Source organism: Eublepharis macularius, chromosome 7 (assembly GCF_028583425.1).
Source record: "Eublepharis macularius isolate TG4126 chromosome 7, MPM_Emac_v1.0, whole genome shotgun sequence".
NCBI lineage: Eukaryota > Metazoa > Chordata > Lepidosauria > Squamata > Eublepharidae > Eublepharis > Eublepharis macularius.
In genome coordinates, this window is record NC_072796.1 from 116,148,307 (window position 1) to 116,292,485 (window position 144,179).

General features: G+C 43.2%; 1 protein-coding gene across 1 annotated transcript; it reads right to left on the bottom strand.

The window, feature by feature from the left end:
- Positions 1–8,161: 8,161 nt before the first annotated feature.
- Positions 8,162–64,838, bottom strand: LOC129333518 (nardilysin-like). The gene is made up of 31 exons (XM_054985236.1): positions 64,657–64,838; positions 61,000–61,345; positions 59,350–59,431; positions 57,328–57,481; positions 56,211–56,284; positions 54,796–54,891; positions 52,786–52,908; positions 50,320–50,377; positions 47,298–47,371; positions 45,345–45,414; positions 43,628–43,705; positions 42,494–42,614; positions 41,058–41,116; positions 38,321–38,375; positions 36,405–36,509; positions 35,221–35,344; positions 34,735–34,821; positions 33,331–33,450; positions 31,946–31,997; positions 29,700–29,850; positions 26,492–26,619; positions 25,584–25,746; positions 25,385–25,416; positions 23,462–23,600; positions 21,866–21,913; positions 21,418–21,470; positions 19,503–19,586; positions 16,341–16,431; positions 13,886–14,002; positions 10,803–10,892; positions 8,162–8,356 (listed from the first exon to the last, which is right to left on the bottom strand). Exons 1-31 carry the CDS (start codon positions 64,836–64,838, stop codon positions 8,162–8,164), a joined length of 3,351 nt encoding a protein of 1,116 aa, XP_054841211.1.
- Positions 64,839–144,179: the final 79,341 nt, after the last annotated feature.

Here is a 144,179-nt window from a genome sequence, read left to right on the forward strand (position 1 = left end):
GATACATGTATTTCTCCTGGAATTGACTGTTCTGAAACATGAGAAACATAGCTCATTTCTCTATAAACTAGTTCTCTGGATTACTAAATACATTCTTAAATTGTATATCATAAGTTAATTTCACCACAAATGCATTTTTCAAAACTTTGTGATACCATTTGAGGGTGAACATCTTCCAGTTAGCCGCATTGCATAATTTTGATGCTAAAAGTACAATAAAATAATCTCAGAATTACACTCCTCAACCAACTCTTCTGCATAAAAGAATAAAATTATTTAGGGGTCTATTAACACCTGTTCATTAATTGATCCCACAATTTTGTGCCCAAAGTTTTGAGTTTGTAGACAGTTCCAAAGGTAAAGTCAACTTACTTACATATTCAGCAAGAGTCCAAAGAGCTTATATTTTAGACAACCAATAGTAATTCGGCTTCAGTGGTACACACAGTGAATTGTAGAAACAGAGATGCTTAAACACCCACCAGTTTGGCCCACGTGCTCTTCACCAGTCATGAACACGCAGATGATTTTTCAGTTATTGGTTTGACTATTCATTGACCTGCTGATGGGAGTTCAGAAGATTGTTGCACTATATTTCTTCATACCCATGCAGCATTTTATTTTATTTATTTACTCTATAGTCCACTTTTCTCACTGTAGTTTTGCCAGGCCTTTTTTTCTTGGAAAAGACGTGGTGGAACTCACTGGCGGAACTCAGGACCACACAATGACATCACTTTGAGTCAGCTGGAACATGGGGGGAGTTTTTTAAAGCTTAAATAACTCTCAGCGAAAATGGTCACATGGCTGGTGGCCCCACTCCCCCGATCTCCAGACAGAGGGAAGTTTAGATTGCCCTCCACGCCGCTTGGTGTGGAGGGCAATCTAAACTCCCCTCTGTCTGGAGATCAGGGGGTGGGGCCACAGGCCATGTGACCATTTTCAAGAGGTGCCGGAACTCCGTTCCACTGCGTTCCAGCTGACAAAAAGCCCTGAGTTTTGCACATGCGTGTTCTCACACATCCTGATAGATTTCTGTTACTCCTCCATCCTTGCTGTGTAATAGCTCTACTCAGCAGGTAACTGTTTAAATAGAAGATTAAACCAGCCACCTAATATATTATTCGATCATAAATTAATTCTGAGTTGTAATGAAATCCTACCCTTCAGTTTTCAGATCAGCTGAATTCTGACCGACACCTTCAAGCACTGTAAGTTTGATTGTCAAACATGTTCATGGAGGAATTCACAGCATTCCTATGTGGTCAGCCAAGAATTTGCAATTCCCATTTGCCACGGGACTATTGTTTTTCCTATGCCACCTCTCCCACCCAACCTACACAAACAATAATAAATGTTTAACTATAAATATAACCCTTTTACTAACCAGAGTACCTCTGAGCATGTAGCGTAGTCTCTCTCTCTGCTATTACTGAACTTTAGCTAACTGTCAATCCCCGATGCTGGGGGGACAGGGTTTGTATCATCTAGCATCCTTTTCTGTAAGAAGCCTAGGGTGGATCCACAGTTACAGAAAGAAGGGGTTTCCGCTACACCCAGGCCCCTCTCTCTCCGACTGTTTGACTGCAATGGTGTGGTCAAGACAGTTCTCTTTGACTTATTCTGAGCCAGCCTGATAAAGGGGTATCTGGGGGTGGAGCCACCCTGTACTCCTCCAATGCCCTCTGCTCAGGACTGGGGGTCTGGCACGTGATGGGCTGTTGGGCCAATGGCCTTCTCAAAAGGGCCTTCCTTCTACAGCCCCCACCTCCCCTTAGGTCTCAAACGGCCTCTTGTCCAGCTTGCAGTGGTCTCTGCGGGCTGGAGCTGCTGCTTGCCTCCTCTTGCCTTGCACCTCCCCCCGCAGCCCTCTACTACAGCCCCATCTCTTCTCTGATGGTCGTGTCAGGCATGCTAAACCTGGAGGCTGCAGCTGGCATGATCCTAGCCAATCCTAGCCAAGCCATTCTGACAGCTTCTCAGAGCTCTCTCAGCCCCACTCACCTCACTGAGTGATTGTCATGAGGATAATAATAACACACTTTGTAAACTGCTCTGAGTGAGCATTAAGTTGTCCTGAAGGGCAGGATTCGGTTTCGTTTTCTCGGCCATGTCGGACGCTCCTCTCCACAGGTCCGGGAGGAAGCACCCGAGCAGCCTGACTGGGCGGCTGATCTGTGAAGATTAGCCCCCAGAACTCCCAGTGAGGGAGGCAGGGTCCAGAACGCGGCGGGAAGAGCCCCCTGAAATCGATGCAGGGGGTAAATTGCCCGTTTGTTCCTATGGAGGCCGGCAGATGTGCGCGGCACCTCGAGTGCTGCCGGGCCATGGAAAACGGCAAAGAGCAGAACTAGGTGGAAGCTTGTAAGTAAGCGAATCCCTTCTGTTATTACAAGCGCACGCGAAGGAGTGGTGGGATCTGAAGCTAAGAAGGCTCGTTCTTCCCCCTCGCTGAGTTTCAGAATTTGGTCGGCGCCCCCCCCTAAAATGGCAGCGAAAAAGCAGAGTCCCGCTTTGGGCAAGTCAATCTCGGCTGCCCTGCAGGGGAAAGGAGAGTCGCTCGAGGACTTGGTGAAGAGGTCGGTTATCGAAGCCATAAAGCCCTTTGTTGACAAGCTGAATGAAACAGATCAAAGGGTGGGCTTAATTGAGAGTGAAGTGAAAACCATTAAGGAAGCAGCGGGGGGGGGGCAGAGAAGTCTGCTCTGGAAAATGCATCACTCGTGAGGGCAACGAATAAAGAGTTAAAGCTGGTGGAGAACCAACTGATCGGGCTACAAGTGGAACGAACACAGACAATTTTGCGCATCCAGAATGTGAAAGAGGAGGAAAATGAGGATTTATGGGATCTGGCCTCGGAACTATTGGCGACACCCACGAGGGCAACTAAAGAAGAAGGACTTCATTTTGGAAGTCCGTCGGGCTTCTTCAAAATATGCAACGAAGCGTCAGCTGCCTCGCGAGATCATCATCGATTTTTCATCTAAGAGGATCCGAGACACTATCCTATACAACTCATACAATGCGGATCTGGACTTTCTGGGTAATAAAGTTAAGATACTGAAGGACGTTCCATTTTTAGTTCGGAAAAGAAGATTTAAGTATAAAAAGTTTGCAGCTCTTCTGAGGGAACGTGGAATAAAGTATAAATGGCTATTTCTGGAAGGTATCTTGTTTAGTTACAAAGATCAAGCTTACAAGATAACATCAGAAGATCAACTAAGGGATTTTGAGGACAAAAATCAAAAATTTCAGCAAGACACCAAGCAAGAAGAAAAGGATTTGAAGTCTGAAGGGGGGGGGGGGAACGAGCACTGCGGTTGCAGTTGCTCAGAGAGAACTGCGTCCGAGGCCCGGGGGGGGGGGGAAGACTTAATTTGGATTGTAATATGTATTTTGCAAGGTCAACCACTCCATCAATATCTTACAAAGTTTTAATTTTTTTAATAATGGCAGTATGAAGGGAAAGCATTATTTGTAGTATAGTGTTGTTATATGTTGCTGTTTTTTTTCCCCTTCCCCTGCCCCCCTTCTTTCCCTCTGTATTGTTAGTTAATGTAGGTAATAAAAAAATAAAAAAAATTTCAAAAAAAAAGTTGTCCTGAAGGGCACTATATAAATCGAATGTTGTTGTTGTTATTATTATTGTTGTTGTTGTTGTTGTCTTGCCGGAGTGGATACAGGAGTGGAGTCACAGCTCCCAGACACCAACCCTTGTGTATCTGGAGTGAAGGGAAAAGCTTGTAAGCCAAAATTATGGCACCAAAACAACAAGATTCAATTTATATACCGCCCTTCAGAACAACGTAACATTAGAGATGGGCACGAACAGCAATACGAACAAAAAAAAGCCATGAACAGCCCAATCTGCTGTTCGCAAACAAGCTGTTTGTGAGGCCCTATTCTAAACGAACAGGTGGTCGTTGCAATCCTTCTTTGTTGCTGTTTGTCAAGCCAGACAGTCTGGCACCTGCAATCTATTCCCTTGGCAACATAGGCAAGGATTGTGTGAACTCTGTCTGAACTGCTGTTGCCCTGGAAACCTCAATCTAAGCCCAATTTAGCTTGATAGACAGGTCTTCCTTCCAAGTGTGGAGCTCCAAATTTGATACAAGAGAGCAAACACCATGGGGGAGGGGGGGCTCCCAGCTCTGGCTAGTCTTTGCAGACAATGGAGAGAGACAGCTGCTGTTTGCATTTTGATAGAGAGACAGGGAGAGTGCATTGGAGCTTGAATTTTGTTTGTGTGTGGTGGGATATGGATCTACCCCTTCAGTTTCCAGGGCTGCTGCCAGGCTCTGGGGCCAAGCTATTATTTATTATTGGTACCTTTCCTGGTGCCTGCTCAGGTCAGGTTTCTGGGAGTGGTGCAGGAGGGATCTTGACCAAACTTGGATGATGGCTGGAGGAGAGCCTGCTGGCTCCTACGAACAGCCAACCATGAACATGTTCGTGAACAGGGCCATGTTTGTGGTTGTTCGTGAGTCCCTGTTTGTGGATGGCAACAAATAACTAACATCATGTTCATTTTTTTCCTGTTCATCCGCTCAGAGCAGTGGATCCACTCAGAGCAGTTTACAAAGTATGTAACTTTATTATCCCCACAACAATCTACCTGTAAGGTGGGTGGAGTTGAGAGAGCTCTGGAGAGCTGTGACTGACCCAAGGTCATCCAGCTGGCTTCAAGTGGAGGAGTGGGGAATCACGTTAGAGTCCCACCACTCTTAACCACTGTACCAAAAAGTGAGCAACCTTTCAAGTTCCAGACTGTGCTCCACTTGGCAAGATCATATTTATTTGGAGTTTATCCCATCCTTCCTTCGTAGAACTCAAGGGATAAAACTGTGCAGTTACCAGCAATTGCATCTTTCTGTTTTCCTTTTTTTTTACTTCCTGCCTCCCTTCCCATTTGGTTACCCACTCATCCTTTCTGCCCCCTTCTTTTTCAATAGTTTGTTTTCTTCTTACCATTAGTGACTGTTTGTTCACTCATGTAAAAAAAAAAGAAAAGAAAATACAATAAGACATCTCTCTCTGTGTGTCTCTCTCCTGTTTCCATTTCTTACAAGAATCTATTTCCATAGAGCTTGTTATTCAAAAGAAAATTACATTTTGAGGGAATAGGGTTTTGCTTCCCATTTTACCATGCGACACTGACAATATGATTTGTTGTCATGTCACCCTAAAGGCTAAGTGAGATCATCATTATTATACTATGTGAGAAAGGAACGGAGTTGGAATGGAAATATCTAATATTCTTATCACTCCTTTTAATAAAAAGTACTAATATTACATTAGGGAAAAAATGGAACTGAAACCTCCCTGCCCGTGTTTTAAATTATAATCTTGTGTGGATACGTAGCACTGAGAGTATTTTGGCACAAATAATTGTTCTTTCTGAAACACAGCTAATAGCACCAGAACAAAAGCAAATCATATTTTGTCATTGCTGCTCAGAATTCTCTAAAGTTGTTTGCTATCATCGACACCTGTGTGCTGTGCGTGCTAAGTGTAGAAAAGCAGGCAAATAAAAGCTGATTTGGAACAGTGTGATCACAAAACAGCTGCAGTCCAAAATTTCCTGCTGCAGATCCCAGTTGGTAAGGAAAAGCCTTTAGGAACAAAAGAGTGTACAACGTTCCCCCCTGCAATCCTCTTTGGGGGTTTCCCGAACTGAGGCCTATAAATCTTGTGACCATTTTGAATATAGCCAACCAATCACATAGAGCCTGCCAAGTAATCAACACCAACCTCTCTCCCATTTTCCAGACTGTAGGGCGTGGGGACCCCAGAAGAATATGAAGGCCAGGTGACCCAGCAAAGCCAACATACAGGTTGCATTTGTATTTGTTACTGAAAACAGCATTGCTGCCATTTCTTCCAAGGTGCAGCCTATGGCAGCTTCCCATTCCTCATGTGACCTATGAAGTTCAAATGCTACTGGAGATGTATTGAATGGATGCACCAGTGAGCAACAAACACATGACTCCTATAATTACAAACCAGATGAACATTGCCTAACAACAAAAATAACAACAATGTGGGATTAGCAAATATTAGTAAAGACTATGGATTAATCATATAGCAATAATAGTAAGCTAGCAAGAAGCATAAGATGGATTCTTTATGTTTTAAAGTAACTGGTCTCTGTCTTTAGCCACCCCCCCCCCCTTCTTCTCCCTAGCTGTACATGGAAAGAAAGAATGTCTATCCTTGAAGATAGATAACTGGACAGTCCTGCCAGTATATGAACAGGGCAAAGCTAGAAACAAAGGGAGAATTATAAGTTCCACCCCCTTCCCCCTTTTGGAGAAGAGAGTTTGTGTAGAAAAGTAACCAGTTGTGGAATGAAGGAAGATGCTGCTATGGAGACCAAGAAAGGATGGTACATGATGTTGTCGCGAGACTGAACGGTGGACAATAGTCCAATGTAAAGGTATAAAAGTGATCAGGTGCCTTATTCTGAATGTGACTTTCGTTTCTCCAAAATGATGTCACAAGCCCTTAAAAGAAGCATGTGCTCCTTTGTTCTGTGGTACATTCTAAGCTCATTTTGTAAGCTGGTACCCTATATTTGCAAATATACTCTGTTACAACAGCCCTTGTCTGTCTCATCTCTCTTTTGCTCAGAAGATTGGAAGGGGCAAAGGGAAAGAGCACTTTTTTGTGCAACAACAACAATAACATTCCATTTATATACTGCCTTCATCAAAACTTAACACCCACTCAGAGCGGTTTACAAAGTTTGTTATTATCATCCTCACAAGAATCACCCTGTAAGGTGGGTGGGGCTGAGAGAGCTCTGAGAGAGCTGTGACTGATCCAAGGTCCCCCAGCTGGCTTGAAGTGGAGGAGTGGGGAATTAAACCTGGTTCTCCAGATTAGAGTCCTGGCTCTCCTTCTAGTTCTGATCAGGTTGAAAGAGGAATATGTGGAAGCTGTAGAGTGATAAAGTTGGAAGACATCAAAAGATCCTCAAGTCTAACATGCACACACAGATTTCACAATATATGGCCATTTACACAGCCTCAGCCCAAGCAATCCAGGCATTACAATGTATTGGAAGGCAAACTGATTGAGATAAGATTTGGGCCAAGCAAAAGAAAATAAAAATTCGTAAGGATTACAAGATATTGTCAGCTCGCCCAGCGGGGTGGGGGTGGAATTCCTTTTAAATTTTTATTTATTTATACCCTGCCATTCTCCCAGTGGGGTCCCAAAGTGCCTTATATTAATCTAATCTCCTCCATTTTATCCACACAGCAACATGTGAGGTAGGTTAGGCTGAGAATATGTGATTGGTCCAAGCAAACTTTCATGGTAGATTGGGGATTTGAATCTGAGTCTGACACTCTAACCACTACACAACACTGGCTCTCACAGTATCTCAGTACCTTTCCAGTACTTGTGGCTGGATAGTTCTCCCTTCCAAATATGGTGGTCTATACAAATCCTTCCCTGTTTCTACCCTCCATTCATTTTCTGAATGTCATTCCTGTTCTCAAGATAGAGGGATGAGTGCACACATGCAGCCTTTCCATCATGCAGAGACATTAATATTTTAAAGGCAGGTAAATAGGGTCAGTGCTGGTTAGTACTTGGGAGACCACCAAGGAAGACCAGGATCACTACGCAGGCAATGGCGAACCACCTCTGCTAGTCTTTTGCCTTGAAAACCCCAGCAGGGGTCACCATAAGTTAGCAGCAACTTAACAGCGCTTTACACAAAACCCACCCCTCATGAACTACCACATTGTACAAAGTACAAAGGGAGGTGGTCATTTTTTGGATGTTCTTGAGTTCTCATTTATTTGTTCCTGCATGGGGTCTATGTGAAGCCAGGTAGAGGAAACCACACAGTGACTCAAGTGGGAAGGCCAATTTGGCACACATCAATTTTAAAGAAACATTCTAGTGTAACATGAAAATAGTTGGAATATCATGATATTCTCAGAGACTTCCCCTGATAGACTGACTGGTATTTTTTAAAATTCAGATCTACCCTGGCTTTCTTCCTGTATCCCCACACAAAATCTCTACTCATTCCTGCCTCACTGCTGGGTTGTGTAGGGCTCATGGAACGTACTAGAAAAGACACTATTGGTAAAATCCCATGAAAACATGCGCCATAATCAAGCTTGAGGGGAAAGTAGATGAAGGTTTATTTTACTATCTTATGATAAGGAAGAATGTCCAGAGTTGAGGTGAAAGCTTGGATGTCCATAACAGAAGGGAAATTCAAGAGGGGAGAAGAGGGTAAAAATGTTAGTTCAGGTGCTTGACCAAATAAAGATTCCTGAACAGTGGAGGCATGTTTAACTTCCGGGTCTCCTTCCTGTTGACCAAATCCAACCACCTGAAAATTCAAAGGTCAATCAGTTACCAAGTCAGCAAATGTCTGGATTTTAAACATTTGAACAAAGCTCAATTTCCTTCAAAGAGAATCCTCACATTACTTTAATTGTGACTTTTCTGTCTAACTTCCCACAAACAGATGATACCTCAGGAGAACAAGTAGACACTCACCAAGCCAATTCCAGCAGTTGGTTTATCCTATATCGATTTCATGATGTATAAATTTAACAAAAACAGAACACATTTGGAAATAGGGAATTAGGTTAGTGTTGGATTTTTGTGCCGCAAAGCACTGTTTTCAGTGTGATTCAATACATTCAGCCATCACTACCACAACCACCTGTGTTGTACTTATCCGACCTCAACTTTTTATGTGTAAATGGTCTTTCAGTGCAGGTTGTCTTCCACTTCCATATTTTGACATTTACTTCACGTATACTTATGCTCTATTCAGCAAAATTTAAGATTTTAATTTTTTTTCTGGTATGGGTTTCAGATTAAAAAGTCACAACTGCTGTTTTCAAATTAAAGAGTATTTTACTAAGATCTTTGCATGTCTTTATTTTAAACACATTTGTCAAAAGGCTATGACAAGAAAGCTGAAATCTTAAATATGGACATCTCCCACTGTTCAGTGGGAAACAGGCAACCCGCAGTTCTGATCTTTTGTATAGGAGTGATGTTTGTGTGGTAAAATTTAATAATGATTTTCTGGGGGTGGTGGTGGTGAACAAGTCACATTTCCTGTTTTTCATTCTTCTTTTTTTAAAAAATGTTTAAACCTGCAGCTTTCCCAACCTCCACCCTAATAGTGTGACCTGTGTTTTTTTTTCATCTGAGAGCAAATTTCCTAGCTGGAATATGACTCGGCTGTTCTTCTTCAAATGTTATGAAGGACCGAGGGTTGAAATAAATCCTTCACAAATGGAAGAAATCAGTGGAGGGTTTCCTCATCCCATAGCAACCCACACTGTACCATGTTCCCTCCAAAAACTGCTCCTGAAGTTCAAGGGTCACTCAGGAATGGCATGGGACATAAGAACAGTCTCAAGCAAGAATGGGAATTGTCAGAAACTGTCTGTTCTTGCACTTGCATGCAGGGCCGGCATGCCCATTGAGGCTGGGCCAGCAGCCGCCTCGAGCACTAAGGCACCAGAGGGGGTGCTGGTCCGGTGGTGGGGGTGCACGCCATGGAGCTCAATTGCCCTCTGCTGCTGCGCCCGGCCAGGAGCGCGTGCTGGCGGTGGCAGCGTGGGGCAACTGAGCGGGCAGCCTCCCAGCCCTCCCACCCAGTTGCTTTGTGCTGCCTCTGCTGCCGCTGCCAACACAGCTGTGGGCCAGGCACAGCAGGCGGCCGGGGTGGCAGGTGGCTGGGGCGGCGCATGGAGCATCTGAGCTGGAGGGCTGGGAGGATGCATGCTGCCGCGTGCCACCCCGGCCACCTGCCGCACCTGGCCTGCAGCTGCTGTGCCCAGCCAGGAGTGCGTGCTGGCGGCAGAAGTGTGGGGCAGCTGAGCAGGCAGCCTCCCATTCAGTTGCTCTGCGGGGCAGGCGCAGCCGGTGGCCAGGGCGGCTGGCTGCGCCTGGCCTGCAGAGCAACTGAATGGGAGGGCTGGAAGGCCCCCCCCCCCCCGTGTGCCACCCAGCCCCTGTGTCACACGCAGTGACGTCATCATGCAGTCTGGGTGCGCGCATGCATGCACACACAGCGGCAGCCCTTAAGCTGCCTCAGGCTCCAGCAACACTCTCGCTGGCCCTGCTTGCATGAGCTTTTTGCTGTCTTGAGGAGTGTGCTCCCCTTGCAGAAGAATGGAGAGGGCTGACCTGCTAATTCCCCCTTCTTGCTGTGCATTTATTCCTATGTCCAATGTGGTCTCTGAGGGTCCTCTGCCAATCAGGCTTTTCCAGGGTGTGAGTGGAGCTGTCAATGGAAGGGGAGCTTACAAAAAACACTTGTGAACCTTTGGTTATGTGCAGGAGCTGAGGTGATCCATGGAGAACAGAAAGCCTAACTGTGACCCACAAGTCATAATAATAATATTATTATGTTCGAAGAGGTGAAGATGAAATTAACAAACCCTCTGAGAAGTGATCTCCACCAGCTCTGTCTTTTTAAACTACCCTTGTGTAGAGAGGTGAAATTGACAGAGCCTTTGGTGCTGTCTTTTTAATCTGCACTTCCTGGCTAATATTGTGACTTCCTATACCTGAGCATCCCCATGTAAGATGTCTTGTGTCAGAATGGTGAACAAGTCAGTGTTATTATTATCCCCACAATACAGCTGGGGAGCTGGGGCTGAGAGGAGTGGCTTACCCAAGGTCACCTACTGAGCTCATGGCAGTAATGGGATTTGAACTAGCAGAGGGCTGATTCGCAACCAAACCACCTAACCACTGTGCTACAGGAATATCTAGAGAGAAAGAGACCTAATTCCAGATATACTCACATGGGTGCTCAACACCTTTCGGTCCTTGATCCTATGTAATAGGAACCACTCCATCAGGTCCTTTTTGGAAAGGCTTTTCAGTGCCACAATCTACCAACCAAAGAAATAAAACATATTTTCAAAAGAATCCCAAGAACAAATATATAAGCTTTAAGACACACAGACAAACGAATGTACTTGTTTATTAAGGACACACTTTTAACCTTTCATCACAAAGTGCTATATGTGAGAAACAATTAAAATATAAATCTTGATTTGACTGTAGGTTTAGAATACCCACCACAAATGTTAGGTGAATTCCCCACACACTCTACACAAATTATTTTTGTTCCATTATGAGCTGGATATGTGAATGATTAAAAAAAAATGCTTTCCCCCACCGCACAACAGCTGTAAATCAAAATCAGTTATTGTATATTCTCACAGTGTCACTTGGAATTGTAGTGTGTGATGGGCAGGCTGAAGCAACACACTGCTTCAGCAACTCCATGGCACTGCCTTGGTGAATAGATTGCTGGACTGCAGACAGAGCATAGCCATGGTTCTTGCTGAAATCAGAGCCAGTTTAGTGTAGTGGTTAAGAGTAGAGATGGGCACGGAACAAAAAAAAGACAAACCAGGAGGTTTGCGGTTCGTGGGTTTCACGATCCACGGAACTGGACCAGTTACAAACCAGTTCATGGTTCGTGAGGTTTATATGCCCCTTTCTGGACTTAACAGTGGCAAGGAAAGGGGAATTTAACAGTCTAAATGGCCGTGGTGGCCATTTGAGGGGCGGGGAGGCCATTGGCCTCTTCTGCTGCCCTGCGGGCCCCCAGGGTGACAGAAGAGCCGAAAACGGCCTTCCCGCCCCTACCGGGAGGAGAGGAAGGACATCGCGCTGAAGGGGAAGGTAAGTGTGGGGCTGGGGCTGGGAGCTGGGGTTTGGGCAGTTTAAAGGGACCTGCCACGTGTGTTCTTCTGAACAGACAGGTGGGATATAAATAAATTAGATAATGATAAAGAGACCTGCCATGGCAGGTCCCTTTAAACTATCAGCTGGCAGAGGGGGATCCCCCTCCCACCTTCCAGCTGATAGTTTAAAGGGACCTGCCCTTGCAAGTCCCTTAAAGGGGCAGTTTAAATGGCCATTTCCCTGAGGAAATGACCATTTAAACTGCCCCTGTAAATACAACCCAATGAACCAATATACAGTTCATGGAAGTTCCGTGAAAAGTAGCTTCCACGAACGCTGGTACATGAACCCCGTACCGGCCTGGTTTGTGGGTTTTTTGGGGTTGTATTTAGGTTCGTGCCCATCTCTAGTTAAGAGTGACAGGACTCTAATCTGGAGAACCAGGTCCCCCCCCACTCCTCTGCTTGAAGCCAGCTGGGTGACCTTAGGTCAGTCACAGCTTCTCAGAGCTCTCTCAGCTCCACCCACCTCACAAGGTGATTATCGTGAGGACAATAATAACATACTTTGAAACTGCTCTGAGTGTGTGTTAAGTTGTCCTGAAGGGTGGTATTTAAATCGAATGTTATCATTATCTAATTTATTTATATCCCACCTGTCTGTTCAGAAGAACACACAAAGTGGCTAAGAAACATGCCACCATATGGAAGTCAGCTGATAACTGGCAACATAAACTGCTGTAGTGGAGTGGTGAAGTGTTATCATTACGCCACAATACAGCTGCGGAGCTGGGGCGAATCAGCCATCTGCTGGTTCAAATTCAATTACTGCCATGAGCCTCTCCTCTCAGCCCCAGCTCCGCAGCTGTATTGTGGGGTAATGATAACACTGATTTTGTTCACTGCTCTGAGTGGGGCACTAATTTGTCTTGAAGAGCAGTATATAAGTGCACTATTGTTATTAGTATCAGTCATATCTAAGGTTGCTAGGTCCCCTTACCCTCATGGTGGGAGAGTGGGGGACTCAGCACTCAACTTTTGACACTCCATGCGCTTTGTGCAGGCCCAGGAGATTTTTTGCCTCTCAGGCCCATTCCTTGGGGACTTTCCCCCTTGCCAGTGAGGTGAGTGGTGGGGGACAGAGGCTAGGAGTGGGGGATTCCTCACTCCCATCAGGGGACGGGCAGCCCTAGTCACTTGACCTTGTCAATTTATACTATGAATGTCAGAACTCATTGTAGCCCAGAGTGTTTTTTTCAATGGTATCCAATGCCAAGCAAGATCATGAGACCTTAGCAATGCCCCTACATGGGCTGAGTGAACAGCATTTTCATCCATCACCTTTGTCTCAAGGCTTCTTTTCAATCATACACAGCAGAAGATCATAATTTTGTGGCAAAAATGTGGTTTGAGTGATGGGTTGGTTCACCCATCTCCATCCCTTCTTATAGGCCCTCTACACTGAAGAATGTTGTATTTTCTGGACCCCAAGCGACTTGCTATACTTTTGCTCCCTTTCCACACTATATAATCCTGTGAATAAAGAACCCCCTATAAACACACTTAGTTTTCTGACGTGGAACTCTCACTGATTATAGCTTTGATAAGTAAGAAAAGAACGGAACATAATGGGGAGAGGCACCATGCTTGCCAAAACGGTCTCCCCAGTTTTGGGCTGCAGAAGGAGAACAGATGAGATTCTTATTCCCACAGTCCCCATGGAAGAGAAAATCTGATTCTGATCACAAGGGATTCTTTTTTTATGGTAACTACAGTTTCATTTGAAGACCTCACTCACAACTCCTCACACGTGTGGTTCCTAGCCAGAGATAATCCTTGTACGGGAAACAACCGGGTACACTGTCACTTGTGAAGAGTGGCTTGAGGATTTATTTTGCGGTGATAACCTGATTCCGTAAGCTCAGTTCTTTCCATTTCACCGTGTTGTCACTGTGGAACAAATCTGTTATGGTGGAGCACTTAGGTTCGAGTTGATTCCGTTCCATGGAGTTACTAGTGAGCTGACACTGCAGCTTAAATCCCTATTTTCCATTTCAGCTGGCTTTTGAACCAGGCCCAAAGCTATTCAATAGCTAATGTTTAATCTTAAAAAGAAAAAAAAAAACGCCTATACGTCAGATGTTGCAGACTGTTTTCCAGAAAACAAAGTTGTGTTTTTAATGTACTACCTCTCGGGCAAGTCTGTCGAACACATACTGCTGAGTAATCACTTCACTCCAGTTCCTTTCTACTTCTTCACCAAGATGAGAGTCATCTGTTTGTTTAAGCTTTATTAGAGCTGAGACCTATTAAAAATGTGTCACGTTAGGAAAGCTTCTGCTTACAAGAAAGTAACAACATCCTGATTTCAAAGGTTTAAGTTAACACTGTATATCTCAGCGAAAGTAACTTTGCCAGTTGTGGCTCATGGTTTACTCCATAAATGCTTCAGTCTACATATCTTTAAAACATGGTTTTACTTCTTATTGATCTAGAACGGTGGTGGTTGAAAGTACCCTAAAGTTGTAGGTGACATATTGTGAGTGACCCTGTAGGGTTTTCAAAGCAAGAGACATTTGGAAGTGGTTCGCGATTGCCTGCCTCCGTTTAACAACCTTGGGATTCTTTGGTGGTCTCCCATCCAATTACTAAGCAAGGCCAACTCTGCTTAGCTTCCAGGAGTTGATGAGATTGAGCTAGCTGGGGCATCTCAGTCAGGGCATTGATCTAGACTACTTGTACGTATATTATGATTGACTATGTTGGCAGGCAAAAGGTGTGGGCCATAGCAGAAGCACTAGTGTGCAGTAACAGATTAAGAACAGAATACCAGCATCTCAAAATTATGGCATGCCAGTAAATCCTCTCACTCACACTGATCACTATACAATGATGCAGCACCGCAGGAAAGAGAGATGGCAGTTTTCTTCTGATAAAAAAAGGAGGGGGAGGTCCCCCTGGACCTCCAAAAGGGCGATGCTGGGGATTATAGGACCTACAGCGACAAAGCCATGTAGGGTGAGTGCTGTAGTAAGAAGGATAACTATGGGCCAAGCTACACATGACGAATGACACTTGAACGGCAAGTGGATTGAGTGGAGGGCAAGTGAACAGGGAGAAATACACTTGCTGTTCAAGTGTCATTCGTCATGTGTAGCTTGGCCCTATGTGATTTGGGGTAAAGAAGCTTTATGGCTCTAATCCATGCACTTAAACAACTGCATGAAGGTAAGAAAAGCAAAAGACAGACTTGTGAATTGGCTGACAAGTGAAGTACCCTGGGATGCAGCAAGCAATTTCATGTGGAGTAGCCACCAAGGAGAAGTGTGTCTTGGCCTCCATATATGCCCTATATTTGTAGATAAAGCAAACATCACAAGGATACCAGAAGTTTCCGGTGCTCTCCTCTTCGAAAGAAACAAGACTGGGACAGGATTGCTCTAGAACAGTTCACCGCTCAGGCTAGTAGCAGGTGTCGAATGTATGTAATCTCTTTTGGCGCAGGCAAAGATAGCAGTTTATATCCTACTGATCTGCCTAGCAAAGGCTGAAGACTTCCTCCTGCAAGAAACCTTCATCTGAGAGAAATACCTCTTCCTCTTGCAGAAAATCCTTTTCTGTCAGAGAAAGGCTTCTTAGGGCTCCCAAGTTTGCTGAACAGAGTCTTAGGATAAAAGCCTGATGGAGGCAAATAGACTAGGTACAATAGCAGAATATTGAATTCGTTGTTCATGGTCTCCATCTGCAAACCACCCACTCACATTTTAATGGGAGCATTTGACCTCTTTCAAATTAGAGCAGTTTCAGCCATGAAAACTCAACCTTACCTGCACCCAGGGGTCATTTTGTAGAAAAAGACCTGGAGGAACTCTTTAGCATAACTCATTAGCATATGCCATGCCCCTTGACATCACCAGAAATGTGTCATTAGCATAACTGATTTGCATATGCCACACCCCCTGACATCACCTATCCTGGCTGCTTTGGACCCAATCCTGGCCATTCAGGGCTGAAAATGGGCCCAAAATGGCAAAAAGGGTTGAAAATGGCTGGAAAGGGGCCCAAAATGGTCAGGATTGGGCTGCTGCTGAACAGGAGAGTGATCCACCACCCGTCAGAGGCCCGATCTGGGCCATTTTGGCCCCAATCCAGGACGAAACCGGCCCAAAATGACCAAGAGTCAGGTGGGTGGGGCCACCTGACATGTGACCTCTTTGGGGAACTGCATTCCTGTGCATTCCCCCTCAAAATGAGCCCTGCCTGCACTCATCATGACTTCCTGATGTTCTCGGTGTAAAACTGGTGTCCCCAACTTTTCTGGGCCTACAGACATCATTGGAATTCTGGTACAGCATCGTGGATGCAGCCACAAAATGGATACCATAAAATGGCTGCCAGAGGAGGCAGAGCCAACCACAAAATGGCTACCACAGCTTATCTTCAGTCACACAGTGAAGATCCAAATACCAATCAGAAGTCTTGCTGGGCAAAAGCCCCACCTGACCCTGCCTACTTTTTTAAAAAAATTGGCAAAGTACATCTTGGCACCCATGGGCATCACACTGGGGACTCCTGGTGTAAAAACTGCTACTTACATTAGCCTCAAGTAAAGACTACAGAATAGAAAGAAGCTTAGGATCTTACCTGAGCTTTGAATTCTTCATCAGATAAATTCCAGAGTTTTTGTTCAAAGTGCAAAAGGAAGTCCTCTATTTTTCTGTCAACTAATTCAGAGCTAAACAAATTAAGGTCCTCATTAAGAAGAATTATTAAGGCTGTAAATACAGAAATATTCTATTCTTTGTTATCTGCTTTGCTTTTAACCCATAAATTGATAAGGTGCTTTATTAGTGCCCTCCTGAATTGTATAGAATTGATTCTCTCAGTGTATTGCTATTTTATGTTTAGGACTTGATTCACAGCCTCGGTGTACTAAAACTCCCCCTAGCAGAGTTTCATGTGCAAACTATTTGTGTGGTAATGGTGCAGGAGGTTTCAGCATGCCATCACATCAAGTGTGTAGAAAGACATGCTCAAGGAACTTAAGTGGGGGGGGGGGCTGAACTGGAGCTCCCAACTTATTTTGAATGTCACAAAACAACCGTGGAGGGCAGATTTGGTTTGGGATTGCAGCAGTGGTAGGAAGGGGTTAAAGTAGGCCCATAGCTACAAGTGACACATAGGGGCAAGTAAGGTTGCCAACTCTGGGTTGAGAAATTCTTGAAGATTTGGGGGTGGAGCCTAGGGAGGACAGAGTTTGGGGAGCAGAAGGAGCTCAGCAGGGTATGATGCCATAGCATCCACCCTCTAAAGCTGTCATTTTCACCAGGGGAACTGTGATCTCTGTTGTCTGGAGATCAATTTATAATCCTGGGAGATCTACAAGCCCTACCTAGACATTGACAATGCTAGGGGTAATGCCTCCTCAGAAATACGTCATCCCCCCTGCTCAAATTCCCAGCTTTCATTAAAAAAAAATGTCACTTGAAAATTCATCTTAACTGTACTACCTGACTAAAAAGACACCCAGGTTTTCTAGATTCTCAGTACTGAACATATTTCAACTCACAAGAGCTCCAATCCAGTTTATTGGCCTTGATCCAGTCAATTGATTAATTACAAAAGCTATTCAGTTAAATCTTTAAGAACATAAATAAGGAGCATATGTTTTAAATTCTGGAACCAACTGCTCTACATGTATGAAACTGAGTTTTTGGTATTCTGCAACATACCAAAAACAGATGAACAATATGATAACAAAAACAGATGAAAATATGCATTTTCCAGAATTTTGTTTCTCTAGGTGTGTTGCCTGAGTAGCAAGCAACATGCCCTTTCATAGATTATTTCAAAGCCATGATACAGATGTAAAAGACTTTGATTTTATTTGGATCTTAGCGTCATTTTACATGTTACAGAAGAAGATTATCCCTTATCATTTCAACAGGATGTTAACCACAATTTTTCTGTACAGAGGAAGAAGCAAGTACACAAATATGCGGGGAACACATGCCTGAAGGCATTGGCCATTCAAGCCCAGCACAATGCATTGGCTGGAGGTTGGGATGTTTGCATTCAGGGTTAAATTAGTATTGCTACCAAATCCTCTGAAGCAAAATTTCAAGGCAAACTTGGAAGTTCTTTCTTGGGCAAAAGCTTCTGAGGAGCGTTGATAATTTTTTTTAAAGGATTGACGAGCCAGGTGAAATTGTTCAGGTAGCTTAATTCAGGCAAATCTCAGACAAATTTTGCACATTGTTGCTCTCTGGTCTTACTGAACAATGACAAATATGGCATAAATAAATAAACCCTACTGCCCAAGATGCTCCCTCAAATGGCCTGATGAACATTCTCTAGGAGGCATAACATGTTGGGTGCAATTAAGAGCTGGTGAAAAGAGGAGGGGGGGCAGAAGGAGAAGGGGGATTAGCCTGCTAAAGATACAGTGAGCTCGTACAATCCAGAGGGTGGAGATTTGGGCATATGCAGATAGGGCTGCTAAATGGGTTCAATAAAAACACTGGACACACTTGATAAAAATATGTTGACTTTGCAGGGACCACATGGCTTGGCATGGCAGTCTACCAAGCAGGAGTTAGAGACAGAGGCAGGCCACAAAGTGCTGCTGCTAGGTACGCTTCACACCACACCGACACCAGCAAGCCAATCCCTCACCAGGCAATGGTGGTTTAGTGGTTATGAGGTCCTGGGCAAAAATCAAGAATGGCCCTGGCCCCTACACCTCTGTTATTCACACCCAGCTCGCTGATTTGAACCTACCTCACAGGGTTATTGGGAGGATAAAATGGATTAGAGGAGAATGTTGTAAGTCAGGTTTGGTCCCCATTAGGGAGAACATTGCAGTATAAATGAAGTAAAGATATTATTATAAGCCACATTGACTTCCACCTCTACCCCGCTCTCATCACCTCTAGAGCCAGGGCAGTAGAGAGAAAAGAGCGGCCACAGATTACCGAGGGAGGGAGGAAGGAAAAGAACAGAATGGGGGAAACAGGACTAGTTCTCAGGGATGAAAAATGCCCACTGAAGTGGTTTAGGGAACTGCTGCACTGATTTTGGAGCAGTCTGTCTGTCTGTCTGTCTGTCTGTCTGTCTGTCTGTCTGTCTGTCTGTCTGTCTGTCTGTCTGTCTGTCTGTCTATCTATCTATCTATCTATCTATCTATCTATCTATCTATCTATCTGGTCAGCCAGGAATGTCACCATACCTGACTTCAGGGTGCAGTGAGGGTCTTATGGCTATAAGCTTAGGAGATCTGAATGGAGAGGATTTCCCAACACTTAATTACCCTTTCCTGGTGATATCTTATGGACTCCCAGCTTGTACATGTTCAATTCAAGTGAAGCATTGTGTGAGCTATGTATTCTAAGGCCCACTTCCAAGGTATTTTTTTAAAAGCAGGGTCCAAAGTCAAACTAGTCATCCTTAAGTCTATTGAAAGAAATTGGACTCAATTTAATTGCAACAAACTTCTTCAATTGGTTTCAGTGGGACTTAGTAATGACGAACTTTACATGGATTATAGCCACAGATGTGGTATGCAGGAAGGAAATATATCCCAGAAAAGGCACATTCCCCTGTGCCTCTCTAGCATGTTGGAAGACAGCAGCAGAAACATTAGTCATAGAGTATTATGGGGAATCCAATTTCTTATATGTTTTAAGCATGTCATAGGTGTTCAGAAAAATGGGGGTCTTAGTGACAAAGAGCATCAGTGTTCATAGAACTCATGAGTGGAAATAATAAAATTTGCTGTTCTTAAAAAAAAATTAATAGGAGACTTACTTATATTTGGTTGCCTGTGTTGCTACAGTAACAGAAAAACCCAGGATCCCAGATGTGTTTCTTGTGGCAGAGTAGACATGGTAGCTTAAACCAAAGGAGAAGAATAACATTCCACTAGCAAGAGTCATTCTATTTTTATTATAAATACTAACTACTAAATGGGAGCTATCCATCAAAATCTGTTTTCCCCATGTGCATATTAACACGTACAGAAGCCAAACTTGGTAGAATGGTGAACAACCCCATTAGAATTATTGCTTAAACAGCGTCCCTACTACCACCATACCTGACAGCTGCCTAAAGGGAAGAGAGAAGGTTTAACCCATCTTTCAGTCTTGTCAGGACCAAATGCTGCTGAGATCTTCATTTCCATCCAAACATACAGTTTGCCAGTGTAGTGTAGTGGTTAGAGTGTCAGATTTGAGCCTAAGATAACCGGGTTCAAATCCCCAGACTCCTATGAAAATTGCTGGGTGGACATCCTTAGGGCAGTCACACTCCATCAGCCTAACCTATCTTAAAGGTTTGTTGTGAGAATAAAATGGTAAAGAGAGAGAACCATATTTACTGCCCTCAGCTCCTCAGAGGAAAGATGGAATAAAAATATACCAGATAGATAAAAAAAAATACCAGGCAGATGGGCCCTATCAGTAGCCATTCAACCTGGTTGTTTATAGAGTGATAGTACTTGCGTTCCAGATTTGCTTGGGTTCCCCTTTTCTGCACTGTCTGTCTTACTTTACTTACTTCCTTGACTTAAATTTCTACTTAGCCCTTGAACACAGAATCAAAATAGACATTTTCCTGATAAAGTATAACTCACCGTATCAGGTAAATGTCTATTTTGATTATGCATTCAAGGGCTTAGTAGAAATGTAAGTCATTTGTTAATTGACTACAATTATAATGATAGTGAATATTGTAATTTCAGTAAGGAAGTAGACAAAAAATGCAGGTAGCCATGTTGATCCATTTAAAAAAATTCAACAGCAGCAACAGGACAATCTTTTATTAGAGCTAACCAAATAGTAAGGACATCAGGCAAGTCTTCTTCGTATATGATGCTTTCTACAACCAGTTGTTTGTAGGAAGATATTTGTTGTTATATACTATACTATTGTACTGACACTTCATATATATCTCCACTGAAAGTAATGTTAATGTATAGGTGTACAGAATTGACTTCAAGGTGTTTAGTCCCTGGCTCTGGAACTGCTGAGATACACTTTGTTACCTGGGCAGAGGCCAAATTTGTGAGTACTTGAAAAGGGTTACAGAGCTGGCAGTCATACAAAAGATCTGCTCCCCAACTCCCCTTTACCTCGATCCCCATGGAACAAATTTTTATCTCAAATTTTAATCCAGGTATAGTTTTTTTTTAAAAACCTCCATGGATCCACTTGTACAGATGAGAAATGATGGCTTGGGTCCAGTGCAGAAGGATTTTCACCCACAGAGCACGTCTTTTTCACTCCCCTTCTACTAGACCCCAAATGCCCAGGAGTAGCATCTCAGGGGGCATTTCATCCACAGTAGGAGGGAGGAGACAAGAAAGTCATGCTCTGCTGGTTCAACGCTTCCGCCCACTGAAGCTCTGTGTTGGATTTAAACCAATGAGTAGGCTTCATACACGTTACTGTGTAGTTACTTCATATGAATTCTGTACCCAAATCTGCCTCTTTCAGGAAGCACATTTGACAGCCTTTCTTCTCTTCAACCAATGATCTCACACTGTCTAATCTCATATGCTACATATACCTGAAGCTCTTCCGATGTGACATCTTTACTACAAAGCCCCACCTTCCATGAGGTTTGGATTGTCCTGAGCTAGTGTCTGCAGAATAAAGGGACCTCTGAGATATTGGCCACTTCAGTTTGTTTCAAGGCATTCTGTGGGAATAAGCAGGAAACTTACCCCAGGGTTTGCTTGGTTCTCAGGTAATCAAAGCATGGCTCCTCCATGTGCATCTGAAATGCAGTACAATTTCTATGTGAACATTTAGCTTGGTCCTTACAACGTACACTCAAGGCAGCAATAAATCTCAAAGCATCACCCTCATTTTCATTAAACAATTAGAACATGCCACCTCCATGAATTTTAAATATAAAATCTCAGCATACACTTGGTCTTTCAAATATATAATCTTACATGTGTTATGGAAAACTGCCCAAGGTCAAGATGTTCACCTGACCCGAGTCATCTTGATGCTGTATCTTGGCATAGGTAAAGACTAAGCATATGCTCAACAGTTAGCAGGAACGGGTCATGACTCCCTGATGGCCATGGTATTAAATGAGGCGGAATGTAAACACTGAATACTTCAACTCTGAAGGTGCACATGAAAGAGAGCATCAACACATACCACAAGGAGTTCCATAAGTGCGTATTCTTTTAAACTCCTAGCACCAGTCTGAAAGAAAAAAGAAGCCAGAGCAGGTTTGTGATTTTTCTATGAAGTACAGGGTCCCAGTTTTCTGGTTGCCACAGTAATGAATCCAAGAAAGTGGTGTGGACTATGACCTGATCTGAACTGGAATCTTCACAATTGGGAATTACATTCTGAGGAGGAAACTCTCAGAGCACCTCTTGACAACAAGACTCGTGAGGGATATGAGGACTTTGTAATGTGTGAATTGGTCTTGAGAGCTATGCTTTTCAAACTACCTGCCTTCAGGGAATTGTTTCCACACTAATATATTCCCTGAGGAGCTCTTACATTCTAGGTCATGCTGTTAATCCCATTGACAGGGCAGTAAAACTTGCGGAGTATCACTTTTGTTCCTCCCAAACTATTGAATGTGTGGTCTAGAATATACTTTACATACTTGCATACATGCTTCGGGAGGTACATCAAGATTCAAATAATTGCTAGGACATTTCAAACAACTGAGAGGGGGAAAGCTACGACTAATATAAATCTAACAAGAATCCTACTTCTAGAGAGGCCCCAAACCCTAACTCTGGCCCTTTTCACACTACTTACTTGCTTCTGGAACAACACGAAATGTAGTGCAAAAAATGTGGAAGATAGCGTCTTCTCGTGAGAATTTTGCATGACATCGTGCGAGTTTTGCGCGATGCCATGCAAAACTCTTGCGAGAAGATGCTATCTTCCGCGGTTTTTGAGCTACATTTCGCGATGTTCCGGAAGCAAGTGTGTGAAAAGGGCCTTTGTTTAAATTTGCTCAATTTTCCCAAGCTCTTTCAGAGAATTCTTGAGATTTTTCTTGAGAGTTCTTTGGATCTCTGAAAGTGCTTCCCTGCTAACTCACCACTCTCTCCAATCTTTCTGGCCACCAGTTTTCTTCCTCTCCTCCTTTCCCAAATTTCCTGTGCAAGGCCAGGAGAAGAACTGAGTGCCAGGAAAACCGAAGACATCCCAGTGCTTGGAGTGATTAAAAACAGGCCTTGGAGAATGTTACGAAGCCTCCATTTCTTTTGGAAATGCTGGGTTCTTAAAGTTAATTTGTAGTGGATGAACTGATTGATCCAGGAAGAATTCAGCATTCCCAGAAGCAATGGAGGCTTCTTAGCTCCTCAGATGCTTTAATTTTATCGCCACAAATGCTGGAGTGTTAGAGATGGGCTCTTTGCTATAATTAATGTACTTTATCTAAAAAAAATCATATGCTGCCTCTCTGAGACCCCTTACTATGGCACCTGCCCTCTCCAGCCTTCCTTGCCAATAATTTACCTCACTTGGGTATGGGTAAAGAGGTGAGGAAAGGCAACTGGTAGCAGAGATAGTTGAAGGAAGCAGGAGTCAAGGCAGCTGAGCAACAGCAGTCAAATTTTGAAGCAGCGATTGGCTGAACTTGTAATTGAGGCACAGCTTTGCAAATGGGAGAGTAAATTTCTAAACTCTCTAAATTCAAAAATACTTTTCATCTCTAAGTACCACTGACTCAACAAATAGCTACACAGCCAAGATTAACAGGCCCAAATTGGCAACACATACTTGGTAGTAGACTGTGACAATGGAGTTTGCATCACCTTTGTGAAGGGATTTCACTTTACACAAGATGTGATTAAGTGGCAGGTCTATCACCCGGAACTGAACAGGACATGGGTGTATAAGAGGAAGGAACTGCAGTTTGCTGAAGAGAACAATAAAAAGGAAAGTGGTGAACAGCCAGAGTTTCTTCAAACAGTATGACCTTTTCTTATCTTAATGTTCAAACTAGAACGTATTTATTTCACACACACACTTTTCTTTCTTCACTGAATGCAAAGCTCTCTCAGAGAGCTTCCACATTTGCTAAGCGTCAGCAAGGTTGCTGTTCACGTGCCTTCAGACCCATAGCCTGGACATTGTGCCAGTTTACAAACATAAATGTATAATTAAAGGTCACGATTAGATAACTTGTGTGAGTTGCATACATTAGGTTGATTTTGTAGAACATCAATCAGCTACAGTTCCTTTTGCTCAAATTGTATATCATTCTTATTAAGGGTGTTTGGGCAAAAGAGATTCAGCAACAGGATTCAATAGCTACCCAGACACTCCCAAAACAGTGATTTTATAATTTGAGGGGGAAATTTCTTTCCAAACATAAAACTAAAACCACATGGGATACAGTCCATCTAACTTTGGGTATGGTCAAGTTGCCAGCTCTAGGTTGGAAAATTCGTGGAGATTTTGGGTGTGGAGACTAGAGACAGCAGAGTTTGGGAGGGGAGGGACTTCAGCAGTGTATAATGTCATTCTGTCCATCTTCTAAAGCAGCCATTTTCTGGAGGTCAGTTATAATTCCAGGAGACTTCTAGGCCTCTACCTGGAGGTTGGCACCATTCATGGAGAGATTACATATTGCCTTGATTAGTCCTTCCCACTCAGTGTGTGCACATCTGACCATTATACTGGCATTGAATGCTAGGTGTATGCCTTCCATATCTTCACCCAGTCTTTCCTTTCATTTGGATAAAAATTACTATGAGTTGAGCTCCAAGCATAAATAACTTGCACTATGAAGGTGAGGGTTCTACAGGTATGTGGAAGATAACTCAAAGCTTCCACTGCCTATTATGGCCTGTTTTATGGCTCAAGTACATATGTTGACTAAGGGAGAGGAGAGGAAGGAAAGAGGACTACATTGAGTACTATGATAATCCCTCACTGCTTTTGTTAAGTCTTTGAGGAACAGGACGGTGATCATTTTATTGAAATGATCATTATCACACCCTAGAGGAGTTTTGCAGTGTTGAAGAAGAAAAGTAGTTTGAATATAAGCTAGGTCAAATTAAGCACTTTTTAATACCATTGATTTAAACAGGAGAGTGATCCTCGTCTTTCTCTTACTGAAAGCACTGAATGTAAAAGTGCTCGATTTTAGCTGGATCATGGTCCGTATTTTTGAAGAAAAAAATGACTTCACCCAACCAAAGTTATGCTCTTGAAGTTCTATTGGATTCAGTGGGTGACAATTAATCCCATGCTTAACTTGTAAGCATGGGTTTAATTCTCACTCATTAAAGGCAATGTGACTTCATTTCTTATGTTTGCCTTATGTTATGTTTCTGTTCCAAAGCATTCAAATTGTTAATTACGCAGTTGTGAAGACCATTTTTAATGCTTTTTTAAAAAAAACAATACTTGTTTTTTTAAAAAATACTTCAAAATACTTGTGATGTACACAATCTATGAACGTGGAGGCTTCATTTAGCTATCATGTTGATACAGTTTAGAGATCAATATTAGATTATTTAAAATAATAATTTTATTGTTTTACTTTCATATTTCAAGTTAACTTGCACACTATTTATTAAAATTTAAAATATATGAACTTTTAAAAAAGATTCAACAAATGCTTCTTAATATTTTTCTCCCCTCAGGACTGTCTTGTATTATCTAAAAGTAAAAGAGACATCTCAAGATACTCACTCAGCAATATACTTCATAAACTCCTTTGATTCCTAGGAGATAAATGGTAAAGACTGAGTTTTCTTCAGGTGAACAGGACTTCCTTCACCATATACAAACACAAAATAATGGAAAGGGATCAACAAGGGCATTTGGGGGTATAATGAAAATAAAACAATGTTTGTTTTCCCTGAAAGCAGAATCCACATTCGGTACTTACATTGCCTGTGAAGTTTCCTTGGACAAGTCCCTCAACCCACAAGTGAGATCTGAAAGCATTCATAAATCCGAGCAGAGCTTCTACGGAAACGCCATTATTTATAATTTTATATTTGTCTATCAAAGACCATCTCCCCTGCTCCAGGACTGAGAGCCGCAGATCTCTGTAAATCAAGGAGAAAGATTCATCAGTAAATGCATGATTTGAGTCCAGTAGCACCTTAGAGACCAACGAAATTTTCAGAGTGTAAGCATTCGAGAGGTAGAGCTCCCTCCTTCAGACACAGTCTGAAAAAAAGCTTACACTCTGAAAATCTTGTGGATCTTTAAAGTGCCACGAGTCTCAAACCCTGCAGACCAACATGGCTACCCACCTAAACTATGCTCAGTAAATGCATGATTATTCATAATACGCATCCTGGACTTTAAGTACTACCATCATGCTGAAGAACAGAAGTATTAGATCCAAAGAGGGGCTTCACAGAACATAATTCATGGAATAGAACTTCTCTACTCCCCTCTTCCATTGTGCCCCCGATACTAAGAAATCTCCCAAGAAGACTGGAGAGCAAAGGGACAGCTGTAGTGGGGGGACTGGCAAAAACTGCCCACCACCACAGTCAGAAGAGTTAGTCCAGTGCTGTTAAGTGGTGTTGTGCCAAGAGGAGGGCACCTTTAGATCCACCCCAAAGCAATAGGGGATGACTATTGCCTTTATGCTCAGTTTATGGGCTTCCCAGGGACATAAGACTAGAAATTATTGGGAAAAGGATGCTGGACCAGATAATCTTTGGATATGATCCAGTATGGTTCACTCTATGTTCTTCTGTTCTGCAGAGAAACAGAAGTATATCACTGAACTCTTTACATTATGTGACTTTCCTTGTTATCTCCCCCAAAGACACTCACTTTGCCAGTGTATCTGCTTTAATGAGAAAGTTAAAATACGTCTTTTTCAGTTGGTCAGTTATCATCTGGAAAATTGATGGTGTGAAACTGAAGTCAGCTATGTGGTCAATAATCAACTGAAAGAGCAACTAGGGCGGGGGAAAGAAAATAATACATTAATGAGATCATTTTGGCCCGATAAGGGACTAGTACACATCTCCTCATGGGTCCTCTCAGATTTATGGAAAAAGAAAGACACAAAAACGCAGAGGAGTCATATGATGTATCCTATGGTAAACTGCAGAAACTCAACGAATATTGACATTTAATGATACAGCTTACCAAAGAAGAAACGTAAGAAACTTCTTACATTTACCAGTAAATCTTAAGAACATTTGCTATCCTGTCTACCAACAAAACTCCATCAAAGGGCAGCATCCACATGGGTCCCACTTGGAGATAATGACTTGGTCATGAGTTACAAGGTTTGTACTTGCTTTGTTCAGATATTTTTGAGGGACAATGGGCTCAAGCAAACATGCAAACAGTTGTTCTGAGCAATGAGATTGGCATAGTAGAAGTGGTGACATAGAGCAGAACCACAAGTGACAAAAGGCACAGATTGGACACTTGTCAGCTTCCCTCAAGTTTTGATGGGAAATGTAGGCATCCTAGTCTTGCAGCTTGGCTCTCTGACTGCTGTCCAATGGACTTTTCAACTGTCACTTGTCCAACATTCCGCCAAGCTGCCTACATTTCCCATCAAAACTTGAGGGAAGCTGACAAGTGTCCAATCTGTGCCTTTTGTCACTTGTGGTTCTGCTATTAGAGGGTATAGTGATAGAATATGAACTGTGCTACAGAGGACAGAACATGGAGGAAGATTAATAGGAATAAAGAGAAGATTATGCTAAGACAGTGACATAGGGCCAAGCTACAAGTGACAAATGACACTTGAAGGGCAAGTGAACAGACTCATGTTTATTCCTCCCTGTTCACTTGCGCTCCGCTTGCCCTCCACTCGATCACTTGCCCTCCACTTGCCCTCCACTCAATCATGTAGTGATTGAGTGGCGTGCCCTCCACTTGCCCTCCACTCGATCACTTGCCTTTTACTTGCCCTCCACTTGTGCTCTACTCAATCATGTAGTGATTGAGTGGAGGGCAAGTGGAGCACAAGTGAACAGGGAGGAATACACGTGAGTCTGTTCACTTGCTGTTCAAGTGTCGTTCGTCACTCATAGCTTGGCCCTAAGTATTCGAAAGCCAGATATCACATAGTTCATGTGATATGGTTAATCAATGGTTATTATGTGCCATTTTCTGTGGAAAGTTACAGTATTTATTTGAGGAATATATCTGAAGGTATGAAGGAGTCCATGGTGTAGATTTGGGGACCAAAGAGAGAGTCAAGCTATGCCCTCGTGTGGATTTGGGGACCAAGGAGAGAGTCAAGCTATGCCCTCGTGTGGATTTGGGGACCAAGGAGAGAGTCAAGCTATGCCCTATCTTCCTGTAGTAGAAGGACCAGTGGGAATGCTGAATGACAGAGAATAAATGATGGTAGAGTATGGGGCACATCTCAGCGCAATGGGGGAACTATAGGACACTCAGGGTTGAAGCAGGACTTGCAAGTAGGATTCCTTGTTTTGGTAGTCAAGAAGACATGGTGCAACTGGAGAGGTTTGTGGACTGCTCTGTTCGGGGAACCTACTTCCTATCGCCCCAAGAAGAAAACAGATGTTTTGGAATGATTAATGATAAAGCACATGCTAATGTTAAAGGACAGTTGTTCCTTTGAGCATCTCAGCTGGTTTTATGTGCCATGACTCACCTGGACATCTTAATAGGTTGAGCTGCTGACTATTTTGTTCTTAATGGCTAGTGTACTATGTCATGTTCTTTCAATATGTTGTCGGTAAGCTAATTTAATCCAAATTTGTTATGTCCATTTCTTTATTTTCTACACTTGTGTTTGTTATTTGTTTTGGAAATTCTTGAATGTGACCAATATAAGTCTACAATGATTTTGTCCTTAAAGCTTTTTTTAGATATGCGTCAGTATTTCTTGGTAGAAGTCAATGTTTAAAGGTAAGTGATGGAAATGAGGGTGAATGCTTATCAAAAGTACATCTGAGATTTACCAGTAAATGCCTGAAATGATTGTTTCATAGGGCTTTGTTTGGACATCTATGAGCATGCCTTCAGAAATATTCACACTTGTAAATGACTGACATGAAGTTTCGTTATTAACCATAAGCACATGTAGTTTCTTGACATAATCTACTCTTCTCTTAAAATGTGAAGAATTGCTGGTAAGTGTTAACATGACTTGCTGACAAATCCAGACATGTAAAAACACAGCATTGCAAACAGAATCCATACAGTATCTATAAATATTTCACAAACCAGAGAAGGTATGAAACAGTTAGAAAGCAGGGGAGGAAGCAGGCCTTGGTGTCTTGCCCAGTTTCTTCACTTCATGTAAGCACCCAATGAAATAGAATTTCCTATTAAAGATCCCCCATTGGAGTGCTGCTACCAGCCAGAGAAACAGGGCTGGCCTAGGTTAGGATAGGGAAGCCACCCTCCCGCACTATTGGGAAGCCTCCCTCATCCCCCATGCCACAGAGAGGAAGGAAACTGCCCATCCTCCTCACCCCCATGTGCTGAGGATAGGTGGAAGGCAGCCACTTGCTCTCCTTGCCCAGTGTTGAACCATGGGGAGACAGGAGGCTGCCATGTGCTTTCCTCACCCAGTGCACTGGGGAAGGAAGTTGGGAGAATGAAGAAGGAAGAAGGCCTACTTCCATGATGGATGGATGGATGGATGGATGGATGGATGGATGGATGGTTGGATGGATGGAAGGAAGGAAGGAAGGACAAGGCTCCTCCTAGGTCATCTGTTGGAGCTGGGGGCACTTCCCATGGCTGCTGCTTGCTGCTGTAGGTGGGTGAGTGGGGAGGATGGTGATTGGTGCCCCTCTACCTCTGGCACTATGTCCCTAGGCGATTGCCTAGGTCCATGTAGTGGATGGGCCAGCCCTGCAGACAATTCTAGTTTAATCATATAAGAAGAGAAAGTTGCATATATTTATATATACCATCATTCATCTAGAGTAAGAACACTGAAAATGTCACAAGAATCTCCTGTACGTCTTATGCCTTCTCCTACATGTTGCCCATGTGGCCATGCACTGGGCTGAAGAGGGGTTAACAAAGTACTTACAGGTAGTTTATGGTTAAAGCCTTTCACTCGAATGACCAGACCATGTTCTTTAGCTACAACTTTGTATTCCAGCTGAGCAACATCTGCTTCATATGCGTGTTCGGCAAGATTGTGAGTAAAGATATTTACGAAAGTATCAAAAAGCACCATACTGGAAAAAGACAAAAAAATGTGACCGATGGCACAACAACAGAGCATGCTGATGAGTTAGAAGATGCACAGAGACATGGTCAATTGCACAACGGCAGTTCACTGCACAGACAGACAGAGCTTCAAACTGTGCAAAGGCCTGTTTATATCCACCCCGACAGCTATAATATCAAAAAGGAAGAGTTGACATTTGGTGTAGTGGTTAAGAGCAGCAGGACTCTAATCTGGAGAACCAGGTTTAATTCCCCATTCCTCCGTTTGAAGCCAGATGGGTGACCTTGGGTCAGTTACAGCTCTTTCAGAACTCTCTCAGCCCCACCCATATCACCGAGTGATTGTTGTGAGGATAATAATAACACACTTTGTTAACTGCTCTGAGTGCGGCATTAAGTTGTCCTGAAGGGAAGTATATAAATTGAATGCTATTATTATTGTTATTGTTATTGTTGCTGCTGCTGTTGTTATAGAATTATTCTATTCTTAAGTATTTTTGGTCCACTAGAGCAGAAGTCGTCAGTCTTTCCAGATCAGGAACTCACAAGTTAGTCACAACCTGCAATATGGAATTCACTTTTATGTTTTTGATTACTGTCCTGTGCGGCATTGAACACCGTGAAGCTTACATCTGAGTAAACAGGCATAATGCTGGGTTTTAATCACTGTCACCATTGCTGCTGCTTCTTCCCCTCATCATCTAAGGACAGACCCAATTTACTGATCTGGCATTGGTAGGGCAGAAACTTTTGCTTTCAGAAGTGAATAGCTCAACTTTTACTGCACTGCCATGGTCAGTCACCCAAATAATCAGATAACCAGCATCTAGGATAGTGCAAAGTATTATATATGAAGCCAAGCCATAAATATAGAAAGCTTAGAACTACTCCATTAACATTGACAGGGTCCTCTGGTTCAAACATCTTTCCCTTGGTGCAACAGCCGCACTGGCCCACTCTTACAGTTGCAGCAGGATCCAGCCCGGAACATGGTTATGTCATGCAGCTGATTACAGCAGGACTCACCATTGATTGGATTCCACAGAGGATCAGAAGGGACATTTACAAGGTTCCAAGTCAAACACTACTCATCTGTGTATATCAGATTGCCCAAAGGCCTTTGAACAGAAGGAAGTGTGGCACAACTCTTTGAATAGTTAGGATGTGGTGGATTAGGTTTGTATAATGGGAAAAGTATTAGGGTTAGATTTGTTTATGGAAAATGCTTTTACTTTTAGACATGAAAACTGTATTTGTACACATGCTGTGATGTTCCGTTCTAGTGTATAGCTTTTGCTTTCTACAATAGTCCCAACTGGCAGGGATTTCTCCAAAGGCACAACCAAAATGAAGGAGACAGGGATTATATGCCAACTCATAATTGTATGGTCATATTTGTTCTCACCTTATCACCCACAATCTCTCCTCTGCTAGCATTCATTCATTCCACTTAATATGCTGCTTTTAACCCAAGGAGGTTAAAACAGCTTCTATAGAGTTCTGAGGCAATCTTCTATCCAAGCAGTTTCCTAGATTAGCAGTGCAATCCTTAACAGAGTTACTCCAGTCTAAGCCCATTGAGATCAGTGGGCTTAGACTGGGGTAACTCTGTTTAGAATTGCACTGTAGATCTGCTTCGCTTCAGTACTGGAACTGGGCTAGTATAGCTCATAAAAATATAGGAGGGGAGAGAAAGTGCCCATTAAAATGTCTTTCTTCAGTTGAGTGAACTTGAAAGTTTCTCCCTGGCCAGATGATGGGAGATTGGGCCCAAGTTCTGAACTGCAGGGAAACTTTAAAGGGATCTAATGGCAGCTAGCATTACGGATTCATATGGCATAGTGGGAATTTCCTAAACCATTTCTCCATGGCAGTAGCCACAATCAGTTTTGGGGTCCAATACTTTATTGAACAAAAATAGTTCATCCAACCCTGCACAAAAGTTACAGGTATTTTCTACTATTTCCCCTGCACTTCAAATTCATTTGGGAGGTCAGCTAAGGCATATCAACCTCACATTTCTATGATTCAAACAATAATGTTTCCAAGTCGTACAGAAATTTACAACAGCGTAAAAAAAAAAGGGAGGGAAGCAATGCTTACTTTGCTGCAGAATTTTGGATCAATGGAGAGACAAGATGGAAACAGATGAATGCTGAAGAAAAAGAAAACGGAATGGAAAAGAACAGAAGAATCGTCACTGCATGAACAGCTTCTTACCAGTGGCCTGTGATTTCTTGTTTCGATAGAGTTGTTTTGCTATGATGACCCGAATTATGTTCCTTTACATGATTCTGCTCATTCTTTCTTGCTGGCCCTTATGCCTGTGACTCCTACCAGCGTCTTTCGTACTTCTTTTGAATCCCTTCTCAAAAGTCACCATAGACACCACAGACTTCATTAAGTCTAAAATATATAAAGATCTACCCCAAATGTACCTCTTTTTAACAGGAAAGCACTTCATCTTGCTTCAACAGCTCCAAAAGCAACTGGGATGTTCTAGATTCTGTATGTAAACGTTTATTCTTGAGTTTTCTGTTGCAATCCAAGATCTGGCTTTCCTACTTAGATTATCTAGAGTGGCACATTCAGTTTCGCAAACACTAGTTGGATATAATGTTATGCTCTGTGAAGTCTGCATGAATAAAGCAAACCATGGGGACAGGACTGATTGCATCATCCCTTTTCCAGGCAACTGATAACCTTCCTCAAGTCAAGATGCCAGTTAAGTGGGTGACAGCTACCTTTCCAATTGACAGTGCCTTTTAAACACATTCCACAGTAAAATAGGACTGCACCACAGGGAAGTGGCTTGCATGCTGCTTTGTAAGTGTGTGTGTCAAGCTCATGGGGGATCACAGGGTCACACATCATGCCCAAGGCACACCCCTCAGAGATAGGTGTGGTGAATGGTAAGTAATTCTAACTGACTAATTAACTCTGACCATGTGGGCAAAAAATATACATATTGCCTAGTGTGGAGGGAAGGCATCCTTGGCTATGTTGACTCCCATTCCACTCGCGATAACAGGGAAGCTAACCGTAGGTCGAGTGACAAGTGGATAAATGTGTATATACTCTAATGCTAGCACAACAACATAGGCCAGTTCAACCTCATCAGACACCTGTGCAGAAGACAGAGAGCATAATGACTTTCAGCAATTGGATACAGTTCCCTCACCTAGTGCCAAGCTCCAAGTAGAGTCATTTTTCTTTTAGCTTTCCGCTAAGCACTCTTTTAGAACTCCCTGAGTGTCATCTGGAACTCTTATATTCCAACTCCCTTCTTGTCAGTTTCCCCCAAGGTATATTTTTAGCAGTAAGAGCTCTCCAGAGTGCTGATTGCTTTAATAGTAAACCGAAGCCTTTGCAGCCTTTTTGAGCTGATATCAAAACCAACAACTTCTATTTAGCTGCTGTTCTGCTATGCTTGCAAAGGTAGGCATTTGTTACATATATTGTTCAATACACAAGCAACTGACTTTTACCTTTGGGGACGATAAATTTATTGTCCTTTTTGTACCACAGGCAGCCCCGGGGTGTATCCAATATCCTGTGTGGATATTCAGTGCTATGGTCCATTGATTTCTTCACAGAGAAATCTGTGGCTAGTACAAAGGTAAAGATAGAAGCATTGATAGATTTGGCCCCCATGCTCATTCATTCCCTTAAATGTCAAGAAAGCATTTTACATTTGTAAGTAAAGGGAGGCAATTATTTCTTATGTCTTTCAAGAAATACAAAGTTGCAAACATCTGCTCCAAATCTGTAAAATAAGCATCTTGGTACTATATAGAAACATTATAAAGCAATCCAAACCAAGTTATTTTTCCTCCTATTTAAAACATTTATCTCTCTCTTTTTTATGTATCTGGTCCATAAAACGTCTTACATAAAACTAAAATCTACACGATATTGAAAAAGATAGGGGAAAACCAACAACAGTAGTAACTTAACGGGGAAGGAATTCTCCATCAATAGCCCATTCCTCAGAAGAATGCAAAACAACTTTAACTCAGTTAATAGCAGGCAAAAAAGTTGATGTCGCAAGGCTTAGAGTAAAAGATGAAGCTCCCCAGAAGGATAATTCAACAGCCTTGGAGCCACCTCCAAAAAAACCTTGTCAAGTTTAACCATCTGCCACATTTTCAGTGGTGGGAAACATGGAGCAGGGTCTTCGTATATGACATAAATGTACTAAAAGTGGAATCATATATTAATCTCGACGCTGGAAATGGGCGCCCATTAATCAAATACTTGAGATTTTTGATCCACCCTGTCATCTACCTAGAAGAAACCATGGTGTCCAAACCCCATACTTATGGGAATAATGTGGGGAAAGCTGCGTTTTCTGGTGAGGCCCTTACACTTTCCCAGACATGCAGAGCTGACTTACATGGCAGGCAGACAAGTGGATCAGTAGCCTGGAAGCCTTATTAGGCTTAGGAAAAACTGGCTAGCAGTGCCAGCTGCCAGAAGCCCTGCAGCAGTTTGGAGGCATCAAACTGGCCAGCTGAAAATGTGGAGTGGAATTTGCATGACCAAAGATACAGGTATATGCCTGGTGAGGCTGGGATGTTGTAGTCATCAGTTGAAGCATGTGCAATCCTGTCCATTAATCAATGGAATTTTTAGAGTACTATATGTATATGTATATACATATACATATGTATGCATATGTACATGTGTGTCTGTGCTTGTGTTAGTAAATAACTTTTATGCCATAGTTATGTAGGCAGGAAAAACAAAAACACATTAAAGCAATTCATCCAAAGCCACTGCATTTCTTAACGATGGAGCTTGTCTCCCAGCTCCAGTTCCATCAATGTATACACAATGGCTTAACTAGCAGAACATACATCTGAATAGGATATTCTTGCTATAGCACTGACCTATATATTTGTTTTCTTCAGGCAGGTATAAATCTGGATTTAATGGAAAGTCAGTGTTCCATAGCTTGTTCCAAAACTCATCAATTTCTGTGGATATAAGAGAATACGGACTTAGGCCATCACTCAATGATTTGCTTAGTGCAGGGTGATCTATGTCAAGAATTAAAGATTACTCAAGAGCCAATTGATATGGAAACAAGCCTGGATGAAATCCTAGCTGGGCTGGAGAGAGGCACAGGTATACTTCCCACCTACATCCCATGTAACTTCCAATGCAGAAGAACCCCCTTTCAACTGAATGACTGTGAACTTTTAATATGTGGAGGAAGTGGCTACGGAGCAACACATGGATCCAATCCTTCAGCATTTCATACTGAACCAAGGATCACAGTGAATTCCTCACCATGTTGCTGGATCTCTCATTTCCTTTTTTAAAGAATGCAGAAGCGAGCATAAATCTATAAAGACTTCAAGGTATTGTTTTACCTGATACAGAGTATTGGGTTCCAAACCATTTTTCCCTCAAGGGACACTTTCCCTCATGAGCTGGTGATAACAGGAAAAAGTTGGCTTTTTGGGGGGTGAGATGGTTAATAGCATCGGCAATTACCTGGAAATGTAAGACAATGTATCAACACTGTTTTTCTAACTTTAGGAATTCCAGACATCTTAGGTTCATGAAAAACTAAACCCTTCCTCTGCATTGCCATAGGTCAGCTTTTCTCCCTTCTTCTCAGGTCATCATAGGAACTAGACCTGGAGATGGGACATCATCAACACGGAAACTTACTTATTGTTTTCCTGCTATAATACATTGTTTTGTTTGTACAACCTATACAGAGAGTCACTATGGAATTGTTGCTAAAGGCCAGACTATTTAATAATATTCCAGAGGTTTTCTGTCTACATAAGATAGGATCTTATTTGCGGATACAGCTGTAGGGATTCTGTGCAAAACAATCCCCCTCAAAAGCTGTGTCAATGTTGCCTGCCTAAACTGTGCATCAAGAAAAGTTCAGTCCTAAGGTCTAACAGTACAATCCTAAACTGAGTTACACCCATCTAAAACTGACTGATTTCAATGCATTTAGACAGGCGTAACTATGCTTAGGACTGTATTAAAAATAATTTAAGCTAAGAAGCATGTGTTTTATGTAATTTCTGCTAGCTTCCTTCTCCCAACTGCATAACTCTATGGTTGCCAGCTCCAGGTTGGAAAGCTCCTGGAGATTTGGAGAGTGAAGCCTGGAGAGGGCAGAGTTTGGGGAGGGGAGCGGCCTCAGCAAGGTATAATGCCATGGAGCCCACCTTCCTAAGCAGCATTTTTTCCCCAGGGGAACTGATCCCTGTGGCCTGGAGAGCACTTGTAATTCTGGGAGATCTTCAGCCACCACCTGCAGGTTGGCAACCCTATAAAATCCTCCCCTTCTGATTTTCCAAAAAAACAGGCTTGAGATCTCCCAAACTTTGGGGTAATTTGATGCCTTTGTTTACAAAGTGCAATTTCAAAAGTCCGGACTGCACTGAGCCTGGAACTTTGATTTCAGAGTGTAAAGGTTTCTTCCACGGCTATTCTCATCAATTAATATTAATTAAATTATTCTTGCTAAAATGCTAGGGTGATTTTTCCATGTAACCTTTCTACCCAAACAAAGATGTGCCCTACTTACTTCTGGATCATATTCACTCAACAGCTGGTCTCCTGTCAAAAAGTCCTCCTTCCGAAAGAGATGCATATTTTCAGAAAGATTTTCTACGTAATCAATTGGGTCAGTCTGCAGGCAAGAAAACATAGTCATCTGGGCTGGGAGAAGGAGCCAGGAGTGGGCTGCTGGAGAGGTGAGTGTTTCTCCTTGCCAGGGTAATAATTGACTGATCCTTGCTGTGGTGTGTGTGTGTGTGTGTGTGTGAACAAGGGTTGGAGACCAGCTCCATCTCCTTCTATGACTGAGTGACAGGCTTACTGGATTGTGGGAATGCTGTTGATGTTTATTTATCTGGATTTCAGTAAAGGTTCCTCATGATATTCTGACGGGTAAACTGGTGGACTCTAGGATCATTAGATGGATAGGGAACTGGCTGACTAACCACACACAAAGAATAGTTGTCAATGGCATCACATCTGATTGGAGGCAGGTGTCCAGTGGAGTGCCACAGGGCTTGTTTCTGGGTCCGGTGTTTTTCAATATTTTTTATAAATGATCTTGACAAGGGTGTAAAGGGATTACTCGTTAAATTTGCAGATGACACCAAACTGGGAGGAGTAAGGATAGAATTCAATGAGATCTGAACACATTGGAAAAGTGGGCAGATCTGAATAAGATGTGATTTAACATGGATAAGTGCCAGGTTTTGCACCTGGGTAACAAAAATGCAAAGCATGCATACTGGATGAGGGATACACTTCTGGGTAGCAGTGTGTGTGAACAAGATCTTGGGATACAGGTGGATAGAAAGCTAAATGTGAGCAGTCAGTGTGATGCAGCAGCAAAAAAGCTGAACACAATCTTGGGGTGTGTCAATAAAGGCATAACATCCAAATCACAAGGTATCATTGACCCATTATATGCCATGTTGGTCAGGTCCCAACTGAAGTATTGTGTGCAGTTCTAGATGCCTCACTTTAAAAAGGATGTGGACAAATTGAAATAAGTGCAGAGGAGAGCAACCAGGATGATCAGGGGCCTGGAGACCTATAAGGAAAGACTGAGGGACTTGGGAATGTTCATTTTGGAGAAGAGGAGCTTGAGGGGAGACATGATTGCTCTCTTTAAGTATTTAAAAGGCTATCACTTAGGGGAGGGAAGGGAGCTCTTCTTGTTGGCAACAGAGGACAAGATTTGAAACAATGGATTTAAACTACAGGAGGGAAGGTACTAGCTAGACGTTAAGAAAAAAAATTAAAGTTAAACCTGTTCTCAGCACTTGTTTATTTTTAACAGCTGCCATCTATTCTTGTTGTTTATGGATTTTAATACTGTAAACCACCTCTAGTATTTTCTTAAAAGAATGGCAGAGTATAAACAAAATACATAAAGGCAACTAGACAGCCTAAGGACCTGGATGAGGACTTTGGCCAGCTTCAGCCCCAAGGTTCTCTGCCTGTGCTGCACAGATTAAAAAGAGCAGTGTGGCTTCTGTTTTAAAATTGTAATTTTCTTGCTTTAAGATTTGTATAGCACTGTAAGTAGCCTTTTTTGTCATCAAGTTGCAGCAGATATATGCTGCTTGTAGAGTTTTCAAGGCAAGAGGCAAACAGAGGTGTTTTGACATTGTCTACCTCTGCATAGCAATCTTAAAGTCTAGGTTCTGATCTCCTATCCAAGTACAACCCTTAGTAGTCTCCTGTCCAATTACTAACCAAGATTGACCCTGCTTAGCTTCCAAGATCTGATCAGATTGGGCTAGCCTGGGCTATCCACGTCACGGCAAGTTGTCTTTGGGGGCCAATATTGCAAGAAAGCTGGGGTGTCAAAGTTCCAAATAAATTAATAAATATATAAAAATCCCTACCAAGCCAGAAATTGAAAATTTCAGTGTGTACATCTGGAGACTTGAGAAAACACTAGGAAAGTGAACACATTACCTGCTCCTGGAAGCAAAATTCATTGGCTTCAATCTTCTGGATCTCTTCCCATATTCTGTGAGGGGAAAACCATAATGCCTCGATTTTTCAGCCTTGCTTCTCAATAAAATAACCACTTTGAAAACTAGCTAGTTTTCCTGCAGTAACTATTCATATTTTTGAACAGAAAAGGAATGGGAAATTGTTTCAGGTCACGTTTATTTGGGAGCCCAGTAAGACTTCTCAGTAATTGTATGTAGGATACAATATTGCAGTCTACCCCAGTTAGTGAAGGGTTTTTTTGTTAATTAAATACATTTTAAAATCTATTATTTCATATATCTGTAAGATTTCACTTCCTTATGAGGGAGGCTGAGACATTTAACTATTTATCTGGCTCTGGGAATACAAATATATACAGGCTAAGAACCACCAAGAGTACTAAGCAACATTCATATTTGGGCAATTTTTTTAAAAAACAGGTATTTTTTCCAGGAAAAAAACAAACCCTCATTTTATATGTGCAACAAATAACACTGATTAGAATTAGACTTCCCCTATGGTGCAATAGTGCAGTCGGCTCTGTTATCAGTGGCACATTACAAAGTGGCTCGATCCCCACAGTCCCTGCATATGGAGTGCTTTCGCCCTGGCTCTGGGGGGGGGGGGAAGTGGGCGTGAGGACTTCAGGATGGACCTGCTTGAGGCTTGTGCCTTGTGGGGAGGTGCCAGGTTCAGTCCATAGCATCTTAAGTTAAAAAGATCAGGTAATGGGTGATGGGAATAGGGGAGCCATTCCTCTGCCTGGGGCAGGGGATCATCAGTTCCCACCCTTCTCCCCACACCTACTAACTTGGCTGGTGGGGGGCATACACCCCCAGGCAGCACGGTGCACCCCCACATCCACAGCAGCCCGATTCGAGCTGAAACATGCCCTTCAGCAGGCCCATTTCAAGCTGAATCGTAGCCTGCAGCAGGCTGATCCAGCCCGCAGGAGCCCTCCCAGCCGCCCTTTGACCCCCGCATGATTATGTCACTTCCTGGAAGTGATGTAATTGCACAAGCCAGGAGCGCATGCACAGTGCATGCACAAAACCAGGACCCAGGCACTACCAAGGTAGGTGCCAGGCTCTCAATCTCCCAGCAGGGGAGTCAAGGGACCTGGCAACTCTAGATGGGAAAGACCTCCACATGAAAACCCAGAGAACTGCTGCCAGTCAGAGAAGACAGCCCTGACCTTGATAGACCAAGGACTGGTCTCAGTAGAAGGCAGCTTCAAGTGCAAGTGAAAAGTGCGTGTTTGCATGGGAAAACGTGGAGTGCGTTGATGAGTAACTGCAGGAGGCACTAGAATGGTGAAGGGATTCACTGAATGACCCTCTTGTGACTGCTCAGCTTGAGGGGAAATGGGGAGTATTCTCTTTGGGGGCCTGGCAGCCTTATGGAACCCTGATGCCTCCTACCGTGGAAGGATGCTGGGGCTCCTCAGTCATTCTCAGCAGACCTTGCACTGTGCTGGTGACAAACAGGATGGTACAGAGACAGCTACTGTGCTGAGGCTTAAGTCAGGCTGAGTGCTGTCTGTGCAAGGAAGGCTGTAGGAGACAGCATGTCTCAAGCCTCAACCCAAAACTTAACTCTGCCCACACGTTAAGTTTACAAAGCAACCATTTAATAATGCCATGTTCTAGCTTAACTCAACAATCTGCCTCCTCGGTGGGGAGCAAGGGCAATATCCAATGTCAGTTAACATTAGTTGAACTCAGGCACTGAAAAGAAAAATGAGACCCACATCAGTGATGCTTGCCCTGTATCCTACCACCTCACTCAGCACATTCTTAATGCTTCTTCCAGGAAGTGGCCTGCTTCCAATTTAAGTGGCTCTACGGCCAGCAGAAAAGCTACAAGTTGGAGGAAGTCTCCTTAGACTGAAGGAAGGATTCTAAATTAGCTGAGAGGAACGATGAGATACAAACAGTTAGAACTGGGCCAATATACCCACTCTGGCATGCCTCCATAGAGAGAGTGAGTATGTGTGGACAACCCTGTTTGGCCTAGAGAACCTGGGATTAACAGAAGTGAAAGCATGGAAGCAAACCTGCGCTGATGCAAATGAAAAGAATAGCAAGCAATTCTTAGCATACAGAGAGTTGTGCAAATGGTGCCTGTTAAAAAAAGCACCAAACTTCTGTCTACAGTGGTTGATCTGGAACTGCTTGTTCACATGTGCGAGGTGTCACTTCATGCTACCATCAAATGGGAATGGCCCAAAGGGCAATCACCATCTCATTGTTAGCACTGGTGTTGTCCCTGTTGGCCAGTATCTTTTTGAAAGGTTTAAAAGAAATGGGGAAAAGGCAGGGCTTTTTTTCTGGGAAAAGAGGTGGTGGAACTCAGTGGGTTGCCCTTGGAGAAAATGGTCACATGGCTGGTGGCCCCGCCCCCTGATCTCCAGACAGAGGGGAGTTTAGATTGCCCTCCGCGCCACTCAGCGGCACGGAAGGCAATCTAAACTCCCCTCTGTATGGAGATCAGGAGGCGGGGCCACCAGCCATGTGACCATTTTCAAGAGGTTCTGGAACTCCATTCCACCCCCTTCCCGCTGAAAAAAAGCCCTGGGAAAAGATATGCATATCTTACTTCTTACTCACATGGCATTTTCAGTATCTTACATTGAAAAAGAAAATGCATAAATATTGAGAGAGGGAAATGCCAGTGAAGTTTTATCATCCAGTTTAAAGGGTGTTTTCAAAATCACCTTTTCTCAGGTCCCTGTTTTTGTAGCATCTTCAAATATTGGAAGATAAGATGTATAACCTGATGACAGAAGAAATAAATGCATTCATTCCTTTGGACATTTGATAACCAAGGAAAAAGATTGTAAAATTTAATTTGTTGCAGATTGTACTTATTATTTATTTACTCTACTTTCCTCCCCAAATGAGGACCTGAAGTATGAATTTGGACTGAACTGGGACGTGGACCATCTACACACAAGGCACACTTTTAGGGGTGAGTTGGAATAGGAATTGGGTTAGTTCCCTGACCACATATAGAAAGTATCAAAAAAGTATAAAGTACTGGTTGGATCCAGCCAACCTTTTCACCCAATCTCAGGTAACCCTCCTGTCTACAGCTCCCATTCTAAATGGCCTTTGTTCCATCCTCGGTATGGCTGTTTTGGCACTCAGCTGAGACCCTGCCTTCCTTTGGTAACAGCAAAAAAGCTGGCTGGATCGAACCCTGTATCTAGGTGAAACAGACTTCACTAGAATATGGATATGTACCACAGTTAGGGTTGAGATAATGCAAGAATGTTTCACAAGACTGCCTTATGATCTAAAGACGAACTATATAGGGCTGGATCTTATAAACCATGCACAGAAGGAGATAATGAAAACTCTTTCCCTTTTCCCTTTAGCCTCCTACACTCGCAAATTGCTCAAGGGGGTTGGGGGACCCTCGGGGACAGTTTGGGACACCACATAGAAGTATAGCTTGAGGGGAAACTGTCAGAAATTACCCATTCCGTTCTCATGCAATCTCTTCCACAAATGGAGCAAGTAATGACCGCATATTTCCCTTGATTTTTGGAGCAGCATTTTGGGATAGTGTGGCAGAGGGAAGAGAGTGAGCTGTTCCATGGACTCTTTCTGTTCACAGTTTGTAGGATCCAGCTCATAATAGCAGAGCATTTTACAGGCAATAACACTAAATTTACTGGTAGCAGCGAGAATGTCATGTGCCAGACACGTGAAACCTCAGAGTTACATCAAAACTGAATGGCTCATTAAAGTATGGGAACAGATGTATATAAATAACTTTTTTGAAAGTACTTCTCAGTGCTTGATCCTTAAGAGATTTCAGGAGACTAATCGTGAAATCCTAAACAGAGTTACTCCAATCTAAGCAGTTATTCCAATTGAAATCAATGGTCTTAGACTGGAGTAACTTTGCTTAGGATTTCACTGTAATGGTGGTGCCTGCAGTACATAATGAAGTCACTTTTTGGTACTGAATCATTCTTTGGTGTTGGTGGATTTGATCCACCAACACCAAATTTAATGCTATGGAAATGTTTAGAAATTTAATGCTATGGAAATGTTTAGAAATCTGTATTTTGTGCGTTTTCTGTATGCAAATTATGAAAAAAATGTTTCTTTTCCCCCTTATATTTCAGTGTCAGGTTGTTACCTCATAAAAATTTTCAAAACCTTCCTCTGTCAAAGTGACAGAAATGCTGAAGATGGAATACGTCGTGTTCTGTTCAAATCCTGACTCACCATTCCCGCCATATAATGCAACAGCCAAAAACCTATTTGAAAATTCAAATACATTTGAAAATTCAATACATTTTACTTTCCTTATTTCATTTTAGAACATTTATATTCCACTTTTCACTTATAAAGTAACATGCAAAGTGGGTTTCAAGAATAAAATACAAACATATATTATAATAAGTACAATAAGTTTGAAATGAGTAGAGGGAGAATAGACAAGGGGTTGGAAAACTGTTGGAAGTCAACAAAAGGGGGGGGAAGGGAGGGGGTTAGAATTGGAAAATTTAAGGGAATGTGATTGTAATAAATTTTATATGTGTCTAATCCAATAAAAATTTTTATAAAAAAAAAAGAATAAAATACAAACAGATCAAGATCAGTTAAAACAATGAAACTAATTAAATGCAGCAAAATATATAAGTTGTAAAAAAAGCAGCCAAGATAACTTTAACTTCAGCACTATAAGAACGTCAGTAAAACTCCAGAGCAGATTAAAAGGATAACAAAGAAGCCAATGGATTAGACCATTCCAAGTCTCAGCTACCCAACTTCCTGAATGCTAAATGTAGGGGAGCAAGAAGAACTGCCTGGGTGAATGAAAAATACACGAATCACAAATCAAAACAATATAACATATATTTATGTCCATTCAGTTTAATAAAGCACTTTTATTCTGTGTTGGTCTGTAGTTTTAAAATTACCACAGTCAAAATTGTAGTATTCACACTAGAATTTACTACTGAACTCTCCACTTCTGCATTCACCCTGTGATGCATTCCAAACTGCATTAAAAAGTCTCTCAACTTAAAATTACAGTTTATAATACATCACTGGAGGAAGCTGCTATGAGGGAAAAATTGTAAGACCTCTCAGAGAGTACATAGAGCTCTCTCATAGCCTGTTTTATGGTGAATATTTTAAATTTCATTCTGACTTGCTTTGAGCTGCAACAAAACAGGACATCAGCCAATTAATCAGTCAGTCAGTCAGAACATCAGGTGTCTCAGTGGCTTCCCTTTCACCCTTTAATGCCATATAATTGACATACCTTTTCCGGAGAATCGAAAGGATACTGCCTTTGCCTTCATGTCCTATCAGCCAAGAGATATAATGAAGAGGTTTCACCCTTAAAATACCAAAAGAGAAAAAAATTAAAATCTGCCACATGGATACAGAAGTAACGTGCCAAATAGGCAGGGTACTACTTCCTCTCTGAAATGTCTGTTCACAGAAATGATTACAAGAGATTGTTTCCAGTGGGGAAAGGCATTGAGAATTCAGTTAGTCAAGAAATCAACAGAACTTTAGTAACAAATCTACAGGTTGGGCCTAATGAGACCGGGATGATGAGGATCCCAGTATATGGAGGGGAGGGGAGATTTCCTTTTTAATTTCAGGTTAGAGTTTTTCTACAGGGCATGATTGTCAGGTGCCAAAATTCCCAAGCTTGAAAAGTATGTCTGAAAATAGTTATTAAAATGAAACCCCCCTGAAATTCCATCTTAATGAAAACAGTTCCCTGTTGAAAACCTGAACCTGAAATTAAAATGGCAGTTTGTGCAGCCCGTGCCCCTTAGTATTTCCAGCTCCAGGTTGGGAAATTCCTAAAAATTTGGGGTTGGGATCTGGGGAGGCAGTGATGCCATTCAATCCATCCTTCAAAGTAGCATTTTCACAGGAGAACTGATCTCTGTCATCTTGAGATTAGTGGTCATTCTGGACTGTCTCCAGGCCCCATCTGGAAGTTGACAATCCTAATTTAGAATTCTAGATTATCAGATTTGCTTTTTAAAAGACCAAGCTATCCTATCCATGTAGTAAGAAGGCTGGTAATCTGGCACTCAACAGCCAAGTTACACAGCATCCATTCCCGCTCAGTGCCCTGTGATCCTTCTGGTATAGGTTTAAGAGTAGATTTATCAAACTCAAGGCGGGGTCTGGAGTTCTCCCAGAATTTCATGTGGCCTCCAGACTATAGAGATGAGTTCCTCTGGAGCTTTGGAGGGCAGACTGACTCTAAGGCATCGCCTCCCCGCTGAACTCCTCATTTCACTAAACTCCATCCTCCCCAGGCACTGCCCCCAAATCTTCAGGAATTTCCTAGATTGGAGTTAGCGATCCTGGTTAAGAGGGCATCATTTAGAGAACTCTCCTGTCTTTGTAACAATTGTGAGGTAGACTGCAGCCATAGCTTCTGTTGTTCTTCCTCCTGCCGCAGTTGGTCCTGTTGCCAACCCTCTGCAAAATGAGAGTCCTAGATTGTCCAGTAGGCGGGGATGTAAACAGGGATGTTATCTTGCCCCCAACGAAACCACCACATCTGATGTGACTTATGCACGATACAGGCACCTTTTCTTCATTGTGCCTCTGCACTAGCCATCTTCCTAACAAGTATTGTCTCTAGGATTGTTCTGTGTTTTTAATTCACCAGTGCAGAAACAGATGCATAATCATTGATCTATTAAACCTACTGGCCATTACATCATGCTGGTGCAAATGTCACAACTTATATTTCAGTGCCCTTTGACTTCAGATACTTTTGCACTTTCAATAGCAAGTCACAGGATTGGGATGACCAGGGACAGTTGGGTAAACTGCCTGAATATGGGACTTTAGCAATTCTGCTCAGAAGTCAGGAGGGACCATGTTTTTCAGGGAGGTTTATTCCCAGGAAAGTACCCTTAAGACTGCACTCTATTGGATGGATTTTGATATCGGCTTACATCACCATGTCAAAGGATCTTTGCTTTAATATAGTTCCTTACCTATAATGCTTTTCTTGTGGTGGAAGAGGCCAAGTGATGCTCAAAGAATGGATTTCCCTGACTGGAATAACTGAACCAGAAGAAATGAGTCACTTACAGCTATTCAAAAGTATATACCTTTTTTGCAATGACAGTAAGAATGAGAAGGGCCAGAGAGAAAGGAAGAGGCAGAGCTGGGGACAAATATGCAGATATTGATGCTAAATGGAGCTGCAGCAGTACAGCTATATCCGCTATTTTTGTCACATAACACCTTTCCTAAGCACTATAATTGATTTACTTCATGTATACCCCAATTCAAAGAGGTTTAACATCCCCTTCTCCATTTCACCCTTACAACAACCCTGTGATGTAGGTTAAGCTGAGTGTGTCTGACTGGTCCAGGGCCACTCAGCAAGCTTCCATGTCAGAGTGGGGATTTGAACCTGGGTCTCCTGGATCCTAGTCCAACGCTCTTACATTGGCTCTCAAGCGCTCTAAAATTACATTACCGTAATCCATTCAGAACCCTTGTAAGGTAGGACAATACAATTATCCACTATATAATACAGGACAATATCGTTTTCTTTTAATAGCAGTAGAGTTGTAGGGGAACTCTAGGATTCTCAAAGATACCCTATCAATGCAATCCTAAGCAGAGTTACTCCAGTCTAAGCCTATTTGGGATTGCAGTGTATGTTATTTCCAAGTATAACCCAGAAGCGATGGCATAATGTAGAGTTGGTTTTTTTTACGTTTCTCCTGCTGCTGCTAAGAGCAGTGGCAGGTAAACAAGGCTGCTGGCATGAGGAGTCCTGCCATAGCACTAGGCCTGGCTGCCCAAAATGGCAAGCAGGGAACTAAACCTCAGAGACTCTAGTGTTTCACATAAATCACACAGTCACTGGCTTTAGACACATCATGAAACTATTGCTTATTTTGTTTAGTTTGTGAAACCAAAACTTGGTTCACAGAATCCAGTTCTGGTTTCCTTTGCTTCCCCCGTCCCCAGCAGCAATCCAAGTGATATCCTGGCCTCCGCTGCATTTGCAAAGGTGATGCTGGAAAACAAGTCAGGATGTCTGCATTCAGACACGACAAGAAACTAGGGTTTGCTGGACCCTAATTAACCATAGTCCAGGGAGAGGCCTGCATTCAGTCACGCTAAAAATTATTTGTTTAATTGAATGATGGTTTCACATGATATCAGAACAAAGTCAGTGAGTTTATAGGCGGAGTAGGCTTTCCAGAGCCTGCTTATGGCGGGCAATCCCTGCTTCAGCCTGCTGAACTTTAGCTCAGTGGCAGGAAGAGGTGGGCGGGTGTAATACGATGAGGCACAAGAGATCCCATTTCCCTGGTGGGGGCAGGGGATCCCCCACCTTCACTCTCCACCCCACTGCCTCCACTTACCTGGTAGGCGGGGAAGAAAGGCACGGGAACGGGCCTCCCAGGAGCGCTCCTGGGGCAGTGTGATGACATCACTGATGTCATCACACCACCCTTAGGGCACTTCTGCACTTCACGGTAGGCTGATTTGGGCCCCATATGGGCTGAATCAAACTTGTTTGAGGCTCAAATCAGCCCGCTGTGAAGTGTGGGTGCACTCCTGCGCCTGCGCAGTGATGTCACCAGAAGTGACATCATAAGGCAGTTTCAGGCCTGCATGTGCCATGCGTGCAAGTGAGTGAGGCATGAAGAGGGAAAGAAAGAGGCAAGAGCCAGGTCTCCCACCCTCCTGCCAGGAGGGTGACTTGGCAACCCTAGCACAACCCAGTAAATTCACACCTGCCCTCCCTGTTGGTTGCCCGGGGGAACCTGGCAACCCTAAAGTAAACATTGAACGAGGGACTTCCTGCTCGTTCTTTTAATCATTTTACCATGTTAGTAAAAAAAATTAAGATCACAGCTTGATATGAAACATTCCTTCAGACTTCCCCAAACAATACTGAAAACAGGATCCAGCTTGCTTACCTTTGTAGAGCTTGTGGAATTCAGGTGTGTCAAAAGGGTTCAGCAGGTGACCGAAGGTTGGTCTGGGTAAACCGCTTAAAAAATACATGCAGTTTGGTATTCAGGACTTTATAGCTTAAAATCATAAACAGCAAAGCAAACTAATTTGCTGCTCACTACCCCATTGTGCAAAGGGATGGAGGTCTGTTAGGAAAGCAGAATTCCCCTTCGTTCACAGCACATTCAAGGCTGGTCCCTACGACTGATCAAATTGGTTTTTAAGGGAGCAATCCTGAGCTGATCTACTCAGAAGTAAGTCCCATTGTATTCAATAAGACTTACTCCCAGGAAAGTATTTTTAGGATTATAGTCGGAGGCTCAACACGATGTCAGCCGTGGCTCTGTTAAAGAACGTCTCTTGGAATCTTGAGTCGCGTTTGATTAACTGTACTCAGATATGTTTGGAGAGAGTCTCTTAAGCGAGCATCTCTGTGGCCAATGAGGCAGCAAGGATTCTCCACCCCATGTTTCCCCAGCTATGAAAGAATTAAAATGGACGACAGGAGAGCTACTTGCAGGGGAGAAGGAGCAGGTAGAAATGGGGAGTACTTATACCCTTCTCCCACCTCTTTTCTTTTGCAACCTGTTATCTCCTTTTGACCAACAAATATGGAAAACCTCAAGTGTAAGAAGTGAAGTGGCTGTGAGAAGACCAGGGCGCAGAGGAAACTGATGGTAAATGGAAGAGCCAAAGATAACTATTCTGCCAACCATCCTCTCACAAATTCTAATCCATCGATCAATCAATCGGTTTATTCAGTTAAAGACAAGCACAATATCATCGAACATATCCATTATACAGAAAATACGACAATTAAAAGATTTTAGCTAAAAAATTTAGGTAAAATCATTGCGGATTTTACAGGCCACTGTGAAAAATTTTGCACAGCAAACTGTAAACTAGGGGTTGACGCCCTCCAGAAACAATCTAAAAATATCATAATCCAACCGGCCAGGGAGCCCCCTAAGCAAACGGAAAATAATTTTCAAACGTATCTCACAATAGAAACAACATTGAAACAGAACTTGTTCGGTTGATTCCGCCTCCCTGGCTCCACAGGGGCAAAGTCTCTTCCACATGGGAATCTTGTTATATTTCCCCTCTAACACAGCTTGCCAGAGAAAATGCCCTCCACTGGCCCAGAGTCTCCAACAAAGTGAGATGGGGGGTGAGTTACAGTATATCGGAAATTATGAAATATCTGAAATCATAGAACTCTGATCAAGTCTTCTGGTTGTTCAGTATCATACAACCTCTGTTTAACCAAAGCCTTGGTTTGGTCGTAGCCCATTTCAAAAACAGCCTGAGAGGACAGTCCTAAAGTCAGCAACTGAGACTGCACAGTTTTTGCCCATGAAGATTGAAAATTTGTCTCTAAGGTGTCAGATCCTGTGGGGAATAATTTAGCTTGAGCCCACAAATCACTCTCTGTTTCTCTCTACATGCCCAGTCAGTTTTCAGATTAGTGGCAAAATGAGTTGGGAATCTCGCATTTTCCTTTGGCTATATCAACCTGTGCCCTTTTTAAAAAGCTGTGGAATAACATTTCCCTTTATAGGTGCTTCTAGAGAGCTTGTTGCGTTTTTGGAATATTTTATGCAGCTGTTTTATGTTGCTTTTAAAAATGACGTTCATTCCTTTGGAGTGGTATAAATCAGCACAAACATTTAAAATAAGTAAATAGGACATTAACTGTCAAAGAGGGACAAATTGGCAGGAAGGGTCTTCAGGTATGCAAGGAGACGGCTGGGTAATTAGCTCCTATTGTCATGTCTAACAATACATTTAATAGCACTCCACATCATAAGATATAAGAGGAACGCTGCTGGATCAGAAAAGTGGTCCATTAGTCTAGTGTCTTGTTTCACACAGAATCTCTCTACGTGAAACATCTGAGACACAAAGAACACATGCTGGGAGATGTAATATTAGCAGGGAAGGGTAGTTTAAAAAGACAGAGCTGGCAGCAGGGCAAAGGCTTTGCTGTACACTGGAGCTGTGTGAAGGGGCTGTGAAATGTCAGAAGGGAAACTTCAGCCTATTATAACCTCTCCAGATCAAAGCCCAGCTCTGGAAGGCAGCTGCAGCCCACTTCCATTCCTCGCTGCTGTCTAGTTGCGATCCCACACAGTTTTAGACTGGAGAGGTGAAATTAACAGAGCCTTCAGGGAGGTGAAGATGAAATGAACAAACCCTCTGAGGAGCGATCTCCACCAGCTCTGTCTTTCTAAACTACGCTTCGTGGCTAACATTGCCTCTCCCTGCACTAGATGAACACCCGCCAAGGCATCTCATGTAGAGAGACTGACAGTGGACACACAGGGGAGCCACTGGTAGTCTTATTAGACAATGCTGACCTTGATAGACAATGGTCTGATTCAATATACAGTAAAGAAACACGTTATCAGTATGGAAGTGCTATGGAAACACAGATAGCAACATGTAACAAATACACACAAGTATAAAATATATATTGAAATATGCTTTATGTGCACATTAATACAAACAGAATTTATAGAAATTCACAGTAGATCATTGGATGGATGTAAACGGAATACTTGAGGCTGCAAAACTATGGAACAAATGTGGAATGGAACAAATGACATTAGTCCAACTGTAATTCTATAATACTTCTAATTAAAAGAAAGTACAACATCTGCAGTTTCCATTAGTACTTCCATTTATATCTTGAACATCTAATGTTCTTGCCCTTATATTATCTTCCTTAGATTTTATCCCTCAGCTCTACAAAACTCCATGAAATAGGACATGGAAAAGATGGGTCGCATTATTAAATGGATAAGATTAGTTAAAAGCCACAGCTACATATAAACTCCATCTTACAATGATACCTTCTGAAAGCATCATAATTGAAAACATTCTCTTTCATTCATATTTCTAATGGAACATATGGCGTATGTATGAAATTCAGCAAGCTCACATCACTGTTTTATATCTTCCAGAAAAAATAAATCAGCTCACTTATTGGGGATCTGTGAGAAGATTTCTGTCACCCACTTTTCCAAGGTATCCAAAGTTTCTAAAATGGAAGGTGAAAAAACAAAATAAAAGCAAGAAAGAGATGTGATAGTGCAAAGATGAAGTTAAGGTGGTAATACTGAAGTAGCATTCTTAAATATTTGGAGGTACAGCATATACATATTTTTTTCAAAAGCAATAATGATATTTTTGCTAGATCTCCCTTTTTCATATTCACTTCTTCGATTTTGATGTTTGCATCTATACCCACACAGAACTACTTGTTTATGTATTGTCGAAGGCTTTCACGGCCGGAGAACGATGGTTGTTGTGGGTTTTCCGGGCTGTATTGCCGTGGTCTTGGCATTGTAGTTCCTGACGTTTCACCAGCAGCTGTGGCTGGCATCTTCAGAGGTGTAGCACCAAAAGACAGAGATCTCTCAGTGTCACAGTGACACTGAGAGATCTCTGTCTTTTGGTGCTACACCTCTGAAGATGCCAGCCACAGCTGCTGGCGAAACGTCAGGAACTACAATGCCAAGACCACGGCAATAAAGCCCGGAAAACCCACAACAACAATCTACTTGTTTATATTTCACCATAGGCTTTTGCATGCTATGGGCTGGATCCCAGTTCTATGCTTCCAACAGTTCTTGCCTAAGCAGAAGTGCTAAAATTATTCTTTGCAATCTGCTTGAGCTAAGTGATTGTACCACTGTTATCGTTTACTGCATGCATATACAAGACATAGCTCTAGGTATTTCTTCTGATTCAATTTCAAAACTTGATTAAATGGAGTCATGTGACAGTGAAACATCTTTTTTACTTTCCATATACACATCGTTTCATTAAAAATATTAGTGTGTTATGTGTTGCTGCAGCTGTTGCACTCCTGCTTGCTCAAACACTAAATGTATTTTAATGTTTAAATGTACTCGTCTGTCTCCTTCTGTCATTGTCTTTCACCAGCCAGTGAAGACTTGTTTCATTTGGGATACCCCCAGAAAATTCTAATTGGCCCTCCTCCATGGTTTTATGTGTTGGTTTATATGTCAATAGGTTTTTATTGTATTTATATATAAAAGGTAAAGGTAGTCCCCTGTGAAAGCACCAAGTCATTACTGACCCATGGGGGGATGTCGCATCACGACATTTTCTTGGCAGACTTCTTGTTACGAGTGGTTTGCCAGTGCCTTCCCCAGTCATCTACACCATTTAAAATGTTATTTTAATGTTTTAAATGTTTTAAATATCTGTTGTTTGCCACCTTGGGGACCCTATTTAGGTGGAAATGTGGCATATGAATGAACGAACGAACAAACAAACGAATGAATGAAAATTTCCTTTCTACGTACTCATCATTAACTATAACCCTCTGGTATGTCTTGTCATTTTTATTAGACTCACTCTTTTCAGTTAATATTACAAAGATATATGGAAACATTTGATCTGCTTTCATACATACAAATAAACTTAAAGGTGTGGGTTGGATCAATTCTAAATTTTCCAATGACAGAATGAAATTTTCCTGCCTCTTCCCTTCCACTTCAACTCACTGATCTCCACAAAAGACTGTTCCTGCGGGATAGGGAACCCCAAGGAATGACATGAGGGGGATCTGCAGGAAGTGGGAATTGTTAGAAATAGCCAATTTAATCCAGCCCTATGTATATTTCTAAATGTGCCAGTGGCATGCCGGTGCGTTTTCTGGCACAACACTGATCTGAAAATAGGAACAGGCTTTCAGATGTGTGTAGCAATCTCTAAGGAAGACATCTGCATGGACATACTCTGCATACGTTCTCGTATATGTTGACTGCACAAAGACTCCAGCATCAACAGACAACTGGCTTGTATGTTATTTATTATTTATTTATTTTATTTTATTCAATTTATACCCCGCCCTCCCCACAAATGGGCTCAGGGCGGCTAACAACATTAAAAATACATTAAAATCACAAAAATGTAAAATCAACAATAATTTTTAAAAAATCATTAAAATATCCAGGAGCAGGCTATTTAGACAAATATTGGGAGTCCGTATACGGGCATAGCAGATGGCCGTATATGGCCATCTGCTATGTGTGTGAAACTTCTCCACCCTTTTCCCTCTTGTGTGTGAAACTTCTCCATCCTTTTCCCATTTGGGTCTTCCTTTGTTACTTCACTGAGTCAGCAGTGTTGGCAAGCAGCTCTTGACCGACCCAGTTGGGGTAATGTTCATCCTGTGGCTCAATGTACCCACACACTAGCCTCCGTCTAATGGCAGGATCCAGTGTTCAAACACATCAATGGCACTGCCTGTGGCACCATCCCATTGCACTCCTAATTTAAGACATTTGTCAACAAGGACAAAATTTCTAAAATTTAACATAATGCATGGACCTCTGCATGGACCTCTGCATTTCCATCACTGTGATTATTACTTGAATTAAAGCAAAAGTATATGGGGGCGGGGGGGGGTTATACCTCTAGACTGGACAACTAGATTCATGTAGTGTGCGGAGTAGTGGCGCTTCCAGAAATCTCTCAGCCTTGCATAAGTGTCTATCTTATTCTTCAACGGCAGATGTTTAAGTGTCTCCGCATTACCTGTAAATAAAGGCTTGCTTTAAAAAATCTCTATCGTCTTTTTAAAAAATCTAGATTCTAGAATTAGAAAGCTTCTAAAAAGCTTCTCGCAGACCAATCATGTTTTCGTAGCATAAATCAGACCACTAGATAATGAATATCAACTTGTAGAAAAACATCTATGCATTCTGTTCTTGTCTTCTGTACTGGATCCGAAAAGAACTTCTGTTCGATAAACTCAGTAAACTAGAGCCAGTAGCCTATCAACCATGATCTTAGATGTGACATCAGGACGGCAACTGAGGAGTGGGCAGATTGTTTATTTTACTCTAGATTTTTCTTTCAATCCAAGATTTTCTAAAAGATTCTCAGTGCAATCCTAAAAAGAGTTACTCCATTGATTTCAGTGGGCTTAGACTGGAGTAACTTTTTTCAGGCTTGCACTGTATAATTACCTGCACCTGCTATCTTGCCTCATGTTTAATGAATGCACACATTAGGGACTCAAGAGTAGGCACGATAAGTGAGCATGTATTTATGTTCCACAGAAGTTCATAGGACTGAAGCATATTTTGCACAATCAGCAAATGACATGGTAAAATTGTCCCTGACCTGAACTCTACTTCAGACTACAGCAAGGCAGTGAATTTCTCTCTCTACATTCATGGAGATGAGATGCAACCTAAGTGTTGCCTCTTTTTGTATGCCTTTTTCAAACACTCAATGTGGGTAAAATGAACACATGTGAGCAGAGAGGAACGGCATTGCTGCAGCAAGCATTATGCATCCTCTTGTCGATACCCCTTGACCAGTTTTTTAAACATGCAGATCTGTATGCTCACAAGGCTTGTGTTTGTATGTATACAACACTGATAATATCTTTCCAAAAAACTGAACCCAAGGTAGGTAACAACAATAAATCATAACAGTTAAACAATAGCAATAAAAACAACAATAGAACAAATACAGCATAAACACACCAAAGAATAACCATTAAAATAGCGCTACTAAAAAGTTTAGTCATATATCCTTCCGAAACTGCAGAAGCAGTGTAGATCTTCCTCTGGGAAACTGTTCCATTGCATCTGAGCAGCTACTTTTAAAAAACTGCAAGTAGACGGTGATTGTTTATATTTTTATTGGTGAAGGCATCTCTGTACTGAGCAGAGCTGCCATATAGGTTCATACAGAAGAATGAATGCACTGCACATAGATCAGGGGCTTCCATCCGCAATCTTATGTTACGTAAGTTGGCTCTACCCACACTGAATGTCTGAAGAAAGGTTATGTGAATGGAATTTTTTTCACTGGGGAAGCATTCAATCATGTTAGCCCCTCAACAGAGAATGAAGTGGGATACTCCGGGAACAGTTTTACCTGCTTGTCTGCTGTGTGAATCAGGTAAGTCAGGAGGTATGACCAATGCAGGGTCAAACAGAATTCTTTTTCAAAAGAAACCTCCTCCCCATATTGTTAAAGCATGTAGCAATATCCAAAATGAAAGATTTTTACTGATTCTGAACATTTTGAAATGTTGGGTACAATACCCCCAACAATCTCCAGTTCTTCAAACTTTACTAAATCTGTAAAAAGGTGCAAGCACCAAGTCATTACTGACCCATGGGGGATGTCGCATCACAACATTTTCTTGGCAGACTTTGCCATTGCCTTCCCCAGTCATCTACACTTTACCCCCAGGAAACTGGGTACTCATTTTACCGACTTCGGAAGGATGGAAGGCTGAGTCAACCTTTAGCCAGCTATCTGAACCCAGCTTCCGTCAGGATCGAACTCAGGTCATAAGCAGAGCTTGGGCTGCAGTACTGCCGCTTACCACTCTGCGCCACGGGGCTCTAACTAAATCTGTAACCACTGCATATTAAGTGTATCTCAAGATATTACACTTACCCCAAAAGAATTTTCTCATTGGATGTCCTGGTTTCGCAAGGCTTCCAAGCAACAATTCCCTTCTGTTATCATCAGAAGGCTTTGCTATTTGATATTCTGTTTGTTTTAAAGAACACATTAAGCCGTGGAATTTAGAGTACTGTTTATGAAATAAGTCTAGTTATTAAAGAAGACAGTATGATAGAAACATACATGAAGCAGCAGTGAAATATGTGTAGTACCTCATTTGACAAAAAATGGAAAAGATGGCGAGAAAGACATTGCTGTGTTTCATAAAACTGATGGGCTGAGTCAGGGAAGGCCAGCTGCTTTAGCGAACAGCACAGACCATCCTGTTTATCAACACTGATAGAGGCAGAATCACAACAACAGTCGTACAGATAGAAATGCAGCTGAAAAGAAGACTCTGAGTCATGCTTGCTCTATTTCAGTTGCATTAACAGTGGGGTCTGGAGATAGAAGAGAAAGCCCTGAGTCACAAAGGGCCTCATAGATATTATGTGAGCTCTAGATGACAGATGATTATTGAACACTAGAAATGAAATGTGGCCCAAGGGGCAGAAGCTGAGAAATTTACTCTTATGGACATTTGTATAGCATTGCTAGGGCTCAGGCCCAATTCACTATTACTTTGGCCTTGCTGGCACAGCTGTCTTAGATTGTGAAATGAAAGCCACATCCTTTACAGGAGGGTAGGGTTTATCAGTCGAAACCTGCCATTTAAACATATCACTCAAATGTGCCAGCACAATGTTGCACCAGCACAAAAAAGGAAACAAGGTTTTTTTTGAAGCTTTGAATCCATTGTCTTTCCAGCTGAATGGGGGTGGGTGGGGTGGATCATATTTTGAAAAAAATTGTCATTGGCAGCTGGTGATTTCAACTATTCTGCACTTGAGTTTATCAGCTACTACACAACCTAGCAAAACTGATCCCGATTATGTTGAAGTACTATAATCATCCTGAGGTACAATAGACCGGAGTTAGAAAAGGAAGTATCCTTTCCTTTTTTCAATTTCGCTTGCCACCTACGTCATTCTCCAAAAATATACAGAATTTACCCAAGAGAGTGAAGCATCTAAATTTCATGACTTATAGATTAATCCTAAACATCTCTACTCAGTGCTTATCTCCCCTTGGGTTTAATGGGATTTACATCATATAGATGTGCTTAAAATTGAAACTTTACAATTATTAAATTTGTAGGCTCTGGGAATCAATAAAACTACATTTCTTGATTTCAGTACATTTAAGCATGCTTCAAACTGTGTTGGATTGTGTCCATTGTATCTAAATAATATTGCTTTTACGACCTGATGGTTTATAAAAGACAGGTCATCCAACTGTCATCATGAGTACTACAAAAATTTCCAGAAAATAATAAGAAAGAGGAAGACTAAGCACATTTTTTTTACCACTATCCACGGCTTCAATTTCCCGGTAAATTGCATCCTTAATCATCAGGGGGTGAATGAAGAATTGTGCCCATCTGTAAGAAGGAACAATAGCAAAGGAGATTTTGTTATCCTTTGTTGAAGAGGGAAGATAACAATACTCAGTTTTTAAAAGCATCTGGATAGATTATTTTCTGTTTCAAACATCAGCACAACAGAAGAACAGTGGCTCCAATTAAACTTCCCTCCAAACAAAGAAAGGTCATTGAGATTTCACCACTTTTGAATCAGCCAAACCTGATGACCATTCTGATATCCTTCATGTATTCCAACGTATTCCCATATCCGATATAAATTATGCTTTCTATAGAATTCCCACATACCAACAACTTATACTCATATACTGCTCTTCCAGACAGATTAGTGCCCCACACACAATACAGCTGGGGAATTGGGGCAGAGAGGAGTGGCTTACCCAAGGTCACTTGCTGAGCTCATGGCAATAGTGGGATTCCAACCAGCAGAGCACTGATATACATCCCAACCACTTAACCACTATGCTACAGCATAGATTCACTGGAAAGCTTACCTACAAATTCAGAAGGTGTATTCTCACAATGTACAAATATACAAGGTTAACACATAACAGATGGAGTAGTATCAAGTGTACTATAGGTAAGTACAGCACAAAAGCATATAATTGAGATCTAATATACTGATTTCTGTGCCATTCACAGCTTCCTGTTTCTGTTAATGCAGAAGTGACATTTTTCTTCCTTCTTCAAGTGCATATAACAACAACAACATTCGATTTATATACCGCCCTTCAGGACAACTTAATGCCCACTCAGAGCAATTTAAAAGTATGTTATTATTATCCTCACGACAATCACCCTGTGAGGTGGGTGGGGCTAGAAGCTGTGACTGACCCAAGGTCGCCCAGCGGGCTTCAAGTGGAGGAGTGGGGAATCAAACCCAGTTCTTCAGATCAGAGTCCCGTCGTTCTACACCAAACTGGGTCTCCAGTTCCAGAAGAGCTGGAACAAATCAGTCTAACCAAGGCTTATGACATCAGTCAGAGGAGATCAACCATCAAGTGACCAAGAGAAAATGTTCTGAGACAAAGTTGCTAAGTTACCTATCAAGAGCTTCTTTAAAGTATTTCTTCTGGATGTCAAATTGGAAGACTGTTCGCTCTGTGTCAGTTGAAGCGTTGTCGGTACCTCCATGCTTCTTTAAGAACGTATCGAACCCATTTTCATCTGGGTATTTCTCACTACCCATAAATACCACTGAAATAAATGAGAATGGCTTGTCAATTAAAATATAGGAACCCTAATTCAGGGATACTTTCATGCCAAGATACATGCATGGGACATTGGTGTTATGAACTTCTCCATTCATCTGAATTAAACTAATCATTGGAAGTAAATGGTAAAGCTCTTGAAATGGGGGACCACTGTGCAGACATTGAAGATATCATGACTTAACAGAGGGGTTTTACAATGCCTTCTAAGGACCAAAGCACTGAACTTTTACATGCTTCAGCTAGCAGTTCCTAGAAAACTGAAGCCATAATAAACAAGGATCTACTCTGTGAGTTGGATCCAACTAGCTGTTTTTACTGGTGAAAAGGGAAAGTAGTGTTCCCTTCAACCAATAAAAAAGACTGTGCTGAGGGTCATAGGACCTGCATGGACAAAAGCCGTATGGGATGATGGCCGTAGGAGGAGAATTAGGTGACAGTGAATGAAAAATTCAGCCCTGTATTGTGTTTGATATTACAGAGCATGTAGTAAAACAGGTCTGGCTTCTAAAGTGGCCACAGAAATTAGTGGCCACCTTGGGTTCAGGTAGTAGTTTTCCCCAGGCCAGTTTGGCTAGGGATCCTGGCAGTGATTTGCTGTCTTCTAGGCATGCAGTAAGGGTCACTGTGTGTGTGTGTGTGGGGGGGGAGGAAACTGTGAATTTCTTGCATTATGCAGGTAGTGGACTAGATGACCCTAGAGGTACCTTCCAACCCTGTGATTCTATGTGGGGGAGTGATTTCTCTAAGGGATGTGAGCTAAAGACCATTAATGGATTGATCTGATCTATTAATTGAACTTTATAATAATAATAAATAAATAATAACATTTGATTTATATACTGCCCTTCAGGACAACTTAACACCCATTCAGAGCAGTTTACAAAGTATGTCATTATTATCCCCACAACAATCACCCTGTGAGGTGGGTGGGGCTGAGAGACCTCCAAGAAGCTGTGACTGACCCAAGGTCACCAAGATGGTTTCAAGCAGAGGAATGGGGAAATCAAACCCGGTTCTTCAGATTAGAGTCCTATCACTCTTAACCACTACACCAAACTGTTTTCTAAAAAACTAAAAAGAAAAACTATAATCAGCTGTAGAAAAGATGAAAAAACAATGGGCATATAATGAATTTTTAAAAATTAATTCTAGAAATCTGCTTTTCCAAACCACAATATTGGGTACTGTAATACACACGAATGCTGACCTGGATAGCCCAGGCAAGCCTGATCTTGGCAGATCTTGGAAGCTAAGCAGGGTTGGCCTTGGTTAGTAATTGGATGGGAGATCTTCAAGGAAGACAGATGTCTCTATGCAGAGGCAGACAAACCACTTCTGTTTGTCTGTTGTCTTGAAAACCCAAGCAGGGGTCTCCATAAGTAGGCTACGACTTGACATCAGTTTCCACCATTAATGTACTCAAGGGCTCTCCAACTTGTTCAGCCTCTGGGTACTTTCAGAATTTGAGAAGGGGTAGTGGATGTCACCACAAAATGGCTGCCGAGGAGTCTGGTGCCAGTCATAAAACATTGGAAAAGTCCAGAAAATGCTCAGGGGTTTCAATACAAACATCCTGCTATGATGGATTCAAAACCGATAGTCTCTGCAGACACCATGGAACAACAGTGATCCCTCTTGAGTTCTTCAGAGGCGCCTCAAATAAGGGGCAGAAAAGACATGATTTATTTTTGCTTTGGGGAGGAAATTTTTTGAGGAAGAAGCAAGTGGGTTCAGGCAACACACTGCTGAGCACTATGGTGTCTCCAGGCACCACATTGGGGATCACTGATATATGATATTTTGTCTTCTCTCTTAAAAAAAACAAACCCTGTTCGGAGCAGAGCTACATACTGTGTTCCAAAAAATGTGCTAGTCCAGGTAGATCATCAGGGTCACAGAAACTTCCAATACAAATGGCAAGGGCAGCTGCAGACTGCAATAAAAAAGTAGAGATAAATAACACATTAGTATTCACCCTCCACTTCTCCAACATTTTACAGACAAAACTAGGGACACACTTACGTAAGCTCTGTTTCTCACTGCAAATTTCAATACCCAAGATCTTCCTCCCAATACATAATTAGATATTAAGGAATGTAATGCTTTGCCTTCTGTGATACTCATTTATACTGCAATTACCAGCTTTCTGCCCATTTAAAAGCCCAGAGGGTGCTATTCTGTCATTTCTGTAGTAGAAAAGCATAACTATCCTGAAAGAGGCTAAGGGCAGTTCAAAATATATGTCAGAAATGACAGATGGTGCAGGGTGCCTCAATATTCACTCACATATATTGGCACCAGACTAGTCTCTACTTTTAGATGATATTTTAAGGCCTCCTGATGAGGGAGCTAAACTGTGGAGAATGACTGCGAAGTCTAAAAAATTAACTTTTCCTGAAAGACAGAAATAAGAACAAAGTTTGATAGGTTTACCTATCAAAAATAGGGAGTTTGCCTGCAAAAGGCACACTTGGAGCCTATGAAAATAAGATATGCTCACTTGGCACCAACATTACTCATTTTAATCCCATTTTAATGTGCTTTTAGTCTGAAATATATATGGCTTTCATGTCTCTCGCTATAATGATCTAGTGGAAAATCTCACAGTAGGGAGGAAAAATGTGCCAAAAATCATCAGAGCAACAGCAGGACATCACTTTTGGGGCCAATCCAGAAGCAACGTAATTGTGATGATGCAACGCTTTAGAAATTCACTAGAAACTTTATGGTATAACCATCGAGTTTGCAGAGGAATCCTAGAGTGGAGAGTTGATGCAATTATGTCACTTCAAATTTCACCCCAGAAGAGATGTCAGGCCATTACTTTAACAGTATTTATTCCCTCAATCTCCTGCTGGGTGCTAGTTGCTGGCTGTCCTGATAGAAGACAAGTCACTTGAGTGAGAGGCTGCACAGGACGAGACTCCACTGTTTGTTGGACAGATCCAGCATGTAAAATGTGATTGCGAACCATGCATATTACTCTGGTCTTAAAAACTTGAGGTTAGCTTAGGCTAGGGTCTTCATATTGGAACAAAGTAGATCTCAGTGACTGGATTTTCCTCAACTTTGAGTTAATTTTTGAAGTTGTGCTGCATGAGCTCAGATTAACCATGTTAAGGTAACACCAAATAGTAACCACCACCACCACCACCACCACCACAACAACAGTGTGCCCATATACCTCCCTTCTGGACAGATTAGTGCCCCACTCAGAGTGGTGAACAAAGTCAGTGTTATTATTATCCAGCAGAGGAGCTGAGGCTGAGAGTGGCTTACCCAAGGCCACCTATTGAGCTCATGGCAGTACGGGGAGTTGAACCAGCTGAGTGCTGATTCACAGCCCAGCCATCCAACCACTGTATTACAGCAGCTCTCACAGCAAGTTGCTTTTGGCTTTCATTACCTGCACAGTGTACATTGCAGGTTTGGCTTTGCCAACCATGTGGAAAGACTGTTTTGTGAGGACCGAGGAAGTGACTGTGTTGCTTTGTACCACACCTGCTTTTCTGTGCTGCCCATCTTCTTTGCATCTTCTTTTTTCACAAGTTCTTCGTAGTCCTCAAGGTCATTGACACGCTCCTCTACTTTTCTGTTATCAATCTCTCCAAGACCATCGCTAGCCGCTTCTTCCCCGTCCTCTTCAGCTGCAGCTTCGTATTCTGCAAAGTCTTCTGCATCTTTCTCATCATCCTCAATGCTGCTGTTCTTTCCCGCACGGTAATGTTCCTCATCACTTTCGGACGTCATCACCGCCTCCTCTTCTGATGACTCAGAAGAATTGCATTCATCAGCAGTCAAGTCAGAGATCAATAGCACATTCAAGTCATTTTTTAACTTTATGTACCTGTCAAAATAATTCCATGAATATTTTTCTCTCTGTGTTGGCCAGAGAGAACAGTATCAACAATATAAAATCCTATCATCCTTAAAGCATGTTTGAGCTGTCCTGTATTCCCCAAAAAACTCATGAGAATTGTAGTTGTTGAGGAAAGTTAGAGATGACTAGACACTGGCCGTTTCCACACGTCCTTAAAGGGACGGCACACAAAGGGAACGCTGGCAATGTCTCCATTTGCAAAACAGATGCAGGACGTTTGGCTTCTGTTTTCAGTGCCTTTTCTGGGACTGCAGAAAGTGCATCCCCCCCCCCCCACAAAGGTGCTGAAAAAATGGAAGCCAAATGGCCCACAACCATTTTGCAGACAGAGACATTTGGTTTCATGAGGAAAAGCCACCAGCATTTGGTGAGTGGGCTGGTGCTTTAAGGGCATGTGGCAACGGCTACTGTCACTGACCTACAATTTCCATGGTTCCCTGGTACAAAAAACTGGTTGTTAAACCAATATAAAGTGAGTGGAGCAAGCCCTCTCTCATATACATGCAGATTCCCTTCCGCTTTTTGGGCAAAGACAGCAGAGAGGAGGGAGAAATCTTTTACAGACACCACAACAAAATGGCTGCTCTACATATTGGCTCCTTTCACAAAACCAAGCATCCTGCTGTGATGGATGGATACAGCCATTTTTTTTAAAAAAAGGGTGTTACCTGCATCTTTTTTGAAGCACCACCTACTCCAATGAAGTAAAGGAAAGTCAGGATTGGCTCTTTGCTGTGGGGAATAGATATTTTGTGGACAAACTTAAGGACCAGGTACACTTAGGTAGGTGCCATGGCACCTATGGGTACCATGGTGAGGGTAACTACATTACAGGACTGCTTTCCCCCGTATATCCCCATGCAGCAACTTGAGCCATTTTCTCAGGCTTTGTTAACAGTTAGGGTTTCCAGTTCTAGGCTGGGAAATTCCTGGAGATTTTGGGGGTGAAGCCTAGAGAGAGAGCAGGGTTTGGGGAGTGGAGGGACCTTAGCAGGGTATAATAATAGAGTCCAACCTCCAAAGCAGCCATTTTCTCTGCAGTAACTGATCTCAGATCAGCCGTAATTCCAGGAGAACTCCAGCCACTGCCAGGAAGTTGGCAACGGTACCTTCCTATAGGAGAATGGGATCCTCTTCAGCCTGCCCTCGGGCTTTTCGTGTGGCTGTTCTGTCCTTGTGGAATAGTTTGCCAGAGCAAGTGAGGAAGATTTTTAACCTATAATAGTTCTGCAAATTGTATAAATGAGTTTTTGAAAGTGTTTAGCTGCTGATGCCGAGGGTGGTCCAATGGTTTGCTGGATCCTCAGGTGGGGTCAGTGGAATTGGTTTCTTTGTGGCTGTTTATGGGGGGTTTAAATGCTAATGGATTGTTTTAAGGTCTTATATGCAAGTTGCCTTGACTCTGGCGTTTGGAGAAACATAGATTATAAAATATTTTAAATCGTATTTAAAAAAAAGATGATCGGGGTACATGTAGAAGTTAATAAAAATGTTAATAATGTAGCATGAATAGATACCACCCCTCTCCCATCATAAAAACATTATAAAGTCCTTGTGGCTGTGAAGACTTCTGATCAGACATGCACTTGGAATTCCTGCTAAGTACTTAATTCTCAAGTGCACGCAGGCCTGATTCAGAACAGAGCCATGGCAGGGGGGTACGGTTGCCAACCTCCTTGTGGGGCCTGGTGATCCTACAGAATTATAACTAATCTCCAAACTACACAAATTAGATTCCATGAGGGGAAAGAGAAGCTCGGGAGAGTGGACTGGATGGAATCACATCTCTGCGGAGGTCTCTCCCTCCCCAAACCCCACCCTCTCCAGACTTCACCCCAAATCTCCAGGAATTTTTGGCAGCCCTGGGGTGGAGAGGTTTCTGCCTCCCCTCCCTTTTTACCTTACCTGTAATAGTCCTATTTGTCTTTTGGGGAAATGTATTCATAACTGGGGCCCTTTCAGGTTGGGCTGATGTTGGGGGAGGGGAATAGACCGTACATGCAATGGTTCCTGCCTGACTCAGATGTGCACACACACCTGGGAATTAAGTTTCCAGCAGGGGACTCCAGTTGCAGGTCTGGTAGAAACATGTCTGGCAGCCAGGAGAACTTTATAATATACGAATCAGCTAGGATTTCCAAGTCTGGGTTGGGAAATTGCTGGAGATTTGGAGGTGGAGCCTGGAAAGGGTAGATTTGGGGCAGGGAAGGACCCCAGCAGGATATAAGGGCAGAGAGTCTGCCAGTGCCCACCAAAGCAGCCATTTCCTCCAGGGAAATTGATCCCTGTCATCTGGAGGTAATTCTGGGAGATGTCCAGGCTCCGCTTTACCTGGAGATTGGTATCCCTACAACCAAACCCTTCAGGATACTCCTCTTAAGTACACAGAGGCCTGCAAAACTACATGCCCAAACTGCCATTTTTCTGTCTCGGGCACCACGGAAGGATGGCAATCTCACAGAAAGGCTTCCTGGTCTCTGTGACTGTCACCCTCTAAAGGTTATGGCAAAGGGGCTGCAGAATGCGGCTCAGACTCTCATTTGTGAGAGAAAATGTGTTTGGGCCAACCATTTCAGAACGGAGAACAAAATAGGCTTTGGTTGTTGTGGATTTTCTGGGCTGTGTAGCCATGGTCTGGGCATTGTAGTTCCTGACGTTTCGCCAGCAGCTGTGACTGGCATAGCTGCTGGCGAAACATCAGGAACTACAATGCCAAGACCACGGCTACACAGCCCAGAAAATCCACAACAACCAACGTTCTCCGGCCATGAAAGCCTTCGACAATACAAAATAGGCTTTATTTATTGCTGAGCCCAATTCTGAGGGCCAAGCTAAAGTGACGAATGACACTTGAATGGCAAGTGGATTGAGTGGAGGGCAAGTGAACAGGGAGAAATACACTTGCTGTTCAAGTGTCATTCGTCACTTATAGCTTGGCCCTCTGTCGAAGCTAGGGTATTTAGGTTCTGGATAAGGCTTCCTCCGGGGAGCCTTTAACCCCTGTATTAGGGTTGCCAGCCTCCAGGTAGTGGCTGGAGATCTCCCAGAATTACAACTGATCTCCTGGCCACAGAGATCAGTTCTCCTGGAGAAAATGGCTGCTTTGGAGGGTGGACTCTATGGAATTATACCATGCTGAGGTCCTTTCCCTTCCCAAACCCTGCCATCTCCAGGTTTCACCCCCCCCCCCAAATCTCTAGGAATTTCCCAACTTGGAGATGGCAGCCCTACCCTGTAATCTCATGAAAGAGTTCTTTCCCCTCAGCCTGTTCATTTACCTGTATTCCTTGTGGTCGCTTGGAGACTTGATAATACTTGGGTCTCCCTCATTCTTGGCCCGACGCTTCCGGCTTTTCTCAGAATCATCCTGGTGGGACCTTGGACACCCCTGCCTCCTTGGCTGCCTTGTGTGTATGGCAGGGCAGTTAGGCATATATGTTTCCTTTGACTCCTGAGACATTGCAGGGGCTCTGAGCTGATTTGCAAGGCCAGCTGTACATCTGTAGAGCCTCCTGCTTAGCCCTGATGTTGCTGTGGGGCGATTGGTACCCTTTCATGCTCAAACCAGCCTCCCCACTGACTATGTAATCCATCCTCATTGCGATTGGCTGTGTGGATTCTCTGGAGAGAGTATTCTGCCTATGACATAAACAAACAAGCAAACCAGGATTCTAGGAGGTGAAGAAAAGGAGAAACAAAGAATAAAGTAGAAGGAGATTTAGGCTTTCATCACGAACTTCAGCCAGCATACGGAGCACTTAATTGCCCCATGTTTTCTTCCAATTGTCCAGATGCGGAAGAAATATGACTGACTCTCACTTTACCCTCTGCCATTTATTTCGCCAACTGTCTCACAGTGAGTGGTTATAAGCATCTGGCCACATATTTTACTTCCAAATTACATTTGAGGCATGGTAGAATGGTCCATAGGGGATTGCCAACCTCCAGGTTGGAGCTGGAGTGCTTTGGAAATAAAACTAACCCCCAGAGTACAGAGATCAGCTCCCCTGGAGAAAATGGTGGCTTTGGAGGGTGGAGTCTATGGCAGGACATCCTTGCTGGGTTTCCTTTCTGTGCCAAACTCCATCCTCTCAAAATCTCCAGCAATGTCCCAACTCAGAGTTGGCATCCTAAAGTCCATATGTTTGGATGAGATAACACAGATAGCTTTTAACTACCCTGCAGGAGGGGTGGCCTCTCATTGCCTTTCGCTTGTGTATACTGACATCCTGGTGGGAAAAAAATGTAGAGTGGGAGCGGAACTCCAAGTGACAAAAGGCACAGATTGGACACTTGTCAGCTTCCCTCAAGTTTTGATGGGAAATGTAGGCAACTTGGCGGAATGTTGGACAAGTGACAGTTGAAAAGTCCATTGGACAGCAGTCGGAGAGCCGAGCTGCGAGACCAGGATGCCTACATTTCCCATCAAAACTTGAGGGAAGCAGACAAGTGTCCAATCTGTGCCTTTTGTCACTTGTGGTTCTGCTCAGAGAGCCGAGCTGCAAGACCAGAATGCCTACATTCCCCATCAAAACTTGAGGGAAGCTGACAAGTGTCCAACCTGTGCCTTTTGTCACTTGTAGTTCCGCTCTGAGTGAGAACCAGGACAAAATAATCAAGTACCAATGATATGCTTGACAGTGTATAACAAGAAGACTGGCACTGTTGAAAACACATTGCAGTTGACTCCTACTTGTGGGGCACAGAATTTCCATATTATGGAGTAATCCTATTTCTTATGGATCTGCGTGTCTGCTTCTGCCAGTGGTATGACCTAGCAGGATGGGAATGTTTCTATTTTTCAACTTCCAGCTGCGCTAGTTAGGGCCACAGCTGCCGCTGCAAGACCAGTCAGGGAAAAAATGTCCCTTTACTTACCAGGAACGTTCTTGGTGGGCTGCTGCCCTGGATAGCTGTTGGTGGCCAGCATCTGTGATGCAGCTAGGACAGCAGGGAGTGCTACAGGGGCCATTCAGCTTGGACCCAGCCAGAGGTAGAAATGATGGGTGTAAGCTAGGGTTGCCAGTTCCGTCGTGGAGGCAGAGGATCAGCTCAATAGCCATTTTTTCATTTTTTCTCTGAGCAGTAGCGGGAACTGGGGACTGAGGTGGGTGATCCCCTCCCCCAGCAGGGGCTTGGCAGCCCTAGTTGGGGTGGAGCAAGAAGGCCGGGCACTTTTTCCCTGCCTCCTAGGAGGTGACTTTGGCATTTTAACCTATGGGGCCCAAAATGCACAGGCCAGTCCCGTCTTATGGTAGAGCTGCAGAAATATTTGAAAACTTTTGAGGAGGAGGTTGTGTGTTGCATCTGTGTATGAGGCACTGTACTGGACTTTCCTGTTGTCCATTAGGCAGCACATCCAGAATTTGGGGGCTTTTCTGAGAGTGGATATATTCTGAACAGCGAGTGTAGTGTGCACCATTACGCTACACTAGACTACCCCGCACAGTACTCTCTGTCATGAAAGCTTGCTGGGGGACCTTGGGCCAGTTCACATACTCTCAGCCTAACCTACCTCACAGTGTTGTTGTGAGGATCGAATGAAGGAGAGCAGAATGATGGAAGCTGCTTTGGGTGCCCATTGAGGATAAAAGCAGGTATTAAATGAATAAACAAACAAACAAACAAATAATTTTGGATTGTAAGAGTAGCAGCAGCTCATACAGCAGTTAGCTGGAAGATAACCTGTTGGCAGAGTGCCTGTGCAGCAGTCAGGACACTGAACTGATTTAAGAGTAACAAAGGCTTTATTTGTGAAGTTAACAAACTGGATAGAAAGAGTGGAAGATGAACCAAGATGCCTTGCTAGTTGAGAGAGAGTGTGCAGAATTCTAGAAGTCTTGTTCTGTAGACAGACAAGGAAAAAGCCTCTTTAGAAAAAAGGCATGCCTCCTACACTCTTGTATAGCTAGAGCAAGAGTCCAGTAGCACCTATAAGACTAACAAAATTTGTGGTAGGGTATGAGCTTTCGTGAACCACACAGCTCACTTCTGCAGATACAGCTAGAATATGAGTCCGTCAGCTTCTGCAATCATTCCACTCTCCAAGATAACAAGAACAGATGGACTCACATTCTAGCTCTAGAGGAGTTAGCCATGTTAGTCTGTAGTCACAAAATAGTAAAGGGTCCAGTAGCACCTTTAAGGCTAACCAACTTTATTTTAGCATAAGCTGTACGCTCCAATAAAGGTGTGTGCTGCTACATTCTAGCTGTATCTGAAGAAGTGAGCTGTGGCTCACGAAAGCTCGTACCCTACCACACATTGTGTTAGACTTACAGGTGCTACTGGACTCTTGCTCATTTCTACTGCTGCAGACAGACTAACACGGCTACCCATCTTGATCTGTCTAGCTAGAGTTCGCTGTTCCCTGCAGCAGCATCTTCTCTTCTTCGTACCCAAGGCCTTGCTATACTCCCAACAGCATCTGCTGCTGAGCAGTGCTGAATTAGAGGGAAGATCCACAGCTGTTAGCATCAGGAAATGGTGCTGGGGGCATGACTCAGTGGTAGAGCATCTATTTTGCATGCAGAAAGAACCAGGTTCTTTGCAGTTTGGGGATCAGGGAGTAGATGATGTGAAAGGCTATTGTCTGAGACCGTGGAGAGCTGCTGCCAGTCAGAGCAGAGAACACTGATCCTGATAGCTAGACCTAAGGTCTGACTGAGGGCCAAGCTACACATGACGAATGACACTTGAACGGCAAGTGGATTGAGTGGAGGGCAAGTGAACAGGGAGAAATACACTTGCCATTCAAGTGTCATTCGTCATGTGTAGCTTGGCCCTCAGTATAAGTCATGTGTTCCAAGCGATGATATTACTGGCCAGCACCTTGTGCATGGTGTTAAGGTAGCAGGTCCTGATCCTCTCTGATACAGCCGCTGGACCCATCTTCTATTTATCAATATCCAGCAATGGAAACTGATACGGTGCACAAGCTGTTCAGGAATGCTGGAGGCCTGCTAATTTAATCCCAAATTAAAGCCTGCTTCAGGTAATTTTGAGAAACGCTGTTTTAGGAATAGGTTAATTTGCATTAGTACAGAAAGTGGGATTTGACACTCTGCTGGGAATCTTCTAACACTTTGGCTTCTATTTTTCACATCCTTTTTTAATGGTACAAAAGAACCAATAAATACTCAATAAGACCTGAAAAACATGTGGTAAGTGGTGACTCATTGCATCCAAAATACAAACAGACAGAGGTGAGTGTTCTCTGTTGTTTTGTCTTTTTTGTATTCGGCAAAATATGTAAAGAAATTAAGCGACAGCATTTCTGCTTCTCCTATCTACGTGGCAAGTTTACCATGCAGTGTTTCAACAGGTGCATACATGGAGTATGTTTACTGTTTGTCCCACAAAAGTGTCCTTTAAAAAAAAAAAGTTTATTTTACTAACAGAAGATAATTATGGCTACAGAATGACTAACAGCAGCTCTTGTGCTATCAGCTGAAGGGAAACAGAAAAATAAGAGAGCAGTCCATAAGAAGCATTGGCAGCGATTCATGGGAGGTTTATGGTCCCATGATCACCTCTATTTATGTCAAAGAATACATAGTGCAGTGGGAGAGCCAAATGCAAAAGCTGGAATGAGGGAACTGAAGCTCACAGTGTAATTTATATTACTAATGCATCTTCCCATAGAAAAAGATAATCCAATTTAAAACCTGATTCATCTATTATGGATCACATTATATTTTGCTTATGTTCCGAAAGTTTAACATATGAGCCTGGCTTATGCAGGGCTCTGAGCCAAAGTTCATTTTAATGCAAATCTCGCTCCCCCCCCCCCCCCCGCTATAAACTTTTTATAGCTTTTGGCTGGCTACACTGTTTGCATCCTCTTTTTTTTAGTTCCAATAAAATGGGCATGAAAGCAGAGCTACAATAGTCAATAACATGTAGCAGATACTGGAATTTTTTTAAAAAAGAAATGTTTGTAGATGACATCATGCATCAAAACAATGTGCAAAGACCCTCAGACTTTACAGCAATTACGACAATTCAAGGTTTTCAGTCATGCATTGAGTTCCAGCCCAGAGGAAACAGGTTTATTACCCCAGGTACAATATGCCACTCTATATGAATCTGTTAAAAATGTGCAGCCGTGTCCATTGGGTGATTGATCTGGGTTTTGCATAACCGTGGGTTGACACAGCTGAAAGGCAAAACAGGCTGGCTGAAACCCTTAGCAGTGGTGAGCTGATGGGGTCATGTGAAGTGCAATTGTACATGTAAAACAGCATGGGCTTGAAATGAGAAATCAATTAATTAATTACTTTTGGTCATATGAGCTCAAAGGCAGCTTATGACATAACATGGATTAGTGGTCTGCTTTACATGGAGAAGGTTCCAGGCTCAGTCACCAGCCTCTCCGGTAAAAAGAATCAGGTAATGGGTGATGGGAACCAAGTCTCCCTAAGACCCTTGAAAACTGCTGCCAGTCAAAGTAGACAAGGCTGACCTTGCGAGAACAAGGGGCAATGTAAAGTAGCTTCACATGTACATCATAACAAAAATCCATATAAACCTCCAAACAACAACCAGTCTAGAAAGACCGAAAGAGATCAACCAGATACTACTAAATGGCTGAGACAGAAGGCCAACCTCTCACCTGGCAGGGTTCCACCATCCCCTTCATCCATGTGCTGCACAGTGTATGCGGGTGCGCGTGCAGGCGCACACACAGATACTGTTCTTCCTGGGGGGAATGGGAAAACGAGGCTCTATTTGCACCTCACCAAAAACTGGATTGCCAAAAACCTGTTGATCCAATGAGTTTCTCCTCAAGGACATGAAAACTCACACAACAATGGACCCCAAAGAATGTAAGTGTTGGCAGGCGCACACACTGGTGGGAAGCTTACTGGCCAAGCAGCACTGGCACATCACACCAGCAGAGTGTGCAAGCAAGAAAGTATTTCATTGCACTGTGCAAAGCACAGTGCACACAGTGCACACAGTACAAGGCATGCACACAGTGCATGCATGTGAATAGCCTATACATTCCTACCTCCCCATCACTGAATGCTGGGTTTACAATTTTAATCAGGCATGAAATTTTTCCTGGTGCTCCTCAACTGGCTATTTTTGGAGGACTTCTTTAAGTCACAGTGAGTGGTCCTCTGAGGCATCAGGGCACCTAAGCAAAGGAGAGCAGCAGCAAAAGGCCACTGGGTGGGCGCATGAACCAGCTCCACATGCCTGCGACCTCCTGGCTCTCCTTTAATAATTGCTTTCTCTTTCCGATTTTCACCCTCATCTGCATAACATGAGCCTTTGTAGAAGCTGGAGACTCAGAGGCTGAAGGAGACCCCTCCCTCCTCAAACCCATGTGTGCATGCTTGTGTGGATGTTGTTAGACTTTCCTTGCATTGTGTGTAAAAACGTACAGAAGGGGATGGCAATGGTGATGCACTGATGGCACCTCCCTGGTGCAAAGCAAACCTTTGATCCCTATGAGGTGCTCCATGCCAATGCCATAATCCCATTGCCCAGGGAGCACTAAAAAAAATGCACTCGTGTGCTACGCACATCCCTTTCCCACCAATGGAGTTAAAGCTAAGGGCTCAGTCTCTCCTCTTTGTAGCCGATTGGTTTCATGTGCAGACAGACTTGCCATAATAAGATGCTGCCAGATGCCCCCCAACTGCCTGGCCTGCCTGTGCAGCCTCTGTGCAGTAAGTACTGAAATGAAGCCCAAAAACTTTCCAGCAAAGGGGAGTCATTGCAGCTTAGTTTCCTGGATTTGGTTCAGTGTTCCAGAAGCTCTTTTAACTAGCCAAACCACCAAGTTCTGTGTGCAATTTTGGCTCTTTTTTTATTATGCTCACCCCTAGTGGCCAGGTCTCCTGTATAGTGAGAGATCTCCCAAACTAGGCCCCATTGTTGCCGTTGTAGCTTGGTGGAGCATTGCAAGCAAAAGTGGAGGGCAGGAATGAGCATTGCACTGATACTGTGGCATAACAACAACATTTGATTTATATAGAACCCTTCAGGACAACTTAACGCCCACTCAGAGCAGTTTACAAAGTGTGTTATTATTATCCGCATGACAATCACCCTGTGAGGTACATGGGGCTGAGAGAGCTCCGAAAAGCTGTGACTGACCCAAGGTCACTCAGATGGCTTCAAGCAGAAGAGTGGGGGAATTAAACTCAGTTCTACAGATTAGAATCCTGCTGCTATTAACCACTACACCAAACCGGTGTCTTGCTGGAAGTGACATCGGGGTGTTTGTACAATGCCATTTTCATTCCAGCGCCCCCCACCTCAAGCATCCCCTCGCTGGTTACCTACCAACAGTCATCTGGCAACCCAATGTCTATGTAATGAAGTGTGTTCCTTCATGGCCATGCAAACCTTCCATGAGTTGAGGTCATGTTTGTAAAACCATCTGATGGGAAATGTAGGCAGCTTGGCGGAATGTTGGACAAGTGACAGTTGAAAAGTCCATGGGACAGCAGTCAAAGAGCCAAGTTGCAAGACTAGGATGCCTACATTTCCCATCAAAACTTGAGGGAAGCTGACAAGTGTCCAATCTGTGCCTTTTGTCACTTGTAGTTCCACTCTTAAGGCATCCCTACCTTCTGACGTGATGTGGGTACCTATGAGGAGCAAGGCTTTGTGTGTTGTGGTGCTTCAGCTGTGGAAAGGCTCTCCCCCTAAATATTAATACAATGAGCTTGTTAAAATTTCAGTGCCTGGTTCAAAAAACCCTTCTCCTTGAGTGTGTTTCTGGTACGATGCATTGTGCTGGTTTTCTTCCTGACCATGTTCTGTAGTAATGGCTGTGCCCCTTGTTTTGATGTTTCTCTTCCTGCTCTACTTTATACTAGTTATGTGCTTTGATGAGGTTTAGTGTGTTCTTCTGCTATATTGTTAACTGATGTATTAGTCAGATAACTGTTTGCTTCTCATGTCTTCTCAGTTGTTATGCCATATCTGAACATACTTCTGAATGTTTTGTGAACAGCACCCTTTCATTTCTCATTGGGTCACTTTCAACCTTCTCTGTTTCATTCTGCTTTATTAATAACATCTCTTGTACGCCAAGGAAAGTCTAGCTCGTCTGTAAGAACATGCACTGCTGCGATCCTGTCAACACCAGCCTTCAGAATGAATTCCTTTGACAGCTTTACCCCTTAGATCAGGACTTCTCCCAGGTGGAGGAGGGTTAATTCCCTCCTCCCTCCACCAATTCTGTGCAGGAGAAAAGCCTTGAATATTTTAAATTGTTTTTCTAGCAGCTGCCCACTGCTTTCTTTCTGAAGCATCTTGGGGACCACCTGAAAATGTGTACATAACAGAGCTAGTATTTTAAAAACCAGTATTTTAAAATTGTTATCCCACATGAGAGACTGAGATTGCCTCCCATAAAGGAGACCATTTTGAGCATTCAATCCTGTGGAAACGCAAGCAATAGCTACTAATGGAAACGGCTCTTCCTGCCTTTCCCTTCCCCTAGCAGCACCTCTTAAATGACTGAAAACTTTCTCTACAAAGTGGGAGACCCCCTCGTGGCAGACAAAGGCCCAGGAGGCCCTGTGGCATGAGGTGGGGGGTTTCAACAAAGAAGGAGCGTGGGGCAGAATTGCCTCCCAGGCACTGTTGCATACGCAATGCAAACCTTGTTGTGAGCTGGCTGCACTCACACAAGAGAAACGGAGGGCAATTTTGTCAGAGTCCACTATCTTCCTCATCCGTCCGGTACTTCAGAGGAGGGCTTTAAGGTAGGATAGCCAATCGCCAGGTGGGGTCTGGAGATCTCCCAGGGTTACTACTCACCTCCTAATGACACAGATCAGTTCCTCTGGAGAAAGCGGCTGCTTTGGAGGGTGGACTCGATGGCATTATATGCAGGTGAGGTCCTTCCCCTCCCCAAACCCTCCCCTCCCCAGGCTCCTCCCCCAAAATCTCCAGGAATTTCCCAACCTGGAGTTGGCAACCCTATGGCACACAAGTGGCCTGTTGTGGGGAAGGGAAATGCTCTTCCATGAGCTACTTCTGCTTATGTATTTATCAGACAGCTCCAACCATGTGCATTTGAATTCAATGAGATTGCCTTCTTGGCTATACTCAACAGAGGGAAATCCAGTTACTGCTTTGGATGGCTTTGCAGCTCTGTTTTATTGCTATCATTACATGTATTGCAAATATTAGTCTCTGTGCAGCTGATTTTGATGTTTCCAGACTTGGGACACATCTTAAACCCCAATAAAGCAGCATGGGAGTCCCTATGATGCAAAAGTTTGTCATCATCATGATCACATAACAGGGATCCAGAGTAGATTTCACTAGTGTGAAGACAGAACAGTGAGCAGTTAACATGTTATAATGAGAGCTAGATAAATTATTGCATATTACAGTTATATCCCTCTCTTCCTCCGTAGAGATCAAAGCAGCTTTGCCCCTTAGATCTGGAGTTCTCCCAGATGAAGAACGGTCATTTTCTTCCCTTCTGTGCGGAATAAAAGGCTCATGTTTATTCTAACGGATTCCCAATTAATAGCTTTCGTTCTGAAGCATTCTGAAGCATTTTGAGGGCCATTTGAAAAGCATCCCAAGATATCTTACACCCCCAGCTGTTTAAAGGACCAGAACTTCTTGGATCAGCCGAACAGCTCCATCACATTCCTTCAGAAAATTGGTCCATGTTTGAACATATGAAGGTGTCTTCTATTGGGCTGGACCGTTCATCCATCTAACCTAGTTTTGTCTACCCTCATTGGTTGCAATTTCCAAGCTTTGTGACCTTACCCCATCCCTCCTTACTTTTAATATGTTTTGAATTTGGGATCATCTATTTACAAAACAAATGATGTCTCACTGAGCTATGAACGTACTTTCTATGTGCCAAAAACTCACCACATTACTCAGGTGTTTTTCATCCCACCACTACCATCAATCTCTTCGCGTATTTGGGACTCCCCAGTAGAAATGACCTGCTTTGTGCAGTGAGTTCAGTATTGCACATGCACAGTTTGGTACATGAACACAACCATAGCACAGATAGCCACCAGATGAAATAATTTAATGCAACTTTCATGTAGCAGCATTTATGTGTAAGACTGGCCCTAAAATTCTGCCTGCTTTGGACTCTCTGAGCTAAGTCTGTGTCACAGCAAAAGTATGTTTCTCACAGGCTAAATGAGAAATTAAAATAAATACCTATACGTGGGTCTCATGCACAAGAAAACTAATATAAAACTTAATCTAATAATTTGCCTGACTTTCTTGATGTTGTGACTGAGACAAGAGCTTAACTTTTCTCAGCTATTGCATACAGTTCCAACGTAATTCTGTCATCTTTGTATTAAGGATGGGCAACCTGCCGGCTTGGATCAGCACCACTGACCTCTCTGCATTTGTCCAGCATTCAAACTCAACTGTGCCATTTCTCAAGAGATGGGAGCCTGGGGTTTGCAATATTTTTATAACGTTAATTTGAAAAATTTCTTCTGGGTGTCTCTACTTTTGCTGATTCCAGCTGGGATCAGTTATAACTTTCACAGGCTTACAGTGAAATCCTAAGAAGAGTTATTCCAGTCTAAGCCCATTTATTTCAATGGGCTTAGACTGGTGTAATTCTGTTTAGGATTGCATTGTTAGTCTTGTAGCAATTCCAGGCTAGCTGAAATATTGAATTATTTTTTTATTATTATTTGTAGTTTGTACAGAGTGTTTAAAGTACTGCACAACCCTTATCTCATTCATCCATGCAAAGAAGAAAAAGTCATGCAATGGAGAGCATTAATATCCCACAGCTTCCTGATCATAACTGGAAATGAAGAATGTTGCACTGATTCCATAGATGAAATTTAAGTCCTTCCCATCTAAACATTATTCGATGGGGACGAAGTCCTGATCAAGCAACTGCTTTTCAGCCCTATACAAAGTGGTCTCTGGAGCAACAGCATATCATAAATTCATATATTGTGTCCGGCGACGCCAGCCTTTTGTCCACCCTCACCACCAGCCCTGCAGCAGCAGGCACCCCCTTTAGGTCCTGCAGCACAGCCTCTGGCAGTACCTCAGTTGCAGGAGCCCCTACAGGCCTCCAGGCCTCTCCCACCCTTAGGCCAGTTGCAGCCAACGCCCAGGCACAACTCTGGGGAACAGCCTGCAGCCACTCAGCAGACTCACCTGTCTCCTGCAGTTGCCCAGATGGCTCCACTTCATCCAGGCTCACAGGAGGTTGCCATCAGCACAAGGCAGGCAGACGCAGGCCCCAAGATGCCAAGGGAGCCACTGGGGAAGGTTCAGAAGTAGCAGGGGTGAGCCAGGCAGAGAGCAGACCAAATGCCACACCCTAGGTGGGGATGGAGGGGGTGGAACCAGGAGACTACAGAGTCTACCCAGCCCTCCTATCAGATAGGCTGGGAGCAGGGCCAGTCAGGGAGACGGGGTGATGATTGGGGCCAGAGCCAGGGAGGTGGGGCCAGGGGAGGCCTTTAAATTCAGGTTCCTGTGAAGGCCAAGGAGGATTTTGCAGGGAGAGACAGCTGGAGCGTGCTGCTACTCCCAGGGCAGGAGAAGGAACAAGGTGGTGCAACCCCCTTCCCTGCCCATCTGAGGCCGGAGGACACCTGCCTGGAGAGTTGGTAGGATGGCAGGCCATCAGAAGAGGGTGCCAGTGAGGGAGGATCCTCACATATTGTTACTTGAAAGTCAACTTGCCCTTATTTATTATTTATTTATATCACACTTTCCCTCCAATTGGTATCCAAAGTGCCTTACAATATCATTCTTCCGTCCCTCCTCAATTTTATTTTTGCAGCAACAAACATGATGTAGGCTAGGCTGAGAGAGAATGAGAAAGAGAGAGAGGGAGAGAGATCCAAAGTCACCAAGCAGGCTTCCATGGCAGAGTGGAGATTCAAACCTGGGTCTCTCAGATCTTAATCTGACACTCTAGCCACTACACCACATTGACTGTAATTATGTCTTACTGTCCAATCATCCAGCTCTTCAGCAGTAATAACATCCTTTAACAGTGGTGCCTAGAGCTATGCTTGAGTTTTGTTTTCCCTTGCCTACAGCTCCCGTACCATGACTCACAGAGCCTTTCCCCTCACAACTTCCACTACCGAATAGCCAGCAACTACTATTTCTAACATTTTGAATGTAATGGACATACTAGTATGTGAAATTCCAGTGAGCAGAGGTATGGAGAGATTACCAATGATGTCGTACTGGGAACGTTCTATCAAAAAAAAAAGAGAGAGAGAAAATGAGGCCATTCCTGAGTCATTCTTGACTACCCTCCGAGGTATTCAAACCTTGCTAACGAAATTGTGTAGTCGACTGTTTCAAAAGTTGCTGATGGCTTCAAATAAATCAATAAATCTGTGCCAGCTTTCAGACACAGAGCACCCAGGCTACTGAACTGGTCCATAATGAAGATGGATGACCAGCTGAATCCACGTTGAAGAAGGATGCTTCCTTTAGATGTACCTGCAGTTGCCCTGTCATCACGTGTTCCCCTAAAAAGATGAGATTTAAAAACAAAACACAAGTCTAAAGCTGGATATGTGGTCATTACTTAAAGATGGTTTCTTTAGGCATCTTTGGACCACAGCCTCCTTTAGTAAAAGTGGGCCCTCCCTACATAAATGAGACATGTATAATGTCTGCTATGAACTCTTCAGTTCTAATTAACTAAACTAGTAATAGTTTTAGGTGGGTAGCCATGTTGGTCAGCAGCAAAGCAACAGGATGTCAGAACTGTGGCTAGATAAAATCCTTACTCCAGTCTGCCTTCTGCAATTAGACAAAAGTCCATTGTTTCCAAAAAGCATTTAATGAAGAAAAAGATTATTATAGTCCACTGGCCTGAATGCAATATCCAGGTTGGTACATATGCATTGTTACCAATGCCAGGCAAAGCAAGAGATACATATTAAGTATCATAGCTGACCCATCCTCCCCCCACAGTTCTCAAAATATTCCCTTTGAAGCTGCAAAAGCGAAAGTTTCCCCAAGGCCGGTTCTTGGTGGAACGTCGGTAGCCAAAACAATGCTGGTCTGAGAGATAGCTGCCTGGGAACCTCTGCACCTGGGGAAGAAAGCACTGAACACTGAAAGGATTAAATATGGAGTCGGTTAAGCATAAGTATACAAAAGAGCATTCTGATCCTGACATTCTGCCCCCCCTAAGAAATCCCTCCCCGGTTTATGTGGATAGCGAGAGTGGAACGCTTTCACCAGCCTAGGGGCATGGACATGTACAGCACTGACCCATTCATCAAACCCAGAATCAAAGTCCTTCCACCTAATTAGGTAAAACAGCTGGTTACGTTTAAGTTTAGAGTCCAGTATTTGTTGTACTTCGTAGTGGGTCTGGTCATCGATTAACGTTGGAATAGGGGGGCCTTTGATGTGCCACTGGTTATCTGTTGGAGCCTTTTTTAGGAGGCTGACATGGAAAGTATCATGCACGTAGCGTAGGTTCTTTGGCAAATCTAAAGCAACAGTCACTTTGTTGATTACTTTACGCACTGGGAAAGGTCCTAAAAACTTTAAAGCTAGTTTCCTGCTGGTTTGAGATAATTTTAGGTTTTTTGTAGACAGGTAGACAAGATCGCCAGGTTGTAAATCCCATTCCGCCGCACGGTGGCGGTCTGCGTATTTCTTGTAGTCCTGTTTGGCTTTGTCGAGGTGTTTTTTGATTAGAGTCCATTGTTGAGCTGCTTCCCCCCACCACTCGGTGACGTCCTGAGAAGTTGTAGTTGGAGGGGGGAGCGCTCCAAACGGGAACGGCTTGAAGTGGAAGCCATAAACTACTTTGAAAGGAGTTTCTCCGGTAGACGCGTGTACACTGTTATTATAGGAGAACTCTGCTAGCGGGAGCAAATCAACCCAATTGTCTTGTTGGAAGTTGATGTAGCATCTTAGAAATTGTTCTAGTATCTGGTTAGTTTTTTCGGATTGTCCGTCTGTTTCTGGGTGATGGCTTGAACTAAGCCCTTGTTCAATTCCCAGTAGTTGCAAAAGCTCCCGCCAGAAGTTGGCAACGAATTGCCCGCCGCGGTCTGAAATCACCTTGGATGGAAAAGAATGTATTTTCACAATGTTTTTCATAAAAATATCAGCTAGTTTTCTAGCGGAGGGAATGGTGGTGCACGGTATAAAATGTGCTTGCTTGGAAAACAAATCAACTACGACCAAAATACAATTATGTCCCTTAGAGGTAGGTAGATCAGTAATAAAGTCCATAGAAATAATCTCCCATGGTCGACTTGGCGTTTCTAAGGTTTGCAAAAGCCCTGGAGGTTTGCCCTTTCGGGATTTGGCGCTGAGACAGATGGGACAAGAGGCTACGTATTGGGAAATGTCCTTGCGCATGCCTGGCCACCAAAATTGGCGTTGCACCAAGTGGAGCGTTTTTAAGTAACCGTAGTGTCCCGCTGTGGGGGCATCGTGACATCGTTGTAAAACATCCTTTCTCAGACATTTAGGCACATAAAAACGGTCTCCCCAAAGCCATTCCCCCGTGGCGGATTGTTGCAGTTTGTCTTTGGGCGCCTCCTCCCCCTCCTTCTCCACCTCGGCTTTCAGCTTTTCTCTCCACCCCTGGTCGGGTGACGGGGAGGGCTTAGCGTGGCTGCGCGTAGTCATCACACCCCCTAATTGCGTAGGCGAAAACACTGTGTCGACCGTCTCCTCCCTTTTGCTTTTATGTTGGGGCATGCGTGATAGAGCGTCAGCGAGGAAGTTAGTTTTGCCTGGTAGGAAGTTTAAGGTAAAATTGAACTTCGAGAAAAATTCCGCCCACCGCAATTGCTTGGCGTTTAGTCTGCGAGGGCTGCGCAGGGCCTCTAAATTTTTGTGATCCGTCCAGACTTCAAACGGATGTCGGGCGCCTTCTAGCCAATGTCTCCAATTTGTGAGCGCCGCTTTAACAGCGAAGGCTTCCTTTTCCCAGACATTCCAGTTTCTCTCTGCCTCAGAAAACTTTCTAGAGAGGAAGGCGCAAGGTTTAAGATTTCCGTCCTCTCCTCGCTGCAATAATACACCCCCAATTGCCATATCGCTGGCATCGACCTGTACTATGAAGGGGCGGTTTTCATCGGGGTGTTGTAGGACGGGTTCTGAGACAAATTGCTCTTTTAACTGATTGAATGCTGCCTCGCATTCAGGTGTCCATGAGAGCTTCGCCCCAGGTTTTTTTGCGTGTTCCCCCTTGTCTTTCGTTTTTAACAGTTCAGTTAAGGGGAGCGTGGTCTGGGCAAAATTAGCAATGAATTCTCTATAGAAATTGGCAAACCCTAGAAACGACTGCAATTCTTTTCTGGTGGAGGGGACTTGCCAATTTAATACAGCTTGTATTTTCTCTGGATCCATTTTCAAGCCCTCTGACGATATACAATAGCCCAGATAAGTGAGTTTTGTTTTGTGGAACTCACATTTTGAAAGTTTAATAGGCAGTTTGTTATTCATGAGTGTAGTTAGCACCTTTTGTACAAGTTCCACATGTTCCTCCTCCGTTTGTGAGTAAATCAACACATCATCAAGATACACCACTACCCCCTGGTACAGAAATTCATGTAGGACTTCATTGATCATGGACATGAAAACTGACGGGGCGCCAGTTAAGCCGAAAGGCATTACTAAGTATTCATATTGTCCGAGTGGGGTATTAAACGCGGTTTTCCATTCATCCCCTTCTCGGATACGAACATGAAAGTAAGCATCTTTCAAATCCAATTTCGTAAAGATCTTACCTTGGGCCACGACGTTGAGTAGATCTTTGATGAGTGGAATGGGGTAGGCGTTGCTAGCGGACACAGCATTTAGTCCCCGAAAATCAGTACACAGTCTCAAGCCCCCATCCTTCTTTTTCACGAACAAAACTGGGGCTGCATGGGGACTATTAGCCGGGCGGATGAACCCCCTTTGCAAATTGAGATCAATGAACTTCCGAAGTTCGTCTCTTTCGTTGGGGCTCATAGGGTATAACCGACCCTTCGGCAGTGAGGCTCCTGGTAAAATCTCCACAGCACAGTCTGTCCTCCTATGCGGAGGGAGCGTATTGGCCTCTTCTTCTGTGAAGGCTTTAGTGAATGCCCTATATTGTTTAGGTATTTGGTTAATTTCTTCTTGGGTGAGTAGAGCTGAATCAGACATAGTGGGATTTCTTCCCCAGTTTTGATCCCAACGATGATGTTTGCAAGATTCATGGGTGAAAGTAATACTCCCTTCTGCCCAATCAATGTGGGGGTTGTGATCACACAACCATCGGCTTCCCAGTATCAGGGGATATTTAGCTGTGGCACTAATGACAAAGGATCTGACTTCCCAATGTGATCCCATGCCGGTTATGATCGGAGCAGTCTCTGTGGTAACCGGATTCATGTTAGTGCCATCCATTTGTTCAAAAATGACAGGTATATCCAAATCTTTCACTGGGAGTACTAGTCCATTGACTAAGGCAGGTGCAATAATGTCTCTAGAGCAGCCCGAATCAATAAGCGCTTGCACACGGATGTGCATCTTCTTGTCAGCATTTACTAACGTTACAGGAATGAATAGTATGGACCCCGGGGGTCGGTTTAATACCGGACCAGACTTACGTGTGATCTGCCGTTTGGGTCCTTTTACGACAGATCCATTTCGTTTCCCGACTCCGGGCTCTCGGGATTTCCTTCCCCGATCAGGGCTGTTTGATCGTTCTCGGTGATCTCCTCCAACTCCAGTCCTCTATCTGGGAAACTTTTTCTTGGAGCTCCCCTACTCCTCGGGGCAGCTCTCGGTACCGGAGAAGGGCGCGGTAGCGCCGGGCTGGTTAGGGGAGCTGGGCGTCTTAAGTGGAGCGGAGGTTTTTGAACAGGCCGATATGGGCATTGCGTTGCGAAATGGCCACCCTGGCCGCACTGTAAGCACAATCCCTGTTGCCATCTAGCATCTCGCGCTCCACGGGTGGCATACCCAGTTCCCCTGCTCCCTCTCAGAGACAAAGGTGTGGAGGAGCGTCTTTGGCTCGGGGGTTGCTGATGTTGTTCCGCTAGGCGAACTTCCAGGAGTCGATTTTCAACTTCGCAAGTCAACTGTATCCATCCTAACAGTGTAGGCGGATTGTCTTGCATGAGCGCTCGGTCTAGTAATTTTGGATTCAATCCTTGTTTATACAAGATGATCTTGGTGGACTCCTCGCACCTCGGGCATTTGGCAGCGAGCTGTTGGAACTGTGTGGCATAGTCTCTAGCCGACATGCTGCCCTGTCTAATTGCTTGCAACTCCGTTCTAGCCCGAGTTTCCTTCAAGGGATCTTCATATTGTGCCCGAATGGCATCCACTAACCCTTGGAGAGTTTCTAACTCGGGGGCCCCCACATTATATAGTCCCACGTACCAGTCAGCAGCTTTACCTTGGAGACGCGATCCCAGATGCTCTATCTGACTGGCTTCGCTTCCAAACAGGTGTCCCCAACGATTAAAAAATTGCACCACTTGTACCAGGAAAAATCCCAATTTGGAAGGGTCTCCATCAAAAGTAGCGTCCAGTTTGACCCATCCCATGGGTAAATCCTGTCTGGGGGTTTGATCTGGCATGGGATAAACGTCCATTGGCCCCAGTTGCAGCGGGGGTTGGCGCGGGTGGGAATACGGCTGAGGTTGGGGGGCCGGTTGCCTTGGCGTCGGCTGCGGGTGCAGAGGTTATAGGGGCGGAGGGGCCACCGGCCCCGTTAGCGGTATCGACCCCGGAGACGGCAGGGGTCCCCTCGGTGTCGGCTGGCGCGGCGTCGGTCGGGTTGGCGCTGGTCGGGTGGGGCGAGGTCCCCTCGGCGAGGTCTGCATTCCTTGAACCACCCGCGGCGTAATTGGTTGACTTGCTTGGGTTGTCGGTGGGTAAACTATAGGGGAAGTCGGCCCGCGTGGTTGTGTCGGCAAAGTTCCTGGAACCACCGTCGGTGTGGTGGGCTGACTCGCTTGGGTGGTTGGTGGAGGAATTATAGGGGAAGCCGGTCTGCGCGGCGGTTCTTCCTCCTCCTCCTCCGTCTCCTCGCTGCTGCTGGTATCAGTGGTTGCAGGCTGGTCTGGGTACCGGTCGTCCGGACACGGTTCACCACCTTCTCCCGTCAAGAGGGATCCCCCTCCAGTGGCCCCAATCTCCTCACCCGTTTCCGACGGTTGCTGCGGCCATATCTGGTCTTGCAAGTTAGCCAGACTCTGGCTAATGCCAGACAGGCCCGTTGGCGGGGCCCTGTCTCTGTCTCCCGCCACTAAAACTGAAAGCAGATGTACGGCGTTGGCTAGACTGTCTTCCATATTCTGTAGTCTGTTCTCCAACCTCTGTACTCTGTCTGTGGACTGCTGCGGATCCTCCGTATCCCCAGTAGTTGGAGGGGTTATCGGGTGGTCCGTGCTCAGCGTCTGCTGCCACGGCAGGGGTGCTTCCACCCCTTGTTCCTCCTGCGACCGCGCAGCAAGTACACCTTTGGTTAATCCAGTGATTGCTGAAATCCCAGAATCAATGGCAATGGTTCTACTCTGGAGCTGTGCCCATTGGTGCTCTCCGACATCTGGTTCCCCCGCTCTCGGGGTGACTTCGGCATAGTCCCAGCTCAGAGCACTTCGTTGGGAAGTATCCCCTTCCGTTCGCTCGGCCGTCCGGTTCCAGAACAGCCATGGACGGCCCTCAGCTTGCTCCGGTATAGATCCCAGGCTACGCCGGCTATCCAACTGTATTTGGGTAAACATCGCGCTGATCCTCCGCTCTCTCGTCTCTCTGGGCCGGGCGCCCCACTGCGTCGGGGTCGGCACACTGAACAATGGAACAGCTGATGCACTGGGCCTCGTTCTCTCCGTACTGGGAGCGAGGGTAAAAATGGTTGTAACCGTAGATCCTTGTCTCCTTGGCACAACTTGAGAAGATTCCGAGCCTCGGGGACCGGGAGAGACATACGGATCGAACAAAGGGTCCCGGGGCGGGACAGCTTTGGAGTCCGTTTGATCCGGTTGAGGCATTGGAAAGACGATTGGTAACAAAATGTCAGAACTGTGGCTAGATAAAATCCTTACTCCAGTCTGCCTTCTGCAATTAGACAAAAGTCCATTGTTTCCAAAAAGCATTTAATGAAGAAAAAGATTATTATAGTCCACTGGCCTGAATGCAATATCCAGGTTGGTACATATGCATTGTTACCAATGCCAGGCAAAGCAAGAGATACATATTAAGTATCATAGCTGACCCATCCTCCCCCCACAGTTCTCAAAATATTCCCTTTGAAGCTGCAAAAGCGAAAGCTTCCCCAAGGCCGGTTCTTGGTGGAACGTCGGTAGCCAAAACAATGCTGGTCTGAGAGATAGCTGCCTGGGAACCTCTGCACCTGGGGAAGAAAGCACTGAACACTGAAAGGATTAAATATGGAGTCGGTTAAGCATAAGTATACAAAAGAGCATTCTGATCCTGACACAGGATTTGGATCCAGTGGCACCTTAGAGACCAACAAGATTTTCAAGGTGTGAGCTTTCAAACTCATTTCTTCAGACATCAAATTAATAGTGACAGGAAAGAATGTAAACCCAAGCACCAGGGGCAGTCTTCACCCATGGTTAATAGGGACAGCTTACCCAAGCCCCACACTGGGAGGGGCCTGGAAAGAAGAAGAGCAGGAAAGAAGAGGAGCAGGATCCAGCTGCCCCTACTACCCACCCTGTCTGGGACTCAGGCAGCAGCCTTATGGTGGCAGCTCCTGTCCACCTCACATGGGGTGAGGGCCACCCATGGTGGGGGCTGTGGTGGGGTGGCAGTGATTCTGGGGACTTGCCCTGGACTTTCCCCCAGGGCCCCAGAATCATGAAGACCACCACCGATGCACCCCAGCCCATGTCAATGTGCTCAAAGCACTTGTGACAAGAAGCTCATCAGAACCTGTGGATAGGGTTGCTGACTTCCAGGTAGTGGCTGGAGATCTCTCTGAATTTCTACTGATATCTAGGTCACAGAGATCCAATCTCCTGGACAAATCTCCAGGAATTTCCCAACCTGGAGTTGAAAACTATACCTTTGATCTGGACTCTGTCATAACTATTGCCTACAAGTCACATTGAATCACTACTACTGTCCCCAGCCACAAAGCATTTAACAGCACATATCCTAAACAGAATTACTTCAAGGCCATCGAAGTCAATGGGGTTAGGCTGAAGTTAACTCTGTTTATGACTGCACTGTTAGTCCCTGTTGGTCAACAAGGGAAATCTCATTTGCTAAGTACAAATATAAAGTGATAGCTAAGACAGTAGATAACTGCTGGGGCCTGTAATCAGAAATTGTTACAATATTGGATGATAATCTATTAAATTAGCAAGCATAATTCTCTAATTGCTTAGAGAATTAGGCATAATTAGAAAAAGCATTATAAGAATTATATTTTGAAAACATGTGACATGTCATATACTGCACACACACACACATAATGTTGTTGGAGTGCAGCTTGAGGTCTGATGTCTCTGAATAATTCTTGGCTTGCTGAGAGGTATAGACCATGCATCATAAAATCATAGTCTTTTCCAGGGCTTTTTTTCAGCTGGAACACAGTGGAGCGGCGTTCTGGAACCTGTCGAAAATGGCCGCGGCACGGAGGGCAATCTAAACTCCCCTCTGTCTGGAGATCAGGGGGCGGGGCCACCAGCCATGTGACCATTTTCTCCGAGGGCATCCCACTGAGTTCCACCACCTCTTTTCCCAGATAAAAAGCCCTGGTCTTTTCCAATAGCCAAGTAAATTCCATGATTTATGGGACTACTCACATTAAAAGCTATCATTGAGTGCTACTACAGCTCCACTACTACTGCTGTTCCTACTGTGTTATAAATACATCTAGCATGTTCTAAGCCTCTCTATATGCAAGTTCTCATGAAGAAAAAAAAGGATGGAAAAAAACCCACAAGTGGCAATATATAAGAGAAGCATATATGGAAGTCAGAAAAATTGCACTAGGCTGGTGAAAGAGGCAGCCAAGTAAGTCCTGTGTACATGGTAGAAGCTTTCGTGTTTTAAGTAATAAAAGAAAGCAGATTTATGCACTTGCTTGGTTTGTCTTTCCAATAGTAGGGAGCTGCCGATGGAGAACTGGACTGAGAGCAAAGTCTTAATCATTCAGTGGATTCCTAAGCATAGTTAATTCAGTCTAAGCTCATTGAAAGAAATGGGCTTAGACTGGAGTAACTCTGCTTAGGACTGTGCTGTTTGTATCTATTTAAACAAATGGAACCCTAGGGCAGAAGCTGGGTATAGAAAATGCAATATCCTTCTTTCTGAGCTCTTAAGCAAAGGAGAGTTTTGGTTCCAAGCATCCCATGCCAAATCCAGATATCTCCACACTTCGCTTTTAAAAGAAAAATCCCTGCAAGCTTTTATAGATACAGCACACTCTGCTACTACTGGGATTCAATTAGAAGTGCAACAAACTTGGCTAGGCTACAGTTTTGTGAATTAATACAAGATAGAAAGGAGGGCATCTGTTATCTGTTCGACTACTTCTGGCTAATATAACCAATGAACAGACATTAGGATATTATTTGGGTGTTTTAAAATATGGTTTGTAATATTTTGTTATCTGTTTAAAGCTTCCTGTTTTTTCCCCCTAAAACTTCTATTAACCTGGCAAACTATATGATTCTTTCATTAATTTATCAGCAAAGTATGACACAGTAGTATTTTTGCTTGTCTTATGCTGCTGCTGTACGAAAAAATAAGTTTTCCAGTCTGTTCAGTGTCTAATTCAAGATACTAGTTGTCCTCTTTCTGTTTTAGAAGGGTGTCATTTTGAGATTTCCCAAACAAACTTATTTTCAGATTTTCTCATCCTCAGGCCCGTTATGAGCCAAATTGTAGGTGGCCTCTCTGTCTGGTGTTTATGTCTACTTGTGAATCCAGAAGTGGGATTGGTATTGAGGTCACCAGTCCCCCCGTGGGAGCAAGGAATCCCCCACTACCAGCCTCCATCCACACCCCACCACTACTCACCTGGTAGGTGGGGGGCACAGGGAATGGGCCCAGGAACTCTGAAGTGTGCTCCTGCAAGCTCCACAGCTCTTCTTTATTGCACCAGGAATGATGTCATTCCTGGTGCAACAAAGAAGGGAAGGCCCCTGCGGGGGGGCTTATTTCATGATGGGTGTAGACTGAAGTAACTCTGCTTAGGAATGCACTAAATTTTTAAGGCTTTGCTCTCAATCCAGTACTCCATCTGAGGCCCTTACTATTGGAAAGATAGACTCAGGTAAGTTCCCCTCTTGTGCACCCCCATGCCCCCCTTGTCCCTTGGGTTGGGCTCTGGGGCACCTGGCAATCCTAGTTGGTATACAAAAATGGACTTGAATATCTGGGCCCAGATAACTTGAGTGGCCCACAGCAAAGATGTGCCACAGGTGTGAAATGAAGATGGAGGGAAAGCATAACTTTGAGGCAAATTAGTAGCCAGGGAATCTGTCCAAAAGATAGAAGCAGGCACCTAGTCAGAGTTAATCCAACTTCTGTTGCTGAAGAGTCAAAGTGATGGTAGGGCTTAGCCAGGTGAGGTTCCTTGCCAATGTGGTATAGAGGTTAGAGCTTTAGACTAGGATCTGAGAGGTCCAGGATTAAATCTCTGCTCTGCTGTGGATGTTCTCATTCTCAGCCTCACTTACCTCATAAGATTGTTAGGATAAAATGGAGGAGAGGGGAATGATGTAAGCTGGTTGTGTCCTCACTGTGGAGAAAGGCAGGATAAAAATGAAGTAAAAAAAATAACAAATATACCTGAAGATAGGGGAGCAGATAAATAATATTGCCAGCACTCACTTGGGAAACTCCTGGAGATTTGGGGAAGTAGCCAGGGTGCAGGGTGAGACCTCAGCAGGGTCTGATGCCAACGAGTCCACCCTCCAAAGCAGCCATTTTGCCCAAGGAAACTTATCTTTGTAGTTTAGAGACAAACTATAATTTGAAGAGATCTCCAGGCTCCCTTAGATGTTGCCAACCCTATGGTAGTTTGATTGGAAGGTGGGAGGAAGGGAAGAAAACAAGAAAAGGGAAGGGTGTGGGTTTTGTCAGAAGGAGGGAAACAGGGAGTAGTCTAAGAAAGGAAATGCAAGGGAAATGAGGTGCCTCTTGCAAGAATTTGCAGGAAAAGAGGAAATAGTGTGGGGAGAGAGAGACGTTGGAAAGTGAGGTGCTCTCAGGGCTGCCAGATCCCCTGGTGGGGGCTGGGGATCCCCCACTCCCAGTCTCTGTTCCCAGCTGCTTCTTATCTGGCTGGTGGGGGGAAACAGCCAAGGAAACAGACCTGGAAGACAAAAAAACCTCCTGGGCCAGCATGCAGTGGGCACCCTTTTGCTGGTTGCATCTACGAGCAGAACTACAAGTGACAAAAGGCACAGATTGGACACTTGTCAGCTTCCCTCAAGTTTTGATGGGGAATGTAGGCAGCTTGGCGGAATGTTGGACAAGTGACAGTTGAAAAGTCCATTGGACAGCAGTCAGAGAGCCAAGCTGCAAGACTAGGATGCCTACATTTCCCATCAAAACTTGAGGGAAGCTGACAAGTGTTCAATCTGTGCCTTTTGTCACTTGTAGTTCCGCTCTACATCACTTCCTTAAGTGACGTCATTGTGTCCGGCAGCGGACATGCTCCTGCAGAGGGGCCCAAATTGACCCCTGTGAAGCATGGCAGCATACCTGCTGCCAGGCATGATGACACCTCTTCTGGAAGCAACTCAAGGTAATTGCCAGGTCCCCCACCTTCCCACCAAGAGGGTAAGGGAACCTGGCAACAATAGGTGCCCTTCACAAAATCCTTGCAGGTATCTCACCATGCAACTGGGATCAGTCTAACCAGCATCTCACAACTCAGCCTTGTACATTGACTACCAGCTTACAACTTGGCTGGGAGTTTTCCCTGGGAGAGGCTGCCAGGGGGGAAGGGAAGGAGGGGGAAGTTGATGACAGGGGGGCAGATTGAGGAAGATTGGCTAGTGGGTGAGAAGGAGAGAAGGAAGAAAGACAAGGAGAAGCAATGGTGGCTTTCAGGGAAGGAGAAGAGGAAACAGTAGTGGAGGGGAAATGAGATGCCCTCTGCAAGTCCTTGTGGGTCCCCCGCTTGTTAAATTTCAAATTGCCTCTGGAAGTGATAGAATTAATGCTGCCTAGGAAGGAAATGTCCTTCCTTTATGACTAGCCAGCCTACTTGCTTCTTCTCTGTTTGGCTGCTAGCACAGGAGCAGGGGAGAAAAGATAACACTGCTTTTCACTGACCAAGAAAAGGCAGGTGTGAAATCTTACCTATCTATAAATCTGGAAAAAGTCTGTATGTTAATCTGGAAGTCATCATTTACCTAATTGTGATGCAAAACCTGCAGCTGCCATCGTTCTGTTCTTAACTTCTTCCTCATTTTGATCTATCCCTGTCTTGTGAGAACACATGGCGGGACCTCACACTGCTAATAGTTATTCATTTCCCACAACTAAAGCCAACTCACCCTCAGTGGCCATCATGCTTTCAATAAGTGAGATATTTTTGGCTTATGGAGAAGGTAGTGGCTCCAGCATCTATAAAACATTGGATCCCTTCAAGAAACTCAGCTCCCTGTGGATCCCTGTATGAAGAGGTGGGTTAACATGCTCATTTAAATGTACCTTTATATCAAGAAATGCCTCCTTCTACATTCAACAGGAAATAAGATCATCATGGTCATAACCATTTACCTCTTAAGGAATAGCAGCTCTTATTACATATTGTTGTAAGAGCCAGTTTGGTGTAGTGGTTAAGAGCAGCAGGACTCTAATCTGGAGAACCAGGTTTGATTCCCCATTCCTCCGCTTGAAGCGAGATGGGTGACCTTGGGTCAGTCACAGCTCTCTCAAAGCTCTATCAACTCCAGCCACTTCACAGGGTGATTGTTGTGAGGATAATAATAACACACTTTGTAAACCACTCTGAGTGGGCGTTAAGTTGTTCTGAAGGGTGCTATATAAATCGAATGTTGTTGTTATTATTATTGTACTAACTGTTCAGTGGTTGTATGCAGTGTCCCAATAAAGAGTGACATTTGACTTATGAACTATAATGTATCTAGCATTACCAACTAACACTGTTGATGAGATATTCCAGTTAGTGCTGCTACATTTGTGAGGGGGAGTCAAATTAGTGCTACATATAGACAATATCAACAAGCAGCATTTTAACCACTCAGGATTATTTAATTTCAGCTTCCTCAAATTGTCCAGTATTTCATTCTTTAAATTCTTATAGGTAAGGCATATGAAGGTGGAATAATTTCCATAAATTAATATCAAGAGATACCTAGGAACGTGAGCCTCCAGTGGATCCACCTCCCCCACTGTTCACCCCTTGCCCCATTTACCTGGCCAGTGGGAGGAAAGGAGCGGGGAGGAAGGCCAGGTGCCACTGGAGCATGCAGCAAAATGGCACGCATGCTTACTCTAGAGGTCCCTGATGACATACTTCTGGCTGAAAACCAGAAACTATGGGGTCTCAGTGGGGCCAAATCAGCTCCAGACATTGTGTAAATGCTACAGAGATGTATTGTCGAAGGCTTTTACGGCCGGAGAACGATGGTTGTTGTGGGTTTTCCGGGCTGTATTGCCGTGGTCTTGGCATTGTAGTTCTTGACGTTTCGCCAGCAGCTGTGGCTGGCATCTTCAGAGGTGTAGCACCAAAAGACAGAGATCTCTCAGTGTCACAGTGTGGAAAAGATGTTGGCAGGTCATTTGTATCTACTCAGGAGGGGTGGGGTTGAGCTGAGTCATCCTGTAAGAGTTTCCCAGGGTGTGGAATGCTAATGGCGGGAGGCTTCACTGTATCCTGAGGAGGTTCTTTTGCATATGGATTGGTGCTTGATGTGCTAATCTTCTCTGCAGGGCTATTGTCGAGTATAGAGTGTTTTGTTAGCCTGGTGTTTTTCAGAACTGGAAACCATGCTCTGTTCATTCTTAAGGTTTCTTCTTTCCTGTTGAAGTTTTGCTTATGCTTGTGAATTTCAATGGCTTCCCTGTGCAGTCTGACAAAGTAGTTGGAAGTGTTGTCCAGTATTTTGGTGTCCTGGAATAAGATACTGTGCCCTGTTTGAGTTAGGCTATGTTCAGCCACTGCTGATTTTTCAGGTTGTCCAAGTCTGCAGTGTCTTTCGTGTTCTTTTATTCTTGTCTGGATGCTACGCTTTGTGGTCCCGATGTAAACTTGTCCACAGCTGCAGGGTATACGGTATACTCCTGCAGAGGTGAGGGGGGGGTCTCTACTGTCTTTTGCTGATCGTAGCATCTGTTGTATTTTTCGGGTGGGTCTGAATACTGCTTGAAGGTTATGCTTTTTCATAAGCTTTCCCATCTGATCAGTAATTCCTTTGATATATGGCAAAAACACTTTTCCTGTAGGAAACTGTTTTTCCTTGGTTGTTTGATTCATCTTGGGTTTGATTGCTCTTCGGATTTCATTTCTGGAGTAGCCATTTGCCTGAAGTGCGTGGTTTAGATGATTAATTTCCTCATTGAGAAAGTGCGGCTCACATATCCGTCTTGCGCGATCCACTAAAGTTTTCATTATGCCTCTTTTCTGTCGGGGGTGGTGATTGGAGTTTTTGTGTAAGTACTGATCAGTGTGAGTTGGTTTCCTGTAGACCTTATGACCTAACTGAAAGTTTGCTTTGCGGATGACCAAGGTATCCAGAAATGGGAGTTTTCCCTCGATTTCTTTCTCCATTGTGAATTGTATGTTCCGGTGGATGTTGTTGAGATGATTCAAAAACCCCATCAATTCTTCCTCCCCATGGCTCCAAATGATAAATGTATCATCCACAAACCGGAACCAGACTGTAGGTTTGTGGGGTGCTGATTCTAGCGCTGTTTTTTTCAAAATGTTCCATGTAGAAGTTTGCTATAACTGGGCTGAGAGGGCTCCCCATGGCCACCTCATCCATCTGTTCATATAATTCGTTATCCCATTGGAAGTAACTGGTTGTCAGACAATGATGGAATAAGGCTGTTACATCCTCTGGGAAAATCTGATTAATAAGTGCAATAGTGTCTTTTACTGGAACCTTGGTAAACAGGGATACAACATCAAAACTGACAAGTATGTCTTGTGGATTGAGTTTCAGAGAATTGATTTTGTTGATGCTACAGAGATGCATCCCATGAAACTACAACTCCTCCTGGACTGTATGTATCTAATGTTCTATACTGTATGATTATACACACACTCTTTCTCTCTCTCTCTCTCTCTCCTTCCTCTGTAATCCACCTTAAATCTAAATGAAAAGGCAAGTAATCAACCAGTCAATCAGTCAATCAATCAACCCATCAATCAATCAATGTCCAAAGAAAGACTATGTGAGAACAAGCATGTGTGAAATGTAGCCCATTACATTTTATGCACTGTACAAGCAAAAAGCAACCCAGTTAACAGGCACAAACAGCTCACAAACAGTCAAACTGTCCAACAAAAAGTAGTCTCCCTGCTCACTACTGGCAAGGCAGAATGTGAGTCGAATCAGTGGATGTTTAAATGTCTCTAATCAGAATGGACAATATTGGATAAGACGGAACAACAGTCTGACTCAGTATAAGGCAATTTTATAGAAGACTCATGGCATATATGTACAAACAAAAATAAGGTAATCTGTCCATACATGCTTCTTCACTTCAGCACCAACTCTATAATCAATACAGGAGAGTCGTAGTGGGTCAAACTAAGGTGCCATCTTGTCAAGCCCGCCGCTGCCCCTATAAATTAGGTTTGGCTGAGAGAGATTAATAAGCCAATTTCATACCGTGAGCTTCATGGTTGAATGTGGATTTAAAGCCAGGTCTGACACTCTTAACCACTACACATACCACTACACCTCTACTGGTTCATACCTTATAGACAGCCCCTCCCTTAACTTTTTGATAACGATGAAAAAAACCCTTGGTCCAAACTACAAAATACAAATTCCAAAGCATGGCTCCCTTCTCTCTTTTTCCTTTATTTGGCTGCCTTCTCTCATTTTCTTTCATTTGATTACAATCTCCCAAGCGGGCCTTTGTGAGACAGTTTCTACTATGGCCAAAGACCAATCTGAAATAGGGTTTGACTTGTTAGTGAAGCTGCGAACAACTGGCTATGTTCCCAGATGTTCTGTTGACTTAGTTGTCTGTCACATGTATTCCACGGCCAGTTAGCTAAATGCCTTTGGCATGCATAGGATCATTAAGCTACTTAGTCCTAGAGCAAGTGGTTTGAATTTCATAGTGAGAGAACACACTTCCTGTGGATTCTCTTAATGGGAGACCGACAGTCGAATCCACAATAAAGTTAAATTGAATCACTTTGATTTAAAACTGACTGATAAATGGCTCCTAAATACAATTGCTCTGGACCAGCAGTTTCATGCAGACATGGAAAGAACGATATACACACAGAGATAGTCCACCTTAAGGGATAGATTCTCATTCATTTCAGTAAAGGTCGATGCACAGGGATAAGGGGAAACCTGTTCATATAGGCACTTAGTGTGTGGACGGAGGGCACATACCGGGACACTGACTGTGATTTAGTCATCAAATTCGGTACCAGCACGCCGTGTTTTTTTTTTTTTAAATTTTGGTTCCAGTTATAGGCAGGGAACCTCATCTCCTGATATACTCCCATGTGCCAGTTACACACACTTCAGACTCTCTTCTCCTGGTAGTACCCTCATGTAGGATTGCCTGCTTGTCATCAGGTAGGTCCATTCTTCTGAATAGGCCACCAAAATGAGTGCAGCTGCCGCCTTCACTTGTCACATTCAGGCAATAGTACAAGATCATTCTGTTCCAAAGAGCATTTGGTGGAGGGTAAACTGTATTTGGGTGTGTTTTCAACTGTGTGTGTTGGCTTTTAACTGTGTGTTAGAGTCAGTGTCTTTTTTCGAGAAAGATGCACTGGCATGCAGGGTGTTCTCCCTTCTCAGCCCAAGTCCTCCTGAATGCCCAAGAGATGCCAGAACTCCATAAAGAGACACATGTCCCCTGGGTGCCATGTCTGCACCCCTCCATGCCATTAAATTCTGATGATGTGTTGCTATGAACCATGGTTCTGTGCTTGAACTATTGTTCTGTGCTGTGCCTTGATATCATATTGCTGATGCCATAACTTGCCTTGTATTCACAAGCCTACTGTATCCAGAGTGTCTTATCTCTTGTGCTTTGAAGCTCAGTGTCTCTGACCTTACAAACCTGCTAGTTCCCAGGGGGAAGAAGAATACTGTGTTTCATTCTTAATCTATTGCCTCTCTCCTGTCTAGACGAAGCATGTAAACTATTTAGGGAGTTCTCATGACTGCTTCGCGCCAAAAGTTATGTTTTCCTGTTGGGAGGGGGGATGAGTACTTGGGACCTATATGAACCATAGTTTTACAGAGCTTGTTATTCCCATCAACTTCTGATCTACCTGTGGACATATCGATGAATGTGATTTGATTCCTTGAATAAAGCCTTTTCAACCAAGACCATGGAGTGCTTGCTGTGAGGGTACAGGGATCTATCTGCCATAGCCTGTCATCCATAGAACTGACACTGGGGGGAAAAATCCCTGGTTATAATTGTGTACCAGTTTTAACTTGCTGCTGAACACTTATATTTGTATTCTTGCAGGTTTTTACTGTTCTGTTGGCCACCTTATAACAACAACAACAACATTCGATTTATATACTGCCCTTCAGGACAACTTAATGCCCACTCAGAGCAGTAAAGTATGTCTTCATTATCCCCACAACAAATCACCCTGTGAGGTGGGTGGGGCTGAGAGAGCTCCTAGAAGCTGTGACTGACCCAAGGTCATACAGCTGGCTTCAAGTGGAGCAGTGGGGAATCAAACCCGTCTCTCCAGATTAGAGTCCCGCACTCTTAACCACTACACCAAACTACACCTTGAGTTTGCAGAGATGGAGTGGGCTATAAATATTTTCAATAAATAAAAAAATGTGTCCCATATGTATAAACCTGAGCCCTTTTCAGATGTTACAACTATGCTACTGGGAACTCATAAATAGGAAACACATGCTATGCACAACGCTCCTGATATGCATGGTTGCCCTACCTTGTATATCAGGAATATCATAATGAGTAGTGCATGCCCCGATTGACATGCTCACAGTATGTGTGGTTATAACGTCTGAAAAAGGCGCTGTATTTATGTTCATGTAATATTTAAGAAAAGCGGTGTCCAGGTTAGTCTACTATCAGTGCAATCCTATGGAGAGTCACTCCAGTCTAAGTACATTGACTTTAGGGGGATTAGACTGGAGTAACTCACCATAGGATTGCACTGTATAGTATGCTCTATTTGGAGCTGCCTTTGAAGATATTCTGAAAATTACAAGTGGTGCAAAATGTACTGACCAGAAAACTAACAGGGGACAGCCCAGCCACAATAAACATGTTTAACCCCAACTGCACTGATCTCCAAGTTGTTTCCAGGCTTAGTTCAGCCAAGAAGTTACTTTATTGTATCTGTTGAAAGTTAGCCTTCAACACAAAGGTTTTATTTTATTTTTTTTACAACATAGAAGTACTTTAAACTATTTTGATCTTTATAATCCCTAAAGTGCACTTGATAATCAATGGCAGTTTATGGAATCAACAAGCACAGGTGAAGAGCACAGGTGAAGGCTGGGACTCTGCTTATATCCGCTGTCAGTCAGGTGCATGTATTTGGGAAAGCTTGGAGAAGCCACACTGTCAGTTCTGAGGTCTCATATATTCCATGTATATCATTTTTAAAAGACTGAGGCCTCAATCCTTTCAATTACATTGAATCAAAGGGACTAATCAGTTTTGTGACTGATAATGCAATCCTAAACAGAACTGCACCCTTCTAAATCTACTGAAGTAAATGGGACTAAAAGGCAGCTACTCTTTTTAGGATTGCGTGGTATTTTAAGCCCCACTAGCACAACCAACCATCTTGGTTGGCTGTAGCTTTAGGGACATGGGCGGGAAGTAAGATTGCCCTTCTTCATAGTATGTCATCATATAGCCTGTCATGTTTCCCTATATTATCACGAGGACAATCAAAGCTAATTCACAGGGAAGTCAATGCTTCCTGAATAGGTATTACCCTTGTTATGAACTGACTTCATTTGCCCCAAGGGACAAATCTGACTGCCTATGTGATGAAATCTTTGTTACTGGGGAGAAAAATAATAAAAGCATAAATCTCACAGAAGCAGCGGTTAATGGGGGGGAGGACATTCCCCAGGACAAGAGAGGGAAGTATCAGAAAGCCCCCTTTTCATTCAGATTCTTGGAGTGAACTTACATGGCCACTTAATATCAAACATCACCATCACTATGACATCACTGTCCCATTCACACTACAGAGGAGGTCCACACTTTTGGCCGCACATCATTGTATGATTGGTTGGCCATAGTGTAGTGTCTCTCGAGCCCTTAGAAAACTGAGAAGGACAAAACAAGAACGACCCATTTCATCAGGTGAAATGGCACTCATTCTCCAAAGCTTATAGTCTATGGCACCATCAAAGGGAGAACAGTTTCGAGTCAGTAAATGACATGTAACAGTTTCCAGACGTGAAGTGTGGCCCAGTTCTGTTGTAAATCCAGTGGAAATGCACTGAGCTTTGTAATTTTATCACCGATGACAGTTTGTAAATTGAACTACCATTATCATAAGAGGCCAATACATAGCACCTTACAGTTCAAAGCTTCAAAGCACTTTTTTGCTTTGATGATTATGCCTGTTCCACTTATGAGTGATTTGAAAGAGAAATTGGTGTAGTTGTATTGGACAGATGTTTAAAAAAGGAACTGTTCTGCATTGGCAGCTCAACTATGGAGAATTTTATAGGGAAACATTCCACTGTACAGTGGAGACATGTTATAGTTAAAGACACAACTCTACTGACTTCTGAAGGAAACATAACTTTTTCATATATATCACTGAGATGACATTTACTTGCTGACTGAGGGCCAAGCTACACATGACGAATGACACTTGAACGGCAAGTGGATTGAATGGAGGGCAAGTGAACAGGGAGAAATACACTTGCCATTCAAGTGTCATTCGTCATGTGTAGCTTGGCCCACAGACTCTATATATCCTAAGCTTCAGTGGGTACCAAGGAGGCTTAAAGGTTTTTTTAAAAAGTGAAATCAAACTAAAAAGTAATAATAGAATTTTTGAAAGCTTACAAAATTGCAGTAAGATTCAATAAAATATGAAATAAAGCAGACTGAAGCTCTGACCTGAATAGCCCAGGCAAGCCTGATCTCGTCAGATAACAGAAGCTAAGCAGGGTTGGCTTTGGTTAGTAATTGGATGGGAGACCTCCAACAAAGACCAGAGTTGCAGAGGCAGGCAATGGCAAACCACCACTGTTAGTCTCTTGTCTTGAAAACCCCACCAGGGGTCGCCATAAGTCAGCTATGACTCGATGGCACTCTACCACCAAAAGAAGACTAAAAGATATAATTTATAGTCAGTAATAAAATAAAATATGACTTCTACAGTGCAATCCTTAGGAGAGTTACATCTTTCTAAAGCCATTGATTGCAATGGATTCACAAGAGTGTAACTAAGGTTGGGAAATTCCTGGAGATTTGGGGGTGGGGTCTAAGGAGAGCCCAATTTGGAGTCACCCTCCAAAGCAGCCATTTTCTTCAGGGGAAGTGCTCTGTGTCGTCTGGAGATCAGTTGTGATCTCAGGAGATCTCCAAGGCCCACCTGGAGGTTGGCAACCCAAGGACCAGATAAGGCCCCGCCCTGGATAGCCCAGGCTAGCCAGATCTTGTCAGATTTTGGAAGCTAAGCAGGGAAAGCCCTGGTTAGTACTTGGATGGGAACCACCAATGAAGGGTAGGGTTGCTTTGCAGAGGTGGGCACTGGCAAACTACCTCTGAACCTGTAGTATGTGAGAGCTACTCAGCTTCTAACAGCCCCCCCCCCCAGGCTAAGAGCCTCGGGGCAAGAGTCCTTGTGGTTGCACCTCTGGTGAGGAGGGGTCTAATGCAATTCAAGGCTCATCCAGCAGAGGGTGGGGCCAGCAGTCAGCCCCAGGCAAAACAAACACTCTCCAATTAGCAACAGTCGCCTTCAGCAATCAGCTTCAACCCAAGCAAAAGATACAAACAGAAACAACACTTGCTCAAATAGACACCGCTCTCCAACAGGCTATCCACACTCACACACCCTCAGACACTGTCCTCCCACACATTAACCTCCGCTAATTCTCCCCAGCAGAAGGAAGGCAACAGAAAAACACTCACCAGCCACTCTCTTCCCTGCTCCTTCTCAGAGCCCAGGTGACTGTGGTGAGTGGTTGTCATGAAATCCCTATAGGATCACCATAAGTCCTATCCTAATGGGGGTGTTGGGTCTTTCATGGTCATGTGCCAACAATGTCCTTCTGCTCTGTACATTGGACAAACCAGCCAACCTCTACGCAAAAGAATAAATGGACACAAATCTGACATTAGAAATGGCAACATCCAGAAACCAGTGGGAGAACACTTCAATCTACCAGGACATTCCATCAAAGACTTAAAGTTCGCTGTAGTTCAACAGAAACCTTTCAAAAACAAAATCCAACGGGAGGCTGCTGAACTGGAATTCATATGCAAATTTGACTCTGTCAAGCTGGGACTGAATAGGGACTATGAATGGTTATCACATTATCACAGGTAACAGATTTCCTTTACAGAGGCGGGGTCTGGGGGAGCCCAGTGGCACCTGGCGTGGGCTTCCGAGGACCACAGTTCTCTTTGTCAGATGCATCTGGTGGGGAGAGCTGTGGTTATTGAAGGCTTATACTACATTGGAATTGGATGGTCTGGTTGTTTTGCTGCCACAAACCAACACGGCAAACTCCTTTGAAGCCTCACACAAGCCAATTAATCTCCATTCCAAGAGGAGATGTTTACATTTACTAGCAAAGGAATGTTTTGGTTCCATCCCTCTCTCTCCCCCCCCCCTAACTGCATCTTCTCTCTCCTCCCCTCCTCTTCTATATTTGACCAGTTTCTGTACCATGCATCTGACGAAGAGAACTTGATTCTCGAAAGCTTATGCTACAATAAAATTGGTTAGTCTTAAAGGTGCTACTGGACTCTTTGATTGGGCTTCTTTAGACTCCCTGCACAGTGAAAATAACATCTTCGGGCGACAAATCAGCACCCACTAAAGCCAGGGCACAGCCTGATAACCAAGCATTACCTTATTAGCAAGTACCTGATTTGTTTTTCGTATTATGTGTGTGTTGGGTCTGGGTTATATGAGAGGGAATTGTTTGAGAAAGAATTGTGGAGAGTCTTCATAGCCCTGTAAGTCCACTCTGCGTAGCTAAACAACATGCCACAGGCTGAAGGGATTGGACCGGGGGCCAAATCAGGATGTGAGTCTTTTAAAAATAGTGTAATAAAAGTATACATTGTGGTTGCAGCACTGTGTACTTTTAATGTTTATGGATTACTATGTTTGGATGGCCTGAGTATGTTTTACCAGTTTGCTTCCAGTCTACCGAAACAGCTGCTTCATGCTGGATTATTATTTCTACTTGCTTAAATAAATCGTTATATATAACATAATAAATGTGTAATTAAACCTTTTCCTTCCCTGACTGCATTATGTTCTTTTTTCCCCTTCTTCTTGCAATCTTGTGGACTGTCCATTTCCATATTCATAATAACACATTTTACACCCCACAAAATTATTCCTGGAGTTTGGGGGATGGAGGTTGGGAAAGGCAGAGTTTGGGGTGTGGGTAGAACATCTACACAACAATAGTCACATGAACTGATTAAAGAATAAAGAAAGTTTATTTAGGAACCAACATACTTGATAGGAAAGGAGCCCCGTGGCACAGAGTGGTAAGCTGCAGTACTGCAGCCCAAGCTTTGCTCACGACCTGAGTTCGATCCTGGTGGAAGTCGGGTTCAGGTAGCCGGTTCAAGGTTGACTCAGCCTTCCATCCTTCCAAAGTCAGTAAAATAAGTGCCCAGTTTCCTGGGGGTAAAGTGTAGATGACTGGGGAAGGTAATGGCAAACCACCCCATAACAAAAGTCTTCCAAGAAAACGTCATGATGCGACATCCCCTCATGGGTCAGTATAATGACTTGGTGCTTGCACAGGGGACTACCATTACCTTTTTATACTTGATAGGAAAGTGGAGAGATAGAGATTTCTAAGTATCTAGTTGACTGAGAGAAAGTCCCAAGAAGAAGCTGGATGTTGCCCTGAGAGTACCAGTCTGGAGATAAGACAAGGAGATGACACTCAACAGAAAGAGAAGTGCTGACCTGATGTTCTTATCTGTCTAGCCCTTGCTGTCCCCTGTAGAGTCTTCTTCTCTTCCTCTTTGTACACCAAACATTGCTTCCTCCAACATGGGGAAAGGAAGGACCTCAGTGGGGATGTGATGCCATAGTGTCCATCCGCCAAAGCAGCCATTTTCTCAAGGTGAACTGATCTCTCTTGCCTAGAAATCAGTTGTGATTCTGAGAGACCTTCAGGCCCCACTTGGGGGTTGACAACATTACTCATCCCAGCAGGAATTGTGTACTGTCTGCACTGCCAGTCTCTGCTACAGATGCTTGTCTATAGTTCCTAAGGTGGGTGAGGAAAATGAAATGTTGGGGTCCAACTGTCTCCTAAGGAGCCCTTCTCCAGTATAAGGAGACTTCCTTCAACTTAAGTGGCCCTTCCTCCAGCAGAAGAGCCACTTAGGTAGGAGAAAGTCTCCATAAAATGGAGGAAGGCTTCAAACTTTGCACAGTGGAATGGTAGGATAGAGTTAGGGCCTCCCCAGTTATGACCTTTTACCTTTCACACGTGGAGCTGCCTTCAAACCATTGGGCCACGCAAGGGCAGCACTGTCCCCTTCGACTAGCTGCTGCTCTCAGATAGAAGTGTTTCCCATCCCCCATTACCAGATTCTTTTAACTAGACATACTGGGGATTGAATTTGGGACCTTCCACATGCAAGGCAGGTGCTCTACCACTGAGCCAGGGCCCAGCATTAATGGATTGGGAGATTGCTGACAGGCAAGTTGAGTCATGCAGCCCCTGCAGCCGTGGAAGCAGGCCAAGCTACAAGTGACGAATGACACTTGAACGGCAAGTGGATTGAGTGGAGAGCAAGTGGAAGGCAAGTGAACAGGGAGGAATACACTTGCCATTCAAGTGTCATTTGTCACTTGTAGTTTGGCCCTCAGACCCCTGAATTGCTGCCAGAGCTATAGCAAGTGCTCTATTCAGTTTGCTCCTGGCCCGTTTCCCCCCTGGCTGAGAAGAGGACCCTGATCTAGAAACGTCCAAAATGCACTCAATAGACCTGAAGAAGGGAGCTGTCGCTCTTGAAAGCTTATACCCTGAAAATCTTGCTGGTCTCTAAGGTGCCCCTGGGCTCAAAACCAATTCTATTGAACTGTTCTTTTGTTCTTTTTAACGCTTCTCCATGCCTCTGCTTCACTGGCCTGCTCTGGGACACGGTCTTTTCCCCAGTGCTGGCCCACAAAGTTTTCAAAATCAAAGAGAGGCTTTTTAAAAAATCAGTTTGATTTGGATCAGCAAGCTTTTCTTTTTAATAGCAGATGATCTTGGAAAGAGCCCAAAGACCAAGAAGGAGAATCCAAAGATATAACAAAGGCTTGAAAAGAAGGCAAATGGCTGGCAGCAGAGGAGGACAGGGACATTCAAACAGCAACACAGTGAATGGAGCCAAGTGGCTCTGAAGATGCTAGCAGGGCTCCATGGTCTGCTCAGTTCAGAGCCAGGCCCTGGCATCTAGGGGTGAGCCATTGCTACTGTCATCATGCTCCTGGTCCAAGCTCAGCAGATCCTGCAGTGTTGCCAGCATCACAGAGGCCACTTGGCTCTCTTGCCCCTCGGCCAGCCATAGGGAACATCCCTGGTGTATTAAAGGGCCAATCCACACATGACAGGCAGGGTACATGGCTGGAAAGCAATAAAGGGGAAATACAGCTGCAACTCTGCACCCAATTTGGCTTCTTGCTTCCCGTTAACTTCAGTAGGATTTAAATAGCTTATCTGAGTGCAGACTGCAGCTGGTATCTCCAGCAGTGACAGAGGTGAAGAGCTCTGTCTAGTATCATTGATCATTTGCTGCTGTATATTCCCAGAGGCTGAAGTGGAGGCATTTGAGGGAGTTTCCTTGCTGAAGCTAAGAAGCTCCAACCGTATAAGCTGCTTCAATGGGAGATTTACCATAGGTAACCCTGTCTGAGCGATTTGAAAATTAAAAAATTGGGGAAACCCAAAGCTCCTAAAACTAAAATCTAGTTTAAAATGTGGTAAATATTAACAGGGAGTTTTAGGTGCAAAATTCATACTTGAAATAGGATGTTGCATGCTACAGAAGGATTCTGCATTATTACACAACCAAGGCAATTCTGAGGAGAGGCAGAGGCTCAGGGTTTGAATATAAATGGCAGGATAACAACAACAACAACAACAACAATAACAGCAACAACATTCGATTTATATACCATCCTTCAGGACAACTTAATGCCCACTCAGCAGTTTACAAAGTATGTCATAATTATCCTCACAACAAAACACCCTGTGAGGTGGGTGGGGCTGAGAGAGCTCCCAAGAACTGTGACTAGCCCAAGGTCACCCAGCTGGCTTCAAGTGGAGGAGTGGGGAATCAAACCCAGCTCTCCAGATTAGAGTCCCACGCTCTTAACCACTACACCAAACTGGCTTTCTTGTCTCTGTAGTTAGAGGATGTTGGGATCAAGAAAGGCCCTTCTCTGCCTGAAATCCCAGAGAGGTCTGCAACAAGAGACATAACTGAATTAGACAATCAATTCCAATGTTATACTTCTGTTAAAAAAACTTACTGTGAAACTAATGGTGGGTAACTCAAGGAATTGCCAAAAACTCTATAGTAAAACCATAGAGTTTCCAGTGACTCCCAGAGTGATATCACTTCTGGATTCCCTTAGAAGTGACATTGTACCATGCACAATGCTGGTGATTAAAAAAAAAATCTCCCTGGCAACCCTGTCCCCAATAGATTTGCATACACATAAAAGTACAGATCTTCAGATGGAAATTTGGCTTCCTTAGGCATATCAGGTTGACTAGGGTATGAGTTATACTTCCTTGTGGTTCCCACTTGGTGGATGGCCACACTATTATCATTCTGCAGAATGTGTAAAATGGAATTGCTCAGGAGGGCAATTTTGTAAAAGGAATAGGGTTATAGTTTTAATGTCTGAGAACATTTGAGGCAGTTTTATTGCATTGTTTATTGTATATATCTGACTGTCTTTATCATATAATTTTTAAAAATTTTGTAATCCTCCTTGAGTGTCTATGGGAAAGGCAGACTGTAGCAATCAAACAGGCTTATAAAAATCTGTTCGTCCTTTCTGGCCTCCCCTTGCTGTGAAGTCTGGATGCTGCTGGAGCAGAACTTTTCTTTTCAGACACACCTTGGATGAGTCTAAGCTCATGTTATAGCAAGAGTGAATAATAGGGATTGTTTAGAATCCCAGTCCAAGGTAATAATTTCTCTGTCCACTTCATAAATGTGCCCACATCATAAATTAAAGTGATGGTTTGCTTCTTCAATAAAACTAGAGAATAACCACATGTGGTGTAAATGGGAGGGCACTCTGGAGTTATTCATCTTTAAAAGAGATATATGACAAAAACATGAAATGGTTTTACTCTTTCCTTTTGTAGATAAGAAATGTTTTCAGTCTAGGCTCTTAATTAAGGCCAAAAAATGAGCCCTTGTACATAACTTGAAGTTTGAAATATCCAGATGTGAACAGAGGCTTGATGTTTAGTATCTGAATATCAGCCTAACTGGTGATAACAAAGTGGTCTCTAATATCCTTCTTTAGTGATTGAGGCGCTAGTGAAAACACAGGCATGAAGCTATAGGGTTTCAATGATGAACAGGGGAGAGAAGAGAGGGAGGAAGACTTCTGAGATATTTGGACTTTCGGCTGTACAAATCCCACACTCTGGCTTCTCCTTTTATTTGTTTAAAATGCCCTTGGTTGCCCACAGTCAGTAAAGATGGGAGACACGAGCTTTATTGAACTGGTCAGTAGCCTGTAAGCTTTGTGTCCCCAAAGGGGCTCTTATCTGTTACCCTATCAGAATAAACCATGGGTGCCAGACTCACCTGTGGCCTGGTTTGTGGCCTGTAGGGGGCAGAGGAGTGCATGAAAAGGCCGCTGCCATTGTATGGGCCCTGCAGCTCACCTCCAGGTGGGTGAGGGCAGACTTAGCTTTCTTCCAGTCTGCTCCATAAGGCAAGGTCACAGGGCTCCTCACAGTTCTTGGCTCCTCAGCCGGTGGGCGGTTTTGGCATTGGGGACAGATCCTTTTGTGGGGAAACAGGGCTGCGAACTCAGTTTTCCATGCTTGGAGTTCCTCTTAAAGGATCTTGTGGGTGAGACATTGCAGGGACAAACCCAGGCAGGGGCTGTCAGGCCATACTCACTCCCAGGTGGCAAGGGATCCACACAGTGGCCCGCACCCAAGTTGAATCCTACAGCCTGTCATTCCATGTTGCCCCCCTTCAACAGGTGAACTGAAGGGATGGGGGGGGGGGTCATTGACCGGCAGGTGGGTTGGTTGATGCTTGGATCTGTCCCCTTTATGCGCCAAGGCTTCCTAAGCTGTAACCAATAAAGTTGTGGCCTTTTTGAAACCCCAGCAAGTTGTCTGTGTCTTCTGTTGCCTTGCCCTTGCCGCTCCTCCCCACTCGATGCTGGGCCTGCAATGTGGAATTTAATGGCGAGGTAAGTAAAACATCTTTCACTCAGTTGCTGGTCTCGAGTTGGGTGGTGGCAGCTATGCTGAGTCTGGGCTGCATTTTTGGTCTGCCCTACTTTACTATATCCTAATTCCTTGCAACCAATCATGTAAATGGATCCCACCAAGCTTTGTTGGTTAACGGTGCCATCCTAAGAACAATTCTAGCAGTAAGCTCCCTTGAATGGATGACCTGAGTAGCATTCTTAGCAGACCTTCAAAGGATTATTCTCCAAACACCTGTATACCTAGTTGTGGGGCATGTCCCTGTAATATTCCCTTTTACTTATAGGTCACAGAAACCCCAGGTCCCCCAGTGTGGCAGGGGATCCCTGCTCCTACTCTCTGCCCCCTGATACTACTCACCTGTCCAAAGGGGGGGAAGGTTGGGGAACAGGCCTCCCGGGTGCGTTCTGGAATGGCGTGGTGACATCATTCCACGAGTAATGCCATTATGCTGCCCTGAGAGCGCTCCCAAGCTTTGCAGCAGGCTCCCAAGCTTTGCAGCACAAAATGTGCTGTTCACTTCGTGTTTGTGCTTTGCATGCATGTGCTCCCAGGCCTGTGCAATGATGTCACTCCTGGGAATGACATCATCATGCATGCCTGGGAATGTTTCTGTGCTTTACAGCAGTCGATTTGGGCCCCACAAATCAGCCCCATGTGACGTGCGGGAGCGCTCCCCAGCCTATGCAATAATGTCACTTCCGGGAAATGACATCATTGTGCAGGCCTGGGAGTGCGAGCAATCTGCACCAGACCAGTTCCCTTACCTTTCCCCGTGCTGGCTAGGTGAGTGGGGGGGGCAGAAGGTGGGAGCGAGAGATTCTTTGCACCCACCAGGGGAATGGCAATCCCACTGTGTAATCCACCTTGAGTGTCAGTGAGAAAGGAGGACTATAAACAGAGAAAGAAACCATTTATCAGCAAGGAGATACAGTAACAGGAGCAACTGATTTCAGAAAAAGGGCTATACCTCTAGCTAAGAGACAGAACTAACTGAACAGGGACTCCATCTCATGAAACTAAACTAACTCCCACAAATGTCGGAGGAGCAGCAGACCATTCACTGTAATTTATATAATAAATATACCACAGTCCCTTTTGCACTGCTAGACAGAAGCATTTGAGGATCCTTGTAATTTCTTTGAGGCCTTACACCACCACCAAGGCCCCATTGAATCCCCAGTATGAAGATACCACAAAAAGAAATCTTAGGATTATAGGCCTTCAGCTCTCTGTAATAATTTCTGAATCACTAGAAGCTACATGCACCAAAAATCATTCTTTAGAAAAATGATAGTCCCTGTAAATAAAATGAGAATATTTATATTGGCATTGCAGTAGAGTGCTCTGAAATGAGAGTTCTGAAACTGTCCAGCCCAGAAAGTTCCCTATGGACAACATTAACTTTTTCACTTTCTTGCCTGTTTATTTTTAAAAATAAAATCAAAGTAGAAGTTTTATATTTCATACCGGTCAATAATTGTTTGAAGATGTTTGAGCTGTGAATACTGTGCCAGCGATGGGTTGTGAAATTCCTGGAGACTTGGGGGGGGGGGGGGCGGAGCTTGGATAAGGTGGAGCTTGGGGAGGGAAGGGCCGGGATGTGATGGCATAGAATTCCACGCCCACAAAGCAGCTGTTTTCTGCATCTGGAGACAGCTATAATTCCAGGAGATCTCCAGTCCTCACCTGAAGGTTGGCAACCCTATCTATACCCTTTTAACCCACGTTTAAATCAAATTTCAAAGCATGAATTCCCAGTGACTCGGGAGAACTTGCTTTTATCCTTGATGCTGCAGATCTAAGCTTTGCATCAGGTGAGTCCCGTAATCCTCTGTCAGTGAAGCTGCCAGCATTAGTCTCTTGTGGGGCTCCCCATATGTCCTGGCAAAGCAAAGTGCTTCACTGCCAACACCAAAGCTCTTGCCAATGCCTGGGAGGGCTAATCAGCCTGCTTTCAGCTGGCAACAATGGAGATGATATCTGCTGGCAAAAATCCCGAAATATGAGAGAGTGGGAGGCTGGGACAGAGAGGCAAGCTGGGAAGCCCAAATCAGGGATTTGGCATCTGCTTTGAGATATATTGAGGATGGGGCAAGGAAACAACCTGCTCTGTAAGGACAGTTTTAGGTGCGTAGCCATGTTGGTCTGCAGTAGACCAGCAGGATTTGAGTCCAGTGGCACTTTTGAGAGCAACAAGATTTTCAAAGTATAAGCTTTTGAGAGAACCCTCCGGTGTCTGAGGAAGGGAGCTCTGACTCTCAAAAGCTTACACCCTGAAAATCTTATTGCTCTCTAAGGTGCCACTGGACTCAAATCCTGCTGCTCTATAAGGAGGCAAATTAAGGCAGTGGCCTCAGGCAGCAGATCCTGGGAGGAGGGAGCTTTCACCACCACCCCTGCCTCTCTCTTCTTGCTGCCTTCTCTTCTTTTTCTGCCTAAATCCCCTCTTCATCCAAGAGCAGAATGGTCAACACCACTTATCTCTTTAGGGAACAAGGAGGGAAGGAAGATTAGCAACTTTTGGGCGAGTAGGGTGGCCTCCCTCCAGGTAGGCTTGCCAGCCTCCAGGTGATAGCTGGAGATCTCCCAGAATTACAACTGATCTCCAGGCCACAGAGATCAGTTCTCCTGGAGAAAATGGCTGCTTTGAAGGGTGAACTCTATGGAATTTATACCCCACTGAGGGCCCTTCCCTCCCCAAACCCCACCCTCTTCAGGCTCTGCCCCCAAAGTCTCCAGGAATTTCCCAACCTGGACTTGGCAACCCTGCCTCAAGGTGTGGCCTAGAGTTCTCTCAGAACTCATCTGATTTCCAGATGAGAGGGATCACTTTCCCTGGAGGAAATGGCAGCTTTGGAGGGTGTATCTATGGTATCGCATCCTTGCTGAGCTCCCTTCCCTCCCCAAACTCCATCTTCTCTAGGCTCTATCCCCAAATCGCCAAGAATGTACCAACCCAGGCCTGGCAACCTAGGGTGGAGGTTGTGGGGGTGGCTGTGAGTGGGCAGAAATGAGGAGCATTGGGCTCGGGTGGCAGCTCCTGCTGAGCCACCCACTGCTGTTGGATTAGACAGGGAGTGATTCCACACACGTTGGCTAATGGACCTCCAATCCTCTTTATAGATCATTTGGAACAGATTTTTTCATATGCGAAACAAAAAATCCACCTCAAACGATTGATAAAGTGCATTATCCAACGTGTGCTGAATCAGCCAGGGTTTCACAGAGCCTGATTAGATATTTCAAGCAGGTATGGAATCAATCTATGTTTCTGTTTGTTTGTTTTTCTTCTTAAAAGCTTTTCTGTCTCCTGTTTTCTCCGTGGGTTTTTATATTTGTTTATGTTGCATACACATGTATGGTTTTCATATGCAATTCTTTTGGGTATTTATATATGCCGTGTACATCATTTGTATATATGAAATATGAAATATGGAGAATCTAGAGTTCAGATTTAGTTATGCATAATGACTATTGAAAAATGCATGCATTGCCGCAAAACACAAATGATGTTGAAGACTAGAAGCGGACCATAAAAGAGCTTCAAGAATAACACTCATGCTAAACTGCAGAGAGGCTAACTTTTGAAGGGGGAAGAAACCTTTTAGCTGTGAAAGGCACCGTCCTTGTTGAATTTTTGAGGACTGGGATGAAAGTGCTTTCCTATTCAGCAGGCACTGACCTGCATCTTTTGCTAAAGCAGCAAACAAAAGAAACATACAGGACTATGGCCATCGTCACACGGGCATCTGATCTGTTAAATTTACAGCATATCGCGTCATCGCTGATATCGGCACAGTAACGTTTCTTTGGGTCACCTCGCATTTCTTCGCGCTCCCAGCTGTCCACACCTAAGCGCTCTGTTCCATTCTCTCTAATGGGTGCAGAAGCAGCTCCTCCCCCTTTAAAAAAAAAAATTGGCGTTTAATTCTGCTATAACGGAATAACATTAGATAAACATGCCGGTAGCCCAACCGTAATGTTAAAAAAAACCTGAAAATGACTGAACACGGCCATTTTTAGTGAGGAGTGGTTTTGGGTTAAAATAAAAATTTCTCTAATGGCAATTCAGTCATTTTTACTTGTTTTCTTCAGCAGAAAATTTTCATTGTGTGATGTTGTTATAGCAATATAAGGACATTATTACAAAAAAAAGGGGGGGAGTCGTGAGAGAAATGGATTCTGGGATTGAGGAGAGGAAAAAAGTTGGGTCTATGGCGTGGCGAGGCGAAAAACATCGATGTGAGGCATTCACACTGAGGTGCAAAATATCGCGACTATCAAGCACAAAGCAGAAGAGAGAAAATCGCATCAGTGTTGGAATAAGGTGGGTGTTTGCCAGGAAATTGCACCATTTTCGCGCTAAATAGAAGCCCGTGTGACGACGGCCTATATTGGGGGGATGCCTTGGCCCTTATGCCTTGTTTGTTGGCCCTCTGAGGCAACTGGTTGGACTCTGTGTTAAACAGGATGCTGGATTAGGTGGACCACTAGTCGGATCCAGCAGGGCTGTTGTTATTTTGTCCCCTATGTGCTATGTCAAGACTGCCTGAGGCTAAGAATCACACCAGACACTTGCTTGGGTTAGAAATGGCCACAACTTTATTGATTACAGCTGGATGGAGCATTGGCCTGGCATCTGGGCATGGATACCCGTTGGCATCGTAGGCCTGGCTGCCAACCGGTGCATCACCCACCAGCCTCCTGCTGGCACCTCAGCACACGTTGTTCCATCGCCGGCCCTGCCTGGTGACCCTTGCTTCCAGATCCATCAGGGTGACCAGTCCCGAAGGCCCACGCACCCTGTTGAGATCCGGCCCAATGGTTCAAAAACCGCCACAGGAGGAAGGCCAAAGGCCACTTTTCCTGCGGATGCTCAAGGTGAAATGGTGCTGACCATGCAGCTGGACCAGCGCAGGATGGACACTCCTCCACCTAATCCCACTTCCACTTCGTCTTGTACCCAGGGCCAACCCAGCTTGCCGGTAAGTCATCAGCTTCCTTTTTTTTTGTTCTTAAATCACCCATGTGACCAATCCAAAAACAGGGTTACCAATGCTGTCTAGGCAACTGCCAGAAGATTTAGCAGAGGGCAGAGTGATGCCTGGGGAGGGCACAGAGAACAAGATGTCACTTCCAGCTGATGCTCTAGGAATTTCTTCTAGTCTCTATAGTAATGAACATAGAGCCTGGGGAAATTCCTAGAGTATCACCATGAAGATCATTTTTTCCCTTGCTCCTCAGTTTCTTGATGACAGGAGGTCATCTTCTGGGTTTGCAATATTTCCCACTAGTCTCAGGCAATTGTGAAGCCTATCCAGGAAACATGATATCAGCATGTAGCCTAACCTGATTGGCTACATAATGTTGTGACGTATGATTCTATCCCCCTTGTGGCCAGGCACGGCCAAGGCAAGAGCAGGAGACTCAGAGAAAGTGGAGGGGGTGGCCTCCCTAACCCTAACAAACATGAACAACAGTGAGCCATCCCAGCCACTCCTGGAGAGTGAGGGTGATCCAACAGGGGTGCCTGTAGGGCAGGTTTGGCCAGAACCAGCCATATTGGGCAAGGCTGTCTGGTTTTTGTAGCTGCCATAGGGAGAGAAGGGATCCCAGTGAAACTGCACTGGAATCTGAGTTGGACAAGGTAAGAGAGGCTCCCACCCATGAATAGCTGTTGGGCCAGGCATAATTAGTGGCTTGATGGAACCTGGAGTAGACCAGAGTCAGGCTGGGGACCATGAAGGAATGAGCCACTAGCTATTGTGGGAAGAATGATGGTGACTCCTCCCTGATGGGCCCAGGACCTGGATGAGTGTATGGGAGCAAGAGCTAATTAAAATGGACTGTTTGAGCATTTTTCAGAGCATGCAATTGTCTATAGTTGGGAATGCACAGGAGGCTGACACAGAGCTTGCTGTGACCATTGGTGCTCACACACCTCCCTCCCCCCAAAACACTTTAACAAACTGAAAGGGAAAGGAATTGCCTTATATAAAACCATTACAGTATCAATTGCCCTCGAAGTTCGACAAATAATAGTACCCACACCCCCAACCTGCACACCCGTCTGCAGCCAGTTTCTCTGATTAGCCGGTCTTGACAACAGAGGGGGCATTGCAAGACCGAGGTTAAAGGAGGCAAGCTGGCTCACAGCTGGGACATGATGGATTTGGTCTCCTTTGAGAGAATGGATTGAACATGAAAAGGAAACATTCCAGATCTACTTACAGCTGTCAGTAAACATGGATATGCCCTTAAGAAAGGAATTAATCATATATTGCTGGCAAAAGATAAACCATCAAGGAAGGATTTTGCTGGAATCTGTCAAGGAATCTGCATGTTTCGAACACCCTTACTCTCCATTCCCCTCAAGTCATTGCCCTTAACCAAAGTGTGCATTGTGATAGGGGGGGTGGATAATCGCTCTTTCCCCCTGTGCTCTGTTTAGGAATGGCCACCAAGAAAATGATTGGGTTCCAAGTAGGGGTGCCAAGTTCAAATTGGGACCAAACTGGTGTAGTGGGGAGGTGGGGGCAGTGGAGTACTTACTGCTGCACGTGCATGCTTCCACACCCACCCGTCATGCCAGAAAATGACATCACTTTCTGGCACGGCATGGAGGCCGTGGGTTGCTCCAGGGAACAATTAACGAAAACCCACCCCAAACACTGTTTGGGAGTGAATTTTAGTGAATTGTCCCCCAGTGCAACTTGTAGCTTCCATGTCATGCCAGAAAATGATGTCACTTTCTGCTGTGACAAGGAAGCAAGCATGCACTTTGTGCATATGCCTCCCTCCCCAGGTGCCTTCCCCCCTGCCAGCCAGGTGAGCAAGGTGTCGATGGCAACTCTAGATCCAAAAGATATGGCTTGCTATGACAATTAGTTGCACACTCATTGATGGTCTTCAGACAAGCTACAAGTTCTTAATCATAATTCCTCATTCAGCAAATGAGAATGATAAAATATTTCATAGGCTTCTCTTGAGGATAGTTTAGAAAAGGATATGCTGTGTCAACTGACCTTTGAGAATCCGTAGTGATACATACCTGAATTGAAATTGGTCATTTTCCCTGACCAATGAATCTTCTATTTTTACATAGTACAAATTATGAACTAACGGTTCTCCTTCTTATGGCTATTGATGGCAATGGAGACCAATCATATAATGAAACCTGGCTATGGCAATTAATTGTGAATATTAACAGAAAAGGCTGCTCTATCCCATTGCTTATAGGGAAGATGTAAGTCACCCAAGGAAGTATCCCTGAAAAGGGCATGATCCTCAGTCCTGAGTCAAGAATAGTTAGGCAACTTAATTCCCCAAAGACTATTCACTCTGCACCCAGCAAAACTTTTTGCTCAGTCTAACCCAATTCCCCTTTTTTACATCCCCTATTACGCACAGTTTTTGTCCATGTAGATGCCATGATCTACAGCATAGCATATTTAGTAATAAAAGGGAACTACTTCCTCCCATTTTAATCATTGGAAAAGTTTGTTGCATCCAACCCATCGTATTATCCAAACTCCCCCTCCCTAGATTAAAAAACTAGAAGCACACTAAATAAATACATATACAAGTTCTCAATCAAGATGGGCAGCCATATCAGTCAGTCTGTAGCAGTAGAAGAGAGCAAGACTCCAGTAGCACCTATAAGACTAACAAAATTTGTGGTAGGGTATGAGCTTTCCTGAGTCACAGCTCTGAAGAAGTGAGCTATGCCTAACTAAAGCTCATACCTTATAACAAATTTTGTTAGCCTTATAGGTGCTACTGGACTCAAATTCTCATTCAGTATCCAAAACACTAGACAGGTATCCTCTTTCCAAATATGATTAATATTGCTGCCCAATACCTTGCATTTTCCACGGCCTAGGCAGTTGGGTCTAAGGGTAGAGCAATGGAGCTGCTTTAGGGCAGAGGTCCCCAATCTTTTTGAGCCTGTGGGCACCTTTGGAATTTTGACACAGGAAAGTGGGTGCAACTACAAAATGGCTGCCACAGGAGGAGGAGCCAACCACAAAATGTTAGGGAAAGAGGTCAAGTGTAGCTCTAATAGTAACTCTTCAATGTTTCAGCTCTGTTTAACAGGATACCTTTTAAAATGAACGTAATAGTTTAAAAATATTTACTGCATACATACAGCTTACCTTCAGTCACACAGCAAAGATCTTTGTGCCACAGTGACAGCTGCTGCTGAAGCAACTTTCTAATAACCTATACTGCCAATCAGATCTCCAATGGCCAACTGAGAGCCCTGCTGGACAGAACCCCACCCTGGCCCCTCCTACTTCCTGAAAATGTTTGCTGGGAACCAGAAAAGGTGTCAGTGCGCAGTGACACGATTGCACTGATCGGTATCACATTGAGAGTCCCTGCATTAGGGTTTCCTCCATACCTGGTAGCTGGACTATGGGTCTCATCATGGAATCTTCTCGCTGCCCTATTATCTCCAATGAAATTATGACATCACCAGATCCATGCATATAGTGTTTCTCTGTGTATGAGCTACAAGGTAGGCAACGTCTTCTGGTTTAAGTCTGTGCTTTGTTTACATAAGTTTCTTGGACTTATCTTTGGCATTTCCATTTCAAGTATCTGAGGCAGCAGGTTTGAGAAAGAGAGCCTGAGACCCCGGAGAGCTGCTGCTAGTGAGAGTGTAGTCTGACAGTATGAGGCAACTTCTTATGTTCATACAACACATACATAAGAATTCAGTGGGTTGGATCCAGTCAGCTTTTCCCCACCACTCACCAAATTTCCCCTCTTTAGTGTAGCCCCATAACGTTTGTACATGAAAGACTCATGATCGCTGGCATAGGCATTTTTGGTGGTCAAAGAGAACCACATCCTCCCTTTTACATCAGTGGAAAAGCTGGTAGATTCATTCCACTCCCTGTTGGATCTAGTAGGACATACCACTGCGACTTGTCTTTCTCTCCCATTATAACACCTATTTTCACTGGAGGTGGTGGAATGCCATGGTATCGCCTGATCTGGTCAGATTTTGGAAGCTAAGCAGGGGTCACTGCTTGAGTGGGAGACTACCAAGGACAACTGTGGTTGCTGTACAGAGGAATGCAATGACAAACCACCTCCGCTTCTCACTTGCCTTGAAAGCTCATGGTAAGTTGGTTGTGAGTTGATGGCATCCACATACATAAATATTTTCATTGGTTCACACACTCCACACAAAAGGAAAGACAGCCTTTCAAAGTATGTAGCATTTGCAACTGAGCTCTGTAGATTAAGAGATTTCCTTCCACTATACAGTAGTTCAATGTGAAATGTCTCCCCAACCCTTGTCAAATTCCTCCTACTGTTGTTTTCCTTTTCATCCCATTGCAGCTGCCAGATCTTCGCTTGGCTTCTTTTCTAATGGACCTGCCATGCTCTTGCCGAATCTGAGATTAATCATAGTTGTCACCATCAAGCTAATGATAACATATTTTGCCTTCTTCTAGGGAATACATTTTACAGTCGAATTACTTGCTGGCATTGAACAAAGCTGGCAGCAGTGTTTCAGAAAGTGTAACGTAGTGATCTAAAGTACAGGTTTGTTTCCCTTTTGGACATTTTTGGCAACATGTGATTCTTGTTTCCTAGGATGTATGTCTTTGAACATCACTAGAACATGGTGCTTATCATTACCGAGTGTCTATGACCATAAACACAGAAGTTTCAGTGTATTTTTAAGAAGGAGGCTTCCTAGGCAGAGAAGGCCACAATTCATGATAATTTAACTTTCCTTATATGCACTGTAATAATATTGTTCTCCACAGAGGTGAGCCAGCTGTCCTGGTGGGCACATAAGGGGTTCCAGTGTTCACAGAGACCCCCTACCAGTAGATCCTCTTCCTTTCCTTTCAAGGTTTTGTTTGATAGATTATGTGATGGCAGTTATACAGAATTCTTGCTATAGAATCCTGTGTATCTAATGGATCCCATGCAGCATTCTGTATTATGGCATAGATAATATGGCAATGCTTTCACACAGTCAAGAATTAACCAAACAAGAGCTTAAAGAATACTTACAGGTGAAATAATATCATCATAATGTCTCTGGGGGGAAAAATCAATAAAAGTTAATTTCATAAAAGAATCTGGATGAAGCAAATGCCAATAACATTCATATGACGTCTTTGTGCTATAGCCAGGACGTCTCACCCCCACTCCCCCCACACAATTACAGAAACATTTATGTATTAAATCGATATATAGCCTGGCACAAATCTTTCCTGGACCAACAAATAATTAAGTACATAATTGCTTAGGATAAGTCAAATATTCCAAACAGCAGTTCCAAGACCAGCGTGTGCCATTGCATTGGTATTTTTTTTAAAAAAATTATAATGGTACAAGTTGGAAATTTGGGAGGAATTGTGGAGACAGTCAACGGTTGAAAACATTGCCTTGGATCTAAAGCAAACTTTGCACAAGTGGAAAGCTCTTCTTTGAGAGTAATGATAATGAGTGTTTTGCGATTTCTGAATATTTGTTCCACACTTGCCCATTCCCCATTCTGCACTATCCCTGAAGAAACCCTGACCCTCAGAAACAGCTTGTCATAGGGGATGCAGAAGACCAAGAGAAGTGGAAAAGATCTGCTCTGAGCTCCTGGTCACAGTTCTTGGAAACCAGAGTGGTCGGGTTCAGTGTGGCATAGTGGTTATGGTGTTGAATTCAGAATCAAGGACACCTTGGTTCAAATCCCCATACTGCCATAAAACTCACTGATGACTTTGAGTTAGTCACATTCTCGCTAGCCTCCCTCACAAAGATGTTGTGAATATAAAATGGAAGTGGGGAGAGCCATGTACATTGCTTTGTAATTAATAACCACTGGAGTGCATTATGGCATTGACAAAGCAGAGTCATTCATTATTTCTCTGGGTCACTCCGACAATTGCATTGAATCATAATTGCCATTGTGTTGGATCCCACCTATGTTTCCATATGTGAAAGGAGAGTGGCAATTTTTCCCAGTTCCCCCCTTCTGTGGCAGCCCCAACCACCTCTTGATGAAATACCGTTCCTTGGATGTGGTAACCCCTGGAACAGCTTGGGGGAGATCAGAGATCTCCTGTGGGAGGTGAGCAATGAAAATTGCCTCCTTAAGGAATGTGAAAAAAAATGAGAAAATTACTTTGCCTATTACAGATAAAGATGAGAAATAAGAGATATGAACTTTTCCACACTGTGACACTGAGAGATCTCTGTCTTTTGGTGCTACACCTCTGAAGATGCCAGTCACAGCTGCCGGCGAAACATCAGGAACTACAATGCCAAGACCACGGCAATACAGCCCGGAAAACCCACAACAACCATCATTCTCTGGCTGTGAAAGCCTTCGACAATATAACAATGTAAATTTGGACATGAGCCTTGACTGACCGAGAAATGTTGTTTAAGTTTCAAATTTTCTGAAATAGAAACATATATTAATTAATTTGACTGATAATTAGCATAATTTGGTATATTATAGTATAATATAGTTAATATTTAAAATGGTTAGATTGTAATATGTTTTATAGAATTAATTTGGAGGTAAGAAAATTATAACTATGAATATAGTTAAATACTTTAAAATACAATATTTTTAATATTTGTTTTAATAGTGAGATATAGTAAAACAGAGAGAGGAAATGTTTCAGAGAATGGTTGTAATAAATCCACAAATGATATTTAAATGATATATAGTTATTGTATTCTAGACAATCTTTGTAATGGGTACCTTAATTTCCCTTTAGCGTAATTTGTATTTCTGTTCCTTTTTTGTTTTGCATCCCCTTTATGGTTTAGAAATAAAAAATGTGTATTAAAAAAAAAAGAAAATTGCCTCCCTCCTTACACACATGGAGATCTAGGTGGGATCCAAATAGGGCTACCAACTTCCAGGTGAGGGCTGGAGGTCTCCCAAAACTACAGTTGATTTTCAGGCTACAGAGATCAGATATCCTGGAGAAAACCACTGCTTTGGAGGGTAAATTCTGTGGCATTATATTCTGCTGAGGCCTCTCCTCTCCCCAAATCCAGCCCTCCCTAGACTCCACCCCCAAATCTCCAGGAATTTTACAGCCTGGAGTTGGCAACCCTAGATCTAAGATATTATTTGCAGAACATATTTGTAAGTCCATATATTACTTATCTGATATTTTCATAGTTGTCTTTACAACAACCCAGGATTACAGCAATCTAGAACAATAATAATATCCTCCATATTGAAGACGGGGAATCTGAGGCGGCTGAGGGAATAAAGGTTTGCCCATGAATGCAATCAGCTTTGCATGATGGACTTCTCAGTAGTCCATCAGTATGCTTCTTCCTCCAACAGATTGTTAGGCCTACTGGATTTTCCTAGTCTTTCTTTCAAGTGTTCTCATGCAAAGGCTGTTTCATACATTACGCAGGGGAAACCTAGGTTTGTCACTCAGTGCACACACCTGGCTCCCTTCCATATTTTCCAACACAAATGTGTTGCAACACTTTACATTGTATGTAATATCTTTAGTGTACCCTTTAAAGTGTCATGTATGAAGAAGCATCCAGGGTTCTGACTATCCTGGTCTTTATGTGTACCAATAGACCAGTTTGGAGAAAGGGGGCATTGGTTGTCGGATGGTTAAGTACTACATAGAAATTGCAAGGTGCTGTCGATTGGTTGCGCAGGTGATTTGTATTTGATTCCAGGTCATCCCTCCAGAAGGGTAGGGGTTCCTTGTACAAAGATCAGATCTGGGCTTTTTTTCAGCGGGAACGCGGTGGAACGGAGTTCTGGCACCTCTTGAAAATGGTCACATGGCTGGTGGCACTGGAGCAGTGCGGAGGGCAATCTAAACTCTCCTCTGTGTGGAGATCGGGGGGGCGGGGCCACTGGCCATGTGACCATTTACATTTAAACTTTGAAAAACTCCCTCCTTGTTCCAGCCGACCCAAAGTGACTTCATTGTGCAGTCCTGAGTTCTACCACCTCTTTTCCCAGGAAAAAAAAGCCCTGGATCAGATAGATACCTGTACTGGGTCAGGAGTGGTATCCATCCTGGGATGTCAGATTCTTCTTTAAACAGTGGTACCTTATCAGGGAAGTGTTCATCTCTTGAGACCACAGCCTGGTTACAATGAAATCCTGAACATGATTTCCCATTGTTATGTTCCATGTTTGCAATGGGACATTCTTTCTAGTAAGTGGGCTTAGAACTGTAGTCTTTCAACAGAGTTCTGTCCATTGCTTTCCGGTGGGGCTTACTTCCAAGAAAGTATATGTAGGTTTGCTATTCTACATATTATAAAAACTCAGAAATACAAATAGGAGACAGTTTCATTGGATCATAGTGGTTTTGTCTAAATGTCTAGTTTACTGGCCTATTTCTAGCTGGATATAGCCTTTTGGGAGGTAAATAATGGCATTTCCAAGACCCAAATTATTCCTCTGTGTCCATTTGTGCACTTCAGCAATGAACTCCAGCTCTGCGCTTGATAATGCAAAGTCAGACAGAAATAGAATTGTCATATTTACAGATAGTGATTCATCACATCTACCAAAATATGTCTGAGTCATCTGCTTTATGTTTCTGTTCTGAGTTTGTGAATGATTGTGACTTTCTTCCTGAGCAATAGAAGCTTTTGGAAAAGTGTGTGTGCACGTATGCACTAAGCCTCCCCTCATCATATGTCTAATAAAATTAGGATTAAAGAGCAACAATGAAGAGTGCGACCTTGTAGTTTACAGAGTGCATTCGATTCTTCCTGACTTTACTGAAATTCTGCAGACCTATGTACCAGTGAACATGTGTAGGTTGGAGGTAGAGCTTGCCACTACAATCCAATTTCCTAACAACACGCAATTCAGGTACACACAGACAAATGTCAGTACAAGGCTAAGGGGGAATGAGAGCTGGGGGGAACTTAGGGCTGAGTGTGCTAGCCCTACCCACATACTACCTACATGCATTTGCTTCACACGGCCACAATGCCTACACACGTATGACCTATACGTGCATAAGCTCTGTCCCTGTGATCAGGATGGAACATGCAAAGTAACAAACAAAACCAGCATTCCCATGCTTTGCTCATTTGAGATGAATGCACAGAGGTGCCAAAATGCTTGTTTGCCAATATATCGTGTGTATAGAGCTGTCTCTGTGCTTTGCATGTGTGAAAGGAGCTATTGTGTCAATCACCAGTCCTGGCAAGAGTATTCTGTTGCTGAATCAGAACCAGCCACCCAAGGAAATCGCCAACAGAAGACAATCCCCACTGCCTTGCAGGTAGACCCTAGATGCAACTTGGTTTTATCTCTTCTAACAGTCTGCTTATGTTTTATGGATTGTTTTTATGTTCTTTATGTCCAGTGGTTTCTTTTTACTGGCTTGTTTTTATACTGTTATGTTATTTTAATTATAAGCTGCCCTGAGAAGGACTCTGAAGAGGCAGCATAAAAATATACTCAGTGAAGAAATAACTAAGTAGCTGTGTGTCTGTACTTCTGTAATTAATGTCTTTCTTGAAACTTTACCTCAATCGTACCATAGTATTATAAATGTGGTTCAGAGGTACTTTGTTTTGTAAATTTCTTGCTCCTTTTTAAAGTATAAATTTCTTTTTAAGAGTCGCATTATAAAGTGTTCACACATATTTAATGGATTGGATCCAGCCAGCTTTTTCATTCTGTCTCACCCCGTTCCTCTCCTTAGTATGGATGCTGTCCCACGTTGTTTTTGTCTCTGTAGGTTCCATGATCTCCCAGCATAGCTTTTTTGATAGTCAAAGAGGTGGTGGATTCTCCTTCTTTGGAGGTTTTTAAGCAGAGGCTAGATGGCCATCCGACAGGAATGCTGATTCTGTGAACCTAGGCAGATTATGAGAGGGAAGGCAGGAAGGGTTACATCAGTGCTTCATACTTGAGGCCCCTTCTTATATGCCCAGGGTAATGCCAATCACCACCTTGGGGTCAGGTAGCAATTTTTCCTAGGCCAGTTCAGCTAGATGTTTTGCCATCTTCTGGGCACGGAGCAGGGGTCACTGGGTGTGAGGGGGGGGGAGGTAGTTGTGAAATTCCTGCATTGTGCAGGGGGTTGGACTAGATGACCCTGGAGATCCCTTCCAACTCTATGATTCTATGTTTCTATGTTCCTCTCCTCCCTTTTGCACCAGCAGAAAAACTGGCTGAATCCAACTCTGTATGTTTGTATGACTCATATGATCATTTTGATACACAAGCCATTCTGGAAGCAATTGGAATGAGAAGCTTGGACACACATAAAGACACTGTCAGTGGCTTCTATGATGTTTTCTTCTCAGGCACTGACACTCATATGCACGCTATCTATTGTGAAGGGTACACCCAAGTACTAACAGTTCTTTTTTCAAATACAAGAGTTATCCACATGTACAACATTCACAATTGATGGAGCCTTGTTATCTATTCAGCTATATATTATCCAAATGGTAAAGGTCATACAAGGATCTGTCCTGGTTTGTAAAGATCTGGATGAAATGATTCAATATATTTTAAAAGCTTGCTAATAATCCAGGTACAAAGGTGCATGAATACTAGACTTACCCTTGTTCAGGGCTTTTTTTTCTGGGAAAAGAGGTGGTGGAACTCAGTGGTGGAACTCAGGACCGCACAATGACATCACTTTGGGTCAGCTGCAACAAGGGGGATGTTTTTTAAAGTTTCAATTGCCCTCAGCGGCGTAGTGGGCAATCTAAACTCCCCTCTGTCTGGAGATCAGGGGGCGGGGCCACCAGCCATGTGACCATTTTCAAGAGGAGCCGGAACTCCGTTCCACCGCGTTCCTGCTGAAAAAAAGCTCTGCCCTTGTTCCATTGTTCTCTATAGGGCAAGCTCATCTTCACTGGGGTAACTATAGACTAGGGATTGTATCCTTCATATCCATCGCACTAATGAAACTGGTCTTGGGGATCCAGCTGTGTATCAACCGTGATGTAACGACGATGTGCATATTTGAGCGAAGGCTGTTTTTTTCCAAAGCCACGTACATTGATTACAGCCGTGTGTGTCTCAACACAAGGACATTACACCGACAGTCAATGAAACATTATCAAATAGACAAATACTATCATATTCTCTCTTGGAAATAGGATTGTTTTCAGCTCAAGGAGGAGACAGACTTCTGGACGTGGGACTGGAACATGCTCTGTTTGTCTGTGTCAAAAACTAGCATCTGCAACTAATCATGTGCATCTTTAAGGCTGGCTCAGCTCACAGAAACACATGCCCCTATTAAGCCAGTTAAATCGCAGCAACGCGAAGGGTCAACTGAAATTAAAAGTGGCTGTTTCTTGCATTACGTGTTGCATTAACTATATCCGCATGATCACTCCCCCCTCCAATACCATTAAAAACCCCAAAAGCATTCTTTGCTTCAATTATGAACGTTTGATAGGCAGAGCCATTTCTCACGAGGAGTGCCTCAACACGTAGGACCTTTCTGCCATGTGCAGATAACCCAGCTTCAGGTATCAAGCGAAAGCTGACGGCACAATTGCTCCGCGCTGTGAACTTTTGGAGAGCACAACTCAAGAGACCTTCCGTACATATTCATGACATGCTCCTTCCAAAACACAATTAGATGTGTTACAGTGTGATCCGAGGCACAGTTACACCCTTCGGAATCCATTGAAGTCAGTAGGCTTAGAAGGGTGTAACTTGGTTTGGGAATACATTGTTAAGTACTGCAAGACTCTTGTTCATACTTCTTTTTTTGTTAAATAAAGGCAAGACATAGGAATGACCCCACTAATTCATGCAGTTGCTCATTAGAGATTAGGGGATTTCTCCTGCTGCTTCCTTCCTTCCTTTCAGAATTTCTCCCTGTGCTCAATTTCACTTATACTTGATTTCACAAGCAAGGGGAAAAAATAAAAATACTGCTATTAGAGCATGCACAGTTCTGCAATTAGAGTGCTCTTTGTTTCAGAAAATTAATATGCTCACCTCCTCAGAGACTGGCCCAAGAGGGCTCACGATACAGTACAATCATAAAACCAACAGCATAAAAACAAGCCAGGCAGGGCATGGAGTTCTCCAGGAATTTCAACTGATCTCCACACGAGAGAGATCAGTTCCCCTGGAGGAAATGGAAGCTTCAGAGGGCATATTCTATGGCATCCCATCACGACTCTGGGCCAAGCTACACATGACGAATGACACTTGAATGGCAAGTGGATTGAGTGGAGGGCAAGTGAACAGGGAGAAATACACTTGCTGTTCAAGTGTCATTCGTCATGTGTAGCTTGGCCCTGAGATCACCTCCCCAGATTGGGGGGTGCCCCCCCCCAACAATCTTGATACATTTGCCAAGACAGAGTTAGCAACCTTTATCACTTTTCCCCTTGAGTTTCAACATAGCCTTTTGGGTGATCAAAGAGGACCCCCTCTTCCTTTTTTTATCAGCAGAAAAGCTGAGTGGATCCAACACCATAAACACAGGTAAAAATGTGAAATCCCTGAGTTGAAAAGACTGAGTAAAAAAGAAATGTTTTGCCCTGATGCCTAAAGGAAAGGAAAGTAGAAGCCAGGTGAACCTCAACTGTATAATATTTAGTATCTTTGGATGTTTCCCCTCCAACATTACAAAAGTGGGCTTGCATACTGATAAAAAAGCAAAAAAGAGCAAACTTTGTGTCATTGTATATACAGTAGCATCAACATTCTGTTTGTGTGTTGTTTTAATTAATGCAAGCATTAATCATGATGCAGCCATACATGTCATCACATTAAGACTGCTTGCTTTCTGCAGTTTTTAATCCCTGTGCACTTACTCCTCTGGAAGTAGAAAAGGGAAACACAAATGTATCAAAGGAAAATAGAGTTTTTTCTTACTTAAATCTATTTTCTCTTCTTTAAATAAAATTTTTAATAAAAAAGGAAAAGAAAGTTGCTGCCAACTTGCATTATGTTCTGTTAAAAAAAAACCTAGATTTTTTTTTAAAAGAAACAATGGATGATTTTTAATACGCCAATTCCAGTTCAGACTTCCATATGAGCGTTGGGATATTGTAATATTTTATTCTCGCATGTGTTTTATCTTACCTTATTGTATTGATTTTACGCTTAAGACCTTCGGTCAAAGAAACGTATTAATAAAGGGAAGAAGTTGCAATTTGAAAAGGAGACTGAGTAATTCAGAAGTATAACACATGGGGAGAAATTTCCATATGCTGGATTTTGGAAGCTCTTTAAGAGCGTCCAGAGAGCACTGATGTGTTATCAGGTGTAGAGCATATCTGATGGAAATCATCCAGGGGATCATTCGGAACCTGCTAGACCTGTATAATTTGAATGGCTTCATGTAATAAGTACAGAAGGCCAAATGGAGGGCAAATCTTCCTAAATGGTCAGTTATTTTGCACAGCACCCATCCAGAAACGTAGATAGTTGCCCTCAAGGCAAGCCCCCTTGTTTAATTTTAACCATTTATTGGTCTCTTATGAGATTATTTAGAGCATTACCTCGTTTCTGTAGTTATTACTGTTACACTGAATTTCCTTTTTAGTTAAATGAAAATAATTTCCCATTCCATAAGCTTGCCATAAGAAAAGGAAATAAATGCCATTCCAAATTGTTTTTCCAACTTTGATTGTACATTTCCAGTCCCTCATTTGAATGGAATTTACAAAATTGCTAAAACACAGCTGGAAATGAAATCTGGGATACACAAGCAATCATCGCCACTTACTCAAAAAATAAGCCATGTTTTTATATGAATGTGAATGCAAACCCTTGGGTAATATCTATTCCTCATAACATCAGATAGGACCATCAGCATCTTTTTTAGCAGTGCCCTGAAAAAAATCACAATCTCAAGAATAATATTTTGCAAACCAGATTTTGAATCATCTTCAAGAGCACATTGTGATATTGGCCACCCTTCCAACCTGGTTTGGCCCATTCAAATGCGAATGCAGGCGAGCCAATCACGACTGTGAAAAGGTCATCATCACACCAGGGGCCCTGAAGTATCCACACAGAAGCTTAGTGCTTGACCACCACAGACTGCAGAGTTCATTTTGGATGTCATCATCAACACTGGACATTTGGCAGAACAGAATGCAACCCTTCAACTTTCTGGCAAGGATTTTCTGAGTGGATCTGAATGAATAGTAGTGGTGAAAGGAAGAAAAGAAGATAAGGGAGAGCAGTCAAGAAATTGCATTCTGCAGGTGACGGGCAGACAGAAAAGACTGCTCAAAAGTTCTCCCAAACCAGAACTGCATATTTCATTTTTGTAGGAAATGATAGCTCTCCTTTCCCCAGGAGACTTTTATAGGCATACAGGGTGCATTCTACTTACATGGAACCTATTAAGGGGTCTCTGTGTTAATTGAGCCTTTGAATTCCCACTATTCAGTATCAAGAGACTGGCATGAATCTGGAAACCAAGTCCCAGATCCTAGATTCATCAGTGTCTCCAGCTAGACAAATTACTTGTACTAATATTATTCCATCTAATAGGAATAATATGAATATGAATGGTGTCTAAAAGGCAAAGCACTCTGTGTATTAAAAGTGCTACATATGTGGGCAGCAATAAAAAAATAGATTATAACAGCATTCTATAGGGCTTAAGTTCAGTATCATCACATGAAAAGCAGGATTTTCTCTGATGAAGGATGGCTTCTTTGGCTTTGCCTTTAAAAGCTGCAAGGATCCAAGCACAGTCGTGCCGTCAAGATGAGAAGAAATTCACTACCTTAAGACAAAACCTCTGTAATGTACACAAACTCATATGATTTCTATCAAGTTCTTTACAAGCTCTTCCAGATGCTTTTACAAGTCTTATTGTGAGAAGACACATAAATGACTGGTTTTTACAGGGCAGGGTTGGATAGCATTTTGCAGCTCTTAAACAGAAAAAAGAAACCAAATATAAGACATTGTCACGGGGTCCAGGGATAATGTGGACTGAAAGGAAACAGGGAGAGGTTTTTATGAAGAGTGGAGCTGGAAGAAAACCTTACGTTCAAGAGAAAAGAAGTGAACCTTCAGATGTAAATTGGTTGTCCTTTTTATTTTTCATAGCTGCACATGGTGTGGCTATAAAACATCTTCCGTATGTTCACTTTCTTGTCCTATGATGTATGAAATAGCTCTGTTGATAATGGGGCCTGCACATGCAACTGATTTACAAGCAAACAGAGAGGAAATGGCAGAACCACGTAATGGAACCAAGTAATGGCAAGTCTTCTTAGTGATTTATTGGTGACAAATACTTCAAGGTGGAAACACAACGCAGATTGAAACCTGGTGCAAAGTGATGGAGTTCCACCAAGTAATTGTTGTTCCATTGGAAAATACATAGATCAGAATCTGGTTCTCTGCATCAGCTAATGCATTCCACAAAGCTCTGTTGTCTGAATTAATTCCATGTTCTGAACGGCCCTTTCTGTCCTTGTGCCACTGCTGTGTAAGGAAATCAGTTCCTGCATCACACTACCATCATACAGATTCAGAGATTCAAAATGAACTCCAGATTTTTTTAAAAAAAAATTCTGAACATTGCAACTTTTAAAACCCTTTATTTTTAAGTTTAAAAATTTAAAAGTCTAGCTTGGGAAATTTAAATTCATTGATGTCATGATGTTCTTCAGGTGTCAGCTGGACATTGATGTTGCCACAATCCAACACTCCTCCAATTCAATCCTCCAGTTCAATCATCTTCTGTTGTACTTTGGTTTCTCCATTCAACACTAATTTGTATAGCAGGCATCTTGTCTTCTCTGTATTGATGGAAACAATGGGAATGAGGGCCTGTGGGCACAAAATTCTATGATCTTGTGAAATTATTGGAAAAGTGCACCTATGTCTATGCAAAATTTTCTTGATGGCTATCGGGTGGACACTGTGAGGGAAATGAGGAGGAGGGCCAAAGGGCACCAGCAGAGACTTATACCTTAGTAATAAGAAGGGGCTGGAACCAACAGATGCACAGAACTGGGTTTCACTCCAAGAATGCTCTGTTGAGGAAGGCATCAACATCCAGTGCAAAATTTAAAATTAATTGAAGAGAATTTTGTGACCATTTCTACTTTTAGGTTTCATTTATTCCAGTGAGATTTAAACAAATACTAAACTTTCAGTTTTGGCAATAATGGCACTAAGTGCTTAACTTTGGCTGGATATCACCTAATTGTGTTGCATTTGGCCTTGATCCACCTAAAGTGAATTATGTAAAACACCCACTGAAACCAATGGAATAAGTTAGTCATGAAGAATTTAAACACTATGGCTTTCAGTGTGACTAAGGGCCAAGCTACAAGTGACGAATGACACTTGAACAGCAAGTGTATTTCTCCCTGTTCACTTGCCCTCCACTCAATCCACTTGCCCTTCAAGAGTCATTTGTCACTTGTAGCTTGGCCCTTAGTTACAACTAACTAATATCGCCATGTCAATTTCCTTTCTCCTCTGTGGGAAAAGAAATAGGAGCCTGTGTTTCCACACCAATTTCTGTTTCCTTGCACAATTCCTGCTCCCCCCCCAATTAAATGTACATCATTTCTAATGTTATTTTTGTGAAGAGGTTAAAGCATTGAACTAGGATCTGAGAGATTTGAGTTCAAATCCCCACTCTGCCATGAATCTTGCAGGCTAAGCTTGGGCCATCAGTCTCTCTGAGTATAACCTACCTCACAGGGCTGTTGTAAGGACAAAATGGGAAGAGAAGAACACGAACTCCATCCTAGAACAACAGTATGTGGAGGCCATTTTTTTCCTGTTCCTCGGGGAGGGAAATAGGGGACGGACAGAGGTAATTTGCTGGTCCAGGCAAGTAAACAGGAGGTCTAAATGGGATTCTGTAGGGGAGACAGAAAGCCTAGGAAAATGGGAAACAAATAAGGGCATTTTTCATATTTTTACTGAAATTTAAACTGGAGAAGATGAAAATGTTGTTAAATGTTTAAAAAACCTTGTGAAATATTTTCTCTTTCAGAATAAATAATCAAATATTTTTAAAGCTGTGTTTTAAAATATATTCATTCTCCAGCCAACTCACAGTGTTGCAAATGTCTCAGATTCAGAATTCAAAGGAAACAAAGTTCATGATGATAGCTTTGCCACTGCTTTTGACCGGATTGCTAAATAATCAACACTCTTAGGACTTGACGATGGAAAATACTTCCAGGCAGGGCTTTTTTTCTGGAAAAAAAAGTGGTAGAACAAAGTGGGTTGCCCTCGAAGAAAATGGTCACATGGCTGGTGGCCCCGCCCCCTGATCTCCAGACAGAGGAGAGTTTAGATTGTCTTCTGCGCCGCTGAGCAGCATGGAGGGCAATCTCAACTCCCCTCTGTCTGGAGATCAGGGGGCGGGGCCACCAGCCATGTGACCATTTTCAAGAGGTTCCGGAACTCCGTTCCACCGCATTCCTGCTGAAAAAAAGCCCTGCTTCCAGGGTAGTAGCTGTGTTAGTCTCTTACGGCAAAAGCAAACAGGATTGTTGTGGCACTTTGAAGATCAAGTTTAACAACAAGAATAAAAATGTGTTAGTTTTTAAGATGCTGGAAACATACTCCCAAACGCTGCAAAACATATCATACAAGTGTTTGGCCTAGAAGTGCCACCTGGGAGGTCAAGCTTATGCTGGTGATATTTCATTTCTTTGCTTTGTGGGGCTTTTGCATCTGCACAGTAGGTGAGATTGATTTTATCCAAGTGTGTAGGTGGCTGAACCATGAAGGGGAAATACATCTCCCATAAGGCTGTGTAAAAATACACATGCATGCAATATCTTTGATAGCACTGATACGAACATCAGATAGTAAGACTAAAAAAAATTACTTCTTATCACTGGCTGATTGATTTGCTCACTGTTTATTTATACCATTGGTTGCCAAGTAATGTGCAATTACAACTGATCTATGGGATGGAAGTAGGACTGCTATCAGGCTCTGTGATAATGTGTATGTGCGAAACACTGTTGATTGCTTTGTACTGTGCTGTTAAATTGCTTGAAAAGTAATCTGAGGAACTGGCTCAAATAGAATGTTAAATTGAATGTTGTTTTTGTTGTTGTTGTTATAAACTGCTCACAATCAGTGAAGGGGTCAATTGATAATCAGCTCCCTGTTTATGACTGGTGGACAGATGGTAAGTTGAACTGGCAGGTGTTTGAGCATTCCTAGTTCAGCCCCACGTTCGGATCCTAATGACTTTTCCGAAGGGCTCTCATTGCTTACATAATGGTCTGCCGTGCAGTGGAGGAGCAGCTGTGAGTCCCTTTGTCCCCTAGCTTGCGTTCTGCTTCTAGGTGGTAGTATGCTAGCATCAGAGAAGTGATGTGTATAGCTGTCATTGAGACATTGCTGACATGCTACTCCATGATTGACAGGTTGCAATGGCCTCCAATGAAAGTGTTATGCTCTCCATACATTGGAGTTAGGTCTTTTTTGTACAAACTGTCCCTCTGGTGAGTGAGCATGGGATACCAACTAGTGGCGTCATGCCAGCAATTCACTGGCACCTGTGGATCAGGTTTCAGCTATTAAACGGCTTGGAAAATTCACTGGAATATTTGAGACTGCAAACTTATGCAAGAAATGCATCAGTCTCTAGCTTATCCTTGTGGACTGTGGTGGATGGGAAAAGAAGGGAGTCCTCATATTTTAAAGCTAAGGGTTTCTGGAAAAATAAATACTGCATATTTCCCCCTAACATCTTTTTTTTAAAAAGCTAACATTTCCACCCATGGCTTCAAAATTTCCATATCGTTTGCAAACATTAAAACATCAAATAAAACAATCAGTCCGCCTCTAGCACAGAGTTAGGTGCCTTTAAGTTCATTAATGTCAATGGCTGGACTGAGGTCCTCTTCGATTGCCAAACACATGTTTGGCCAACAGCTTGATAACTGCTGTATGTGGAGGAAATGATATTTACCATCTGTAACCAGAATGTGGGTGAGCTGAGCAGTCTGTTTGTTTTTTATTAAGATGGACAACCACTATCTCCACGAGGGATCCTTTGTGTGAAAGGAGTAGATGTTAAAAAAAAAAATCAACGGTCCCATAGTAGAATATGGCACGCAATGTGAAACGATGAGCCCTTGAAACTTGCCAGAAACAACTGAAAGATCAAACCATCAGTTGGTGGCTTGCCACTGATTTCTGTGAAGCTACACATTCAAACTGTGTTCCGCAGAGATAGAGGAGGAACTCCAGATGTGCATTCAGCCTCTTCTTCCAAGGATCTATTCCCAACCCAGATTTCCTTTGTAAGTCACTTACTCAAAAAGGAACAAAGCACTGCTATCAACAGTCTGATAAGTTCTGCTTCGGAGTAGGTTGTCAGATTCAATTAACATTTGCAGAGGTATTTAGATTAAAAAAATCTTTGTAAATGCAAAGTATTTATTAATTGGGGAATTCTTAACTAAGACTCTCTTTGAAATAATGCCCTTTAAATTTAACTCAGGGGACCATTCTTCTGAAGAATAATGATATTCCCTCCAGTTCATGCAAAAATATGTTCCTCATATCTGTCAAGTGCGATCAAATCAAAAACCTCTTTTAACAATTGCCTTTCATTATCTAAATTTTCTTTAGTAAGATCTACACCAGTGGTACTTCTTAAGGGTGTTGGGTGATGCAGACAGGAAACTATTCATACAATAGTCTTCAGAAACCTTAGGTGGAATTAGCCAATAGGTTTTTTATAATTAGATTTGTGGTCATAGGGTTGAATCCAGTCAGTTTTTCTTTTGGTGAAAAAAAAAAGGAGGAAGGGGTCCCCTTTGATTATCAAAAAAGCTATGCTAGGCATCACAGGACATGCATGAAAAAAAGAAATGTGGGATGGGAGCTGTAATAAGGAGTGAAAATGAGATTGAGTGAAAAAGCCAGCTGAAAGTAATCCATAGATTTTCCAGTGAGACTTGATTGCCAGAATGTTCCGCCACAGTTTCTATCAGACTGGGGCGGGGGGGGGGGGAAGTTAGGTTGTCCTAGGTGTGATGTCTGTTGCATATTCCAAAGGAATCTCAGTGCATGATGGGAAAATCTGATATAAAAACCGCCACTGAGGCCTGAAAGGTGGTGAATGATCAAGAGCTTAAATAAATAAATACATAAATAAATAGGAGCTTTCTTATTCAGTTTTAGAAATTCAAAATATCAAGGTTATTCTGACTAGCTTTCCGCTTTCTCAGAATCAGATAGGTGTTTGCCCAACCCAAATTTAAACAATCAAATAAAAACTACTGCTCCTTTGGCAAAACTCTGACTTTTCAACTATTAAGATTCCCATCTTTGTTCATTTATAAACCCACCTTTTGTCCAGATACACAAGGCAGGTAACATTAAGAAAAACAGCACCAAAATAATTCTTATAAAGAAAATCAAAGTAAAATCTGAATAAACCCGTTTTTCCCCCAGAACAACTTGATTTGTCTCTGGGTTCCAGTTTTACAACTAATACTTCTCAAAGGGTAGGATCTGGCTGTGGAAAAGCCAATTGTGGAGCCTTTTATTTAAAGAAATGAGAGTCCCATTGAAACTGCAAGGAGATGATTTATGAACAATGTGGGATGGGATTATGTAAAGAAAGGCAAAGATTATGTAACAAATATTCAAAACAAGGGATTCTAAAACATACAATAAGAAAGCAATTAAGTGATAGATAATGCCTTTTCAGATGTTAAAACCACTAATGAGAGTTTGTATGTTTCCCCTGGTGCTCTCAATTCATTTTGGTAATTTTGTGTGAAAAAGATTTTCTATGTATACAGGTACAATACATGCGATTTAAAACTCTAGTACACCAAAGCTGCACACGCATAAAAAAATCTGCTCATTTTCCTCTTCACACAAAATTTTATCAGGAGCTAGGCACAGCATATAGGTTATGCCCATTCCACAAGCATTCCATGGGTACCCGTCAATTACTGGGCTGTCACAGAAATAGTCAGCAATATAGGGAAACTGTTGCTGGATTTGACCAAGAAGATCTTAGGAGATATGTTCAGCAGAATGAATAAAAAGCAGCACAGAGACATGTGTGTGCTTAATTTCTAATAAAAATAATTTACTACAAAATTAGAGTAAAGGGTATATGGAAAGAAAAATAACAAATAGCCGAATTAAACTCCACCTTATTCCTTTTGTTCCCTCTCTTCTGTCTCACTTCTGTCTCCCTCTATCTTTTCATCTCTGTTGCTCTAACTGTAACTGGATCTGTAATTCATCCTTGTACAGAAAAGCCTAATTGCTCCCCAATAAATTGATCAGTCAACAGTCAATTCTAGGTTCACCTAATTGAGAATACCTCCCCTTTCTCTGGTGAGAAGAGCCTACTCTACATCTAATTGGCCTTATGCTAAAACTTGCTAACATAAACATCAGCTTAACTCTTTCATGACAGAAGGGTTGACACTTATTAAAAACTAGAGATGGACACGAACAGCAATACGAACAAAAAAAAGCCACAAACAGCCCAATCTGCTGTTCATGAACAAGCTGTTTGTGAGACCCCATTCTAAACGAACAGGTGGTTGTTGCAAGCCTCATTCGTTGCTGTTCATTGCTGTTCATCAAGCCAGACAGTCTGGCACCTGCAATCAATTCCCTTGGCAACTTAGGCAGGGATTGAACTCTGTCTGAACTCCTGCTGTTGCCCTGGAAACCCCAATCTAAGCCCAATTTAGCTTGATAGGCAGGTCTGCAAAGACCAGGGGGGAGGGGGGCTCCCAGCTCTGGCTAAATTTGCAGACAGTGGAGAAGGAGAGACAGTTGCTGTTGGCATTTTGTTACAGAGAGTGCACTGGAGCTTGAATTTTCTTTGTGTGGTGGGATAGGGATCTACCCCTTCAAGTTCCATGGCTGCTGCCAGGCTCTAGGGCCAAGCTATTATTTATCATTGGTACCTTTCCTGGTGCCTGCTCAGGTCAGGTTTCTGGGAGTGGTGCAGTAGGGATCTTGACCAAACTTGGATGATGGCTGGAGGAGAGCCTGTTGGCCCCCACGAACAGCCAACCACGAACATGTTTGTGAACAGGGCCATGTTCGTGGTTGTTCGTGAGTCCCTGTTCATGGATGGCAATGAACAATGAACATCATGTATTGTCGAAGGCTTTCACGGCCGGAGAACGATGGTTGTTGGGGGTTTTCCGGGCTGTATTGCCGTGGTCTTGGCATTGTAGTTCCTGACGTTTCGCCAGCAGCTGTGGCTGGCATCTTCAGAGGTGTAGCACCAAAAGACTACACCTTTTGGTCTCACTGGAAAAGCTCTGCACCCCAAAATAAAGTTTGTAGGGGCACATATAATACACCTCCAGATTCAGCAGACTGAGCCCTCTAAGTGGACTTATGCTGGGTCATCCTAAAAAGCCCAGTTCTTGAGTTAACAGCTTCAAAGCAGGGTGCCCCCAGAACAAACCAATAAGCAGAAAGGGGGTAGCTTGCAAATAAGGAACTAGGAACTGCGAATAAGGAACTGGGAACCAACTTCAGTTTACATTGTCGAAGGCTTTCACGGCCAGAGAACGATGGTTGTGGATTTTCAGGGCTGTATCACCGTAGTCTTGGCACTGTAGTTCCTGACGTTTCGCCAGCAGCTGTGAGTGGCATCTTCAGAGGTGTAGCACTGAAAGACAGTCTTTCGATGCTACACCTCTGAAGATGCCAGTCACAGCTGCTGGTGAAACGTCAGGAACTACAATGCCAAGACTACGGCGATACAGCCTGGAAAATCCACAACAACCAACTTCAGCTTAGTTCCTAACCCATCCTAGTCCATCTTCCTCTAAACTATCTTTGAATACTGCTTTAAGCAATAGTTTTTATTCTTAATTATTACTTTCTAAAAGCTATCCCCTCCCACCTGTTTTCCAGATATTCACGCAAGAGACCCTTAAAGACACCTTGGCCAGTTTAGCACAAATGTTGTAAGTTGTTTTTTTTTCTTGCCTGCAGATACTTACTAGAAGCTCTTACAGCAAGTAGCTCTGTTCATTTCTTCACCATAACTTATCAAATGACCCTTATGACTTGTAGACCTACTTACAGCTGGAAATTTTTCTTTTTTCTCAGCTGTAGCTTGTAATTCTTTAGCCAGGTTCTGACTTGAACTTGAGCCTGGGGTGGGGGTTCTAGATCCAATCGTTCTCATGTCAAACCGCTATGTTTAGCAAAATTCTGGATCAGAGTCAGAGATCATTTGAGACGTAAACCATAACAAGAAACATCATTGTGGAGCTAACACAAATATTTCAGTCATCCATGCTTGGTAAAACTAAACTGGATCCTACTTATACGTGTTTTTAAGGTGTTGTTGTAGGACCATTTGTTGCTCTTGAAGCAATTGACTAATGTTGTAAACTAGACAAGATGGAAATACTGGATCTCTCTGTATAATTTAAACATGAATTGCAGGTATCTATGGAACAAATTCAAATTGGTGATCATGTAGGGAGGAAACAGGGAATACAACCTTGGCACTTCTGCATGATTTTGCTGTTGGTAATGTCCTCTCCATTATATCCTCTATTAGCCCTGGAGGGGAAAACAGGTACCTACCTTTTGACTTTCTTTACTTCTTTATAAGACCAGCAAAAGCAGGGGAGGAGAACAACCATTTCAATATTACACAACTGTGTAGAAATGGAAGGATTAACACCCACCCCCACACAGACATACCTACACACACCTCTTTGTGACCACAATCTGAATCAGGGATGCCCACTCCTGAAATTTACTTTTTAAGAAAATACTGGGAAGACTTGAGCATGTATTTCTCAGCATCTTTCCCCCTTCCAGCTTTACACAGCAAAAAATTCTGAGACCACGAAGGCCATAATGAGAATGAAGGATTCAATTATGGATAATGGAAGTCTGGCAGATATTCATTCCAGAAAGATCCAGACTCACAAAATTTTTGCTGGAGGAGAACACAGTGGTTGGAACAAGCCAGACTTTTTGCTCTGCTCACTTCTCCTCCTTACCTTAGTCCCCCCACCCCATTCCAACATAACTTTTGTCCATGCAGCTCCCACAACCCCCAGCATAGCATTTTTGGGTGGCCAAAGAGGATCCGTCATTCCTTTTTCAGCAGATGAAAAGCTGTCTAGATCCAGCCAGTAGTTTCCCCTAACTCTGTCCCAGTGACATTTCTCATGACTTTATTGAGCAAAGAAAGACATTACAAAATTACATTAAAATGCTTATTTGCCTTTTATGCATGGAACATTTCTGCATTCAAGTGAGTATTAAATGAGAAATAGTGTGACTCATATAACCTACCCTTGTGTTTCTGATTTACATGCTAACAGTTCAATGGCATGTCCTAGGGAGTTCAATAGGACCCTCTCCCAAATAAGTGTGCATAGGATTGCAGCCTTAAATAATTATTCTGTACCTTCTTACTGTCATGGTGAAGCAATTACTCAGGTCAAGGGTCCACACCATGGGATTTGTTTGGGAAGGGGCCCACCCACATTCCAACCTGAGCAGAGTAAACCTGAGTCTGGACTCCTGACTGGAACTTCATGTCAACAATAAATCATGAAGCCATTTAGCTTTCAGCAGTCAAATGTCTTCAAGTCTGCCTTCCTGGTTTATGTTTTTAATAAAGTCACTTATTAAAGCTTCATGACCCAACTGGAGTATACTTGGATCAAGGAGATTTAAATACCACGTTTTAAACAAAGCATATTAAATCTGGCATCATTTAAACACTGTTTATTATTAACCAGAAAACAGGCCCCAAAGGGCTTGTTTCATTTAATTAATATGCACAATTAAATTTATTTGCGTAAGCAAATGTGAAGAAGTGTAATTAATTTATACATTTACATGAACAATTTGGTACACACTCCTTACTAATTCACTTTCATAATGTGGAAAAGGAGTCCCCTGAGTCATCACCATGACTACCTGCAAAAGTGCAGAAAAATTGTATATTCATAGCGTTAAAAAGTTTTCTCTTAGAAAGAACCAGAATGTATCCCAATCCAGAGATGAAAGATCATGAACTTCCATGCAGAGGTAGGCAAGAATCATTCCATTGGTGGAAAATTTAGACTGGAACCAGTCCTTAGAGAGCTAGCCTAAGCAGGTCTACACAGATGTAAGTACAATTTCATTCAATGGTGCTTATCCCCAGGAAAGTGTTTTTAAAACTGTGGTCACAGGGAAGCAAACTGGCATTTACCAGGAAAGGTAGATCCAAGGCCTGAGTTGTGGAAAGCTCTCCCACAAAATCTGCCTCTCCTTTCATCATTCTCTGAGCTCTTTTTATAACCAAGTGACAATACCTGAATCAAGCGTTTGAGAATTAGTTTTTATATCATTTAAATGTCTGTTTTCATTGGTTATTTGTATTGTTTTTAAATTTTATATGACTTGCTTTGTATATGTTTATATTTTTGTAAAATTTCTGCAAAAGGCAGTGTGTAAATATGACAGACAGACAGACAGATCTGATTAAAGAATAGTTCCAAGATCAGCAGAGGGAGTTCTCCTCCCCTCTCTCTTCCCAGCTGTAGTCACTGGCACTAATTAATGGTAATCTGGGCTGCCGCTTAACCAGGGTTTGAGAAGGGTTTACAAACCCTAGTTAAGAAGAAACCTGATTCATATTAACTATGCTTGTGTTAATATAGATGCAATGGTGAATTATGATTAGGGATGGCAATGGAAAAGGGGGGATTTGATTGATGAGTGAAGAATGCAAGGACCTTATAAATCTATTGCCATTTCTTGAAAAAAGAGATTAACAATGCAGTCCTAGGTGGAAGACTTAGTCATTAAACTAGAAGAGCTTAGAAGGATGTAAGACTGCTTTGGACTGCACTGTAATAGTTAAAGTTATGCAGAGTTCTTCCAGTCTAAGTCCATTGATTTCAGAGTTATTCAAGTCTGACTCTGCATGGAATTGTACTGTGTGACCCTTAGCTCTACTAGACCAAGAGAAGCGTCAGTGCTCCCTTTCCCATCAAGTATAATGAGTGATAGTAGACGTACTGGTAAACACAATGACTTTAACACATTGGCCAAAGTATTCTACTAACACAAAGTACAACACACCACAAATACTACTATGAGAGCCCCATTGAAATTAATGGCAGCTCTGCTTGGGAGTGTAATTGCACATGGCACAGAATGATGGAATTTAGAGAAATTGTTGGATAAATAATTAGGCCTCAACTTTGTTACGATCAGTATGTGCAACAAACCAAAGTTTTGGACTACCCCATGATAATACAGGTAGCTAATAAGGAATGAGACAAAGGTAGACCTCCTCAGCCCTCTATTTTTCTCCATCTGGACAACTTCATCCTGGATTAGAGATGGGCACGAACCGAAATACGAACCAAAATTAAGCACGAACCAGGCCAGTTTGTGGTTCATGAACCGCGGTTCATCAGATCCCATTTTGATGAACCGCCACGAACTTTAGTCTGGTTCATTTGGTTCATTTTTTGGTTTGTGACTACAGACAGCCTGGTGCCAATCAATCAGTTTCCTAGACAACAGGGGATGGACTTCCTGCAGACCCTCTGCTGACCGGAAGTGGCCTTCCGCTGACCCGGAAGTGGCCTTCTGCTGACCCGGAAGTGGCTTTCAGCTGACCTGGAAGTGATGATTTTCTGGCCTGGATGTGACATTTTCACAAACCAAACGAACTAGTTTGCAAACCAGGGGCATTTGATGAACCATGAACCACATGGTTCAGTTTTTTTCTGGTTCGTGCCCATCTCTACCCTGGATTCGGGTCCATGAGCTGCCATGGGTAACATTTGGCCTCTTCCCAAGCAAATACTTCCTGATTCTTGATGGAAGCTTGCCCTGTCCTTTCATCTGCACACTAAGCTTTATATCAAGAAGTAATGCTTGTCTGCGGTGAGATCAATGCATGGATGAAGGCGGCCAATTTTCACTTCTCGGACTAACATATCATCTGAAGATAAAATGTGTTACAGATTATGGAAGAAACTGGAGCTTCCAATCACGGGAATAGATTGAGCAGTAGAGGTCCAGGCTGAAGTTCCAGAGTATATACAAAAGGAGCTGCTTCAGGTCATCACCAAAATTTTCTGGAATGGTAATACAAATCCAGGATTCTTAGACATTACACACACACAAACTGAAAAATCCATGTAGCTTTTCGTATTCAGGTGCTTACCATCAGCAGCAGCTTTTCTTTGATTCTCCAAATTTCCCAGGCTGTAGCCCAAGAAAGATGGCTCCTAGCTGGCACGAGCCAGAAGCAGGGCCCAGCAGAGCTGAGGTCCAGGCTTACTCCTTTTTCTTCCTTCCTTCCTTTGTGGGGGCAGGGCCATTTTTCCTCTGGAAAGTGGATGGCTAGAGGCACCTTGCTCAGAGTGTAGAACTGGACTCCTTGTCCCAATTTGCTTAAAACTTTGGGAGGTCTTTAGTGGACTGGCAGCACTAGCATCCCTGCAATTTTGATATCATTTGGTTGAAAAACATCCATTCTGTCCCCCCTGAAAAAGTCCCCCATATGGAACAATGGAAACTGAATAATTCTAGAATCCAGGAAAAACCAGAAATGAAATCCTGAAATGGTACCTGAGAGCCTGAATACCTCTGAATACTAATTTTTATGCCCTTCCCGAAATCTGAATCTGAAAAATACTGGGTTTTGAACTGTTGTAGTTGTCAAGTCCAAGTCACAACATATGTGAGCAATTTTAACTGAAATTGCTTACTAAATGAGTACATTTTCTGTAACTATGTCCTCAAGAGATTGAGAGCCAAAACGTAAGAGATGAATTTCACACGGCGGGTCAGTGCAAGTTTACCTAGGAAGTACAGGAGACTCCTTCTCCTCTCTGTGAGAGCTGCCTACCAGCTTCAGGCTTCCCTCACTTGCCGAAGTGCTGGAGGAAGCCAGCAACAGCATACTTCTTCCAGGCACAAGCCCATCGGACACGAGGGCCCCCAAAGACCATTCAAGATAGGCAGCTGCTTCTTTCTCCCAGGGTACCCTGCATCCGGTGGGCTGCCTTCCCGCCCATGGGAAGCTGCTATGGAGACAACCGCCATGTTGGCGAAGCTCCAGCTGAAGGATCTGCTGCTGCTGCTCTGATATGCCCTCGCTTCACCAATATGGTGGCTGTCTCCTTAGCAACTCCCCAGGGGTGGGCAGGCAGCCCGCTGGACGCAGGGTGTCCAGGGAGAGAGAAGCAGCTGCCCGCCCTGAATAGTCTTTGGGGGCCCTCGCATCTGACGGGCTTGTGCCTGGAAGAAGTATACTGCTGCTGGCTTCCTCTGGCTCTTCAGCAAGCGAGGGGAGCCTGAAACTGGTAGGCGACTCTCACAGAGAGGGGAAAGGGTCTCCTACACTACCCAGATAAACTTGCGCCAACCTGCTGCATGAAACTCATCTCTTGTGGTTCAGCTATGAGATACACACTTCTTAACAGTCCAGAAAAACTCCACTGGCAGCATTGTTTAGATGTGAAGGTAGCAAAAAAGATGAGCACACCTTTCTGCTGTTATTGGCCGCGTTGGCACAATGTATTCTCGCTCATGTTTAGTCAGATTCACATTGAATTTTCCTCCACTTTTCCTGTTCCCATCTGTCCAACCACTTCATCACTCCCAGGTTCCTCAATGAACAAAGGGGCATTCTAACCTTCATGGGAAGGAAGGGAGCGCTTAGGAACAATTGTGTCAACTCTCTAGATCAACGAGGCGAACTGATTCCACAGATTAGAAAAAGAATCCCAAGTAACAGAAAATGCCTCCATAAGGCAAAATCAGACAGGTAGCATTTTCTGACACTACACCAGCTGCCATAGTATTAATTGTATAGTTTCAGGACTTTAAAAAAAATCTGCTATCACACTACTTGAATAAATGACAAAAAAACACTTTAACTTGAAATAACTGCTAGAATAACTGCTTAGAATTTTTTTTAAAAATTGATGTTATACATGTCTCTAATTCTGAAAAGGATTGCTTCAGTTATAAATAACATAGCTGGAAAAAAAATTAAGTTGGGCTGGGCATTTTTGAAAGCCTTTTAAATGTGGGAAACCACTAGTTTAGCCTTTTGTCACAGAGTCAAACTAAATAACTATGTAATTTTGGATGTATCCCATTAATCACAATAGAAAGACAATGTTTGAAGGAGCCCTGGGGGAAAATACTTTTTATGGGACTTTATCTTATTTTGTTCTTTCATGAGTTCACTCCTCTTGGAGAAAAATTTGGCCAAATGGTTTTGAGCCATGGATGGGGCAGCGTTTCCGGCAATGGCTCCCCACGGTCTCGTTTAACTTCTCAAATAATAGGTGCAGTATAATTCCTCCCTTGCTGGTTGTAATTAATTCAGTGTGCAAAACAGGCTCATTATCTCCTTTTATCAGAAGCGTTAGTCACCTCCTTGCTGCTTAAGTCTTTCAAGTATCATAAACACGCTATCGTTCCAGTGATCACAGAACATCCATCATTTCCCACCATAATTCCTTCATCGCTCATAATAAAGATAACTGAACAAAGAGGCCTCCGAGCAAACCTGGTCTTCTTAGAAGTGTAATGGCAACTTTCTGCTCCAGCAAGATATATGAAGGGACTCAGCAGCTGCGACTTGTTATGAGAGATTAGAGAGTTTGGGGAAAGGGAGAGAAAAGTTTGCTAGAAAATTAGCAATTTTCCTTAAAGCAGAACACTATCTGCAGAGTGTCGTTACATAATCAGCGCAATCCTAGACAAATACAGTCATGAAATTCAATGGGCTTAGAAGAGTTTAACTCTGGTTATGATTTCATTGTAAATCAAGGACATTCAAGCTTAATACAAGATACAGGCAGGTTACTTGCCAATAATTTTGCAGATCGGAGTCCTAAGGCTATATGTTGTGTGTAAAGTTGTGAGTTAGGAATGCTGTGCAGCTACAAATGAAATGTAGGTAGATGAATATGTTTAGAGTTATTTAATGTTATTAAATGCCAAAAGATAAAACTTAATATTATAAAATTTAAAAACACGTGCCTGCTATTTATATCAGTGTGTATTTTTTTGGCCAGAAACTGGATGGAACTCTGGTGCAAATTTACTTATTAGTGAGTAATTGGGTAGAATACTGCTGCTTTGTGTTCTTCCATATATACACACCAATAGAAGGGCCAGGGACTTACCTTTTTGTAGGTAAGATGAACATTCAGGAAAAGGGGCTGGAATATTCCTTAGTAGGGCAGGTACCCATACCTTTCCTGACAAAGCCCTGATTCCCTAGGTGAGGCCCTGATCTCATTAGATGGGACAGGAAAAGAGAACTCCCAGAATCTTCCTCCACTAGATTTGCATCAGTGGTACGGGAAATTCTTGGAGCTTTGGGGGTGGTGCCTGGGAAAGGCAGCAAGCTCAGCAGGGATGTGATGCAAGCATCTGCCCTCCAGCACGCACATTTCTTCCAGGGTAACTGCCCTCCATAGTTTGAAGATCAGTTGTCATTCCAGGAGATCTCTGGGCCTCACTTGGAGGCTGGCTATGCTAACACAAGCACCACCCCTTCTTTAGATTTGCTTGTAGGTGTTACATGTTGCTTGGGGAGATACCCAAGTCAAGAGATGCCCTTATTCCTTATTTACCGCTGGCAGGTAGGCCAGAATGAGGGAGCGGGGGAAAGTGAAGCTCCTTTTATCCTCCTTCATCCTTCATTGGTTTGGAACAATGTCACAAACACCAGAGACTAGGTCCCTTAAGCTGAATTAAATACCAAACACCAGAGACTAGGTCCCTTAAGCTGAATTAAATACCAAATTGATGCAGAAGTTAACCCCTGTGATCAGATCAACTTGCATTACTTAAGCTAAGTCAGGACTAATTGAATGGGAAAGCAGGGTCAGCAGAGGAAGCCCCAAGTACTTTGGAAAATTATGTTACTTGGCTGCAACTGCAGGAAAGAGTGTAGGATTTTCCAGAGTGCTTTCCGAAGCTTAAAAGCTGAGAAACAGCAGGAACCTTTCACAAGCCCTTGTATGTTACAGTGGATAAAGTGGGCCACCCAGCTCTGATCAGATATAACTTGCTCGTGCCTGAAGAGGAATCAGATACTCTTCAGTGCCAGATGATAAGGCTATTTATTTTGTCCCTTTCAGTCTGGCGGGGATATGAAGGAACCCTTTTCTTTGTTCTAAAAGGAATAAGTCTTAGCTGTGGAAAGGTTTTGTCGTAGCTACAAGGGAAAAAAAGACACATTTTGGTTCGGCGGGGGGTGGGGGGTGGGGAATAAATAGTGCCTCCTTGGAGTTACAAAAATAGAATAAATCAACTTATATATACTATTAAGTGACTAATACGTTGCCCTTTGCAGATCTCCTGTCTGGTATGGGCTTCCCTACCATACCCAAAGAATGTTTAAGGTTAAGAGGTGTGATAGGTTTTTTCTTTGGGACTTTAAGTTTAAGTTTGACAAATTTAAGGGAGTGGGCAAGATGAGGGCCATGTCAAATGTCCTAACACACATTTCACAATATCAAAAAGTGTTCACATCATCAGGAAATGTATTGTTGGTCGGAGCAGTAATCCTCTGGATCTATGACCTTGCTATTGTTATTTCTCTTGTTCAGGACTCTTACTTCAGGAGGACAGAAAGGCCACCTTGTGGTATCTATGTATTATGTGCCATCAAGTCACTTCCTACTTAAGGTGACTTTCAGTGCAATCCTGAGCAGAGTTAATCCAATCTAAGCCCATTGACTTCAATGGGCTTAGACCGGAGTAATTCTGCATAAGATTGCAGTACCTATGAATTAAAAATCCTCAAAACACCCTACCTTTAACAGCCTAGGTCTTCAATAATAATAAATAATAGCTAAAATACCACTCTTCTATAAAGATTAGTGTCCCACTCAAAGCAGTGAACAAAGTGAGTGTTATTATTATCCCCACAATACAGCTGGGACTGAGAGAAGTGGTTTATCCAAGGCCACCTGCTGAGCTCATGGAAGTCACGGGATTCGAACCAGCAGAGAGCTGATTTGCTACCCAACCACTTAACCATTATGCTACAGCAGCCTTTTTCAACCTCAAGGCTCTCCCCTAGCAGGAGAACACACCCACTTGCTGTGGCTAGACCAGCTAGCATTCCCCAGCTGGCAGCAAGGACCATGGACAAACCCCAGCCCCCAATACACAGTGGAAGGCCAAGACAGAATCAGCAGCTCTGCTCAAATACTTGCCTGTTTGGTCCATGTCTGGTTTACAAATGGTGAACAGGGAAACTGATATTGGAACTGACAGTCGGTTTGTTGAGTGATTTGTGGCTGTTTGACAGGTTGTTTCACTATATTATTTCCTAACAGTCATTACTACACAATCAGTTTTTGTGCACGTATGTTCTTAGTAAGGTCCAGGGCTTTTTTGCAGTTGGAACACGGTGGAACGGAGTTCTGGAACCTCTTGAAAATAGTCACACAGCTGGTGGCCCTGCCCCCTGATCTCCAGACAGAGGGCAGTTTAGATTGCCCTATGTGCTGCCGAGCAGCGCGGAGAGCAATCTAAACTGCCCTCTGTCTGGAGATCAGGGGGCGGGGCCACCAGCCATGTGACCATTTTCTCTGAGGGCAATCCACTGAGTTCCACCACTTTTCCCAGAAAAAAAGCCCTGGTAAGTTCTGACTGAGTTCTACATACTCCCTCCTGGCTGTGCCACTTCTGTACTCAGCGGACAGTGGTTAACACTTAAGTCAATCACAAATCATATAAATCAGTCATAATTAAATTCTGTGTTTTTTAAAAAATAATCTTACATTCTTCGATATGTGAATGGCTGATCAGTTTGGAGCAGCAGCGTTTTTGCATATTTGGGCAGGGGGAAGCAAACCTCTTCAGCAGGTCTTTGAGTTGTTTGTTGTCAAACCCAGCCCACACCTGATCATCACAGTTGAACATGGGAAGTTTGTCTGTCAAACGTTTGACTGAAATTCACAGTCTCCCTAATGGTATCCTTCCTATGCATTGGTGGGATTGGTTGAAGGTCATCGATTTCATTCTGTATTTGTTCAGTAGTTTTGCTGCATTGAGTGTTTTTTCCCACTTCCACCCCTACACAAAAAAAGTTCATAGGGCCTTGTAGTGGAACACTGGAATGATGTTCACAGTGTAAATGTCTTTGTGTAGATGCTTGTGTGATATATATATATATATATTTTTTTGAAAAATTTTTATTGGGTTAGAATATTATTATTTTTTACATTACATTCAATTTTCCCCAAATTTTTCATTTCTAACCCCCTCCCTTTCCCCCCCTTTTGTTGACTTCCAACAGCTTTCCCCCCCTCTGTCCCTTTTCCCTTACTTCTATTAAATTCCTCTATCTAAAACAAATATACATTCTCCATTATATTAAGCAGTACATCTTTAACTCCTTTACTTACTATACACCCAAACTGTACGTCTTTGGATAAACAATTTATCCCCTTTTCCCATTTTGAATATTTCTATATATCATAAACCTATATATCATAAACCATAAAAATTTCCCACATTTAAATCAAACAAATCAAACAATTTGATTTGTTCTCTATATGTTACTCATTTCATCTTTTTATGGTAATTCTATATAGCTCATCACATAGTCAATCAATTTAACTCTTCTGTACATTCAGTTTGGTGCATATAAATCTTATCAAAGAAAGAAAATATTGTTAGTTACTCAATCCTCATGTTTAAACCTTATCATTAATTATTCTCTATCAATGTTCTATCAATTAACCTATACATATCTATATATATATATCAATCTATTAATCTAACTGCTTATAAGTTCACTTTTCTCTTCCTCCCCCGGTAAAGTCACCCCTCTCTTTTATACTTATATTATACTTCAGTAGTTCTCAAACTGCCACAGTTTTCCTCCCACCTCCCATTTCTTCTCCAGATGTTGTTTCAGCTTCTCCCAGTCCGTGTTAAACTGCCCTGAGTCCAGATCTCTCAATTTTCTTGTCATCTTGTCCATTTCAGCCATATACAGCAATTTGTAGATCCAATCTTCAATAGTTGGCACTTCTTGTACTTTCCATTTTTGCGCATACAAAAGTCTAGCTGCTGCTGTCATATAAAATATCAACGTCCTATGATGGGCTGGAATTCCCTCCATTCCCAAGTTTAGTAGCAGGAGTTCTGGGTTCTTATTTATTTGAAACTGTAAAATTTCACTCATTTCTCTTATTATTTCCCCCCAGTACTGCCTAGCTACCTCACACGACCACCACATGTGGTAGAGGGAGCCCTCATGTTTCTTACATTTCCAGCATTTATTAGAAGTATTCAAGTTCCCTAGCGCAATCTTCTTTGGTGTCATGTACCAACGATAAATCATTTTGTAAATGTTCTCTTTAATATTAGTACATGTCGTTATCTTCATTGTAGTTTTCCACAAGTATTCCCATGCCTCCATTGTTATTTCTTTATTGAAATTTATAGCCCATTTCACCATCTGTGTTTTAACTGTCTCGTCCTCAGTATACCATTTCAACAGTACTTGGTATACCTTGGATATTCTTTTCTTGTCTTCTTTAAGAAGGGTCTGCTCTAGTTCCGAGTTCTCTGTTCGTATGCCCCCTTTTGCAGAGTCCGAATTGTATAAGTCTCTGATCTGCCTATACTGGAACCAATCATAGTTAGGTGATAGTTCCTCTTGCGTCTTTATTCTAAGTTTAGATACTTCAATTTTAGTTATTTCTTTGTACGTTAAGCATTGTTGTTCATTATCAACAGCTCTCGGGTCTATCACCTCATATGGAACCACCCACAAGGGGGTTCCTTCTTGTAGATAAATTCTGTACTTCTTCCAGATTGTATATAAACTTCTCCTTACAAAATGATGCAGGAACATCGAGTTGACCTTCACTTTGTCATGCCATAGGTATGCGTGCCATCCAAAAATTTTTTTATATCCCTCTAGGGCTAATAGTTTCTTATTCTTTAATGTCATCCACTCTTTTAGCCAAACTAGGCAGATTGCATCATGATAAAGTCTCAGGCTGGGCAGTTGCATTCCGCCTCTTTCCTT

Excerpts from the sequence above, each read along its gene's own strand:
- LOC129333518 (XM_054985236.1), bottom strand. The coding sequence starts at position 64,838 with ATGTCTCAGGAGTCAAAGGAAACATATATGCCTAACTGCCCTGCCATA. Across the intron at positions 59,432-60,999 it reads TGGGCAGCACAGAAAAGCAG|TCTGCAGCTGCCCTTGCCAT; the intron begins GTGTGGTACAAA and ends TTTTTATTGCAG. Across the intron at positions 31,998-33,330 it reads TAAATTTATCGTCCCCAAAG|CATTCATCTGTTTCCATCTT; the intron begins GTAAAAGTCAGT and ends CTTTTTCTTCAG.